Source organism: Chiroxiphia lanceolata, chromosome 6, assembly GCF_009829145.1.
Source record: "Chiroxiphia lanceolata isolate bChiLan1 chromosome 6, bChiLan1.pri, whole genome shotgun sequence".
Taxonomy (NCBI): Eukaryota; Metazoa; Chordata; class Aves; order Passeriformes; family Pipridae; genus Chiroxiphia; species Chiroxiphia lanceolata.
Genome location: NC_045642.1, coordinates 19,776,740 through 19,905,383, shown reverse-complemented (window position 1 = coordinate 19,905,383; position 128,644 = coordinate 19,776,740). Strand labels below are relative to the sequence as shown.

Below are 128,644 nucleotides of genomic sequence, written 5' to 3'. Positions count from 1 at the left end.
GCTAAAGGACCTCTTGGAATCTACTTTATATGTTCTTAACAAGGTCTGTCTCCACTGGTTTTTTGTTGAGTCTTACTGTAGCCATATACTTCATGTCCAAGACATGGGGTATTTTTGGTAAGCAGATAATTTTCCATTCATTCCCAACTCTCCACTTATGGTAACATCTCTTTGGAGGTACCTATTATCTATTCAGGTACAGAATGCCTTAAATAAGTTTCTCCTTGCATGAGATAGGAAATTCTGACAGTTCCACATTTTAATTAAGCAAGTGTCAGTGCTGTCTACATGCAAGATTCTCAGCTTTCCTGCTCAAATAACTTGACTAACGAATCCCCATCCATTATACGAGAAAATTATTTTGTTTTCTATCTCCAAACTGAAGTCCTTATTCACAGATCTTCTTTTGTTTATCTTCCCATTAATTTATAGCGAATGAAGCTGGCATAATTCAATTCACAAGTATTTTCTGTGATCAACTCTTCTATATTATCTTTGTAGCAGATTTTATTATGCACCTAAACCAAGCTAAATAACATCACCCCTTTCTAATTCAGGGAACAATACATGAAGAAATATCTCAACTACCAAATCTCAGAATTTCTTGGGCTCATTATTGTAAGTAGCATTTATTTTCTAACTCTTATCAAGAAAGCTAAAAGTATCAGTTATGCAATTTCCAAAAGCATTTCCTAACACCATCAGAAATCTGAAAACATCTATACAGGTTTCAGTATTGTCCTACAATAACTTATCTTACTATTTTAAAATAGATTTGATTTAAATCTATTCTACTTAAGCCATACTACTTCTTTTTTGTTTGCTTTTGTTTGTTTGTTTATATCTGATCATGTCCTGAGTGTGTTGCATTCTCCATCTGTCAGCTAAATGTAAGTGTTTAACAGTGATTTTGTCAATGGTATACCTCTCAGTACCAACAGTCCAGTCATGATTCTTATTCCACCACGTTCCTCTTATCCTCAGCCCGTCTAGTTTCATTTCCCCAATCATCTCAGCTTCCTCCATTGCGTTACCAGGCTGCCGTGTTAGTATATAAATATTTGGTTTCACGCTCCCCACACCCAGTCTCTGAGGTTACATGGAGTTCCTTTAGTACCTATACTGTTCCCTGTTCTCATCTGCATATTCCCTTTGCTGTCTTTCTGTCCAGTGATCATATTCCTTTGCATTCTTTTTCATACTTATTTACTCGATTTAGACTTTTGGTGAGTAAACACTAAGCCTCGAGATCATACATCTCTCCCACCTTCTCCCCTTCTTTTAAAATTTCTATGTCTCATTATCATTGCAGATTTCTCCAGGTAATTGGATTGAAGATGATTTGAAGTAGGTCACTCATTACGTATTTATCTTTTTTTACACAGTTTATCAGAGCACAATCTATAATAAGTAATATAACAGTCAGGAATGCAATATATCGGCTCTGCATGAGTGTTGAGGTTACTGGCAGAAAAACATTGTGGTGGCAGGAGTCTATAAAGCTCAGATATAACAGCAGAATATCCAGTTCCAATGTTCGAGCTGGTTCCTGATCTATAATTTTTAGACATATGTCTAGTCTTATTTTTTAAGATTACTTTACAGCATTTTGCAGTCTCATGGTTATACTTCCTCCAAATTTTTCAGCTCATTAATTCTTATAGCACTTCCTTTACATCATAGTAAATTCCTCTCCTTTTTTGGCATTCATATGTGTCAGCTTTTGCAGACTGTTCTCGTGATTCCCTCCGAGCTGTCATTTCACATTTTCCTCCAAAGTCCAGACCACAGTAATTTTTATTGTCGTGCCTTACTCAAGAATTTTTGCAATTTTTGTGAGCCTTAAACTTACAAATAATATTAATCCTGCCTCACCAAACAAGCATTACCTAAGATAATGCTAAAATTTTTTTCACTGTCATATCTATAATTTACAACCTCATTACTGAATGAAGCCATAGAATTGTAGAATTGTAATGCTCTTCATGCTGACAAGTGACTTAAGCACTACTTGATTGTGTCTCCTGGCTTTAGTCATGCATTCTTTCTTATAGTGTAGTAAACCTTTTGGGGATGAGGAAAGATCTTCTTCTACAATGTCTCTGCGTAGTGCATCACTACATTAGGGGAACCACAAACATTAACCAGAAAAGAACATACAGGGACTGCAATATCTCGTATGAATGTAGAACATAAAATATTGGGTTTTGTTCTTGAGTTTGTTTGTTTATTTCTTTTCAACTCCTTGACATGTAAAAAGGTAGCAAAGGTGGTTTGGTACCTACAGAAACCAAGAAAGCACAATGAATCTCGAACAGTTTGTTACTGTGCAATTATCCAAGGTTTCTAAATTTGCACTTCAAATCTCAAAACTTGTTCTTATCATGAAGTTCTGAATAATTATCATAATGAAGGTTGAAGCACAAATATTAGGTATCTTAAGGAAAAGTAAGTCAACACTGGTGTGAGAAAACTGCCTTCGGCTGCATTTGACAAAGGCCATTTGGCTTAAAAAAAGCAGGCTTATGGACTTGCATTAACCTCCAATTGCAGTGCTGATTTACAGATTAAGAGTTTCAAGTTTCTTAGTCTCAGAAAAAAGACTACAAATAGCAACTAATTTTTCTTTGCAGAGGCATTGTAAGAGGGAGAGTATTAGAAAGGGCCTCTTTGTCCTTTTCTCACACAGCATTTTTTTAATAAATTTCCTTGCAGTTTTATTACTGTGCACCCAGACCTGGAAAGGCAAATTCTAAGATACCGTGAAGTGTGCACTCATCAGCTGTGAAAAGACAAATGTTGCATCTTGAATTTTTTTTCTTCCAAACAAGTCCAACTTTTCCTTCATGGTCATAAAACCAGATTTGGTATATGCCTCTCTGTGAATGTGATGGAAGGAAATATAAATCCTTCAACAGCTCTACATAGACTCTTCACCTGGTAGAGAACTGGGGTTTTGTTTGTTTGTTGTGTGTTGATTGTTTGTTTTTGGTTTGGTTTTTGTTTGTTCTGCTTTCAATGAAGAGGTATTCTTTTGGCTTAAAAGTCATGGCATAGAAACTCAGTAACCTAATCTATGGTTTGATGTGAGCAATAAAAATTAGTTATGGAGAGAAAGTAAAGAGTTGTGGGAGAAAGGGAGAGAAAATAAAAAAGAAGAAATGTATGAGAAAAAGAGAAACGAAAGAAAAATCAAGGGGAGAAATAGTATGAAATCTTTCCAGTGATTTTTAATACTGGAGTACAGTTAGGTACAAATAACTGTGCAACAGATACCAGAGCACAAGCACTATAAGTGCTATTGTATATTTTACTTTTTTTGTTATGAGGGTGTACAGCTCCCTCTTGAAATTACTTGAGGCAATTCAAAGGAAACATTGGCTACTCACAGAAATCCTAAGAAATCTGGACAAGTTCCAAGACCTTTTTTTTATCTTTGCCAGCCATTTTGAAACAAAATCTACGAAAGGAGGGTGAAATCTGGAAATCTGGCTCGTTTCCTCTACCTGTATGTTACAGAGCCTTGCAAGAATATTTCCCTTTTCTTCCTCCATTCAAGGATCTAGCTAATTTTTTTTTGTGAAGTATTTTTAGGGTGTGTTTTTACAAAGAACAAAAAGCACTAAGAAAATGACAAAGCATAGCTAAAAGAGAATAAAAAATTTTATATACAAGGTTTAACTAATAGCTCTCTATTTTTGAAGGATGCCAGGCAGGGCTCAATTTCATTTCAATATTGTAGATCAAGAAAAATATTTTATTATAGTAAAGAAAAGGGAAGAAAAGAGGGAGATTCAGGACTGGCTATACAGGGAAGTGCCTTCCAGTGAGGAAAGAAAATCCTTAAATAAATAAGTTTTAAGGCTCAGAGATTGGAAATAAAATACATAGTCCTATAATTTTAGACTATTGCCTTGGTTCCACATCAGTCTTATGTAGATAGAAGCATAGTTCCATTTGCTGCTGCCTTAGTAGCTTCTATTGGTTGCTCCACCTACTAATGTAACAATATCTATTTTAAAAAATCATACTTAAAAAAAATTTAAACAAAATTTTTCTGGGAGTTTGCTATGTAAGATGAATTTAAGTTTTGGAAAATTTTTATAGAGAATAGTTGGGCTTGCTTAAAGCATAAAAAAATTAATAGTTTATTGTTTTATTCAAATATCCATACTTCTAACATGGTTTATTTCCCTCAGTTCTTCTAACACCCACAGACTTTACAGTTTTACATGGAAATGACTGTTGCAACAGGAGTATGCCATATTCTAATCCTGTGAGTGCTGTTAAAATTCTGAGTAACTACATCTTATATACATCCAGTGGCTCTTTGCGGCCTCAATTATCAAATATTCCACCTGCACAGGGTATGACCAAGCACAGGGTATGACCAACACACAACTATCCCTGAAACTGCCGAATTCCATGTAGCCACACCAACTCCAGAGAAATAAAAAAGTTTCCAGAGTTAAGGATAGGACAAAAGTTGGCCTAATATGCAAGTGGACTGCAAAAAGAAGCATGTTGAAAGACCTGGCAGGGAGAAAAGCAGACCCAGGTTGATTCAGAAAGGAAACAGGCCAGAAAGCAAGAGGGAAATTGCAGTGTAGCATAAAAGGAATAGAAAAGCTCAGCTCTGTGTTGAAATAAATAAAAATTGCAGCCATGTCCACATTCATACCATTTCTCTGAAGACTTCCCTTTCTCCTGCCAGAAGCAATGTCCCAGTGGACGTACAGTAAATGTGTTCCAGAAATATAGTCACTCTACAGTGCAGCCTCACTGTCAGCTACCACTCCCTCATTTTTCCTCTAGTGATGGTCTGATTCTAAGCATCAGCCTACCACAAATAAGCAGTACTGTTAACTAATGCAAAGACTGTGAGAACAACTCTAGTGGAGAAGAGAAGGTTCCAGGGAGACCTCATAGCAGCCTTCCAGTACTTAAAAGGGGTTTATGAAAAATAGGGACAATAACTTTTTACACAGGCAGATAGTGTCAGGACAACAGGGAATGGTTTCAAACTAAAAAATTTAGATTTAGAGATTTAGATTAGATATTACGAACAAGTTCTTTACTCATTAGGTGGTGAGGCGCTGGAACAGGTTGCTCAGAGAAGTCGCTGCTGCCCCACCCCTGGAAGTGTTCAAGGCCAGGTTGGATGGGGCCCTGAGCAGTCTGTTCTAGCAAATGGCATCCCTGCCCATGGCAGGGATTAGAACTAGATGATATTTAAGTTCCCGTCCAACCCAAGCCTTTCTCTGATTCTAGGAAAATGAGGAAATACCAGCATCCATTGGTGTATAATCATAAATCAGTCTTAATGCATCAGTTCCTCTGGGAAGGCAGGAAAGCTCTGAAGTAAAAGTGATTTGTGTTTGTTGCACACATAATCCTCATAGAGACTGGGAGGTGTATAGCAGTTAGACCAAGGGACTGCAAGAGAAAAAAGGTGTGGTCAGGGTTGAGGTTAAAGGCTAAACTGAATTCCTCTCTCTGCCACGTATTTTCTGTCAGAAACTGGAGAAGTTGCTTGAATTAATATTTATTTTTTTTTAAAACAAGTGAAATCTGCATGTTAACTTCTGGGTGTCTGAACTGCAGCTGCAGCTCCAGTAAAAAATAATTTCATTGGTTCACGACTGTAAGTGCAGTTTGAGAAAGCTAAACTTTGAAGGTATGAAATTCAATCTCCTCCCACACATTCTTAAACAAGACTTCCTGCATGTCTCAGTTTTGTCAGAACTACACTGTCTCAATTCAAGCTAATTATTTCTTTTAATCATAAAACCTCCTGAAGGTGATAAGATTTGCTTGTCTCAGGGGCCTTTGTATAGACAAACTACTGCTTTTGAAGCATCCAGGCACTATAGCAAAACACAAGTCATCTCAAAGCACATATCTTCTTGGTCATCAGACACAGTCCCTAAACACCAAACATAGAATAATGAGGTATAAACAAAACACTGAAAAGATGCTTTTTAAGTGAGCACTGTGTCATGCAGTAAGTATGTCCTGCAGTAAGGGGTCCTGGGAGGATAAGGACAGAAGGAAGCATGTGATCATGCACTGAAAAAAGGAATTGTAATCAGATGTGTGAAGAAGCTAAAACAATGGAATTGCAGATAAACCTGCTTCTGCTATTTCCTTCTTTTCAAATGTTTGACTTTGTGACTGTCATACTGTTCTCTTCAAAATTTATGTCTATATAATTATCAGTTTATTTCCTTTTTTATTATATTTCAAGTGGTTTATCTAATTGTTTCTTATGATACTTAGTGGGGCACCTAGGGATATCTATTGTCAGGTTAAAGACAGCAACAGTGGGGAAGCCAGCAAATAAGCAACAGGGAGAGAGAATGATGAGTTTTAAGCTATTGAGATGAGCATATTCATATATGACCAGTAAGGGAGAGATTATAAAAAACACCCCAAAATCCCCCATTTTCCTTATTTACCAAGCTCACATTTGAGCAAAACAATCTATACCAGTCAAACTGGCTGCATCCTCTAAGAACCTCTTCCAACAAGATAGAATTGAACGGACATCACTTTCATACTTTGGAGCATCTCTCACCAAAAAGCTTCTTATCTCCCCCATCTTAAGCAAAGTACATCCTCTTACGAAAGGGCTAGAACTACTCTGCCTGTTCTCAACCATCTACAGCTAAGCTTAGAAAATTCTGCTGTGATTTTCTCCTCCAAAGACCAATTTCACTTTGAGACACCACTGCTGGGCAGAGCAGCAGAGACCCTTTCGAATGAAAATACCATTTTAATATCTCAGCTACATTTTTTATAGACAGGATCTGGGCTCTTTAGAAAGTAAATGCAGTAAAAATATTCCTCCTGTACTGCTCAGTATGAGGAAATCCTTGACATTTTCCAGTTCCAGCCTCCCGTATCAACTGGGGAATATCCTGATACAATTAGTGGTTAAGTTTAATCTTAGAGAGTCACATGGAGTGTATCATATGAGCCAAGAGAAAGAGAGAGAGAAACTAAGGAAGGCTCTGTAGACTATTAATAACACAATTTCATCTGAGTGCAAATCAGCTGATGGTTACTACACCAGATTCTAACAGCTTTATCTTAAACTGAGAATGGGAAATTACGCCCAACTGGGAAAATCCTAACTTCTGCAGGTGTTTTAGATGTTTTCCCCCTTAATTACCATCCACTAAAGGCAGATCAATCAAGTTACACATTGGTAACAACTCTCCCAAAACATGAACTAGTAAAGACACCTATGATACAGATTTGAAGTTTTAAAGAAATTAAGGAATTAGTCTAGAGAACCATCCAGTGTAATATCTGGTCCTTAAGTGAGCAAGATGTGCCAGTCTGATAGGGAAGAGAGGGAAACCTGGCAATGTATACTCTTCCAAATACCAAGAATCAGTCAAGCTATTTATCTGTTCTAGAGCTCAAGACTACTCATCTAGTAATGCAATTTCTAAAGTACTGTTCATGTGAGCAGGATGAAGGGCCTTGAGGGGAAGCCATATGAGGAGCAGCTGAGGTCACTTGGTCTGTTCAGTCTGGAGAAGACTGAGGGGAGGTCTCCTTGCAGTCACAACTTCCTTGTGAGGGAAGAGGAGGGGCAGGCACTGATCTCTCCTCCGTGGTGACCAGTGACAGGACCCAAGGGAATGGCCAGAAGTTGTGTCAGGGAGGTTCAGGTTGCATATTAGAAAGAGGTCCTTCACCCAGAGGGCAGCTGAGCTCTGGAACAGGCTCCCCAGGGACGTGATCACAGCACCAAGGCTGACAGAAGTGTTTGGATGATACTCTCAGGCAAATGGTGTGACTCTTGGGGATGGTTTTGTGCAGGGCCAGGATTTGGACTCGATGATCCTTGTGAGTCCCTTCCAACTTGGCATATTCTGTGATTTTGTGTGTGGGTTTTTTTCTTAATTAAAAATCTCTTCATATTCTAAGCTGCCAATCCAGCATTATTCAACAGAAATGTAATTAACATAGTAGCCTCTAATAGTGAAGTTCGCTTTCCTAGTAGGTTCACTTTCCATTCTAGCAACATTTTATTTTTTTAATTTCCTGATCACTATGTTGCAAGCACCACCAGTTTTGCCTCTTTAAGAGACAGAAATTTTATTTTAGTACCCTGCATATTTGATAGCTAATGATTCACATGATTTTGCTGTTACCTTTTGACTGACATGAAACAAACTAACCTCTTTGCTATCCATATCAGATATACTGTATAATATACATTTCAACTTTAAAAGTACCAAGTAAAACACCACAAACCACATCAATTTAATTTTCTCTATCTACCAGTTTTACAGAGCAATATTTGTTATATGGGTACTTTTAATGGACAATTGCCATTTATTTGGCAATTTGTCCTTCATCATCGATTGACTCTAACTTCAGGCTACATTTAAGGATAAATTTGTCATTGCAATACAGCAACTGATTGAAAGCATATTGTTTTGACAATTTTTTATTTCAGATGAATATGTGACAATTCAAGGAAGAAGAACACAGTGACTTGGAATCTGATCAGAGTTCTGGGTCCTGCGCTTAAATGCAAAAAGATGTTCATCAAATAGTTACAGCAAGTTAGTCATCAGCATTCTGTATGCAGTTGATTTAATCCTGACTAAAGCCAAATGCACAGCCAGATGGGCAAAAAATATGGAGAGCCCTTCTCAGAGTAATGGGCAGGATGCAGAGAATGAAATAAGGTCCACCGTTAGTCATCTGCACCCCAAAACTTCACTGCCCATTATTCAACAGCTCCTTATTCATGGGTGGTGATTACTACATTTCCATGGCATAAACCTCCTCTTCCCAGTCACACCCTGAGCTGTTTTTCTCACAGGGAATAAGCCACAAGCAGGTTGCTTTGCTGCTTTTCTGGTTTCAACAGTACCTTATTTTGTAATGCATTATGTAATTATTGCTTTTTTTCTGGCTGTTCCCGTAATAATTTCCCAGTTAAAGAAAAATTTAAAATAATTTTCCAAAACAAGTTTATGATGCAATTGAGCGGGAAAAAAAGAAAAAAGTATGTAGAAAAAAAGCGATTATTTCCTCAAGTGCTAAAGATCCTGACTGGTCTTTTTCCACAGCAGAATATTTTAAAATAAAGTTTGCTTTACAGAAATACAAAACTAGCCCCCAGATACATGCATAGACATTTTTGTACCTGCAGTTCCTATACTATTTTTTCCCATGTGCTTTCTGCGCCCTCTTGTAGGTCTGTACATTGTTTTCTGGCTTTCATCAGCAGATCAAAGTATGCGGTACCCCCCTCAGAACAAAATCCAGGGTGATATAACTCTTGCTTTACTCTTCCAATTACCTATTTCCAAACGCCAGCCAAAAGTGATCAATGAGTCCTAGAAAAATAGAATCTTAGATGATGATTTGCATGCAAACTTCTGTGGAGATATTAGGCATACTATATTTTTAAACAAAAGTAAATAAATACAGAAAACAAATTGCATATGTGTCTTTCATACAGAGTTGGAGTACAGAGGAGACAGGATTAGAGAGTGCTTGATCCAGTGAATTAATATTTCAAAAGCTGATGTTTGTCAAAACAGTGTATATCTGTTAATTAGGACCTCTCTGTTGTTATTTTTAATCTTGACATACCTGCAGTTCAATGCCAGGTAGATATCATATTACTGTGTGCAGTTGCAATTTCTGTTCCAGTTTTCACAGGTGTTTGGTTCATCTGATTTTGTGCAAATATATTGTGTTAATAAAAACATGAAAGACTCCTAGAATAGAGTAAGTATTCTAAAGAATAATTTCTTTAAAAATTTTGTAAGTACTTTAAGATGAATCCAAAGCCCAAAATGCTCCTGTTTGCTGCAGCAAGAGCTGCGCTTGCAAGCAGGAAACTAAAACTAAAGGCAACCCAGCAAGCTGAGGCATGTTACTTCTTATGAGCTGGTTATGGTGATCCTGTAAGAGCAGCATTAATAAATGAGAAGTTATTAATTCAGCTGCCTCTGCCTGCCGTGACGCTGAGAAAACCTCCTACTTTGTAACTCCACACTCAGGTCACAGGAATGTTTACAGTATTAGCAATAGATCAGACTACCCATAAAGACAGCAGTGGTCTGCTGGCCTTTCAGCTTGCGTAACTAGGTTTTCCAGAGATGGAGGAGACATTTTTAAGCAATTTCTATTAAGGAAATTAGTGTTTCTAAGTTAACAAGCACCAAGCCTGGGGAATTCCCTGCTGTTCGGTTTCTGTACAGTAACTCTTACTCGCTTCAAGGCAGTCAAGAGCCATTTCACAAGTACTTAGGCTGAGATTTACCTGAAATTGAGAATTAGAACAAGCACTGCTTGTATACTTCTTGAGCACACTATGACTATAGCAAACAGATAGATTTTTTTTTGTTGTTGCAGAATAGTTACCTAAGTGAAGCAACAAAGCCAGTATTGTATTTAAAAATCAGTGTCTATGTTATCCTTAGAGCCATTTTAAGAAGAGATATATTTTTTTATAAACATAGCTCTGCCTCACTCTCATTTTTATATTTTCAAGTGACAAGGGTTTATCATTGTCCACTTACACACAAATCATGTGGACAGTATGCAGGTGAGATTTTTTTTTTATATTACCCACAGGGATTTTTTTTTTTTGGCTCTGATTTCTATCAAATGACTACTGCGGGCTTAATGTTTCATAAACAGGAGATTCTGCCTCTTCTTCTGTTAAGTAGCACACACATCAACATGCACTTACACAGACACAGCTTTCTACTATAAACTTTTCCAATAAAATTATACATAGATAGAAGTAGATATAATATTGATTTCTTCAGATCATTTTTGGTAAAAAATTCTAGTTAAGAAGTTTCCAGAAGTTCAGTGAAAATACCTAGGACCATATAGTTATAAAAAAAATAATTTCGAAGTAGACAACATGACAATAGACCACCTCATATTTTTATCATATCAACATATAAAAATCTTTAAAATTTACTACTTATGACTTATTTATTGTGATACGAAGTTGTTTTTTCATAAAATGTAGTTTGTATTACACAAAGAAGTATTCTGACTTTGTTTATGGAGCTATTCTGTACCAATTTAAGAATTATTTTTGCAAGCAAAACCAACCAGAAAGTCCTCTGAGAAAGAGGAGTTATCTCTTCCTCAGTGCACATCCTTCAACTTACTATTGGGAAAAAAAACTACTGGTTTGCTAAATTGCTCTATTTCTCAAATAGTACGTGCATGAATAACACTGGCATGGCATACAAACCCTGTATTTATTCAGGGTATTTTCTGCCAGTAGACAGACAGACCAAAGCAATAGTCATTCAGCATCACATTCTCCAAGCTTATTCAGAAGATAACCAGGCACCTTTGGAAAAGACAAGACAGTTAACTGACTCAGTGAAAATTATCAGATTTCCAAAAATTGTCTCCCTGATGTAATAGAAATGTCTTTAAAAGAACAAATGAGTCATGTTGCTATAGCAGGACAACGTTTGCGTGCATTGTAGCTATGTAGTATAATCATGGAAAACTCTGTGACAGGGATAATCATTCTCATGTAACTCATGCGTGCAGGCTTTGCTATTATCTCAGTCCAGCTCCTCACAATCCAAGACTTCTCTTGGCTTTACTGGCTGGGAGCTACCACACAGAGTATGGGACAGGTTCCTTCACTGACACACATCTCATCTCTGGCCAGGATTATTTCACTCAGAGAGACAGACAGGGAAGCCACGGTATGCTGCATTTCCTGTGGCACTTTCATATGTTAACTACTCTATCGTTATGCTTAATAAAGAACCATCTGTAGAAAGTGGCACCAATCATTTAGAAGACAACATTTTCCCCTTCTCCCATTGAGTATTATGACAGAAAGGAAGAAAATAAGATATTTACACCTTTCTTTTGCAGGAGACATTACTTCCCTCTGAAAAACATGCTGCAGGCAGAAGGGTTATGTCTACTTTCCCTGATAAATGCTTGGCCCTTCCTTTCTTTAAGAGTTGAAAGGCAGAGCACTTATTCATTGTTAAACAGCAAAACCAAGAAATGTGTAACTACATAGAACCAGACCAAAACAGACTCATACAAACCAGGAAGGATTCAGAGGGCTCTCAACTCAAGGCTGTGAATGCCAACAATCTTATCTCAGCATTCCATGGTTGTGTCAGTCAATTGATTTTGGTTTCTGCTACTGAATATGCTTGGAAGGTCCAATTGCAAAATATACTGAGATCACAGGAGCTAGAAAGTTATCAGATTTCTTATCATTGATGGGAAATATTAATTACTGTCCACCCAGTACTTACTGGTAGTAAGACAATTCTTATTCATAGGAAGTAATGATTAATAAGGCATAGGCTTATTCCTGAGAACCATGACTCCAGGATGCCCTTCCACATGATATGGGTAGAGATAACCAGGTGCCAGTTTAACCTCTGGTCTATCTATGGCTTTTTTACTGGAAGGGTGAACCCTTGTCAGAAGCAAGCACTGATCCAAGGTCTCCTGCTGTCTGAGCAAGTCTAAATGTCAGATTTCCTCTCAGAGAAATGCATACTGAAAACACCACCACTGAGCCAGAATCCTGACTGCAAGGGCAAATGGGCCTCCGAACTCTAGAAGAGGGTTTCTTACCAGGTATTTCAGGTTTCCATGTACCTCAAGTAATGACTAAAGTAGAATTCCAAGCCCAGGAAAAAAAGGCACCATTTAAGAATTACTTCTCTACTTGCTTCTATCATTCTGTCTTGAACAACTGGGCGGGCTTCCAGCCAATTCTCCATGTATTGCAAGAAGCTTAACATCTATATGCTCCTTTTTATATCTGAGACTTCTGTCATTAGCTTCCATGATGTTCAATAATTTTGACAGTCCAAAAGACTAAGAAATCTCAGGGCATGAATTAGGAATATAAAGCATGCACCAAAGTCTCTCTCTTCCTTCTGAAGGAAACAGTAAATTGAATTTCCTTGTTTGGAAGTGCATATTCTCCCAAAATCTGCAAACCGGAGTGTTGCAAGTCAAGAGGTGTCTTATTTGCCTCTTCATAATGTTAAGATGCTGGATGCCAAGAAAAAATACTTCTGCATTCAAGGTTCACCAGGCAAGGCCATTACAGTCATAACAAAAACCTGATGAAAACCTGTATTCTTCCATTATGTGCAGCTATCATTTACTCCACAAGATTTAACTGGAGTGAGAAATCTCCTTGCATGCACCTCTGATCACAGCCTGAGGAGCGTCACATCCTGTTTTCATGACGAGTGGGTTCTTCCTCTTTATATCTTTGAGAAGGACAAAAAAAGAGTTTCTGAGCCTTGTCGGCTGCTATGCAATACTCTGTTTCCTTCTTCTATATACACATTTACTGGCAATTTCAGATGAGAAATCAAATAACATCACCAAAGTGTAATCTGATTTGTATGTGATAGACCTATTACGGCAGCAGAAAACACAACATGTATGCAGACAGGCAACAACAAATGTTGCATTACTGTCCATGTCTAAAAAGTAGGAGAACTGAGGCAGCACATTTCGTCCTGAAAATGAGTTCTGTTTGCTAAAATGCAGCTAGTCCAGCATGACATTAAACCAGTAGAAGTATTAACTTATCTCTCTTTCTGGGCCCATGTTAATAGTGAGCGGTAGTCCGCATTTCAAATAGTTACTTTCAAAGGAGACGTGACATGCATAAAGAGGAACTATTAATGTTCTACTTTCTTTGCTTATAGCAAAACTTCTTGATTTCACTCAGCTTGCCTAACTTTCATACTATGCCAGTCTGAGACCTTTCCTTTCATAAAGGAAAAAAAGTATTCTTCCATTAAGTCTTTAGAAGTGTCTCCACATGATCAAAACCAACACCAAAATAGAAGGTCCTAAAAATTAATTTACACAAAAGATCTTACAGTATCTGACCTGTTGAGTTTGGTGTTGTCAAGAGATGACCTGTTCTGTGTACTGAACAATTTATAGCCTAGATCACCATGCATGAACACTACAATTTGCTGAACTGTTAAAAACCAACCCCAAATCTAGATGACAATCCAAATAATTTCTGGACAAAAAGACTGGTGTTCTAAAGAGTTTCTGCCATTCAAACTAGTGGTTGTGATAATTCTGTCTTTTTTTATACAATGCGAGAGATTCACATAGATAAATTTTGGAATGAGATGTCACAGCTGAATGGGATTACTCTGAAAAAGGTGTACTTTATAGATACTGTTATATAGGCTGAAGTGTGAGCTAGCAACTTGTACAAGGTATGAATTGAAAAGGAGAAAGAAGCTTCTGTAGCAGAGGAAACCATCAAACCATATGAGATTGAAAATTCAGTTGCTGAACATGGAGTTTGATTCTCAGAGTTTGTTTCTCAGAGCCAGCTGCATTTAGGGAAATATAATGTTTTTCACCTTCAGAAGAAACTTATACAAGAAATTCCCTGAAGCGGAAAGAAAGCCACACACCTCCTCAGAACTAATCAGGGGAGTTAGCTAAGCAAACAAATTTCATTAGTTATCAGACTATTTTGGATATTTAAGTCTCATGAGCCAGGGTGTAATCACTGGAAAATTCCCACCCTCTCTCCACCTCCATGTGTAACTTTGAATAGATTCCTCATGTGTCATGTTCCTGTTTTACTTTAGCTCACCTATCATACCATAGTACTGAAAACAGGACGCAGAGGTGAATGGTTATCTCCCAGGTTAAATTGCTAGACTGTAAAAAAGTGACTGGAGTTCCCGTCCTAGGGAGCATAAGCTCTCTGCACCTGAATATTTTTGTACTCAGAAAAGACTCTGCAAAGATAACTTAATTTACCTCTACGCTCAGAGCTTGGAGGACATAGAAGAAACTAGACAGAATACTGGTCTAGAATCATGTAAGTGAAGGTCACCCACAGGTTTTGATGAGTCTGTAGAGCTGCCTGCAGATCAGCAGGCAGATCATTGCATCAGGCTTTTAACTGGCACCACGAGTGAGCTGCAATACAGTGGAAGGCTGTAACCATTTCCTGCAGGTCAGAATTAGAAGAATAGTGATTTGAATGAGAAGAGCTTTGCAGTTCTGCAAACAGGCCCAGTTGTCAGGAACCAAAAACAGGTGTCAGAAGAGAAGGTAGAGGAGAGAGCATAAAACAATAACCACAGACTTGTATGATCAACTAGATGGGAAAACACCTGAAGCTGCTGTAGGGTCACTGTGGCTAACTTGAAGGCAGCTGCATTCACAGCAAGTTGAAAAAACTTGTTTGTTTTGCACCTGCCAGTGGCCTCAAGAGAAGGAGAGTGTAGGCCTGAACTTTGGGACTTTAACACTTTCACATTTGTATCTGAAAATCAGTAATTAAAAAGACACCTTGAAACAATTTGCTTTATAAAAATGTGCCTTAATAACAGAAAATCAATCAAGGAAAAACACTACTCTGACTGAAGTGTTGCATAATAATGCATCCAAAAAAAATTATTCTATTGTAGACTAAATTCACCCTGACAAATAAATATGGCAAAGAAAACAATAAGGACTGTAAAGTAGATGCTTTATTAGAAATATTTTTTCCAAAGCACACTTGTGATATTAGATCACTACAGCAGATTTCTGAAAAAGATGTCAACTGTGGACTCAGTCCTTACAAAGGGAGAAAAGTCCTTTTAGTAGATGGTACAGTGCTGTATTTTGGACTCAGTAGGAGAATGATGCTGACAGCAGTCTGATGTTTTAGTTGTTTCTGAAGTCAAGACAACATTAAAGACTGATACTCAGCAGTTATGGGCACAACTTGAGGAAGACCTTTTTGCATCATAATCCATCCCACACTTGTGTCCTTGTTCTTGAAGAAGTAGTACCTGTCCAGGAAGAGGATGAACTCCTACTATAATGCCCTAAAAATGACTTTGGATTTATTTTGCCTTTTTACAGGGACAGTGCACTTGGCAACTCAGTGTATTTCTTCTTTCTTAGGCCACTTCGGTGTGGCCTAATATTTCTCAAATGACCTTTTCAAATCTAAAACATAGCAAGGCAGAAAGTAACAGCATCCTGAGTTTGCTATACCTCTGGCTTTTAGAAAAGAGGTCTAATGCTAAGATAAAATTAAACTGGTTCTAGTACACCAGGTACACATAGGTAATTTGGGTAAAAATAAAACCCTTCATTTTTTAAGTGAAAAGATGGGTACATTATAAATGGATCTCTGAGACTAAACTTCCCATCTACTAAAAGAGCATATAGGAAATGAATACAACTGTAATTTTGAAAGGCTCTGTAAAAGATGATCTGCAAGGCTGACATTCTACCAGGAAAAGTATTAAGAAAATACTGGAACTACCAGAGGATGATCTGGAATTGAGAACAGTTTTCTGATTTTGGTAAAGCTGCATCAAGGGAGATTGCATGTGAAAGTTAGAGTGCATTGAGGTCTTCAAAAGCTGCATCAAAAAGTGATTCATTACTGGGAGCAGCAAAGGCCAGAGCAGTCCCACAGGAACTGAAAATGGTGGGCAGAGCCAGATTCTGCTTTTAGCAGAATGACACTCCCAGGCAAGGCAAGTGATGTACCAGGTACAGAGTCCATCCAGGGTGTCCATCCAGGTACAGCGTCCATCCAGGAGCAGAAGACAGAGCCAGAAACAAGGCTATAATATACATCCAACAGACATTCCAGGAGACAAGCCGAAGTCTGAAGCCTGTAATTCACTTTTCTTAAAAAATGGCTTTTTGCAGTCTGAGAAGCTTCATGAAGACATTGTTATATAATATGCATAATTTTGGAGCTATTACTCCAGGTGAGGACTTAGCTCAAAGTAACATGCCCAACAGGATTATTTTCTGCATCTTTTCTCTGCACTGACTTCTTAAGTCAAACTGAAGCTGCTCCAAGGAAGTGTACACCCTCAGAAATCTCACTTAAGCACTCTGAAAAGGGTGGTTTTCCATAAGAGTGCTTTTCTATTTACAACGATCATGTCTCTTGATAGAGCCCTCTAAGGTCTTCAGCAATATTGCATTTATGATTTATCATGGTTCCTTTGGAGGTACTGTGTCATCACACAACCATAAGATCCGTCCAGGAAAAGGTTTATAGATGCCAAAACAGAGAAAAAGCAGAAAACTGCCTCAAAGAAAGAAGGTAAGGAAAGATATATAGGAAAAGAAGATGAGGCAGTCTGAAAAATAAAACACTAGGTACACAAGGCTGGCTGGAACTGGAAAGGCTGGCAACAGGTATGACAGGTAGATTCAGCAAAGCAATCTGCAAACAGAGGCCTTGTGGCTAGTTCCATACAAAAAAAAAGTTAACTACAGAAGAACCATTCTCTGGTTGCTTTTGGCAGAAATGTGTCCCTTGTTCTGACTTTTCTACCCCTGGTTTCAATGACCCCTGAGTAGAAGACTGAGTTGATAGCTCTTGCCTTGTTTTAGTTGCAGTCAACAGTCACAATGCTGTGGTTGATTGCCATCTGTTTACCCAGCAGGCACAGCAAAGCAAGTTTCTGTTCTTTCTGGAGTCTATGAAAACTGCAGAGAAGATCTTGGTGTTTGTAGGTCATAGTGCATTTGTGTCGTTAGAAACTGGAAATTGCTAGCACGCCACCAAACACGTTGGCATATTATAACAATTCTGCTGCTGAGACAAGAGCAATGACAGCACTTTTCTTTCTTAAAACAAAATGTAAATAATTATTCAGTGAGATGCAGTAAGATTGTATTAAACAGTAGAGATGAGGCATATTATTTATGAAGCACAATGGAACTGTTCTCAAGAACATATAGTTGTGTTTACCCACTCTCTAATACACTGCTGTTTTTTCTTTAGCTTACTCACTGCCACAGGAATTTATCTTCTGTTTTAAGGATAACGGTTACTTTGGTGGTTTGGCAGAGGATCTAAATGTCAAGGATGGAAATCCTGACTTTCTTAAAGTTTCAGGATAGTAAATGTTTTATTCTATCGTGTGCTGGAGATAAAAAAAAGGCCTGTGGAAAATTCAAGTCACAATAAGAAGCAAGTTTTTTCCAAATCTAGGGGACAGTTGTATTACAGGCTTTGATTCCTGTTTCTTTCTCTCCACAGTGGAACTTGAAAATTTATGAGTGATGTATCTATATCTATGCCCATACTTAATTGCAAATGACTCTCATTTTCCAACCATCCTTTTCTGCATCACTCCAGCTATCATAAGGTAATACAGTAAATTAGTATGTGGATTTTTTTTAAACAGTCTTTGGTATCACCAACTCTCTTTTTCCTACGTCATTCTGTTTTCTGTCCCTAGTGTAGGTATATTTAGACAGTTTTCCACACCCCTTGATGCACTCCAGAAAACAGAGCTTACTTTACAGTAAATTACACTGAACTTGCTTGGTGAAGTAGGTGCTACAAAATATTTTAACATCAAAATACGAGGGCACATCGGCTTAAAATTCTGGCAGATTAATGATAAGCAATACATTGTTGAAATGCAACCTGAAAAGTTACAATGGTTTCCCAAGTTCCAAAAAGAATAACATGTATTTAGCTACTATAGAGAAACATTTTTTTTCTCAAGTACCCACCCTACTGTTAATAATTCTGAGAAGAATTATTGTCTTCTCTGTAAAATCCAGATTATATTTTCCTCCAGCTGAAGAGCAGTAGTAACTTCATAAAAGAATCTGCCATACAGGGTGTTGATGTCTGGATAAGAGATTTGACTCTCTCAAATGTCAGAATTGAATAAAATGGCTGGAGAAGATAAAGGCAGAAGATCTTTGAAGTACTGTGTTCTCATGGTGAATACACAAGCAGACAGCAAATGACACTACAGCAAACAACTTCTGCCTCTGTTCACCAGACCTGTTCTGCTTCCTACAGTGCCAGCCAGTTGACCTGCATTTTTTATACCCATCTCTAATCTCTGGCATATGTACCTCTTCTTGAAAATTCCATAACTCTCTTAGCATGGTCTCCTTCTGTAACCTCCTGTCTCACTGCTCGCATGTACTCCCCCCTCCAGACAATTTATCTTCCTTGGAATATAACAGGAATTGCATTCTCATCTGTTCTAAAAATCACACCAAATTAGAGACTTAATTACATTACTTTGAATTACAATAAAGTTAATTAATTGTTAATTCTTATTCCAAATAATCAGCTGGAACGGTACTGGGGAAAATCCAGTGTATGGTCTTTTATAGCTATTCATTTGCCTTGGTGCTTAAGATCAAAGGCATTGGTTTGATGATGTTCTTGGTTTAAGACAACAAAGCTGGTGTGTTGTAATCAGCATCAACATGTACATGCATCTCTTGCTTTTTTCCCCTACTGTTTTCCTGCCATAGTGTCAGCCTATTCACTAAATAAATGTTTTATTGTGTACATGCAAGGTATTTAGATGTCTACCTAATTATTCTTAGGTTTTGGAAAGTGATGTATGCTGGAAAAAGTCTGTATACTTATAGTAGGATTTTTGGTTTTGTTTATGTGTAGGTTGAGGGATTTTTCATTTAAAAAAACCAAAGAATGCCTACGGAAAAAAATAACTATATTTCATATTAATTTACCATGTAACGCACTTACACTGAGGAGCACTATTTAGTTTTTATTTCTACTCTAAATACTCAGTAAAGGAGTCCAATTGTCCTGTTGGCTGGATGTGTTCAATATGAAATCAGAGCACACTTCTTATTTACTTCCATGCATTTTACCCAGCTTTAGTAGCAGTTATGTATTTTTCAGTTCCTGATTTTCAAAAATTTCTGTATCTTCTTTAACATGCTTCAGTAAATCCCTTGGTAAGCACATGGTTAGCAGGCAGTCCTTGGAAATCTGGAGTGATACTATGTTTGAAGTTTGGAGTTTCCTGGGCACCTAAACTTAAAACTCAACAGTCATCTGTATACATCTAGTTTTGTGCCAGGACTTACTAGACAAGTTTCCTCCTCTTTGCTTCATGATCCAAATCTCCAAATTATAGATAACAGTAGTTGATGCTGAAGATGGGATCACTTTTAATCAAACGTAAAGACTAAAGTGTCTCTTTCTGTTTCTATTTCATTGAAGTTCAGTTCACTGCTATAAATGATCTGAAACCTATCAGAAAGATAATAAAATCAAGTTGTTCTTCAGTAAGTGCTTTGCTTCACAGTATGAGAGTAGCTTGCAAGATGATTTCTTGCCTTTTGCAGTGAAAGTACAAAAGTCCTGTAAAAAAAAATTCAATTTAAACAAAATAATCTTTCGTGTTCCTTCTCTAGAGAAACAAGAAACAGCATGTCAAAAACCTAACAGTTTTTGGTTTCTGTTCATGCTTACCTGTGATGTAACTCAGCAACGAGAGTTTGTTGTTTAAATGCCAGCTTCAGTGTTATTTTAGACACCTTTTGATATCCCACCTAATCTCTAGCTACTACTTCTGAAGAGTAGCTATTGTCCTCTATTCTTTTAGCTTTTCCTTTTCTTTTTTTTTTTTTTTTTTCAACCAGATGTAAAGGGCCACTACAATCCCAACATGGGACCTGAAGGGTAAAAAAAATAAAACAGTAAATTATAAACCATGCTGGCTTCAACAGTGTTGTGTTTGATATATCTCTCAGTGAAGAGTCGCTAATAAAGTGATTTGGCAACAGTCACAGATACTCTGGTCTAAAATGTAAAACATATTATGTTATTAATGAGTCCTGGTTTAGTGAATCTTGAAGAATTAAACCAGTTTACAGATGGACAAAGGAATTCTTTTGAAGAAGTGGCAAATCCTGCTGGATTGCAAGAACGGTTTACAAAGGAGGAAATAAAGTAATCTTAATACTTCCTCTTGCTTCACAGGCTTTCAGTAGTTAGCTCAAAACAAACCATTCAAAGAGTTTTTTCTGGGTAGACCAAATGACTACATTCACACACATGTATATAGAAAATAATCACCGATTTTTACTTATAGTTGCTGCTTTACTCACGTTGCAGAATCTGATAAAAAAGTGAAGATAAATATCAACCAGTTTTTGTCACAGTGCTGGTAAGCAGAGAAGATAGCTTCAAGGAAAAAAAGCACCAGCAAGGATTATTCAAAACCAGTGGGAAGATGACTTAACAATTGAGAAAGGATAGCAACCCAAGCTTGCAGAAAAGGAAGCAGCAGGGCTGTTCACCTGGGATTTTCACCTTAAGTATATGATTTACACACTGGCTCAGTTCTCAAGACTTGCATCCAACAAACACGAACCAAGCGTCTCTAGATCATCCCAATCACAGTCAGAATAAGCTCAACACGAGGAATACCCAGCCTTCACATTTACGATGGTGGAGAAATTGTTATCATTTAAGATACAGTACAGGCACACTGCCTTTATATTTTCCTTTTCACAAGGAAAATATAAATCTGATTACCTGGTAAAATTTCTCTCACCTTTAATCTCTAGAATCTTTATATAATGTCCCCAAGTAGCTGAACTAGATCATAGAATCGTTTAGGTTGGAAAAGGTCCTTAAGATCAAGTCCAACTGTACATCTACCACTGCCAAGTCCCACAGTAAACCATGTCCCTAAGTGCCACATCTACATGTCTTTTAATACCTCCAGGGATGGTGGTGATTCAACCACTTCCCTGGGCAGCTTTTTCCATTGCTTGACATCACTGATGTAACTCCATTCACCACCACTCTCTAGGCACAGCCATCCAGCCAGTTTTTTACTCAGCAAACACCCATCCAAGCCATGGACTATCAGTTTCTTCATGAGAATGCTGTGGGAAACAGTGTCAAAGGTTTTACTAAAGTCCAGGTAGACAACATCCACAGCCTTTCCCTCATCCACTAAGCTGGTTGCCTTTTCACAAAAGGAGATCAGGTCAGTCAAGCAGGACCTGCCTTTCACAAACCCATGCTGGCCGGGCCTAATCCCCTGGTTGTCTTCCATGTGCCACATGATCACACTCAGGATGAGCTGCCCCACAACCTTCCCCAGCACCGAGGTCAGACAGACAGGTCTGTAGTTCCCTGAATCCTCCTTCCAGCCCTTATTGTAGATGGGCAACACTTTTGCTCACTTTCAGTCAGACGGGACCTCCCCAGTGAGCCGAGACTGCTGGTAATTTTTTGAAAGATGCTTCAGCTTTCTGCTGTGTGATCAGTTGTTTTCTTTGTCTTCTCACAATCTGATGACTTGAAAGACATGAGACTGAGTGCCAGGAGACCTCAGACACATGAACACAAAGGACTGTTTCACTGACATTTCACAGTATCACTGGAAGCCAAAGGCAGCTTTTTAAGATGTAGTTGAAGCTGCTATCCTAATCTTTTCAGTTTCTCTCTGTGGACAGAGAGTTCAGTGTACTTCTGTGAACAGCCTGAGTACTATTTTAATTTAAGACTAGTTTCTGTATTCTGTATTTTCTATTTTCATTTCAGAACTCAGTATTCTATTTGCATATTAGCAAGAAAACAGTTACTAAGGAAAGGACAGACAGAAATTCATAAAAACTTTAACTCTTTCTGAGAAAGTTTACTCCTCACAGGCTTCAAAAAAAGTTGAAGTTTACTTCCAAGTCCAAATATGCTTTCATTGTAAAACAGTCTGTTTCTATAAGGATGTCAGAGATAACATAAGTTCCTAGTAACTCATGATGAGGTGAGTCAAGGCATTCTGGGATTGTCGGAAAAATTGATTAAGCAGTGCCAGATAAGAAATTCTTCAAATGATTTAAACAACTGACACAAAGATGACTTCTTATTTTAAAAGTGGTGGTCAGTACTAAAATAATCTTTATGCATACACTTTATTATTTATATAAATCTACATCTAAAACAAAACTTGTGCAATTGAATATCTTTGAAATGTTCATAGGAATTCTCATGAAAACATTTTTATGTATAGATATAATCCACAATTTTGTGAGAACATCAGTGTATTTATAAGTGTTGTGGTAAACTAGGCCACCAATTTTTTCAGGACACTGAAACTAATTTTAAGTGGAAAAACAAAGAAAATTGAGTAAAAGAAAATTAATTGTTGTTCTTATTTGGTTTAGAGCCTCCAAAAAGGCCATCTTTACATTTCCTATCATTGGCGACATGGGCACCTACTCCAGAAAACTTACCTAGCAGTTGCATACCTCAAGCAAATGAAATTGCAATCTATAATTGTTTAATATGCTCTTCACTTATGAAACTCCAGCCAAATATTCTAAAAGACCACAAAAATAATAGCAAACCACATGAAAACATTTATTTTTAGTACCACTAAAACTTCAGAAGAAACTTCTATAACTTCCAGAGTCAAAAAGAACACATTGTAGAGTTTTTATTTAGAACTTGTGGTTGCTATGGGAAAAAAATTGTCACTTAACAAGACAAACCCACATTTTTCTGTGTTTAATTAATCTGAAAACTGAAAAAAACCCCAAAACAAACAGTCCCCATCCCCACAGTCATTAAGTATGCAAGAATCCAGAGTTTGTTTGTCACTGAGTTCTCGACAGTTACTGTTTTCCTGTCCAAATCTCTCTTTTGTGTCACTAGTTAGACAAACTGATGTCTCAGTGGAGCGAGCATTATGGTTACTCAGTAGGGGTAGTTTGTTTTGCTGGTTGGATTTTTTGTTTGTCTTGTTATTGTTATTTTAAAGATGGCATTTCCTGTGGCATTGATGTCTGTCTAGTCAATTCCGAAATTAAAAGTAAATTGGCAATTACCATCCACGACTAGTTTGATATAAATGGTATATACACACACACACACACACACACACACACACACACAACTAAGCTGGATATAGTGCACATCCACAAGGGGACAATCACTGCATTAAACAGCTTTAAAATTAAACCAGACTCAGGTTGAGGAAAGTGCAGAGAAAAATAATGGCTTAGCCTATGCCTAAATCAGTCCTAACAGCATATGTTTTCTAGAATATCCCTTTCTGGACTGTTAGACTTATCCACAAGTTTCATGAAGTACTCTGCAACAATTGTATGTTTTACTTGTTTAGTTCATTGTCTTTTTATTATTTAACAAAAATAAATATTTAAAACCTCTCCAGGCGCACTGGACAAATTATTTTCACAGTACTCTTTCTACCACCACATCCCCCAAAATACCATGATGAGGTGCATGTAAGGGAAGGCTGTGTTCTCACACAAAGATTGCTTCATAGATCCTTCAGGGTCTCTCTCTTAGCCAAGAGTAATTGCTCCTAGCTGTCATTGCACCTGTCTCATCACTTGTGTTTGAGCAACAGATGCAGTGTTGCAATTAGTTTCTTCAAATGTAATCAGGGCAGGTTTCTCTTAGGCCTCCCTCAGTGTTGTACCTATACACACATACATTGGCACACACACATTAAAGCAGAAATGTTGGAAGTCTCAGCAGGGGAATTCAGAAGCCTGCCTCTGTTCCTCCTGCAGCCTGAATCTGAAAAGCTTTAACAAAAGTGGCTGAAATAGCAGCTGGCCCCTCTTTACCAGTCTATCCCGGCATGTACAGAGGTTACACACGGGCACACACACACACATGCAAAGCATGTACCTCTTTTAAAAGAAGGTCCAAGAAGTAAAATCCCCTTTTTTAAATGCATCACAGAATACTAAAATTTTGAAGTATTAATTCCTTCAGAGTATGCCTAACCCAATTACATGGACAGAGGTCATGCTTGTACTTTATGGCTTAAAGATATCCAGGCACTCCTGGATAATCAATAAAATAGATATAATGCCTACACAAAGAAAGTTGAGTTCAAGTACAGATGAAGAAGACTACTTTCTTTTGACTTTCTTTTTTTCTACCCTGCACAATAGGGATTGTCTTCAAAATTAAAGAAGTTTTCCTGCAACTGCCCAAATGTAGTCTTTGGCTAAAATGCCTCTCTCTCAGCTCAGATCACACTTAATATTTAAGCCATGTGAATAATATTTGAGATAGTCCTGACAGCTCACCTTGAATTATCACATTTCTTCTCCTTTATTAATTAGTAGTATCCATTTCAATAACAGGGCCTGGACCCTCTCTTTATAGCCTCCACCTGCAGCTGTCAGAGTAGCTGAAGCCTGTCAGATAGCATACAAATATATATGAATAGCAGCCAAGGATATACCTTACAGAATTATTTAGGATAACTTTGCATATCCCAAAATATTTCTTCTGCTCCAGACTGGGAGTTGCTCCGAATTGTTAGCCCTTGTTATAAGGTTAAGACACCACCTGCTTTGAACACTGTGATAGCTATATTAGGTTCAAAATAGGAATGGAGAGAGGAAAGACTACTAAATATTTGGGGAGAAATTAATGTTACTTTCATTTGAATCTGTGCATTATTTGTAATATAAAGTGAATAGTAAAGATGCTCTAGAATCCTTGCCTAGAATTCTAGAATAAGCGAGTAAGTAATGTATTGCACTCAGAATATTGAGTGAAATTTACACTGTAAGCCAGAATTCTCAAACTCTGGAAGAGTGTAAGCAGAGTTCCTTTCCTGATCAACCAAGGGATCTGTTACAGTTCCTATTCTCCATGCAAGGAAGAGGAAACAGAGTACTACCGTCTGCTGAAACCTAGAAAAAGTCAGTGCATGCTGCTTATGGAGACTGGGACATGACACAGCAAGTATGAGCATCTGCACAAGCAAACACCCTCCACGGATATTTAAGCTTACAATTTTTTTGGCAGAGAAGAAATTAAAAGTGTACTGAAGTTTCAAAATGAAACATAGTTATTTTCTTAAGATAGGCAGCTGAAACAAGGAATTAATTGATCACTAGGTCAACGGAGAGTATCCTACAAGGTTCAATTGTTTGGATCCCTTGCCAAGTGAAGTGAACAGTGTGTGGTAATGAATGTTACACAGAAAACACAAAAATCACAAAAATGTATGAGAGGAGAGCTCCTGCTCTAACAATTCAGCATATTTTTCATACAACAGTGAACAGAAATAAAATGTTCACAGCTGCCCTTTCTTCCTATCTAGGTCTAGCCCATGTGAGAGAAACTTCCAAGTTATAAAAGAGAATCTTCCCTTGATCTCTAATCTTTTAAGGAGATAAAAAGTGGTATTCATTAACACAGCATGAATCATTTTCCTTACTACAGGCACTGAACAAACAGAAAAGTCTGTCATTTTCCAGCTCGTTATTTCTCATAATGACACAAATGTTTAACTTGCCAGGTAGGACCACTATTGTGGAGCGAGGGAAGAACAATATGGTTATTGTATCGGAATAATTATCTACTATGATACTTTAAGTTCAAGCAAAATTGACGTAAAAGGGAAGGAGTGCAAACTGAATTCAAGCAAACTATGGTGGTTTTACACTGACACAGGTTAGGCAGATTTTGTGAAGTAACTGTGCAAAGTAGCCAGCCAGTCAAGCTTCCAGTAACTGATTTTCACCTCAGTTTAATCAACACACGTGATTTCACCCAAATCCTAGGTTTCTGTGTTTCTTGGAACACTTACAGATTAGCATGTTTCTACACATCTCTACCAGGCTACCATGAACATCCTCCTGCTTTACTCAAGCAGGACTACAAAGAAAAAAATCCCCAGAGGTTATAAGTTTAAAACTTACACTTAACTAAGAACATGCTGAAAGGTACTTCCAGCTGATTGGATTTTTTTTTGTTTACTCTCTTATGGATGCAATTGCCATACTGATTTAAGAGGAATCTACTCTCTATGCCTTCAACATTTTAAGGACAAATGGAACAGAACATCATTGAATGAGTCAGCAGTGTGTCCTGGTAGCCAAAAGGGTCTGCTGTATCCTGGAGTGCAGGATACAGTATCAAGCAGAAAGATAAGCTACAGAAATTTTATTTCCTAAGAATATATTGCAGGAAAAAAAAATCCCCAAAAGTCAAATATTCTGACAGTGTAATTAGGGATTAAAGTGTGACATAGAGTTCAAGATTTGTCAGCAACGACAAAATCCAAAATAGCTACCCTTTATTTTTTTCTAATCATGCGTCCTGCAAAGGAAAATGATATAAAGATATTAAGTATCCTAAAGGCACACATTTCCAGTAGATATTAGTATACTCCTTAGGTTTTTTTCTAAATTACTCAAGAAAGCAGATATCTTCATCGTATTTTTAGCTTACCTTAGCCTGACAGGAGACATTTGAAAGAATAAAACATAAAAAGCTATATTTTTCATCTCTGAAATTTTTACTTCGAGGCAAATTTGGTTCAAGAGTAAGCATAACCACCACATATGATTCACTTTCCAGGACCTTTTACCCCAAATCACCAAGAAGATACCAAACATTTAACTTTCATCTGCATGGGTACGTATTTGTTGTCTTACTTCTGTTTCAATTGAAGATGTTATCAAACAGCAATCTTACTCTGAATTAACTAGACCTGACTGCTATCACATGTCTGAATTCCATACATTTCCTTCACAGGCTGATGACTGATGAGTCATATCCATTTCAACTGACAACGCTGGCAAGCAAGCAGTTGTAAAGAAACTGGAATTCAAGCCTGTATTAGCCCTCCTGAGATCTGCCCAGTTCAAAAGTTACAAAGGTTTATTTAACCTGCAGAAGAGGCTGCATTGTCTACAGGGAAAGCACAATGGATGTCTGAGCACCCACACAAATGAGACAGGACACACACGGCATACTTACATACAACAGCGCCTTCCAGTGGCTAAAAGCAGAAATAAAATACTGACTCCACTATGAGAACACACACATGTAAAAACTACAGCTGCAAACATCAGCCACACAGCCCTTAACTGTGGGAGCAGGACATACAACGCTGGGGAGCACACAGCACCACTAGAGCACCATGTACAAAAATGAAAAGCAGTATATCAGGTTTTAAATTTGTCTCCAAAATCTACTCTTGGGCAGAGTAGATTTAGTTATGCAAATAATGAGAGCTTCTTGTACAGTAAGGAAAACATATAAATTGGGTTTTTTCCCCAAAGTAATATGGGATTGACAAAAAGCTTTGGAAAAATTAACAGTTAATCATTTCAAATTGCAAATTAATCCTCAGCACCCAATCTTTAATACAGTTTATCAGTGATTAACTCCTGGAAATACAGAATGGGTATGTCTGTTGCTGCACAGTAAACTAGATCTGGTAATCAAAATCTCTCCCGACTGTCAGATTAATAATCTATGAAATTTACAATATCAGAACAAGCTAAAGAAAGTAAGCTCATTTAGCAAAAACTCTCAATGCAGTATTAAATACAAATTTTGTCTTGCAATTAGCTTGTTACTTGTTGAGCTGCTGCCATAATTAAGTCCTACAAATCATTAAAAAAAAGTACTTGCACAAACCAGAATAAGACAAACTCCCACAATTCTACTGACAATTTATATTCTCATGAGGTCCTGTAAACACAGTTATTTCATAACAAATACATACAATACGTAGTTCCGTATTTACATATAACAAAAATACCAATTGACTTCTGTTAATTTAAACTTCAGGTCACTGCACTTGAGCCTCTGAGTTACAATTCAATATAAACTGATGATGAAACACTTTCTACTTTTATCTATATCCAAAACATGCAAAGAACAGCATTAATCAGCAAATATTCACTGTGCAAAATCTGACCTTTCATACTGGGACCTCCATGAGAACACTGCTGGCACAATTAACTTGTGTTTTTTTCAATACTTAGAGGGGGCTTCTAAGAAAGATGGGAACAAACTTTTTAGCAGGACCTGTTACAATAGGACAAAGGTAATGGTTTAAAACTGAAAAAGGGTAGATTCAAACTAGATATAAGGAAGAAGATTTTTGCAATGAGGGCGGTGAAACACGGGTTGTCCAGAGAGGTGGTAGATGCCCTATCCCTGGAAACATTCAAGGTCAGTTGGACAGGGCTCTGAAGATGTCTCTGCTCATTGCAGGGGAAGCTGGACTAGATGACCCTTAAAAGTCTCTTCCGACCCAAATTATTCTATTATTTCCTTTTAAATTCCATAAAGTTTTATTGAGTTTTTCTTTACAGGCGAGATTGACTTTCCTATGCAAACATGTGCCATTGGTACTAAAAGTTTAAAGAAATGTAGTAAGTTAACTTTAAAGTCTTTTAGCTTTACAGTATAAAACCTGGTCATTACAGAAGACTAAAAGCATGAAACTTAAGTGTTTCATATTAATTCATAATTTAAATATTTTTAACTGTCCGTTCCCAGCTATTTACTCCTCTATACAGAAAAACAACCCTAAGTATATAATTGTTATCTATGTTGTCAAAACAGGAAGCAATCTTCACCAAGTTCAACATAAGGCAAGTCGTATTGGATTCTCTATGTTGGCTTTCAAGGTCTCCAGAAACTTGGAAGCCAGTTCATCATCCACCACTCGACCATCACTTGAAAGAGTCACTGTCATCCGCTGATGCTGTTCAAGTTTCTCATTCCCTTCTTCATCTTCCACAATCCTGAGCTCTGGTCTTGCTCGGCCCACAGCCAGGATGCAGGCCTGAGGAGGGTTTATGACTGCAGTGAAACCACTGATGCCAAACATGCCCAGATTGGAGATACTGAATGAAAGAGAAAAGAGTTATCAGTAACATCAGAAATTGCATATTCCCTAGAAGAAATAATCTATATTCAGTGAGTACTATGATCTAAATCTCTTCTAAGGCAAAACCCATTAAGTTAAAAATAGATCTGAACTGTTGTCATTTGAGCATGTTTAGACTCTCAAGAGTTTGGGATTTTTGCAATTACAAATAATGCACGTTTTTAAAAGTCCTGTTTCTTTACAATGATACATTCTTGCACAGCACACGCTAAAGGCAGAAAGAAGGCCAGCAAAGCGATGACTTTAAATAAACTTTGCCTATCCCTGTTCCAAGCCAAATGTCTAGAGACTGAATCTCACAACTTCAAGTTAGAATGGCTGCTGATATCCACCGAGTGACACAATTTGGGCATCTAGGTATCACTCAGGCACAGGAAAGCATCATTGTGCCTTTCTCCCCTGAACATTTCTGTCTGTGTCACCAACTGTGAAGTATATGGTATACAAGGAAAGGCTTGGACTCTTTTGTGACAGATTGTCAGTTGAGAAAGCTGACACACCATTTCCTCCTTTGGGTTATAATTACGGCAAAGAGTGGAAAAACAATTAAACAGTAAAGAATCATAGAATAGTTTGGGGTTGAAGGGACATTTAAAGGTCATCTAGCCCAGCTTCTCCTGCAATGAGCAGGAACATCCTCAACTAGATCAAGTTGCTCAGAGCCTGCTCCAACCTGACCTTGAATGTTTCTAGGATGGGGCATCTATCACCTCTCTGGGCAACCTGTGTGTGATAAGTTGGGACCCTCATGGGACCAGTGCTGTGTAATGTCTTCATCAGTGACACAGATGGCAGGATAGAGTGCACTCTCAGCAAATTTGAAGATGACACCAACCCGAGTGGTGTGGTTGACAAACCTGAGGGATGGGATGTCATTCAGAGGGACCTGGACAAGCTCAAGAAGTGGGCTCATGGGAATCTCATAACGTTCAACAAGGCCAAGTGCTAAGTGCTGCACCTGAGTCATAGTAAACCCTGATATCAATACAGGCTGGGGGGTGAACTGATCAAGAGGAGCCCTGAAGAGATGGACTCGGGAGTGCTGGTGGATAAAAAGCTGGTCATGAGGCACCAGTGCATGCTCACAGCCAGGAGGCAAACTGTATCCTGGGTTGCATCAAAAGCAGTGTGACCAGCAGGTCAAGGGAAGTAATTCTGCCCCTCTGCTCTGGTGAGACGCCACCCGGAATACTGCATCCACTTCTGGAATCACAGAACCAGGTTGGAAAAGACTTTTAGGTTCAAGTCCAACCATCAACTGGCAGCACCACCATGCTTGCCACTAAAACATGTCCCTAAGTGCCATATGGACATGCTTTTTGAACACTTTGAGGGATGGTGACTCAACCACTTCCCTGGGTAGCCTGTTCCAGCACTTGACAATCCATTCCACGAAGAAATTTTTCCTAATATCCAATATAAATTACTCCTGGTGCAACTTCAGGCCATTTCCTCACTTGAGGCCATTTTCCTCACCCATTACCTCACTGCAACCTCCTTTCAGGTAATTGTAGAGAGTGATAAGGTTCCCCCTGAGCCTCCTTTTCTCCAAGCTGAAGAACCCCAGCTTCCCCAGCTGCTCCTTGCAAGACTTGTGTTTCAGACCTTTCATCAGCATTCTTGCCCTTCTCTGGACTTGCTCCAGCACCTCAGTGTCTTTCTTGGAGGAAGTGGCCAAAATTGAACACAATATTCAAGCTGTGGCATCAGCAGTGTCAAGTGCAAATGAAATTAATCCGAACCAAGATAATCGCTTTGCCCTGATACAAGACAGTGTATGTCTGGCCCTCAGAATCATCAAATGAAGTTTCATCCTACGTGAAGGAAGACTTTAAAAGCAATGCATTAAAACACAGTGGAATAGTGAGGATAAAACAGTTCTGAACCCATGCTGCATGTATTAAATGCTGCTAGAGAGTTTTACCTAAAAGATCCTCCCTGGTACTCTTCCGGTAACAGTTTTCCATCTCTAGCCTTCTTTGCTAGAGCCTAAGGAAAATGAAAGAAGAAAAAGAGGTAGAGAAAAAAAAATAGCGTGTTGTAATAGACAAATTCTTTTTACTTCAGTAAGACATTTTAAGTACCATACAGACATTAAAAAGTCATCTGCTTTTGGATTTAGGGAAGCACCTCAGTGACACTGTTGTATCTGTAATAATATGGCAAAGAGACTAGCACACAAAACGTATTTTCCCAACAGTACGGGCTGTTCAATAAAAGCTGTTCTCTCATCTTACAAAAAAAAAAAAATATTGCTCCAATTTTCAAAATGGAACCACCATTCTCCCTAGTGTTTTCAGATTATCCAGCAAAATACTGATGAGACAAAATCACAGTATTCCTCTTAACAGACTTGTTTAAAGAAACTGACATGTACCATTTCAGAACTTTCTACCACAGTGAAGGAATGTATTTCTTCCAGCTAAGTATTCAACTACCTTTTGAAGGCTGCCTTTAAGACCACCCTTTCTGTGATCCCTATTTAATTTGTGAGACTTCTAAATGCAACTGAAGAAATGTTCAAATACAGCCCAAGAAGTTCATACTAGGTTCTAAGATAATACCAGAGTTTTACAAAACTTTTAAATTCATAATAAAGGTGTCCAAGTTACAAGGACACACTGCATTATATTTTAGGTTTTTACTCATCTCTGAATAATTAGTGAACCAGAAGACAATAGCCATGGGAATAACATACACACAATAGGGTCAATATAAGCGTAATGCATTTGTGCAATTGCATTACTTGAATGATGAAAATATGGTACAAAGATGTACATGAACTGGAAAGAAGTTAAAATTAACATGCAGCAGAAGAGGACATATAAGCAGTTACACAAAGGAAGTGCCTGCCAAACTCTCAGGGAGACTGATAGAGAAGCAGCTGCACTTTTAGTTTGTGCCTCCCCCATGTGCATGTCAGCTACATATTTATTTCACTAATTCAGTGAAGAAGTGAAAAGCAGAACTGTGTTAGTGTGGACACCTGCAATCTATGTAACCCAGTGTCTTTTACAGTGAGTAGTGTGACTTATGTTACACATATTCCATTTGAAACAGAAGGATAATGCTCATTTCATCATGGCCATATTAAACATGATGCAAGATTGCACTTCCATCATGGGAACTACAGGACACTGTGATTTATGATAGGAGAGGTTTTCAATACTGCACAGTATTACAGGTATTGGGAATGATAAGGAAAGTATGACATACTTTACTTCTCATAACGCTTTTCTTCTCATCATTCTATCACTAATCTCAGAACAATCTCAGCTGACTGTCCTCTGCTGGCTATTATATTAGTGAAAGAAATTGTTTTTACAACACATTCAACATAAAGTAAGCAATACGGACTGGAAAAATGTTTAAAACATCCAATTACAAGTGTTTTGTGGTATGACACAGCTTTTTCTGCTACACACAGACTAATATGATTTCTGTAGTTTTGGAAAGAATTTACACAGCGCAGTGGTTTCTAGTCTGGGGACAGTTTTATGACCTTGCAGCAGTTTTATGCCCATTGCATTCCTCAGATGCTGTGGGCCTTTGATTAGCACTCATTATGTGACAGAAAAAGGCTTGTGTTGGGGCATTGCGTCGTTCATTGTACTTCTGCCTGTCACAAAATGCTCCTTCTCTGTCTGGCAACAATGGCCACAGATCACTCTCACTGGCACCTGGTCTAGGCAAAGTACTACTCATTAGTCTGAGGAGTTTACTGTTATCTATAGGATGACATCCTCAACTGAATCGCATATTGAAAAAATGCAGACAGAAATAGGTTCCATAATATAATTGTAAAGAGAGTAACACAGATACAAGCAAATTTCTGGGAAAGGGAAGGGGAAAAAACACCAAAAAACCAAAATCACAAATTCAAAGACCGGAAATACTACTGAAATTAACATTATCTAGCTTTAATGAGGATTATACAAACACAATAACATAAAATTACAAAAGTCTGTACAGGTTTATTTTTCAAGCAGTCTAGCCATCATTCAACTAAATAACATGATGACTAACGTATTGTTAATTAAAAATGGAGTTGCAAAATTAGGAATAATTTTGAAGTATAAGTAATGCTGACACTGCTTTAGACCCACTGCCTTTGCTATTACTGATGTGTATCTGGGTCACGCTACATTTTCTGCTACAAAAAACAGTGTAACAACTGTATTCCTCAGCCTACTGCACATTTAAGACCTACCTTTGCAGAGGCAGCAATTTCTTGTATTCCCTTGGCAGCAACATCTTTTATGATTGGTGTAATGAGACCTCGGTCTGTTGCCACGGCAATAGATATGTCAATGGACTGCAGCTGCCTGCAGCCTTCTCCATCCCAGGTTACATTCACATCTGGCATTTGCTAAAAGGCAGACAGGGAATAAAAAAAAGAAGAGACAGCTGTTCAAAGAACAACGGTGTAATCAGCTGTTAAGAAAAAGGGTATTAAGGCACATAGTTATGTACGGGCATTCACCAAATTAATTAGCTTGCCCTTATTTTATTTAAATTTACCTTGTCAAAAAGCATGAATGTATGCTCCAGAAACTGAAAATGGCAGAAATGGCCAGAAATTAACAAAAAAAAATTAAAACCCCCTAAAATTCCTTCATTGATACCACCCTATGGTTTCCCAGCATGTAAAGCTTCAAAGCAGTGCAATTACCCAAAATAAATTATGTTGAATCAAAAAGCATGGAAGTGGCCATCCTACTATATCCAAGTGTTGTTTTCCACTTGTGTCTCAAGCCTGACTCTCAACAAAACAAGCTACAAACAGAATATGCTGCAGGTACACGCACTGTTATTCAGATAAGGTTCTCCTGAAATGCATCCAAGCTTTTTTTGTGTGAAATCAATTAAAATTAAGATGTTTACTGATAATTTCCATGAGTTTTTTGAGTTTATCATGTAAAGCTGAAACAGCTCAGGGGAAAAAATATCACAACATATAGGTGAAGCCTCAGGTAAGCTGGTCATAGATACTGTGAAGGAATTATTTCTAAAAAATCCAAGATTAGTATTTAATGACCTTAATGAAATTACGAATTTGGAAGTTGACTTCCTAGTGAAGAATGTATTCCAGAAAAAAGCATGAGAGGGACATATTATCAAAAGGAACTCTACTATCTATCTCTATCAAAACTAACTCCACTACCTATCTCTGTTTATCTAAATTAACTGCACTCCTAGAAGAAGCAGTGTGACAGTACCTTTGATTCCTATTCTTCAACACGAGAATGTATAGTTAAAAAAAAAAAAAGTATTAGTACTACTCTTTGGAAGCTGAATAAACTTCATAAGTCTCACAGTACACACACTTGTAAGATGCCCTCAAGTAGGTGCTGTACAACTATGACTATCTATATAAGGCATTCAAAAGAGATGTTAGGGACAAAGAGTTTGTCAGTGCAGCAATGGAAGACTTACTTTTAAAAGACAGTTGCTATAGGAGCTATTGTTACTAAGCCCAACCACTTGAGGATAGCAGCCTGGAAGCTTTAGCTCCTTCCTCCATCCCTACTTATGCCTCCTTGTTCCAGAAAGACAGAATTACTCTAATGGGCTGTCATCTGGTGGGCCCACTGGCACATTCAGAAAATTCTGGCTGTCAAATGGCAAGACCAAGCCAAACCACAGAACTCATAATTGGACTTGTGATCCTACAGGTGTGAGGGAGAAGCTTGCCATGTTAAAGAACTGATACAAGCAGTATCTTGACGTGTTTGCCAACCAATCGTGAACTGTCAAGCCAGCTGCAGTTGGCTCATTAAAGCTAGGAGAGCATATTTTTCATTGTTCGGGAAGAAAATATTAATAAAATATGGACTGAGCAGTGCCCAGAAAAGAGTCGATAAAGCTGCCTTGAATTTAAACTTGCAAATGCATTTACATCACCAAATTTCAGGGTGGGGAGGTGCATATGGAAGTGAATTTTCTTTTTTTAAACAAGTAGCCCACATCTTTTTCTGAAATGATGACAGAAAATAGCTGAGACATGAGCCTGATCATGAACTTGCTTCCTGATATACTGAGTTAAATCTGTTTGGGTTTTTTAAAGTTATTATTTTAATAGTCAAACAAATGTTAGCATAGATTTGTGACAAAGCAATAGGATAGAATAATTTATTGATTACTTCCATATCGACACAATATTAATGTCCCCTAAAAAACAATCTAACAACCCACTCAGAAAAGAAAACACATAACCTAATATTTCATTCCTCTTGCTCTCTGCCTCCTGTTCCTTTCACTTCTTCTCTGGTGCAGAAATCTGTCATCCCGTGCTCACACTTAGCAGTTCACAGTAAATTCTGGATGCCACCATTTTCATGTAAGGTTTCACTGGGCCACAAAAAGAAGCTTCTTGCTATGTACACATCTAACAAAAGCACAGCACACATTTAGCCCCTCCTTCTGTTTCTGGTGCTGAGTAACTTGTGGAGTTTTTTTTTCTAGTCTAGCTAACGCCCAGAATTTCTCTCAGGCACTTACTTATGAAACTGCCTAGTATCCTGTATATTTTCTGTCCAGATTGCAATTATACATTAATCTATAGCTCTTACTATTATATGTTACTATTTAGAACAGGTCGGACTAGAAATTTGTCAAGTCCATTCAAGTCCAGCACTCTCTCCTAATTCCATACATCCATGAGAACAGGAATAGTTCCCCAACTTAAACGTAACTTCCTCCCTCAGCTTTTAAATAGTTAAAAGAGTAGCTTTCAGAAACGGCTGCTCAAATGATGCACTGACATAGGAAAAGTCTAGCTTTTCTAGGCATTTATCATATACTAGAAGGTGCCATCACTGTGCATTTAAGAAAGTACAGGAAACAAATTCATGGCAATACTAAACTGCTTCAAAATCTGCATTCCTTCCTTGTAACACATTAGTACGTTGCCCTGATGACAAGGGCAAACTCCATTGGACAGTTTTAAGGATCAAGTGTGTGTCCCCCTTAATTATCTTTCTACATTCCAGCTATTAGTGATCACTAAAAGACACTATTTCGTCCTGAATCTTCCTGGCTTTCAGGCTGGTCAAAGCTCCCCCCTATGACTTAATTTTAAAATAAGTGCAAACTGAATTAAAACCAAACCCCCTTCAAACACCTTCCACACCTAAGTGAAACCATAATGGTTCTTTCTTTTCATAAGTTTGGTAATAAGATTAATTTTACACTATGTTTTCCAAGTGATTATATCTGAGACAACCTGGACTAAGAGGAGGCAGTTCCAAAGCATGGGAGTTCTCCTAAAGAAGTATCTCTGTAAGATTTTAGTTTCAAGAAATTAAGTGGTACTGGGAATGCTTTCCAAGCAGAGCAATGGACACAAACTGGAAGGCAATGCATCCAGGTCTACACAGAGAACACACAAATAGCTTATGGTTACTGTAATGCCTCTGTAGCTTGGCATGGATTAAGGAGATACTAATGAAATTTAAATTTTAACTTCAGGATGTATAACAATCATTTAATTTTTACATTGACAAAGGGAACAACAACAATTCTTGGCAATGAGGAAAGACTGGTTGCCTGAAGAACTTTTATTTCAAAACAGGTGTCATTGAACATGCCATCAGAATACATCTGAGGTATGCACAAGATTGGTATAAGACTTAGATAAATATTTGTTTATAACTGTAAGAGAAATAAGATGCCACAAAGAACAGAAGATTTGACCATTGCTTTAGTCTGCTGACAAAGCAACTACCATTATGTGCAGCTGTTAACTATAGTATGTGGACCTCTACTAAGAAGTTCTCATTTTTTTCAGTTCACAGCAAAGACAGTGCAGAGAATTTTATCTGGATACCTAAAAAACCTGACAATAAGCAGTACAGAATTACCAACTTTGCTATGATCACATTCATATCTCCACAGAGGCTCACAAAATACTTTTGCCTCCTTGGCACTTGACTATCAAAAATACATTTTAAAAGTCAATTATTTGCTTACCTTCAGAGTAACTGCAGTTGCCTTGATAATAAAATCATTTACAGATACTTTAATGTCATCTGCAAAAAGAAAAGGAAAAAAAAAAGACAACACTTATTGCTCTTAAGATTTGTTTATCAGTACTCAAGTTTTGGCATCAGAGGGAATGAAGATACTAGAGAAGCAAAAACAAGCAGTGCATTTTTGCAACAGTTTAATCCAGCTTTTCTGTGAAGAAAAATTATCTCCAAAAAAATCTGTAGCCTCTGCAAGTAGTTTAGGAGATAAGTGAAGGTGCGTCACGGTTTAATCCCAGGTGGCAACTAAGCACCAGGCAGCTGCTCGCTCACTTCCCCACAGCGGAAGGCAGGAGAAAAACACAAGAGTAAAAGGGAGAGCTTTCCTAAAGGGTTTCCACAGGTTTTGGTTTAGTATCTTCAAGAACCATTAAATTAGAGCCACTTCCTGTAGATAATACTAAATTCAGTATATTGACCAAATATTTTTAAATATAATAAAAATCATTTAAATTCAGAAGATTATGATGTAAAGCAAAGAACTTTCATTCAGGATTTTTACCCAACTAAATATAAGTTCTAAAACAAAAAGACACTAAGGAAAACCCACTTCTGTGATATTTTGCATGAAAATGAAGTACCTGCCCGAAGAGTGTTCTCTTGAAAAATTATTGCTTATTTTTTTTAAATGCATGTCATACATACTTTGCTGAACTGAGATTCGGGAAAGAAGATTCTAGTTTGTAAAGGTAATTTTGAAACTATTAAAGCATCCTATTGCATAGTGCACTCAGCTGATTTTAGTAAAAACAAAACCAAAAACATTTTTAGCCAAAAGAAAGTAATTTTCTTATTATATCTTAAGCTCTAAGAACTTTTTCTAAGTAAGTCACTTCAGTGAACAGGAGCTGAGATAAAAAGGGAAAATTTAACTTCTTGATCTTATACATAAGCATTTCTGTATAAATAAGACACACTGGACACATGAAAATTGGAATTTACACCCACACATATATATTGACATTTATAGTTTTTAATCTAATTCTCAGTGTATATTTAAAATAATTTAGTTTTCTGTGGGACAGATTTCTATTCTAATAGTTTAACATAAGCTTTAAGCACATATATAAATTTCAGTGAAAGAGATAACCCTGCTTCCTTCACACCAATACCATTACTTTGCCTTCTAGAAGAATTTACCAAGCATTGACTGGCATGTACTAAAACTCACTTTCTTTGCTCACCATGGATAAAGTCATTCTCACTCCTAATTTGAGAAGGATGCATTAGCTTTCCTTTCCCAGTTAGTTCCACAAAGAGGTCAGCAAAACTAAATTTTGTTATTGTACCTAGAAGTACAGAGCATGAACGTGTTTTAATTTGAAGCTTCCCTTATTATCTTTCACATGAATAATTTTAACCATTAAGAAGTAAATATTGCTGCATCTGGATGGAAGGAAACAAAAACCTACTGGACAATGTGTAGTCCTGTGCCAAACTGCAGATGTCTACAGAGTGCTGTGTTAGTTGGCAAAGTAACACCTCTGTCTTCCTATATCTTATCCTAAAAGTTGTCCAGTTCAATAATCACAGGGAACTACAGCTTGAGTCCAACACACAGAACACGGAAAAAAATTATTTGAATGCACAGTCATCTGCCTATGCAAAAATCTACACCTCCTGGGGAAGTTTAAATAAACAAAACAAACTATTCATTAGTAGCACATGTTATAGTGAACCAGTTAAACTACTAACCTTTAGCCAATTGTTTTCTTAATTTCAAAACAGCATCAATGTTACAGTCAGCAGCAGCATATGCATGAGGTATCGTAGTTTTAGACTCTGTTAATCTCTTAGCAATAACTCTTCGGATGTTGCTAGCTGGGATTTCTGTGAATGTGCCCTGAAAGAAATCACATGCTGGATATTAATTATCAAGAGAGCAAACATACTTCCCCTCTGCTGAAACAGTACTCCAGCATTTATGTGTTACCATCAGTGACTACTGCTCACTTAAAACATCCCCTAAGTATTCAAAAGCGATACATTCCAACTACTGAAATTAATATGATTAAGACCATTGAGTGTTCTGTTCCTCCTAAGTGGGATCAACATAACAGATTTTACACAATAGTTTCATTTTACAGTATAGAATGAATCCTCTTTCAAAAAAACAAAAAAAACCCAACCAAAAATCCAAATGTTGAGGCATTAATTTTCAACCAGAGTATATAAGCACTATTTTATCTGCCCAGACCTGGCATATTGCTCAGATTATACTTGGTTTCACTTAAAATATAATAGAATATTTCCTCAGTAAGCTACTGCTTTTTCAGTTCCATGAGTGGTTCCTTAAGACAGGCTTTACTGTATCTTTTTTGTTATTCTTCTTTCTCTTTCCAGATACATTCAATAATGTTTCAATAGCCAGCTTCTTCACAGAAGCAAGTCAACTTGCAAGAAATCTCTTGAAATACCAGTGACTACAAAAAGCAAGAAAATAAGTGATTCTGTAAAACATTACTGTGTGTACCTAATTTTTAACACGTATCACCTGAACATACAAGGAGCCATAGAATCCTAAGTGCATACTGAATAGTCCTCAACACACAACAAACTGCAATATGTTATGTTCCAGTGCAATCATGGAAATGTTTTATTCTGTAATGGAAAAATATCTAAGTTTGAGCTTCTGTGTTCTTTGTTTGGTTCCTTGTACAGTGCAAAAAAAAGGCAACATTTTCTGAATATTATGAATCATAGGTACGTTGTAAACTTCAGCCTAAGAAGATACATCAAATCTAGTTCTAGAGCCAGAAAAATTTCACAAAAGCTTTTCCATTTCTACTGATGCCTATTTCAGCAAGTCCAGAGAAGAGCAACGAGGCTGGTGAAGGGACTCGAGCACAAGTCCTATGAGGAGAGGCTGAGGGAGCTGGGCTTGTTTAGCCTGGAGGAGGCTCAGGGGAGACCTCATCACTCTCTACAACTACCTAAAAGGAGGTTGTAGCCAGGTGGGGGTTGGTCTCTTCTCCCAGGCAACTATCAGTAAGACAAGAGGGCATGGTCTTAAGCTCTGCCAGGGGAGGTTTAGGTTAGATATCAGGAAGAAATTCTTTACAGAGAGGGTAATCAGACATTGGAATGGGCTGCCCAGGGAAGTGGTGGATTCTCCATCCCTGGAGGTTTTTAAGATGAGACTGGATGTGGCACTTAGTGCCATGGTCTAGTAACCACAGTGGTAGTAGATCAAGGGTTGGACTTCATGATCTCAGAGGTCCCTTCCAACCCAGCTGATTCTATGATTTATTCTTAAAAATAATTTCTGGTATTTCTAACACTTCAATTTAACATAAAAACTGTATTTAGGTGCTAAAGTTTGCAACATCACTCTTCAAAGCAATCACTAAGCCCTTTCCTTGCTCACTTCTTGACAACTCATCAGTGGGCATTTACATCTTGCCGGAAAGCAAATGAATGAAGTACAGTAAAAATAAATCATGATTCTAGTTTCTCCAAGTTTGAAAATACGCATTCACATACTGATCCTGTAGTGATTGAGGGAAAGAGAATATTGTTGATTTCCAAAGTAGTGGCATCTTGTTTGGGGACTGAAATAAAACTGCTGCCTCTCTGACTTTTCCATTTCCAAGGCCTGTAGTGTAAGTTTTTCCATGGCTTCAATTTGCAAGCTACACAAAGCACTATGCAGGCCATAATTTCATGAATTTCACAATTTGAATTACACTGCTTTAGGATCCCTGAAAATTACTAACAACTGCACATGACTGGGCTTTCTAAGGCCATCTGGGTGGCCTTAGTTTCCCCTCTCTCTCCAGTTCTAGAAATCTCATAGAGTTACTTAAGCAGCCATTGCACTATTCAGCTGTAGGAATGCTGAAATCTTAACAGGAGTGTTACCAGAGCAGCAGGTTGTCCTGGTGTGGAAACTGGTGGAACCGCTGGCCTTGGATAAGCAGCTGTTGCTGGCGAAGCAGAAGGCACTGCAGCAGGCTGGAGAGGAGCTGGAGAAACCATAGGTTTCAGTTCAGTGGGTTTACCCTTCTGCTTCTCTTGCAGAAGTTTGAGAGCATCCCTGGTGATTAAACACAGTGAAATATTGACAACAAAGAAACTATTTAATAAGTCCCTAAGTATTACTATTCCATCACTTATTTTAACTAATTAGCCACTTCTGTACATTTAAATTTCTGTTGCCAAAACAAACATTAAGAAGGTGATTATTATTAACTGATATTAATTTTATGTTATTTTTGTAGTATCTTCTTAGTATATTCTCATTAACTTCTATGAATAAAAGGGCTTGAATATGCAGTAACAGAAAACATTTGTGTTAGAGAAGCATAACAATCATCATTAGTAACTGTAAGTGTACAAAGTGATTTGTGAATTGCACTAACAATTCTTCTAAATAAGACAGTACACTTATTCAGGCTATAAAGTCTGAAGTAAAAGCTGTTTCATCTGTCATATTTGTAATATGAATTTAATGTAATTACTTAGTGCTAATTGAAAACTAAGTAATAAATTTAATCACTCATTTCTCTGTACCCTTCTGCCATACAGTCAAGTACAGATGGCAAACAGGTCCATACTCCGTAAGCCATGTGAAAGACAGTACCACACTAGAGAAAAAAAGCCAAAACCTGGGTAACATCTAAACAGTCCCAGGTGTGGTTGAACCTTGCCTACTCTATTCTCCCAGGATTTCATAGCTACCACCACAACATTTCCCTCTTTTGGGCACATTATGACAGATATGAGTAACTCCCATCTTAAACCATGATACTACACCTACTGCAGGTACACTGTATTTATAAAGCAGCATGCTCCATAAATTGGCAGAGAAAATTAAAAACAAATTAAAAATCAGACTCTTTACAACCCTACCATGGTTTTGAAACACAAGCCATAAATACTAAATAAAGCTGTCTAATTTCAGTGGACTACTGTTTGAGTGAGAGTCTATTCTTGAGTTACAGTCAAGAGTTTGTTATTAAATTTATTCATTAAATTAAATGTAGAAAGAACAAAATCTCTGAACATTATGTGTTCTTAGTTCTTCTTAAAAAGTAGCACTCCAGCACCAAGAACTGAAAACTGAAACGCTCTCTATGTTCTACATACTGCATTTTATCAATTGCTGACTTGCTTCAATTTATTTTTAGCTCAACAAATGATTTTTTGCTTCAGGAAACAATATTAAAAATAGAAACTGAGCTCAAGATATAATTTGACATAATTAAAAGTTGTTACTTGTTTTCCCATATTAACATGCTAGCCAAAATTTGTTTTAAAATTAAGTGTTTAGTATTTCACACCGCTACTATATCAGGGAAAAAAATTAGATTTCATAGAATAAAAATCATTCCCTACCATTATAATTTGAAACAAAAAAAGTAACTGCGTGACATAATGCAACTTTTTTAGTTAACACATTAGAAGCTACAAAAAATTACTTAAGGGTTTTAACTTCGCAGTCATAAGAGAGACCATCTGGTTTTGGTAGCTTTTAGTGTGTTAACTGAAAAATGTATTGCCAAAATTGAGCTTATTTTTAGAAGATTCACTCAAGACTTTTTGAAACTCATTTGTGAGCATTGCATACAAATATGTACAAAATATACATATATAAAAATCAAAATTCATAAACATTTGTTACACATACATATGAATAGACTTCCCTTCCCCCCCCCCCCGCAATTCCACACCATTTAACTGATTAGGAAAAACAGGTACAGCAATGTTATGACTGTCATGGTTGCAATACTGCAAGCCTGAATATAAGTAAAGTTGGAGGAGGCATCAAACCAAATAAGATTAAACAGGTTTTAGTACAAGTCAGGCAAATAGATACTTTATTAGAACTGGAAAAGCAAGGGTTGGTCACATCTTTCCAACAAGTCTATAAACTTCTAACAACACAGGATAGCAAGAGAGAATGATGAGAGAGAGGGAGGTAACAAACATGAAAGAGCAGTCTGCTCCCCAGAAAAGATACCACAGCCAAATAAACATTTATTAAACAAAAATATGCCTTACCAAATTGTTATTATTAGAAGTATGCAGATTCTGGCAACTCTGTTACACTTCAGTTTACCACTACTCCAGAAGTGTATTGTCTTTTATAGAGTCACGTTAGCAAAAATCCAAAAAACAGTGACAGTAAACCGAGTATTTTGCATTCCAAATATACTTTGCTTGAAATGGACAATTATACGGACACCTAAAAATCACTAAGAATCCAAGGTGCAACAAGAGATGTACGGATTGACACAAGCCTCCTCTGGTGGCAGTTACTGTTACTAAACTGTCCTCATCCCCTCTCATATGCACATGTCTTTTCTCAATTCCTTTAAGATATCCTGGAAGAAGGAAAACGGTGAGAAGAGAATGCTACACATCAAACTTTTAGGAATCAGACTTATTGCCCTATTACCATTATAGAAGGAGCTCATTCCTCCATAATGGCAGCTGACAAACTGCACACAGCAGAGATCCTGCTGTACCCAACACGCACACATGAACACGATCTCCAGAAAAACAGCACTGCATCTCTGCACTGTGCTTTATTTGCAAGCTGAAAATGTCTGAGCAGAGATCCCAAACCACACTAACTGAACAAGAGCTGGTAGGAAGGCACTGATGGGAGGAACACGGCCTCAGAAAAACACAGTTCTTTGTAACTAGCCTCCCCACTTTTTCATGGCTGCATTTATAAATCCCTAGATCACTAAATAGGATGGGAAAGGACAGGAGTGGCCTGTAGCGATCAATTTTAACATAGCTCCCCCAAACACAGTGTCTGAGCTGATGAGTAGAATCTTTGCACGGTACAATCTTTGACAGAATTAGTGAATTAGTCAGTACTGACCCACCAGTTTTGTAGTATGTTTTTGAAGAAAGCAAAGGATTTTGCTTAGAAATAATAAAAAAAAAGCTGCCACTCCTTTAAAAAAAAACCACAAAAAACCAACAACAAAACAAGCAAGAGGAAGACAACTGTAAATCAACCTTGCACAGACACATAAGAAAAATATAAATAAATAAAAGCATATAAATAAATAAAGTATCAGCCCACTAAGGAAGCAGATTGTGGCAGAGAAAGCTATTAAGTAAAAATTCCTATTGTTATTAAAAATTTTAGAGTGAGTTGAATTTAAAGATAGAAAGTCAGGGGAAAGACTCTTGCTTGCTTATGTAACTCACTATCTTTCTTTGTTTATTTTAATCTGGTGAGTGTAGCAAAGGAAATACCTCCCTGAATATCTGTAGCAGCTCTCTATAAAAATCTGCACACTTTATTTCAAACTAAATATAATGGCAGAGTCTGTAGGCATATGAAAGATTAACCCCATTTCAAAAGAATGGTTAAAAACCCCCAGGCATTCTGTACCTTAAAAAGACATTATGAAGTCAAATCTTTCGTATAAAAGAAAGCAGTTTTAAAAAGAAATTATTTTGCTAGATAATTCTCATAGCTACAGAAAAATCTTTGCTACATCTCCATGACAACTAGGAAATGTTAATTTACTAGCTCAAAGTCCTAGAGGGTTTCCACCTGCCATAGTCTTGTTACACACCACAAATTACTGTTACAGTTACATAATTAAGAAGAATTATCTCTGATGATTTCTGTTATACAGGATATTATATCTATTCAATTCCTTATTTTATCTCAACTCAGGCAAAGATCATAAGAAAAAAAAGTTTTGAAAAAACTGTCTGCTTTTCTGGGTTCAATTCCAAGTTATACTAACTTGGTCCTGGTTGTCTTTGACTGGAACTAAAACAACAGTAGCCTGAAAGGTCTGTGTAAGAGAATGATGGCATTTGTTGAAAGGAATAATTTTACTGAGAATGAAAATATTTATTTCTGCCAAAATCCTCACCTCCAATAACATACACGCTCATGTGAAGATAATGCATCATTTCAAGGCTAAAGGCACTGGATCTACCGTCTTTTTATATACAACTTCCCCACTTAGAGGCTTGACTGCCAATGATTACAAGAGAACACTCAAAAAGTTTAATAAACTACTAGAAGCCTGATCATAACAAACCACAGCTTCGTAAACAAACATTCTTTAAATCATAGACAGGGAAAAAAGGGAGAAAAACAGAATTCTGGAATTGCTTATCATTACACTTCACTGCTCTCCCCAGTCTACTAAAAATGGGAACAAATGAAATCCTGACAGATTTCATAACTGAACTTCAGTGAAAAAAAGCAGAAGATCTGAAATCCCCAAGAGTTAAAGAAAACACACCACTGGTATTTTATTTTGGCTCTGTATGCATCTTGGAGAAGCAAAATACTTGAGATACACAACGGTAGCTCACAGTGGTGCTTAGGAGTCAACAGTCATCATTAGGCTGAGCTGCAGGAAATGTGACAGCATTACCACACAGCTAAGGTGGGACATAAAAAATATTAATGTTTGTTTGTGGTTTTTTTTAATTAAGGCTTCTTAAAATATTTCCTAATCTATTCTCCCTATCTTTTCATTAGGTTTTTCAGATTTAACTAAGCCAATCCACAGGAAAAAAAAGAACAAAGACTAGGCTTTTTAAATACATTGATATTAATCTCATGGTGATTGCTCTAGTTTCAAAGGAAGAAATAAAGAAATATGGGGTTGTAGCTTTACCAAAATATCTACATACTCTTTAGTGAAGATTCCTCGAGGCCCAGTAGGTGTTACATTGCTTGGATCTAGTCCATGTGTTTCCAGAATGTTGCGAGCTGCAGGACTTAAACGAACCCTAAAGACATGAGGGGAAAAAATAAACTATTTAAATAATAAGATTAACTTATTTCATTTAATGTACATCAAGAGAAACTACATTTCTGTCTGAAAGCAGAAATGTGATTAACTACAAAGCAGAGTACATAGCTACAGAGTACCCAATGCACCTTAGCATGACTTGCTTTCTGAAATGAGGAAAAGAGCCAACATGTAGATATTTCAGAATTCTTAGATACAAAAGAAGCAACATATTCATAAAAGAATAAATACTTGGTTTCAAGTCTTTCCACAAAACCTCCAATTCATTATTTCCTAAAGGAGACTGTATTTGCACCTCATTGAATTTTAAGAACTGTCTATTAAGCTCTTACCAAAAAAAGGCAGGTCAAAAATGATCACTTGGTTCTGAACATGCGGATACATCTCTAATTAACAGTTGCAGTGAGACATCACTGTCTGATATTCTTTGGTAAGACATAATCCTTTCAAGGATCCTTTCAGTGGATCATCCTCCTACTACAGGTAAGGCTTGGGCAATGACCTCAATTAGTTCTCTTTCACTTGCATGAGAAAAGCCTGAATGCTGCCAGCACTTAGTAAACAGAATAAACCAGATTGAAAAGGTAATGAGGTTGGGGGGAAAAAAAGGAAAAAAAGAAAAATCCCACAAACAAGAAAATACAAAACTTCAAACTACAAAGTTTACATAACACATGCTACAAAAATTAGTTTCCTATCTTTTCTTTAACAGGCTGTAATATCACAGCTTTTGTGCTATCACAATTCACTGCAAATAAGGAGTGATAAATCCAAACAAGACATATCTTGCAAGATGAAGCAGTGATTTATAGATTATTGTTACCTGACTAACCCTTTGGAGCTGACTCCCTCTCCAGAATGTTTATAATGCTTAGAGTACCTTAACAGATTAAAACAAAACAAAACAAAGACCACATAAAGCCACTCTTTTGAGTTTTTCACATTTCACTGTTATGAAAATTAGAAGAATATCAAAAATACAAGAGCTTGGAAGGGTTTTAGAGTGTTCCATTTGTTTGGTTTTTTTAAATCTCCTAGAAATAGAAACAGGAAACCAGTTATAGATACACTGAGCATCTGATGCATAAGCATTAGTGTCCACCATATATTAATACAACTTCTTCCTAATTGTAAGTTTAAAATCCTTCATAAAGCAATTGCACGTCAGAATAAAAGTACATTTTATTCTAATAAAATTATGTTGTTTGAACTGACTTATTGGGCTTACAAGCAAAGAAATATTTTAAGCATGCAAGCCTTATAATCTCACACATACTGAAACATTCTTAAACTAACAGCCTATTACTTGAAGTAAAAAGGGATTAAAGACTATTTTTGGTTCATGTATACTAATCTAACAAAGAGTTCCATTTCATAACAAACACAGAAACCTACTGCAGTTTTCCAGGCTGAGGTTCCAATTTAGGAGGAGCTGCAACTGAAGGACTTGCAGGAGCTGAGGGACGTGCAGGTGGCGGTGGAGCCAGGGAAGATGGATCACTATCAGCAGCTGGTATTTCAACTTGCTTCCAGTCCTGTCCTTCCTCTACCAGCAGACCAATTAGCGAGCCCAAGCGTACATTTTTGCTTCCTTCGTCCACCTAAATTTAAGGCGATGAGAACATTAAGTTACATAGTGTGCTGCCTACTCTAGTATGACTAAAAATGGCAGATGTGAAAGTTTCGGGTGTGCTAATGACAGTTCATCAATAAAATATATCCCATTTTATTCCTATTATTAGTAAGATGACTCAAGACTGAAATGAACTATAATTGCTATTATAAGGTTAGGAATATTAACCTATGTCCCCAAATTCCATACACCTCAAGTCAGCATTCAGAAATCAAAGTAAGTTTTTAAACACACAGCCTTTGCAGCTCCGAACTAGAATAGACAAACTGTTACAATTTTGCTTAACTTTTCGTCTCCTGGATTTTTGAGTCACTGCTTCATTTTCACTATTCACAATACCAAAAATCCTCTGCATAAATCTCAATGAACCCAAGAATCTCTGATGTAGAAAGACCTGAAATAAGTAGAAGGACTTGTGGGCTCTGATGGATGAGAAACTGGACATGAGCCAGTGTGCGCTCGCAGCCCAGAAAGCCAAACCCATCCTGAGCTGCATCTAAAGCAGTGTGAGCAGCAGGCTGAGGGAGGTGATTCTGCCCCTCTACTGGTTAAACCCCACCTAGAGTGATGTGTCCAGGTCTGCAGTCCTCAACACAGGAAAGACGTGGACCTGTTGGAGCAGGCCCAGAGGACGAGCCACATAGATGACCAGAGGGCTGGAGCACCTCTCCTACCAACACAGGCTGAGGGCTGGGATTGTTCAGCCTGGAGAAGGGAAGGTCTTGGAGAGACATTATAGCGGCCTTCCAGGGGCTTATAAAAAGGAGGGGGAGGGATTTCTTGGATGGGCAGACAGTGACAAGGGGAAATGGTTTTAAAATTAAAGAGGGCAGGTTTAGATTAGATGTTAGGAAGAAATTCTTTAGTCAGAGCATGGTGAAGTACTGGCATAGGTTGTCTAGACAAGCTGTGGCTGTCCCATCCCTGGAAGTGTTCAAGGCTAGGTTGGATGGGGCCCTGAGCAACCTGATCTACTGAATAGCATCCCTGCCAGGGAGATTGGAATGAGACGACTTTAAGGTCCCATCCAACCCAAACCATTCTTTGATTTTATGATTCTATTACTGTCTGTACACATAACCAAGAAGAGTCAAAAAGATGCTAACTTTGCTGACAAACCAACAAAGCATAAGTGACCTTGACAGGGAGAAAAAACTGGAGGAAATTAAGTGCACAGTGAAATTAAGTTCCCTTGGAATTGTTGCCACAGCAGCATAGTGCTTTAGTCATTAACACACATAAAATAAAGTAAATGTTTATTGCCTCCACTTTGGAGAAAAATGGACAGAACTTCTGCTGGCTCATTCTGCAGTGGAGTTTTTATACAAAGCAGCTTCAGTTCATACTAATTCTCATTTTGGTCACAAATGAGAAAATGGTCATGGATATTAATGTTAAGGAAACTTCCCTGTCTGACTATCCAGGAGCCACTCTGACAGTTACATTTGCTCCACCCCAGATTTTCACTGCTGGGACTTAAGCCCCTTCGCATCGGGTGGCTCCAGTGACCCAGTGGGTGCCCCATTTGATTCCCTGCACACCCCACACAGTCAGACAAGGTTTCCTTACCAGCTCAGCCCTTGGTTTCCCACAGTAGAGTCCCAGAGACCTGGATTCTTAAAGCAATTTTAATTGTGGTCCAGTAACACAAAACCAGTTTGAGCTGGTGCCTCTGGGGAGGGACCCCAAACAAAGGAACCTCTGGGCTTTTATATTCTCACAGTCTGTACCCCTGATAGTCTGGGATCTTCCTGCTGTGTAGTTGGCTCCTGCAGTGTCTGAGCATCCAGTCACCCAGCCAGTGCCCCAGTGCCACAGGTCCCTGTGCCCTTTGTTGTGCAAAGGATTGGCACCAGGTCATGGCCCCTTTCCTGGGACTCCCTTTCCTGGGTTCCCCCCACACAGGGCACAACCTGCAGCTCACACTGCAGCTGCCACGCCGTTATGTGCTCTATATGTATTCCTCAACAATCAAATACAGTTCTTAAACAGTCATCATCTGTTTTGTTCCAAATTGAACTAAAGTATTTTAGGAAAAAAAGTAAATCAGTGTTAATTTAAGAAGCAACTCTACTGAAAGAATAATCACCATTCTGACATTACCCTTCTAATGTTTCATCCAGTTATTTAATCTTTTACTGCATTTTACATTGAATCAGATGTGATCATTAAAAGACCCATTCAGACAGAAAAGGAATATATATGCATAAGTTTCTATTTTACTGTTAGCCTGCTCTTTCTTAAATCATACATACTTAGATTATACAGTCAAGAAAAACCAAGAAAGCTTACAGAAATTCAATTAATTTAACCTAATGAACCTCCTATCTTTAAAGGTAAAACCCACAACTTTAGACAGACAGTGTGCTATTTTGAGTCAGTCTTCCATACAGAATTCCATCAAGATAGTTCAGAATTGTAGTTGGAATTAAAAGACACAATTTTTTTTCTTTCATTTCTTTTAGGAAGTGAGTAAAATTCAGCCAGATGCTAACTCAGAGGCACAAAACATTCTTAATTTCTCAACTACATCATATCTGAAACTCCTAAGTGGCCCTTGGAAGGACAGTCTTTTCAATAAGAAATCATCTCCCCATCCACAAACCTGACACAGCTAATTTTATAAACTTTACACAAACAACCACTGAATACCAAATACAGTGCAAAAATATCCATTGGATAATGCAGAAAGACTATCAAGGATCATATCTGAGCTGGAGAAGAAAAAAAATAAAAAAATTTTTGAATTTATTGGTCTCCTATTATTTGTTTTCAAAACATTAGGTTTCTTCTGTACTTTTTAGGAGACTGGAATAAAGGCCTTTCTGTTCTGTACTCTAGTACTTTGGCCCACCATCTCTAGATCCCTGGGATTAAAGAAATCCATTAAAGATTGGCTTTGCATAGTGATCTGTTCATGTTCCTCCAATAAAGCTGCCTCTCTCCCTTTAATCTGAAAGATATTATAGTTACTTTCCACTTCCTGGCAACTCCTTCTCAGACTCAGCTCTTGGCATAGGATTGTGGTTGGATGATATGGATATCTTACCTAAGGAAATTTTAGAATTTGTAATGCATTTGTAATACAAGACAGGAAATGGAAAAAAACACAGCTTCTGAAATACTAATGTTACTTGTAGTTATCATGAACTACTATTAAAGAAAATTGAAAAAAAAAATCGATATTGGAATTTGCTATTTTTTTCTTAATATTTCTCTAGGATTAATTTGTTAATACTTTTGACAGAGACAATGCCCATATCTCCTCCTCATATAATTTAATAAAGTAGTGTCTATAAATGCAGAATAGGTTGCACAAGTTTTTTGTCTAGGCTATTAAGTGCAAAATAATTTTTTGGAAACATTCAAAGCTGAAGAAGACAGAATTAAAAACAGTGAAAGCATTACTAAGCAATTATTTAAATAACTACAGGGAGATTAAAAACAGATTAAAAAATACATCTGATGTGAGACTTCATCCTGGGACTGCAGAATAGATTCTCTGAAGCTTATTATATTTGTTGCTCCACAGTTGAAAACAAAACCTCAGAAGTTTCAAGGTGCTATAAAAAAATTGAACATCTGGGAAAAAATACTCTAGCACTGGAATTAAAAGAAGGAAAACACTTACAGAAATATTACTTCTTAACATAAACTAGTGCTTACATGCAAGTTATCCTGTAGAAATTAAACACTAATGACAATTTCTTGTAAATCCTGATAGATTTCACTTGCAGCTGAGTTCCATCTTATACCACCTCTCCTCCCTACCCAGCCCTCCACTTATTTTGATGCTTTGATTTTTGCAAAGGATGCTGCCTTTGCTTATACAAAAAAGGAAGATGCTAAACAGAACATCAGTTCTTAAAAGCTGCTACATGGGATACTACCCTCCCTCTTCTGTTTTTGCAAAGGGTAACTATGCAAATACATGCTGCTGTAAGAAAATGCAACTGTAGAAGAGATAGGCAACCTAATATACCAGTCCAAAAAGCTTTTGTGATAACAGCAGAAACAGGTGTCTCACTGTGCATAGGGCAGAATTTGCTAGGAACTAGTTCATACTCACACTCATTCTGCTGTTTCCTAAGTAGTTGGACTGCAATTAATATCAGTATATCTAATATATATAATTATGCAATCCACACCTCTCGTGTAGCTATTCTCTAGATGAGATCTCCCTGATCAAATTACATAATATTTACTATAAATACACATCTCATTTTTATTTTATTTCAAGTTCTTCCAAATCACCCTATTGTTTAATTATTGCCGAGGGAGAGAGGAAACAGCTGCTATACACCACCAGCATAGAAATGAGACTGTTTAGAAAATTTCAAAGTCAAGAATTTGAGAGAGAAAAGCATAAGAAACAAAGACACAAAATGTTAGTCCTCCCAAGTAAACCCTGACGATGGAGCCTTGAAGCATAAGGAACACAGACTATAATTTACATGTCTTCTTTTCTTTCAAGTGAGGCATACATTAGCCTTTAAGCACCAGGAATATCTGGAAAACATGTTTTGGAACAAAAAGTAAATTTATTATTTAAGATCATCCACGATTATCTGCACAATTTCTAAAAGGGAAAAAGAAAATATATCCTTGTTCTTGTTGGAAGTGCTACAGGCTAGTTGACAGTTTAAGCCTTCACAGGACACATGAGGGAACTCCACAGATTTGAATATTGTTTGGAGAAAATTTTAGAAAAGTGGTGAATATTGAAAGGGAGGGTAAATACTTACTCTGCCTTTATACACAATTAACAATACACTTTAACTTCCCTCCCCAGAGATAAGAAACTTGAAAATATTTCCATTTTACATATTTAATGCACAAGACAAAGTCTCCCTTAATTTTTAAGCATCAAATATGAGCTTTTAAGAAATGTAATATTTACGTCTACATAGCAGCCGCAACAGAATGCTACAGAATTACGGCCCTACCCTTCTTAATTCTGATGAGAATTAGCATCAGGCCATTTTGAAATAAGAAATACTTTTTTAAAACGTTAGAAAAGAGAAGGAGGAGAAAACAGGAAAAGAGACAGAATTTAACTTGTCTTTTTAGATCACTGTATGCAAAGCACAGTGTAGGACCTGCAAGCAGACCTTAAGCAATCTAGGGTTAGAATCAAGTCCTCCATCCTGATCTCTCTTGTCCAGTTGTTACTGCTTCTGTCTTGGTACAGAACAGGATTTAAAGCCAAACATAAAAAAGGAATCCAAACAAACTCAGCATTATCTCTGTTATATATGCATATAAACATCAATACTCCCAAATTATTTTCAGAGAACTTCACACTCATCCTAGTTCTCGTTCTTTATATTAAACTTAATCAATCTAATTTTAATACAGAACACTATTAACTCCAAGAACTGTCCTCTGGGTCAGCCCATGTTGTATAATGTTCCACCCTGAATGACTAGCACAAGATAATCTAGCACAGAGACCACACATTCCGGATAAAGTACCACCCAAAATTCCACATTCCAACTAACTGATTGTGACTTGTTTTCTGTAACTCAGAGTAGAGATGTCATGAACCACAATATTGCATGAACATAATTCGTAAGGTGTAAAACATACAAAACAACATAATTCAATCAGGGTAACTGAAAATCCATTACATACATACCTAGAATCACGTGCTATATACCAGCTGTCTGGTACATGTGCGAAACAAATAGAGCAATTAGTTCTCCCTAGAAACGCAAGCAAGTGCATTATTTTCAAAGCTGAGCAGAAATTTAGCTATCTAAACTAATTGTTGAGGAAATATGCTAAACAGCAGTCTAAAGAGAAGTTATATCATCCTATCCAGACATGCAGAATTCCTACCAGTATTTTAGCCAATATGCCCTCCTCACTCGATTCCATGGTAACCACTGCTTTGTCCGTTTCAATTTCACACAACGCATCTCCAACATTCACTGTTTCACCTGAAAAATATAACAGAACTTAAGGATACTTATCCTAAACTTCTTTTCAGATTATAGAAATAAGAGATCTAGCCATATAATATAGTCATTTTATATTCTTTAATATATTTTAAAGGTAGTTGCTCCCCCATGGTTTTTAATCATATTGCATCTTTTCTTTCCAAATAAAACTGCCAAGATTCAAGAAACACAAACTGCTGTTATGTGTTCCAAATACTGATGTTTACAGTAGGTTTTCCAAGAGAAAGCACACACACAATGAAATTTATTTCCAGAACCACATACTCAGTAACACTGCCATGAATAAAGTACTGACCCTTCCATATTCATTGTCAGCCACCAGATAGAGCAAGCTATTTACAAATGATTAAGACAATGGTCACTGGCAACAACATCTTTAAGTATCACAGTTCTTTAACTAGTATCTACACTACTAAAGACATTTAAATAAAAACGCCAGGAATTTTATTCTCTTTGGGAAAGCACATCTGAAAGCTTGTTTAATCTCCTATACAGTTAAAAAAGGTCTTTTAGGAACATACATACTTCGTGAAATAAAAATATGCACAAGTGCTAGAAATTGCTTTTGCTACATTACACAAATCCATGATTAATTCTGAAGCATATTCTTCTGCTGCTTTTGAAGAATATCTGTATCTGCTAGCAGATGATAAAGGTATTAAGAGTCTGGATTATTTCAACAAATCAATACTGACTAGATGGCCAACATTAAAACTCAAATTACATTAAAAATTTTGAGGCAGTTGAACATTTTGACCTCCAACAAAATACAACTTTTTTCTTATAGAGACAATACGTGGAAGCTTAAAACACGCCTACAATTTTATATGAAGTAAAATTTAAATATTTCCTCATTACCAGAAATGCTGCAACTACATTACTGATCTAAGCATTTAGTTGAATCCCTGACATCGCTCCATTGTGCTTAACCATCAAAACAAACCCAGTGCAGGTTGCGACCTGTATTTAGGTAAGAGACAAACACTTTTAAAAAAAAATATTATTTTCTGTTTTGGGACTACATGAATTAGAAGGGGAAACTTAGATGTTGTATGATCCTTGTGATCTCTGCAGTAGGAAACAATGGAAGCATTCAACATTCAGTCACTTACATAGTTTTTAAGTCATAAATGTTCATATTACAGAAATTGGCAGAGAAATACATAAGGTAGCACCTGATCTCTTTAATGTAATAATCTAACAGCCACACTGTACTTTGCAATAACTAGAGCATATACAATTTATATGAGGAAGTCAGAACTCCAGGCTCTACATTAGTGTTTTAATTTCACTGGATCATTAATTCAAGAAGCCCATATATCAGCTCATTAGGCAAGTACTTCTTAGCTGTTAAGAAATCAAATTGTTGGGCAAATTCTGTAATCTACAGAGCTGAGATTGGCAAGCAGAAAGGAGCTTAACTCTCTATCTTAATCTGCGATCAGACTGTAAGTGTTCTGCACCATTAAAAAGAAATCTCCGTGCTAAGAGACCTGCTGCAATACCTCCAGCTGTGTAGACAGACAAAGGAAATACTTTCATCCATGTGTTTGTCACACATGACATCTCTTACCTTGGGTACCTGAGGTAGTTCACAGAAAACTAAGGATTCCCTTGCATAGGGAGGGCAAGAGGAAAAGTCTCCAGATAACCAAATAATCCAGTTTTCCAGTACTTTTTTTGTTTTCCTTTCATCGCTGCAGCCATAAAGTGGTCATAAATTTGGAAGGTAATTTATTAAATGCAATTTTAAGAATAAAGCATTCAAGTCTTATGTGTTTCAATACCCAAGTGCAATAGAAAGGATCATAGTTATTTTCAGTAGAGATTACAAAATTTGCTATAGCTCCTAATCAATGCCCACTTTGATGTCAATTACAAATCAGCTTTCTCAATATCTAGGATTGGAAAAAAATACTTTTACAGAGCATATCTTTGCCCTTACACTTTAAACTGAGAGAGCAGTATTTGCAACAGAAGTTGCCTGAAAAATCTGAGGGGGGGTTCATTTGCCTTTTTTTTATTTTTTTTTTTAATATGAGTTCTTACAGCTAGGCTGAATGGTCAGGATCTCTACTGAAGCAGAGTTTCCCTCTGGGAGATCACATCAAATTGGCATTCAATAGCCTACATGCTCTGTTCAGCTACTGACAGACAAGTATCCAAGTCACAGGATACAAACTGCATTCCTTAATGTACTCTTTATAAATGAAATCAGAGTCGACTGAACATAGAGACTGAACTCCCTGGAGCTGATGTCTCAAAAGGTGGCAAGAGTTACACTGCATATGGAAGCTGCTAGCACTGTTGTACATTCTATTTCCTGCCCACAATAACAAGAGGATTTTGGTCTCCTGGGCTGTCAGTCTATCATCTTTCATCAACATTGAATGCATACATAATAAATACAAGTTTTTAAAAACATATTTTTAATCTCTGTGAGAATGACTTTATTACCCACAGGAATCAATATGAAACTGCATTAACAATGAGAAGGAAAGTAAATCTGTCAATTAAATTTAGTGCTTTTTCTTCTGCAGTACTCAAATCATCTGTCCATCCTGTGAAACTGTAAAATGAAAACATCTGATATTCACAAAAAGAATGGGAAAAATTATCAAAACAGTATTATACTGACCCCTTCTGGTTATACAGTGGGAAAAACATTTCATATGGAAGTAGCTTCCTTCTTTCGATTGATTACAAAATATTTATTTTCTTGGATATTAGATTATCAAACATTTATATTCAGCAATGCCACTACTTTTAGATGGCCAGTTCTCTGGAGGATTAAGTAGTTAAGAGCATCCCTTACAGAGAGGAGGAGTACAAGCATTAAATCACTTTGCTATTTTCTTCAAAATTTATCTTGAGCTTTTTTTTAATGTTGTCATTATGTTTATTTTCCAGACTATTAGAGGAAAAAAAGATATTGATAGGAATTTATTTGGTCACAGATGTGTCCAAATAAGACAACATACTCTATTCAGTTTTGGGGGTTTTTTTCTAAATATAAAGTCCAGCAATAAAATACTAAAATAGTTTTCTCTCAAAGTCCAACCATCAATTAAGATTTTATTTTAATTAACTAAAATAGGTGTGAAGCTTTTTTGCCTTTTGCATTAGGGTAGAAGTGTAGTGGAAAGACTGAGAAAAACCATTGTATGGCTTTTGCATCCTAACACCTTTTTTTAAGAGGAAAGCTTATTCATTCATGTTGTAGAGCAAACAGGAATCTACTTCAACTTCTACCATGCTCTCTTTGCTTTCTTTTGCAATTTTGAATGCTATAATTATTGTCAAACAGGTTGCTGTTGATTTTTAATGTCTTACAATTATTGGAAAGTAATGAATAGAAAAAGGACTTTGGATCATTCCTTTCTCTCATAATCTTGGACTCAATTAACTGAAGCTTCAAGTTTCAAGAACACTGGTGCAATTTCTTTTAATAGACACAAACTGCCATATCGTTACTAGTAAATTCTGCAGAAATTCTTACTGGAAGTTTCATGAGCAAAAGGTCACATCCACTACTGGAAATCTCCACATTTGGAAACAGGGTTATGAAAGTAATTTAGATTTTTCTATCAGCTTTAACTGTAGACTATAATTAAGATATTAAACAGGAAACCCTGATAAGCAACTATAAAAATACCATATCTTTCATGGTATTTCATGTCACAGCAGAAAAATGAAACAGAGACTCTCCTCAAAGTCAATGGCTCTCAGACTTTTAAAGTAAAGGATCAGCATGACAAAACTGGGAATTAAAAACAACACACCCACCCACAGCATGGAACATCCTAATGGAAACTTTTAAAAAAATATGATCAATACAACCTTCTGGAAGGCAACTAAAGGAAAAACATTTCAGAAACAAACAATTTCAAAGCAGGTATTGTTCAAGATGACAGCATCCATATAGCAAACATTTTGCTTCAAAATACTCATCCATAACCAGAAAGAATAATCTTATTTTTACAGAATACATTTACATAGCTAAAAAATTATGAAACATGGACATAGAAAATGCTGTCTTACCTTCCTTTTTTAACCATTTCACAATGTTTCCTTCTTCCATTGTAGGAGAAAGTGCAGGCATAAGAATTTTAATACCAGGTGTACCTGCAAAACAAGTACATGGTTATCCAGACTAAATACTTTTTCAGTATAATTATTTTCTCAATTAACTGTTTAACACAAATGAAATTAAAATTGCATGAATCTTAAAGACAGAACAAAAGATTCACTATTATGCTCTTTTTTTTAAGCTTACATTCAAGCATGCCCTCCAAGGAGCACAAAGGAAAACAAGGCACACTACAGAAAGAAATGGAAATTCAAGAACTCTGAATTCCTAGACCTGAAGTTTTGCTGATCGTATCAAAATCCACCACAAGCACTACATCTTTCTTTCTCCTATCCTGCTCCTCCTCCTCCACCCAGGCTGTGGAATTTTTTCCCGATTAAAGCATATCTTTTAAATTAATAAATCCTTTGTGATCCTAGTACTTCAGGCACTTATGATCTGCCTCCTTCATTGATATTTTCCAATGTTTATTTATACTTTTTACTAGTTAACTATATCTACTTAGCAGAAATTGCCTAATTTCAAGTTTCAGTGATTTTATCTTATGCATCTGCTAAAAACCTTGAAAAATTTCTCATTAGTGTTTCTTCTCACGGGTGGGTGTCTACGGAGAGAACAGGTAAATTCTTAGACTTTTTTTCCTTTGACAAGCCAAATAAAAAGATCTGAAGAGTCCAATATATTTAAGCAACACAACAGCATAACCTCTTTGGCCCTGCAACACTCTGCACCAGACACAGCCAGTGGGCAGGTCACTGCACTTTGCCAGTTGACTGAGCTGGCTCAGTAAACCCACACACAGAAACAGCACCATGTAACAGCAACCTGCCTGCCATGTTAGTGGGATTCTTCCAAGGGCAGAGCTCAGGAATACAGCACATTCCTTGGCTTCGTAGCAAATTACATCTCTTGTCACTTGATCCGCTACAGCAAAGCAGTAGTCTGACATTAACACAAGGGATACTACCTTTCTGAACTTCCAAGAATAGTTATGATGCCAAAAGAAAATATCTTTTTAGGTACAACTTTGTAAAAACAATTTTTCAGTACCTGGCTCATTTTTGAGGCTCTTTTTTAAACTATTACGTCTGAATCTGTATTTAGTTAGACAACAGAAACAGACACATAGAAAGTACGTTGTATACAACAGCAAGGTTCAATTCTGCTTCATATTCCCTTCTCTCTAATACCTATCAAGAAGGGTTATTATCATTCAATAGGAAACAACACCACATTTCTCCCAGTTGCTATATTGCTTAGAGCAAGCAGAAACAGCTAAAAAAACTTCAAAATTAATCCTTTTTAATTTTTCTTTTACTCATTATCTGCTTTACAGTTCAAAATTCTTCTAGTTCTTCGTTGTTCTTTTTCTTCCAGAAGCTGTGCTAAGGTCCATGGAGGACAGGGAGGTGATTTGGGACAGCCAGCACGGCTTCACCAAGGGGAAGTCCTGCCTGACCAACACAATGGCCTTCTGTGATGGAGCAACTACATCAATGGACAAGGGAAAGGCTATGGGTATCATCTCTCTGGACTTCTGTAAGACCTTTGACATAGTCCACCCCCAACATTGTTCTCTCTAAACTGGTGAAATAAGGATATGATGGGTGGACTGTTCCGTGGATGAGGATTTGGTTGGATGGTCGCATCCAGAGGATAGTGGGCAATGTCTCAATGCTCCAATGGACATCAGTGAAAACTACCTCTTGGGGTCCTGGTGGATGAAAAGCTGGTCATGTGCCAGCCTTCTGGCTCACAGCCCAGAAGGTAAACCATATCCTGGGCTGTATCAAAAGCAGCATGCCCAGCAGGTCAAGGGAGGTAATTCTGCCTCTCTGTTCTACTCTGGTGAGATCCCACCTGGTGTACTGCATCCAGCTCTGGAATCCTCAGTACAGAAAGGACATGGATGTGTTGGAAGGGGTCCAGAAGAAGGCCACAAAAATGATGAGGGATGGAACACCTCTTCTATGAAGAAACATCAAGAGAGTTGGGGTTGCTCAGTCTGGAGAAGAGAAGGTTCCATGGAGACCTTATTGTAGCCTTTTAATACTTAAAGGGAGCTTCTAAGAAAGATGGAGACAAACCTTCTAATAGGGCCTATGGCAACAGGACAAGGGGTAATGGTTTTAAACTGAAAGAGGGTAGATTTAGACCAGATATAAGGAAGATTTTTGGTGAAACGCAAGAACAGGTTGCTCAGAGAGTTGGCAGATGCCCCATCACTGGAAATATTCAAGGCCAGGTTGGATGGGGCTCTGAGCAACCTAATCTAGCTGAAGATGTCCCCGCTCACTGCAGGGGGTTGGACTAGATGACCTTTAAAGGTACCTTCCAACCCAAACCCTTCAGTGATTTTTTAAAAAATGTGAAATGGAAACACTGTAGTGAACCCCTAATGACCTAAGCAGCCATCAACGATCTCCACATTTTAAAATGCACCAAGAGCAGAAAGGGAGTAATTTACCCCCTAGAGCCCTCTCAGACAGCAACACAATCAGGATCATGCTCCCCCAAACACTTGTATTTTGTGGAAATCAGCCCAGTTGCATGGATGATGTTCCCAGAAGACTGCATGAGCAAATACACATATTTTTTGTCTCAGATTTATCACGGTACTTAAATGTTTTTCAGTTTAATATTACTCAAGACTGGAACGTTTAGAAATTTATCCAGACAATGTTCCTTGTAATGCTGACAAGTCCCATATGAATTACCTTCAAGGATTTTCTTTAAAAAGTTTATTCTTGCAACCTCTCATCTTGGACCATTACACAAAGAAATGAACTAACATTAAGTATGTGAATGCCTATCTATTTTCATTTTCCAAATATAGTTTTGTACTATTTGAAAAATGACTGACAAATTACAAGCTAACAATTGACTTTACACTATACGTATTTACTCATAAAGAGTATTAACAGACAGCAGCAAGCAGAAAAAGAATACATTACAGGATGCAAAGAAGTGTTCTCAGTTTCACTGGTCTAACTCGACAAGTCTAACTTTGACAATCAAAACATTATTTTGAAGTCATATCTCACAAATATCTAGGACTGCTGAGAACTAGTGGATAGAATTCCCAGAAAAAAAAGTGAAAATAATCCACATTTTTAACGAGGAAAAAATTAATTTTTAAACACAGTGGTTTACATGTTTCACTTCTACGAAGAGCCACTTGATCCATTTCCCAGAACATGTTTCATCCTTTGGCATAAGTACAAAACTGAGCAATAAATTTGTGCAACTGCAACATTTTCCCTTCAATGTTATGAGCAACTACCACAAAACATGCAATCCATTCTGGTCCTTTGATCAAGTCAGGAGAGAAGATTCAGCAGCAAGTACCCATTAAAAAGTCAAAAAAAAAAAAAAAAAGGATACAAAGTAGAAGCGGGAATTAAAAAAAAAAGTTAAGGCACATGTCAAGTCTGAAAATGAGAAACTGCCACTTTCTCTACTGCCACTTTCTCTACTATTGTGCCCTACAGCAGGACTGATAACTGTAATGGAGAAGCAGAACTCAAACTGACCTAGGTGGTCTCTGACTACATCTTTAATAGCCAGTGCAGCTGTTAACAATCTTCCTGGGCACTTAACTACTTATTACTAACAGTCCCACTAAAACAAAATCATGCCACACAGAATAAACCCACTTGACACTACATAAAAACTGCAAAACCTCTACTAAATGGGAATTCAGACAAATAAAATGGTAACTCAAAAAAATTCTTTCCTTCATCCTTCCTCAGCTTTCCACCTTCTCCAAGAAGGGATTCAATGCATATTTAGGCTGTATATCAAACAGTGAGAAGAGCAGGGCTTTAAGAGAAGAACAGACCAGTAGACCTCTATCATTTCCCATAAATTACAATCTAAGAATCCCAATGACAGGGAATTTTGTATTTAAACTTACTCAGTGTAACACAGTTTTATTACCTCTTCTTGTCCTCTTTTTATATGGAACCAACTACAGCATTTTCATACCAAAAAAGCCTGCAGTGAACTGAAGAGAAATGCTTTAATGTGCCCCACAGAGAGGTATTTCATAACCTCCTAATTCATACTCTGTAGTCAATAACTGAAACATTTACTCCAACTTGACACCAATTCTAAGACTAAGATACATTAAAAACAAATGAAAAATTGACAGACCTCTAACATAAAGAGGTCATTCTATTTTTTCTATTTTTCTTCCTTCCCTATGACCAACAAACTAGGAATTCCATTTTGAATTAATTGTTTTAATTATGCAAGACAACTTTTCCTCTACCACCACCATAGACAAGGATAGAAACACAGACAGAAACAAAACATTAAAGTAACACAACCAAACTAGATCCATATGAGCCAATACTTCAAATGGTGGTATTTTCAGAAACAGAAAAGAGAAAAAAAATAAAACTAGTGCTAAAATAAAACTGACTTAACTTTAAATTCTCAAACTAGGAACCAAGAGTGAGTTTTATGTCCAGAAGAGCTGTAGTTTACCAGAGAAAACATGAGTTTTCTTTTTGTTTTCATTTTAGAGGCCACAATAAACATTTAAGAAAGACAATGTCACCAAGATATACACCACCTTGAAAAGCTGTAAGGAATATTAGAAGGGTTCAGAGAGGAAAGACTGAATGAGTTAAAGGAGTGATATATCTGCCTTAAAACACAAAAGCTTACTGTAAGAAAGTAAAAAAGGTTTCACTCATTTCCATATCCAATTTAGAAATTTAACTCCAACTAGATATAAAATACAGTCACCACAAAGATTGCGTGGGAGGACTGCAGACAAGACGTCTCTAAAGAGTTAACAATAATTTCAAGGTAGGTAATCCTGCATTGGGCAAAAAGACAAACATATTATATGAAGAAAGAAGCAAATTTTTTCTAATAAAATTTGAAAATAAGTAACACTCATTTCAAGAAAGGGATAGACTTCCCTATATCACACACAGCAGGTTTTGCAAAAGGAAAAGGTTTTCATACTGCAAAGCTGCAAAAGCAACAAGTGCTGGAAAGAAGGGAATACTGAGATCTAAACCACAGTCATTAAAAAGTCTCTGAACTACTACTGAGTTTTATTACACAAGCTTATTTCTTTAGAAGTGCACTTAAAACCCAAAGAGTTCATGCTCAGCATCACACCAGGACCTCATAACAATGCACCTGGTTATTGTTTAAATGTTTTACAACTTGTAACTTACAGATGAAGTAGCAAAAGATTACATTTCATTTCAGCATCCAAAACTCTTCCCACATCTCTCAGAGACAAAGGAAAATATGGAAGGTCAATAGATGATCTGCCTGATAATTCTGCAACAAAACTCCTGAAAAACACATCTTGAAAAGTTGTTGCCATAACCTCACACCTTGATTCCTATGTGGGAATGTATGCTAGACATGCAATTAATAAATACAAACTCCACTTCTCTGTTACATAAAAAATAAAAAAAGGAAAAAATAATTACATAAAATACACATTCCATGCCCTTCTCTAATTAGTTGAAACATTACCTGAAAAGTAAGAGGACAGAAGTGTGGTGGAATCTCCAAACATGGACCCAAAAAAACACCAAAAAGTTTCTTTTTTTCAGTGCTTAGCTATACTTAAAACCTAGAAAACACTCCCCTGTTTTCCATGGTAAGAACTTTTCTCCTTGTCCACAAGAGAACATTTTCATATTTGAAGGCCTAATCTCCCATCACTCCATTTTCCTCTCTAGATTCCAACTCCTTCAGGTGTTTTTACCTTTACTAATTCTCACTTCTCTCTGCAGTTTCTCCTTTCAGCCCATAGGCATCCTAATGCACTTGCAGTGCCACCGGAGACCAAACCAAAGAGCACCCTGCCAAACAAACCCCTCTCATCCACCTCCCCATCACTGCTGCTCAGTTTCTGCCCAGTATCAGCGGCCTCTTACTCCAACACACACCGGGCAACACCGGGCATTCATAGCTCCCTGTCCTCGCACAGCCTTCACTTCTTGCCCAGTTCAGGACGAACTGCCTCCCGTGGGAGGGACCCCAGGTTGGAGCAGGGGAAGGACTCCGACTGCTCTACCGGAGCAGCGCCAGGAACAACCCGGGATGGACTGACCGTAACCCCCATTCCCGTCTTCCTGCACCGCTGGGGGTGGGAGGGAGTGCTAGAAGAAAAGTGTTTTTAAGATTTGCTTCACTTTCCATTATCCTGCTCTGATTTCGACTGGTAATAAATCCAATTACTATCCCCGAGTCGTGTCTGCTCTGCACACGACAGCAGTGGCTGAGTGACCTCCCACTGCCCTTATCAAGGCATGAACCTTCTCTTATACCCTCTCTCCCCCGTCCAGATGCGGAGGCAGTAACAGCGCGGCTGCGGTGGGTGCCAAACATCCAGCCAAGGTCAATCCACCGCAACAACCCGCCCTCACTCCTCACTCCCCGCCGCAGGTCGCCGCAGGCACATCTGCAGCAGGGCAGCCATCACGGCGGCCTGTCACTCACCCAGCAGCTCCGGGGTGCCGTGCAGGTGCCTCCATCCCACTCGTCCGGCGACGGGGAGCCCCGCGCCCAGCGCCGCCCGCCCGGCCCGGAGCAGCCTCAGCGCCCGCTCCCCGCTCAGCCGCAGGGACGCCGCCATCTTTCCGCTCCCGGCCCGGGGCTGCCCCTCTCCCTGCCTGAGCAGAAAGAACCCGTCCCGCCCGCAGCCCGCGATGCCGCCGCCTCAGCCCTGCGAAGCAACGGCTTCACCGCCCCCGCCCGCCCCGCCCGCGGCACCAAACGCCCCTATTGCCCCGGGCACGAGCAAACGCCAACCGCAGGGACACCCGGGCCCCGCCCGCCCCCGCACCTCCCCCGGCCACTGCCGCCGCCTGGCCCCTCCGTCCCCCCCAGTCCAGGTCGGTGCCTGCGGTCAGGGGATGTCCGGCGATCCGCAGGCGCCCCGCGGCGCCCGCAAGAGGCCCCCGAGCGAGGACCCCGGGCCATGGCCGCCGCGGCGGGAGACTCGGAGCAGGTACCGGGGCAGGGGGTCCCCCTGTGGTCTCGGGAGCGAAGCGACCGCGGGGGCCGGGGCTGCCCGTGGAACCACCGTAATTAGCCTGTGCGCCTTCGTAGTTGCTAATTGTTAGAGAGGACCTGGGAGTGTTGGTGGGTGACAAGCTGACTGTGAGCCGGCAGCGAGCCGGCAGCGCCCCGGCGGCAAGCGGGCAATGCAGCCGGCATGAGCTGAGCGTGCTCGGCCTCCAGTATTCGAGGACTAATGGGCATGAAGTAAAATGCAAGAACTTCCACCTCAACATGAGGAAGAGCTTCCTGACGTTGAGGATGGCAGAGCACTGTAAAGGGAAGTCGTGGAGTCTCCCTCTCTGGACACATTCCAAAGCCACGTGGACACGTTCCTGTGTCACCTGCTCCAGGTGACTCTGCCTTGGCAGGGGGATTGGACTGGATGATCTCTAGAGACTTGCAGAATACAGTAATTTTTTTAGATTTGACTGCTGAAAATTTTCAGTGAATACTTCCACTCAGTTTCTATTCAGAAGTTTACCGGCAAATTTGTTTTCTACATAATATTTAATGGTTTTAAAAATTAGTCACTTGTTTTAGTTCATGGAAGTTCTTGGAGTTTTTCTTCATAGCTAACAGCATGTATAAATTTAGGCTAAGATGACAACTGCATAGCAACAGAGAGCTAAACTGTTCATGTTAGCTGTATCAGAAAACTACTGGGCCAGATTCTGACTGAGAGATAGGAAGGAAGACATAACCAGTGGCACCTGTACTTCAACTTATAAATCAAATTTTAAAGTACTTCCAACTGAGATTTGACAAAGAATAATCCTGTTGAGTTGCCAACTGCTTTCCCATGTGTTCACTCCCAGGCTCATTAGAGCAAGAACCATTTTTGTAGTTATGGGAAGTACTGTCATTTTTATTATCGGTAATTTTAGATATGAAATACAGTAATATTTTTATTTAGATAGTTTATGGTTATCATCAACATCTACCTATCCTGGAAAAATGCTGTTAAACTCTGTGAATTGATTTGTAATCCTGGAAATCTACAGAAAAATAGTAAAAATTTCTTGATTATGTTTATTCTTGATAAGAGGAATTTCTGAACTTCTAGAAATTCTTTTTAATAAGTGAAAAGCAATTATGTTCTTCCATGGATATGAATTTTGCAGTAAATTTCTAGATTCATCAAACAGGGAAAATATGTAACAACTATAGGAGTGTTATAATCTAGGTTTTGTTATGGCTGTGTACATTTAATTAAGAATAGCAATATAAACCTGTCAAAAATAGAAGAGACATAATTTTTTTTCGAAGTGAAAAAATACCAGTGTATTACGTAGGTTAGAAATAAAAATGAAATACAGAGGATGTAATTTTGAGTAAGAGTCAACACGATACTGTGGGACTCAGTTTTGAGACAGGTGAATAGATAAAAATTATGTACAGCCATTAATTGTGTATAAATAAATCAGAACAACAAAACAGGGACTCATAGGTTACACATACTATGTGCTTTTATTTGTAAACATATGACACATGCATTAATGTTTTCAGTTCACAGTACATTTCAGAGTCATTAGTATTTGAAAAATGTTTCACTAGTCAGAGTAAACTTCATTTATCTTATTATTTTCAATGACAAAGAGCTGGAAAGTAGTGGCTTCATTTTCAGTTGTGTGAATGGGGAAGATCTCAGGTGGGGTTTTTTCACTGTTTAGGTGTTTGCTTATTTGGCCTGGGGTCTTTTTTCCTTCATGTATGCTTTTATCTGCTGTCCTAATTGTTTCAGGTAATGTGAACTGATGAGAGTTCAGTTCCTGGTTCTTGACTTCTTCATGAGTTTCCAGGAGTGCTGGTTAGAGTCTCGTTTCTATTGCTTCAAATGAGTAAAATGATGATTTTTTTAATATATTAAAAGATACTTTCAATAACAGAAAGGAAGTCAGAGGAGGCAGGAATAGCATCTGAACTGAATGCCAGTTTACATGAAACCCATACAAGAAAAAAAGTGTTACTGAGGTAGTGTAGGTGGAAATATTACCCCATCCCTGGGAGATAAATTGACATAAATACACCTTTCTGTTTCTCTACTTTTAATTTCCTGGTTGATGGGTTCAGTCATATCAAGATCTTTGTGAAAGCACATGTGATTTTTATTTTTACACTGGTAAATGGGGAAAGATTTTCCTTCTTATTCTCTCACAGAGAATAAATAAATTTCTTTTATTTCTAAAAGAAATACTCAAGACAATATGTAAATGCATAAATTCAAGCACGCAGAATGGATTAAAGTAGCATCTCACAGCTTTCTCTGCGATTACTGGTTACATTTATCATATAAATGATTCCAATATTAAATTTTTTTTGTTTTCCAGTGTAGTACTCACTTATTAAAGACCACTACCTGTGAGGAACAGCTTTCTTAGCTGTATGTGTTCAGTGCAGAATCATGTTTAGGATTTCCAATAAATAGTTTTGGCTTGCTTCTGGTTTAAATTAACTATAAATGAATCTCTGACATTACAGATACCTTTGGTTAATATATAGATACAGATTTACTCATTGATGTAATAAACAATGGAATATGGAAAAATTAAGAACTTTTTTTTCCTTCTGAAAGAAATGTTAAAATAATGCAATTTACCTTCTGGCTAAACTGCATGTGAAATAACCTCATATTGTAAAAATGTAGGAATATGAAGTTCACAAAATAATTTGCCTATATTTTCTATGCTATTTTTGACTGCTGTTTAAAAATGTACAACAACTAATAAAATCTGTTCTGCTGAAATTTGTAAATCAAGCAAAATAAATTCACAGAAAACATAAATTACTGTTGTACGGCAGTACGAAAGTACTACTCCTTTAAACTCAGTTTCAGAATTTAAATTCTTAGGTTTGTGGCGTATCTGATGTTTTTTTATTTATTTCTTTAATTTATTTTTAGGATAAGTTACATCCAAGGAATCTTATCCCAGAGCTTTGTAGACTGTTTTATGATTTAGGCTGGGTAACAGGAACTGGTGGAGGAATCAGCTTGAAACATGGGTAAGTAATGATGAAAGAGAAACAATGTGATGGTTAGAGAGGGGCTGGCTGCGTTTAGTAGTTGGTGAGGGCATTTCAGTTCCATGAAAAATGAAAGTCAGGAGTGAGCAAGAAAGCGGAGGGGGAAATGAACAGTCTGTCAAATTTAACCATATAGAAGGGAGCTGACTGGTCTGGATTAATCACTGCAATCCCTTCAATGGAGAGAGACAACTTCAGAGAGGGACTTTCTTCTGTCCTTTTCCTATCTTTGTTTAAGGTAGATGAATTGTCTTCAAAGCACAATGCATTCCCTCTTTTTCATTTCACTGACTATGGAATTTAGAGTGGGTTACACCAGGCACAAGGCTTTCAAATGCCTGTGGTTAATTGAGATCAGTCTCACCCTAGACATTTTGCAGGCAAGTAGTTTCCTTTAAGCAGGAGATTACTATTCTACTGAGGTAATAGCAACAATTTTTGGTGTGAATCTGCTGCTAAGAAGCACTGCTTTGTGTTTTAATTTGCTTGTCTCCCCGAATTCATAATTTCCAAGCTTTTGTGGAGACAGGGCTCCTCTCAGTGGCCACTAAAAAAAGTTCTCATTCTGCAAAATGCCTTACACAGAGCCTGCAATTCTGTCCCCAGTCACGGGGTTGTGATACTAACTTGAGAGTGTCTGACTTCTCATTTTCTGATATACACTCTCATACATGCATGCACAGCCATTGCTATTCAAATATATATTATATATATATATATTTATATATGGGAAGAAAAGTTTCGAAATGCAAATATTTGTGCCGTTTGGACTTTGTGGAGGTCGTTTCACCTCCCTGCTTGATTTTTGCCAGCAAAGCAAGAGCAGTAATAATAATGTGAGCAATGATAAGAGGGTTATTTTTTGTTTTCAAAGCTATCTATGGAAAGATCTTTCTAGCACTAATTTGTCATCAGTAGCTAAATGTAGCCTATTTTCTTTGTCATTTCAGTGCATCTCATGTTGGTTGTGGCAAGACAAATGGCATTATCAGAGAATTCACTAACATAGTAGTATAGTTTTCCTCAGCAGTTTTGTTACTTGGTTGCTCAGACTACACCTATATAAATACATGTTTTAGTTGATATCAATATTGTACATGGTCTAGGAATAGTTATGTGTGTGTACTATACTGCTTTATATCTACAGTAGCAGTAGCTTTGTTTCAAAATGAGTAGCTATAAGGCAGAGATCAGACTATCTTAGAATTGTTACATAGGAAATAGTGAACAATTACAGTTTGATTCAAATACAACAACTGGTTTTACCACCTAATCCTAATCAGCATCACTCATGTTCATATCAACTATTCAGAAAAAAAAATGCCACTTTGGACGTGGGTTAACATATAAAAAGTGGATCTAAAATTCGTTGTCAGATATCTTGTATTTTGAAGGCTGTATTTCATCATTAGAGTTTCCCTTTCTGGTTAAAAAGAAAAAAGTCTGTTTTTAAAAAAAAATTGCATGTCTTTCATTGGTAACTGAATCACCACTTGATTTCCCCATATGTTGCTCTCTCAGTCATCTTGCTCATGCAAAGGACTAAATTAATGCAATGTTGGCAGTGTTAATTCATGAATGTTAAAAATTACAAATATGATAAAGCTACATTTTTATGTACTTCACAGACATTTTACCCCTATGGATATACATCATCTTAAGAGTTTTTATTTTTGGAAGAGTTAAAATCACAGAATTGTTTAGGTTGATACAGACCATTAAGATCCTCGAGTCCACATAAACCTGCCACTGCCAAGTTCACCACTAAAACACATCCCTAATCACCATGCCTAAAGTGTTTCGAACACTTCCAGAGATGGTGAGCCAACTGCTCCCCTGGGCAACCTGTTCCAATGCTTGATAACCCTTTCAGTGAAGAAACTTTTCCTAATATGAAATCTAAACCTGCCCTGGTGCAACTTGAGGCCATTTCCAATTCTTCTGTTGTTACCTGGGAGAAGTCTGACCCCCACCTGGCTACAGCCTCCTGTCAGGTAGTTGTAGAGAGTGATGAGGTCTCCCCTGAGCCTCCTCTCCTCCAGTCTAAACAACTCCAGCTCCCTCAGTCTCTCCTCATAAGACTTGTGATCCAGACCCTTCACCAGCTCCATTGTTCTTGTCCAGGAATACAAACTTCTCATGGTCTGTAGGAAATGTATCTGTAACTTGACTAATTATTCACTAGATGTCTCTATGCTCCTGAATTTACTATGTGACTGTTGAAGCCAAATAGTGATTACAATTGAGAGAGATAATCTAGTTGAGGTTTTTTTGCTAATAAGGAGAATAATTCAGGCACCATCTTAAAATAATTTTAATTTAAATCAATTTTTGTAGTTTTTGTTCATGTAGACCTTGCAAGAAGTGATGCACTTCTACTTGAATTTCATTTAATTTCATTGTATCAGTGTTATCTCTTTATCAATATAAATAGATATATAACTGCACAAAAAACCTAAACTGCACAGTTAAAAAGTAAAGTATTTATATTGAAGAATGCTACAGATAATTATTACTGTTTATAGGTAGTCTGTGGATTTTTTAGTAATAGTTTTGTGACTTACTTTGTCACAGATCAGTATCTGCTTGCAATTTTTCATTTAATTTTTATTCTGAATTCTGGGAATTAGAATTTGAATTATTGAAGGGAGAGGCTTTGGGTAGGAAAAATAAGGCTGCACTTCCTACTTCCTCTTACAAAGGTGAAAGTAGGATTTTGTAACCCCTGCAAGTTAAAGATTTTATAGGCCCTTCTACAATTTGATTCTATTTTGATGACCATCTATATGTCAATGTATAGAAGGTGCAAGAAAGTTCTTAGGGGCTAGATTTGCTATTTCCTTTTCAGTGGATCAAGGGCTCTAATGCCTGTGCAGTTGGAAAGTCATTGCTCAGCTGTGTTTACTGATTTTCCCCGTCTGCAACTTTTCACAGGAATGAAATCTACATCGCTCCTTCAGGAGTCCAGAAAGAAAGAATACAGGTACGTTAAGCTGTGCTTTTACCTCAGAGCTCATCCTGAAATACAGGAAAGTGCCTTTGGTTAGAGTTTCACTTTTTCTTATGTAAAGTTGGAAACTTGTTGCGCTGTTGACTACCCTACTGAAACAACTGATGGTTTCTCCCAGTACTCCACTACCATAGCAAGCCAGTATGTGTTTCAGTGGCCAGTGTATATTAGTCTTGAAGATCTCTTTGCTTTAAATAAGCACAAAACTGTGTGAGATTTGAACTCAAGTGCAGCTTTATTCTTTGTCAAGCTTGAGTATCTTTATAGCTGTCTGGCCACAGTTTCAAGTTACTCTGGCACATATATAAAGAAGCATTAACACCTCGTCACTGTTTATTTTCATTTGAGTGATTACAAATATTTTTCTTGATAGTCTCAGTAAATATTTGGGCTCTCCACATGAAAAGGTGACCTTGTCTATCTGTCTGTTTTACAAAAAAAAACCCAAAATGTAAGTGAAGGGGAGAATGGTAAATGGTAACTATTTGATGACAGCAGGAACTCCCCCAGAATAGCATAATATGTGGAAAGGATTTATCATTTCATAGATCTGAGGATAAATACTGAGGAGTAAAAGGAATCCCTTCACTGATAGAAACGCAGGCTTTAGCAGCAGTGTTCGGGGATATGAACAAGTAAGGCAGGCAGAGGTACATAAGATAACCATGATGGTCTCTTCTGTGCTATCAGTAGCAGTGGCTTGACTGCAGTGAGTGAGGAAATCTCTTGCAACTGTATTTTCTGCTGACTGTTAAAATAACATTAAAAAAGAAAGTTTTATTACTGCCCTGGACAATTCTTGTAGTATTATGAGTATCTAATTGATGCAAAGGTACCATTCATGTAAAGCTACTAAAAGCAAGGTTTAAAAAGAAGTAGTTCTACAAGTTGAATAGATTATTTGTAAGTTTAATTTGTGTCCTTTGTTGACTCTTTAAGTGGGGAAGGAAAAGTACATCTACATTTCTTTTTTTTTTTAAATCAGTTACTACAAAAATTAATTTCCATTACACAATGTCATTAAGTACTATTAGGAGCTAGAATAAATGTACATTCCAACACTTTTATAAAGTTAAAATCACATTCTTTATTAAATATACGGTGCATATGTATTTGTTTCCCTAGAAGGAAAACAAAGCTATTCAAGTCATCACAGGTCAAAATAGTTTCTTCATTCTTACAGCCAGAAGATATGTTTGTTTGTGACATGAATGAGCAGGACATCAGTGGTCCTCCACTGCACAAGAAGCTAAAGAAAAGCCAGTGCACACCTCTCTTTATGAACGCCTATACAATGAGAGGTATGTAGCAAATGTTTTTAGTTCATCCATGTCTGAAACACTGTAAATGTACATCCACAAAATTGATATTCAATACCATATTTTTTATACATAGAAGTTACGATGAAATAAACATGAAATTGTAAAATAAATTGATTTGCACAGATATATATACAATGGAAGAGAATCCGTAGTAACATCCTGTCAGTGTCATTTACAATTTACAGTTTCATCTTCTTGTGTAGCTATTCCTGTGATCATCATCACTGATTTTTAGTGCAGTATATTGGTAGGTTGTGGGGGGATTTACAGCATCTTTAAACCAGTAGTTGCCTGTTCAGCAACTATGGTTTAGATCCCGTTGCATCCATTGGGTGAGATTAACAATTATGAATTATGAATAGGTGAAAAAGGTATGAAACTTTTCTCTTGCAGGTGGACAGTAATAGTGAGCTTTTGATGTTGTGTAAGATTTACATCTGTTGTTTTAGAAAGGATTTAGGAAGTCTCTTCAAGACTTCCTGCACAAGAAGCTTACATGTGTACCTGAGGAATGGCAACATTGCAACTTTATAAGTAGATTATAATTAATGTCTGCCCATTTTTCCATCATGACACAGTAAGGTAACGACAAATGTTTTTTCAGAGAGTCAGTAGATAATTGAAGAAGGCATAAAAACTAAGTAAAAGTCTCTGAACTTTCGTTTCGCAAATAAGTTTGGGAATTCTTTAAAATCTCAGACCTCTGATAAAATAAATAGTGTGTTTCAGTCATTGCAGTATGTAAAGAAATGTACAAGTAGTGTTTCTCCTTGAATTTGTACAAGTAGTTTGTCTCCTGGAATTTGTCACTAACTAAAAGTTAACACTAGTGTCCTAAGACAATCCATAATTATCCTTTATAGGTGAGTAATGATCTCATATCTTCATTTAGGTTGCTGTATATTTTTTCCTCTAATGCAGTAGATCACCATTTGCTAAGAGACCCAATCAAAGGAAATTAATCAAGTATGTGAATAAAATTTTTCTAATAGATACATTTTTAAATTAATTCTAAATTTTTTTTTCTTGTTTTTGTGTTCTTAGGGGCAGGTGCAGTGATCCATACTCATTCCAAGGCTGCTGTTATGGCTACCCTTCTTTACCCAGGGACTGAGTTCCGTATTACCCATCAGGAGATGATAAAAGGAATCCAGAAGTGTACTTCAGGAGGCTATTACAGGTATTTCTCTATATTTTAAGAAAAGAGGCATGATATTTGATCATTTGTTTTCAACAATACAAGTAGATGATGAGTTATTCAAGTTATGTGCATTAAAGTGTGTAACATAAAATGTTAGGAATAAGAAGTAAAAAGACCTCTGGAATAAATGAGTCATTGGCTTTCTGTAAGGTCGCAAGCCTGTGGAAGAGATCTGAGATAAAATCTTGTAATGTCAAGGCTACTGTGGTCTGTTGAGCTACAGCAACAAACCAAATAAAGAGCTACATCCTGAGATGTTGACACATCTATACAGTGTTAAGCTGAAACTGGAGCCAACCAACATTAGGTTGCATTGATAGCATGTGAAATCTACATTTGGGTGGACTTCACATATCACTGCCTGTGCTAGTTTAGGGCATGTTAAGAGAGTAGAGGATTTCAGATTTTACTTGACAGAGTTTGAAAGAGAATTCAGAATAAACAACTCATTAAAGATAATGTTATTACTTTTCAAGGATGAGCTCTGAGGTAAGTGCTGAGTTATTCCAAATTATGTGTGATGGCTTGTTTTGAGGTCTCCACCCACAGAGTGTTGAATTGGGATCTGCAAACAACATTTATATAACATGTGACAAGTAGATGAGAAATTGAAATGTTAAATTCCTTCCACTTTTTGATGTTAATTTTTGTATCTAACTATTGCCCTTTGGCAAGGGAGAAAGCCGTATGTGATTTTATGCCCAAGCACATTTTGTTCCATTTTGGTTAACTTGCCAACCTTTACCTTCTTGTCAGCATTAGCATGTGCATTTTTAATGTGGCAAAATACAATCCCTTGTGTTGAATTTTCTAACAACACTAGTTTTAAAAACATCCACATCAATTTTCTATTTTGGATATGCATTTTGAACTCTCAAATATTGCTAAATATTAGTCAGGAGACATCATATTTTAGTCAGGAGACATAATATTTATCAGGTTCCATATCTCCAAGTTGTCTGGTATCACCCTGTTAATTTACCAGAAAAACTGAAGAAATCAAAGCTTCAGATTATGTGGTTCATAACCACATATTTATCCATACTAGAGCGATTCCACTGTCTTGCCTCACACAAGGGTCCCCATTGAATTCCAAAGAAATTTGATAGTAGAAAATGGAACCTTTCAAGAAAGGGATTGAAAGTATGTTGTTTCTAATTGGAAGCTATCCACGAAAACACTACAGATATGATAATCAGAAGTATTTTTTTGCCTAAATACGACTCCAGTGATGCCAGAGTAATTTTCCCTTCAACTTCTGTAGAAGGAGAATTAGATCAGTAGTAAACAGCTTTGAAAATCCAGACTATGACAAGGTATTTTAAATTAAGTTTTGACTAAATGTAGGCTGCTTATATTTCCATAAAACTAAAGACATATCAAGTATTTAGCTCATTCAGAGTCTTCTTGACATTTTATAGATACTAGTTTTTGATAAAAAGCTTATGGTTATCATTAGGGATCAGTTATTTATACCCGCATCCAAGCTCATGTAGAAAGCAGAACCTAGGAAGCCAATCCATTAGCTCATTTGGCCTCAAATCTAGTTTTGGTGATCAGTATATATGAGTCAAACTGCAAATGGCACTTAATTTTTTTCATTCACTATTTTTATAGCTTCCTTGAAAAAGTATCAGCATTGAAAACTGTAAGGGATGAGACTTTAATTTTCTGAATATTTGATTTGAAGTACAAGCTGTTGCTTTGGGGTTTTTTACCATTGCTTTCTTTCTGTGTTTTATAGAAGTAAGTACTACTAGCATCCACTCATGAAATATCTAAGTGATCTCAATGATAAACCTGAACCTGAAGTGGGGACTTATTAAAACTATTTAAACAAGTTTCTGCCAGTGTTAATTAAGGTTCAAACAATGCCAAATATCCCAGTCCTCCTTCAGAAGAAACTCTTAGGCAAGTTCCACTGAGTAACATGCATAATCTTGTCTTTGGAACTGGGGTTCTGAGGCTCTCTTAAGATCACATGTAGCCCACCAATGACTCCATCACAGAGAATTTATTTTTCATGTGTTGACTCTACTTTCTATTTATATGCCTTAGAAGGACAATCTTCCAGGGGCTTTTTGGACTACCTGAATTAATTTTTTTCTGCTCTCCAGCAAACAGCTTCATTTCCTTCTTCATGATATGATTCTTTTAAATAATTTAATCTGAGGTAAAGCTTGTAGATGATGCCAATACAGGATGGAGAGTTTGAAAAAATTGTAAAGAGACCCAACTACAAAGTGATATGTGAATAAACAGCTACACCTAATAGATTAAAGTGTTATTTTCTTTTTGTGCCTCAAGTGTAGCTCAGGTATTGCCAGCATAGTATGTGTTTGGGAGTGAGAGATGTTCCTGAGAATTCTTATGTTACAGCATGACTCACAAGAGAAGATATCATTAGTGCTGAAAATTTATTAACATCTTTACACAGTCAAGGGAGAATCTCTTTCATAGGGAAAACTTCATAGATCCAAGCGCAGGGTTTTTTTAAATACATGAACATTCATTTTTCTTTCAGATATGATGATACACTAGTGGTTCCCATTATTGAAAATACACCAGAAGAGAAGGATCTCAAGGAAAGAATGGCACGTGCAATGGAAAAATACCCAGACTCCTGTGCTGTATTGGTCAGACGTCATGGTGTTTACGTGTGGGGAGGAACATGGGAAAAAGCCAAAACGATGTGAGTACAACTTAGCAACATGCTGTCTTTTGCTACTATACCTCAAAACCTTAGTGAACTTAATGTCATGTGTATTTTCAACCCATTGACAATGATTTAGAACATTAAGGCCTCACTGCATGTATGGGGAGCTTTTGGGAGTGGGTTCATCCATAATTCCAATGCTTGCTTTTTCTTTCATATCAGTATTGGCTAATAAGGTTGCCAGCATTTTCCTTTCATATGGACAAGTCCTTCCTCATATGAAACCTGCAGACAATCCCTGCTTTTATATGACACCTGCCAATACTGTTTGTGTAGCCTTCCCTAGTACCAGTTTTGGAATTTACTTCATCTGCTGATAGAAATGCAACAAAAATGCTGGGCACTTTCCATACCACAGTGTTGGAAGTAACAGTAATAGAGCTGTCCATTCAAACTATTGCATTGGTGGTATAAAGCTTAAGGAAGGAAAATACTAGTTTTCATAAAACATGGTAAGACTTGAGCCTTACTAACATTTCACTTTTTTTCCTTATTGATATTAGGTGTGAGTGTTATGATTACTTGTTTGATATCGCAGTGCAGATGAAGCAGCATGGGCTGGATCCTTCAAAACATCCAGCTGGAGAAAATGGGATCTTGTAAATGTCAACAACATTTATATTCAGGTGTGAATTTATCTGTAAAGATGATCTGTTTGGAGGGAGGGACTACAGATGACACCATCACTTCAGTCTTCTTTCCCACTCAGGAAACTTCAGTATTGCTCATCTTCCCCCAGTCTGCTTTGTTACCACTGCAATTATATCTATGCCTGAAATAATGCTCCTTTTCCATACAATGCAACAACAAAAAAAATGTATTAATAGTCGAGTATGTTCTGTCCATATTTAGCACATATTTACAGCATGGAGTGCAATTGCTTTTTAAAACAAAACAGTATCAAGCATTACCAGTAAAAGCAGTGGACTAAGAATACCCCAGCCTAGTAAAATAATCTATACAGAGATGCCTGAACACCCACAGTTGTTCTTCAGCTTGCAGGATCAGGTTTGATATCAGTCCATCCCTGGTGTTACTTGTATGGTGGATTGGTTGGAGGTTTTTGTGGATTTGATTTTTTCCTTCAGCGGACTTGGCTGGTTGCAGTTAGAGTTTCACTGGTTACTGTCACCTGTTTACCTCATGCAGCGAATTACCTTGACTTTCTGTTTTCTAGTGTAGCAATGATCGGTTTTGAAAGTTTTCATAAGAAATTGTTCAAAGTAAAAGCACATAGATAGCACAGATAACATGAAGGATCCCTGAAACAGTTCTCACAAAAGCAATGTACAGCTTGGTATGGCAAAACACAGTGGTAGCATAACACTTCAGTTTGAGACACCTCTTCCTGAAAACGTAAGCAAGTTAAAAGATTCCAGTACAGAGATTATAAAAGGACTTCTTGGCCAAAGTGGTGGTGTAATTAAACAGGATAGGCTAACTTGTTGCAGAGTTGTCCTATCAGATAATCCACTGCACCCACCACGTTTTCATCAGAAGAAATGACGCATGGTTGCTCAGGCTGCATGAGCCCAGAGCAGACGGGGACTTGGATCATTAGCCTTTATGCCCACACTGGAGGACGAAGCAGCTGGACAGGAGGCTTCCTGTCAGTGAGTCTCTGTGTTAGCAGACATTTGGAGTGCTGCCACTGCATACAGTGATAAAGACATGCTGGCTGCCACACCTGCACAGAGCTACCTCATGGCCCGTGAGAACCATTCTAAAATTACACCTCAGCCCCTACAATTGAATAGGTTGGGCTAACGTAGTGGCATTAATATTCCTTTGCCTATTTATTCTGACTGAATGCCTAATTTTAGAATATTTTCACTCTTACCTTGTTTCTCCTGTGCAGGTTTCTTACATGGTGATGGGAGTTCCAGATTTCAGCTCATGCTGTTGAAGCCAGAAGGGGGTGCTGTTATACTCAGGGGATTGACAGATGCCAGCAGGCGGTTTCGACTGTTCAACGAATCCAAGAAGAAAAGGAGACTTCAAAACAACTGAATTGCTATTTATGAATCCTGTCAAGTGCTACAGTAGGAGGAATGAAAATTGAGATGCAAAAAAAAGATTTTGAACAACTATGGAGAACTAACATGACATTTTGTCTGTGTGCCTTAAAAATGGATATTTCAACAATCTGCATTGGCTGATCCTGCTGTAAATCTACATCATTTAAGTTGTTATAACTCTCTATTTCCAAAAGTTATAGTAGCTTTTATTCTTCAGGAAAAAAGTGAGGGCAACCCCTTAATTAGAAGTTAATAAAGTTTAAAGCATTGTTTGAACTGTGATTCCTTCATGCCATGTTCATAGGTGTTTTTTTTTTTAATTAAGCCTGTAGCATATGTATTTTTAAATTCTCCTAATTGTCATTATAATGAGTAGGAAACACATAATTTTATAGTGTGTATTTTGTAGTTATTACTGAAAGACTGCTCTGGGTCTTGTCTGGTTTTTACATCTTTACATTCCTTCACTTTGAGTAAGATTTTGTTTATTGCAACTTTAAGACAGCTTTTTATGACCTCTGCTTAGCCTCCCTAAGGTAGATTTAATCAAAGTGCTCATTAAAACATTGTATTGCATATTTATGACACAGTGTCTTTCAAGATCTTCTGCAGTGGCTCCCCAGTGGCCTTGAGTGTAAGCCTTGAGTGACCAGTTCTCTGATTGAGCGTTGAGACTTTATTCCCAAGGGTGAATTGAGACAGGGTAAGCACTGACTGACCGTGTTCTCTGCTAGGGGCCTTGCATTCCTGCCACTTTCCCCTACATCATCTCTGGCACTTCTTTGAGCTTCCATGAGGTTAATTAAATCTTCAACCTAAAAGGAAACTACTGTGGGAGTGGGGGATAGAAAATTACTAAATTGTTTCCTAATAAGGCACTGGTAAAATGTTGAATCAAGTCAAAGGTGGGTTCAAAGAGATCCAGAGCCAGGGCAAAAGATGAGATGGCTGATACTGGAGATGGCAGACAACACTTTCCCCTTTTCATGGAGATGACAGTTAAGTTCAATGTCTTGGAAATGTTGGACATGTTTGTCTTTCCCTACTATACATAGTGCTGTACCTGCAGTGTGCAATCTTTGAGCCTTATTGGGGGGGGGGTGACCTTGGTTATTGTGAAATAGTGGTTATCACTACCTTATTGCAGGTTGTATGTTTATCAATACATTTTTTCAGTATTAGACACTTGTTTGTCAGTGGTAAATATTTGAACTGCCTGATTTCTGCAAGTAAATTCCTGTGGTATTCTGATGATGCTTTCAGAATAGTATAATATATAATTGTATAATTCCATAATACTAATGTTCTGTAAGTATAAAGAACGTATAAAGCAGTATATTTACACTTAGTATTGGTTTGTTTTGCATGTATAATGACAAACTATAAAAGAACATTCATGAGGAAAGGTTTTTTTGCCAAATATATTCCTCTAGGGTCATGTTAATTACAAATATTCACTTTCTCATCCAGCTCCAGTTTGCCACTCTGTAGCCTTTCTAAAATTTGTGTAAAACATCCAATTTCTATAGTAGTCAAGAAGTTTTGTCATATAGGATTCCAAGATGTTTGGAGTCCCATTCAGTGATATAGAACTGAGCTAAATGCACTCTTCTCATGTGAACTCTCATCAAAGAAATTAGTGCCTTTACAGCTTTGGTGGCTCATAAACTTGTGAAATGATTACTGTTTCCTGGAGTGTTCAGAAAGCTCCTCCGGTTCAGATCCAATTATGTAGAACAAAAATAGGAAAATTGATCATGTGATTTAAAACTTCTAAGCTCACATAATGTTTAAGTGTATATCATTTTCTGATGTGAATTGTGGGCTAATAAGCCAGATATTTTTATACGTTTGCAGGAAAAGCTTGATCTCCATTGAGCCGATTATCTAGGTTTAGTATCACCAGATAGGCTTATGTCAAAATGACATAATTCCCATTTCAAGTGGCTCATCCAAAAAGCTAAGTTCCAACATTTCTCAATAAAAGTAACTTCCTACCAAACATCCTGTTTGCTTTCCAAGAAGGAAATAAAACTGCAGAATACAGCATCTTGAAACATTAAGAGATAGAACTCGTAACTTAGAGTAAGCAGTTATGATGCCCATATATGTTCTGTAGTGAAAGCTGTAGTGCCTGAACAACTGGCATCCTATTTGCTTTATCTCTGAAATTGCAATTTAAAAATTAACATTAAAAAAGCTCACTGTCTAATGGAACAATACAAATACGTTTGTAACCTTCTTCTAGGTTGGTTTTTGCCATGCTTTTGGGGCAAATAGGTTTGCAACAATTTCTTGCTGTTTTACAGGAGATGGCAAATTGGCAAAAAAATCCCTGGAGCACGTTAAATGGATTACTATTTTATCAAGCAGCAGAAGAAAATACCCAGTTTGATATTAATCCTTCCTAATTTCAAAATTGTTAAAAAAACTCTGAGCAGATACAAGTTTAGGCATTCCTATGGAAGAGAGTTATCTCTAGAGATTTGTAAGCAATAAGGAAATTAGGAGAATGCTTCATTTTTCAAGTCGCTTTGGACTTTCATTTAGGTTTGGTTCTAAGGAGAGGTGAACCCTTGCAGGTTTTGTTTTTGTTTTCTTTGCCTACTTGTTAAGTGAAATTTAAGTTGTGCATTACAGACCCAGAGCCCTCTGAGCTGAGAGACTTTTGTAGCAGAGTGTGTGGAGGTGCCTGTGACTGCGCTTTGCTACCAGCTCTTTAAAGCTTTCATAGAAGTCGGTGGATCTGTATATTTGGCCTAATTTCAAGCCAGCTTCATGTTAAAAGCTGTTACTCCAGAAGAATACTACCCAACATGATTTTTAAAAGAGCAAATTTCTAAGTCCCTGAATCTGGAAAAGAGCTGTCAGGCAATTATTCTGGTACCGCCCAAGGTTTTACTATGTAAATAAGATGATAAATCAAATCTCAATATTTTTTGGTTGACATCATTAGCACAGGGTCATGTTTCTGCTAAATTTGAGTGCTAGGGGTTCAGCATACTGAGTGCACCATTGCAAAATTATTTTGGAGGTGAAAGCTCGAGTGTAACCACAACCATTGTCTGTTTCTTAGGATTTTAATCTATTGAAATCAAAAGCATTTCCAAATATTAATTTTTTAATCTTTTCTATAGTCTCAAGACTTAATCTAGCATCTACTAGATTTTGCTAGAACAGTCAGAAGAAAACTAGTGACTGGCTAGTGCTCAGTACAGAAAATGGACTGAGCAGGTTTGTCTAGGTGGGATTTAATGGGGAATCGTGGAAATTCACGTAGTCTGAATAGCATTTACAAACATTCTCCCTCTATATACTTGCATATGTGTGTTGGGTTTTTTTACTTTTAAGATACTGTGCTATTGTACTAGCAAGTTTCTCTCATCTATGACAGATAAAATTACAGGTTTAATCTCCAGAAACCAGATCAACAAGAATTTTTTTAAATAGTTAAACATAAATTCTTGCTCTTTAATGAACCTCACATTAACTCCGATTTCTCTGATGGTAATTTCTGGTAATTACAAACAGAATACACTGGATATAGAAGAAAGAATAGGTCTTACGTTTAAAACAAAGAGCTGGAAGTCTAGATTTTGTGGCTGATCCAAGTGTTACCTTAAGGTCATGCCTTGAACAGTTCACTTTGATGGGAATTTCAAAAGAGCTTGAATGAATCAGATACTACCCTAAATCCCACTGGAAAGTTAGGTGCTTAATTTCATTAGGCTCCCCAAGGATTTAGCTGTCTTTGTTTCAATCAAGGAAAAAAAAAAAAGGTCGGTGGGGATCACCCTGAGTACATATCACTAGCGTATACCAGTTTGTCCTTAAATGCTTAACTGCTATTTCTTTCCGTACTAGAACCCTGTAGTTTTAAGAAAAAAGGTTACATAAACTAATTTCACCTAGAAGAAATTTTAAAAAGCAAGAAATCAGGAACTAAGCTCTCCTGCTTACTCAGATACATATTAATATTACCACAAGTAACACAGCACAATTTTTATGACTTCAGTTCCTCACTTCTCAAAGGATACCAGCTAGCTGTCTTTCCAGATGAAACATCTCTTTTAAGATGTCATTTTTAAATTCCTGCTCTCCAGACAAAGCAGGTTACCCTCACAGTCCCCATTTCAGAGCAGTTCCTGAAAACATCACTGCAATATGTCAGTAGATTACCTGGGCTCTGCAGGTTGCTGTGCATGTAACACTAATGATTACATTTCTTTTGTCTTTATGCTTCATCTCATTGCCATGTTTTATTCAGTTTCAGTCCTGCTTTTCTATAAGATTGTCCCCCCTCCCCTGATTTCCTTACAGTCTTTGAAACCAAATGTGAACTTAGTACCGTTTGCATTCTGATTGAACTTTCAAACCCAAGAATATTTTTGTGTTAGGAAACATCTCTTTCCTGATTCATCTGCTATATCCCTGACATATCCAGGCATGTCCTGTTATTCTATGTTTGCAAAATTTTGGTACTTAAAACAGTTAATGTGCCTTTTGTATCTCAGACACACTAGGATTTTGCAAGCGTCTGTTGACTGCAAGAGCATATGAGCAAGTATGAGACTGATTTCCTGTTAAGGAGTCACTACATTAAAAGGATATTTGCATAATCATAGACTAAGATAATGTAGGGAAAACCCCTGAGATCATTCTGATGCCAGGATTAAGCCAAGCCCAACATGTAATTTATTTGAATATATGAAAGCTGCTTCTTATCGTTCACTTCTATCTCAAGTCTCTAAGCACTTTAGTTGGCAGCAGCAGGCTCTAACTCCTCCTGGGTAATTCATTATCCTCAACAACTGTTAAAAGGGTTATTTTAAGTTTAACTTAACAGTCCCTGCAACTTAATTAATACAATAAAAAAATTATTCCTTTTATGATTTTTGTCATGTGTTCAAAATCAAGCTACCACATCTTCTTGGGTCATCATTTTATTTGATGCCCTCGCCTTCAGGTTATGATAACTTCGGAAATACTGCATGCACCACAAAAACAAGGGTTCAGGACTACACCTACAGAAAACATAGCAAGTGGGGTTTTTAACTCGTATATAAATGAAGAACTGTCCACATAGGAGTTTGGCAGAAGGACCTCAAGAGAAAGTATATTAGCAATTAAAAATCAAGGCACACAACAGTGCTGTTTCTGAACATCTTAATACTTAGGGCTGGAGGTCTCTGACTTCCGTTTTAAATTCAGTTGCATGCTTTAAGTTTTTATTTGGAGAATCTGTCACGCTTGTCACCTGGTACTTCCTTCAGTTAACATGCTTAGTGGCTTATGTCTAGGGGGCTGTAGTGGTGTCTGAAAGGTTTGGATTTTTTTCACTCATCTTGGATGAGTAAGTTATTTGAACCCAAAAGTCTAGTTGCCAGGAAAAAAGAAAGCAAAAAATCCCAGGGCTGCTGTCATGCTCGCTTGCCACCGTTTAAACAAATGGGGATACAAAGAGATGTGGAGGTGTAGCAAGAGGGCAATTGTTTCAGAAACAATTGCTGTTTCTGAAAAGTAATTGAAGGAGGAGAACCCATTGAATAGCATTTCAGTGACAGCTCAGTCTATCAAGCCTCAAGCCATAGCACAAGAGGGGAGTAACATTTTAAGTGAGTGAAGAGCAAACATTATGATTCTTTAATTGTAGGAAAGGCAAGAAGAGAGAATGCAATCGGGGTCTCAGACACCTAAATAAGAAAGCATCTAGTAGCAGTGGTGGCAACATTAATAGAGAAGCACAGTTAAGCAAATAGGATGATGATCTGCATCTATTGCAGTTTAAGCACTAACACAACACTTCCACTGTCTTAGAAAATTGTACCGTATTTCACCATACTTTAACTATGATTAAAACAGCACAGTTCTAGTAGCCTGAATAGTTAGTTCAATATTATTAATAAAGTATACGTGGACAAACATTGTCCTGTTTGAAACTTCTAGTCATCAGTAAAGTCCAGATATTTTAAGTAGATTCCTACTAGATTTTGGGAATGCTAAAAGCCAAACTATCCCATACTGAAAACTAGGAACTAATTCTGTTCAGACCAGAAGAGAACAATGTCTGATCAAGAAGACAATAGTGTAACCTGAGTATAACCCTTAGTGCAACCCAAAACTCATATTGCACAAAATTAATTACCAAATAAAATGAAATGACAATACATTGCAACCTCTTCACATAGGGAGACAACGGACTGAAGACAGTCATCTCATCTATATTTAATTTCTCTCCCTACTATATAGTCTATGTTTAACTCTAACTTGATAAAGATTCCCAAGCTGCAACACTGAGACCAAAATTGTGGCATTATGCCATACAACAGCATTATGCAAGTCATGAGCTCTCCCTAATCATGTTTCTGTGTATGTGGAAATCTATGCAGAAATCTATATGAAGAAATTTATCAGAAGGCTTAATCTCTGGGGGAAAAAAAAAATCCCGAAACTACTTTGTTTAATTCCTTTATTATTAATGATAGGCCATTCACAGCTTAACTTCCAGAAGTCCTCCGAGGCTCTGTAATGTTCCAATCTGCCTTAGCTGGTTTTTTTCCCTCATACCATATTCAGGATTGATCCTTACAATGCAGGGGATAGTTTTACAAAGAGTTATTCATGGAAGAAGTGTCCACACATGAGAACTGCTTCAGGATGAAAGAAGGAATACAGAATATTCATATGCGATAAAAAACTTCCATTGTGAGCACAAGGAATGAGCACGGGATTCCTAAACAGGCTAATACAGTGCAAATGAATAGGAAGGGGCATGCTAAAAAGCCATGAATAATAAGTGTTAAAAACCCAAAATCAAAGTAATACAGCTGGGATCACTAAAATGCTGCTAGCCAGGAGAGGTTAAAATCAGCATAGTGTCATGGGTTACATTTTTACACCTTGTCAGCTATGCACTGAAATTGTGCTTTTCAATGCTACTAATTAATTAGATGAACTAATTCCGTCTATAGACAAAATTCTCATTATTTTCTGTGCTTTTTAGTCTTAGTTTTACAAGATTAAAATGTCAAAAAGGCTAAGATGGGGCCAGAGATAATTTCACCAGGACAAATAATGTAAGTAACTGAATCCTTCCTTGCAGAATTCTTGTGGGTTACGTCTTTGGTCAGTTGGGGTCAGCTGTCCTGACTGTGTCCCCTCCTAACTTCTTGTGTACCCCCAAACTCATCACTGATGGGGTACGAGGAGGTGGCCTCCATTTTATCTAAGCACTGCTGAGCAATAACAAAAAACATTCCTGTGTTATCAACACTGTTTCCAGCACAAATCTAAAATACAGACCCATACTAAGTACTATGAAGAAAATTAACTCTATCCCAGCTGAAACCAGCCCAAAGATTAAGGTGTGATTTCCCAGTAGGGTATAAATCAATTCCCGTTCGGAGAAGTAATATCAGGTCTTTGACTCATCTGATCTGCCTAAGCTCTGTAAAGGTTTTGTACTTCCTTATTCGTCTTTCAAGCACTTATAGCTTGAAAGTGCTATCCAAAAAAAGAGGAGGTAGGTTTCTGATGCCTGTAATGAACTGCCTTGTAAAAATTTTGTATTCAAAGGTACAAAAAGATTTATATTTTTAAAATGCAAGCTGTATGTGAAGTAGAATAAGGAACCAGTAGTATGCAACATGAACAGTAGGTCTTTAATCTTGAGCCATATTTGAGTGTTAGAACAGAGCAGATAGCAGCCTCCTCCTATTTGAGAAATCTCAACCTAAATCCATTCCTAAGCACTGTCTTTGAAAAAAAATGTAACCAGGGAATATTTTTTTTTTTTCCTGAGGAGAAGGAAGTACCAGCTCCATCAAATTGTATCCAAGGCAGTTATTCAGAATGATGAAAACCCGGTACCTATTTGTAATGAGGAGGTGCAACCAAGTTTCTCCCATCTCAAGAAAGGAGTTAAAAATTTAGTTATTCTAACTTTGGAGGGAGTACTTTCATTCCTTTTTGCTGAAAATGCTGTGAAACTATTCACTGACTTGGAAAGAAGTAGCAGTGGGACCTATGAATCCTCAAGCAACCAATAGATCATTTACATGGGAAAGGGGAGTCTTGAATTTGGTGTTTAATTTATAGATAAAATCTCGAATATATGTCACAATTTTTTTTAGCTTGAGCTAGAGTAAGATGAGTCAGCAGAAGGAAGTTAAAGTACTCTCACTCAGCAAAGCTTTTGTCATGGGAGATGCAGATATGAAGACCCTACAGCAGAAGAAGGAATTAAAATGTACTGGAGATTTTTGACTGAGTGTGATTTATATAACATGGAACAAAAAAAACTACTGTTCTATGTCACTTTGTTGAGAGAAATGTTTTATTCAGGGTCTACCCCAGATGTCCTCACACCCTCCAAAGACATGTCAAGATTTTGGTTCATGGAAGGGTTTAGGTTTGATGTCCATGCTTGGCTATTCAAGGCTTTTGGTGACTCTAGGAAAAAATTAGATGACAAGGGAAAAACCTATGGATTGGAGATCTCTAATAGAATTACTTGAGATGCTTGAGAAAAGTCCTTGATGCTTGAAATGGAGGTTTGAATAGGCACTTTAGAATAAATCTAAAGAAATTAGCAATTACAGCTTCCAAACTTCCCTTTCAACAAAAACCTCTTCTGCTTTCCATGATTCTTATAATCTTCTTTCCATCCAATCATTCATCTCAGCAAATTTTTCATTTTTCAAATTAGTAATCTTTAATAAACACACCCCTGTAATTTGCATTGATAATCCTTTTCCCTAGAAGAGTGGGTGTTGCTGCAGGAACATGTCCAGAAGTTGCTCTCCAACCAGTTACTACTCAAAAAAACACCATGCCAGTAGCTATTATGACTCAATAATAGATTGCAATCTCTTGTTATGTGTTAATATGGGATAACAACTCCCTTAGAATTTCCATTAATAATGAAGCACCTTAACAAAATACAGACAGAAAAACAGCTACCATGAACTTCCAGTAGATACTATTTCTGCAAGAGATCTCTTTATTACATTAGCACTCAAGACACTGAATCCCAATCTTCCAGACACCCAGAAAAAAGGATAACAGACCCAATTCAATTGCTGACATATGTAAAAATGAGTAAATGCATTTTTATTTTTATACAGTAACACAGATAAATCATGCCTTTGTGAATATGCTTTAAATGCTACATTGTTCTTACTAGAAAGGGGTTAAGCTCAACTAAAATAAAAGCAGAAAAAGCCTTTGAATGTGTTGTATCAAAGGAAGGGAGTTTGTTGTACCCATGTAACAATGTCATTGGTGGAGCCCTCTAGTCTAAAAGAAGTGGTTTAATACTGATAAGTTTTTATCTTGGAATAGGAGTATCCACTTTAGGATTTGAATAAACAACCTCTTATTCATATGCTGCTTTATTTTGATAGTGTTCCTTATGTAGACCAAACATGGTTCTTTTTGTTGACATGCAAGCATAAATGCTAGAATCCACTGGGAAAACCTATTGATTCAAAACTGCTTTCAAGAGAATTGACCAAAAAATAGCTTTCTCTTTAATTTTTAGAAAGTCTAAAAGATCAAATTTTCTCTTTTATCAACCAAATATTCATTTCCACATTAGAAACTTAGAATCTAACTATTAGATGTGTTGGTAATTTAATTTCCATTCCCATTAACTGAAGCTGATTCTGTCTTGATCTCAGAACTAGAAGTTTAGGTTTGGAGAGTTAGTCACTCAAAGTGACATGACAGCAGTCCTTTTGCTTTGTAAATGAGATAGAGCATATGTTTCACCATGTAACTCAAATAACCTGCCCTTATCCAAATCATTTGCCACACAGGAGGACCACAAAACCAAAAAGACTATTTGATCTTCATTTATACATGTCAATCAAGTAAGTCTTTTCTTCCTCCTTCTCTCCCAGTTGCGCATCTTTCCCCATTGGCCTGCAGCAGAACATGGGTAAAAATAAATAAGGGCACTTACTTGATTTTTTCCATTTATTTTTTAATAAGTTATTATAACAGTTGTCAGTAATGTTTAGAGAGGTAGCAGGAGCGACATTTTCTTGCTGTGTTAGCTTGGGATTTTATGTGCAAACTTTCTTCCAAAATATCATTTTGTTTAAATACCAGTCAGTTACATGATTACTGGAAAATAACAAGTGCTGAACATGTTATCTTGAGTTAAACAAGCAAGTTACTGCCATTGCTGATAGAGTCACCAAATAATTAATTTTAGTGGGGATTTGTTTTCCACAGTAACTATGCAATTAACTTGTGTGTTTAGTGTTATTTCAAGATGGGTGTACTGTTCAACTTGCATGAGTTATGCAATACAGGAGTTCTGTAGTTGATGAAATGTCCTGTAACCTGAGATCATTGTTACTGAATGGCTGGAAAGGTATCCACTCAGCAAAGTGGCCAGGGGTTAGTAACCACAGAGAATGAACTGTTCACTCTGGAAAAATATGAAAGAAAACAGAAAAGAAAGAGTACGTGGAGGGAAAGGGTGTGTTAAAACCAAAACCGAACCAAACCAACAAAAAACCCAAACAAAACAGAAAACTAAACAACACCCCCACAAACAAACACCACCACCCCCAGCACAACTGATAGTCTTGTATCAGTGTGACTCAGGAAAATTCTGTTTTTTCTGGATTTTACTAAGGCTTTTATGCTGTCCCTCACACTATCCTTCTGGACAAGTTGTCCAGCCATGAAGTGAGTAAGTTCATGGTGCACTGGGTCAAGAACTGGCTGAAGGGCAGGGCTGAAAGGGTTGTAGTCAATGGGGCCCATCTGGCTGGCAACCGTTCAGCGGCAGCATTCCTCAGGGTCCCATTTTAGGGCCAGTCCTGTCCAATATAGTTATCAGTGGTCTGGATGCAGGATTTGAATGCACCATTAGCAGGTTTGCTGACTGTACTAAACTAAAGTAAATAACAGTGCTCTTGACTGTCTTAAAGGAGAAGAGGCCTTACAGAGGGATCTAGGTAGGTAGGAGCTTCAGGCTATGATTAATGGGATGAAATTTATCAAGTCCAAATGCTCGATTCTGCACCTGGGATGAAGTAACCCCAAGTGCAAGTGTGAACTGGTAGAGAAGTGGCTGGAGAGCAGCCCTGCAGAAGGGGACTGGGGGTGCTGGCTGACAGCTGGCTCAATAGGAGTCTGCAGTGTGCCCCAGCAACCCAGAGGGCAAACTCCACCCTAGGGTGTATCAAACAGCATCACCAGCCAGTCAAAAGCTGAATACAGCATCACCCTGCTGTATTCATCACTGGTGCAGACTCATTTTGCATATTATGTACAGTTCTCAGCCCCACAATTCAAGAAGGATGTGAAGGTACTCATATGTATCCAGAGAAGGGAAACAAAGCTAGTGAAAGAGCTTGAAGTAATGTCGTACAAGAAGGGGGCTGAGGACTTTGGCTTTGTCTAATTTGGAGAAAATGAGGCTGAATGGTGGCCTCATTAGTCTCGACAGCTTCTTAAAAAGGGGAAGTGGAGAGGCAGGAGCTGATCTATTCTCCTCAGTGTCAAGTAATAGGATACATGAGACTGGTTCAAATCTGTGTCAGGGGAGATAAATCCTGACTTGATATTATGAAGCATTTCTTTACAGAGAGGGTGGTCAAACACTGGAACAGGCATTCTAGGGAGATGGTCAATGCCCCAAAATTGTCAGTATTTCAGAGGCATTTGGACACTGCCCTTAATAACAGGCTTTAAATTCTGGACAGCTCTGAAGTGGTCAGGCAGTTGGACTAGGACTAGATGGTCGTTGTAGGTCCCTTTCAATTGAAACATTCTATTCCTATTCCTATCCTATCCTATCCTATCCTATCCTATCCTATCCTATCCTATCCAATCCTATCCTATCCTAAATGATCTCAAGCCTGAAAATATCTGGCTTCCTTACATGGATTAGGTCAAGACACTGACTGGCCAGAGCCACATTTTCCTTATCTGTGAAAAAGGGATAAAATTCCTTTCTGCTATGCTTTGTAGATTGTGACCAACATAGTATGACCTCATGGTCAACTGTGACTGCTTAACTACTGTTAATAAATAAATATAATACTGGGAGAAAAGGAGAGGAATATGAAGGAGAGAATAAAGGAAAGAAAAGAAATGAAAAAGGTAAAAGCAAAGTCAAACATGACAAAGACTTTAAGATGTCAAGGGGACATTAAGAAACACACACGAGAAGAAAACATTAAGAAAAACATGGGGTGAAGGACTTAGAACAGAAGTATCTAAAGGGCAGAAAAATAGCAGAGCTTAGAAAAACATTTACTTTATAAATATAGTTGATAACAGAAAAAACAGTGGTTGTGTCATGAAACAATGAATACTCTGTGGCAGACCATCAGTTTTCCCCACAATGAAAAAACAAGTTTCCTTCCTCTGTAGTTGCTTGCATTTGTCTCTGATGTAGCCAAGCATCCTGGACACTTCTGAGGTGAGAGCTCCACAGTGCAGAGATTCCCAAAGAGCAGAGTAGGAGAACCAAAGTACTTGCAGAGAAGGGCTACTAAAGAAAGTTGCCTTGAGGGCTACTAAATTTAGTACTAATTAAAGTGGCTGTTTAGCAGCTCTGTGGTTCCAGTCTTCCAAAGGATGGTCAGAGATGACTTTTACAGTTTATTTCTGTGTATGTAGTGCAGCTAGCACATCACTCCTGATCCCCTGGAGCAAAGGTGATTACTTTTCTTCCTTTTCTCTCCCTGTGGAAACTTCCAAAGTTACCAGTTCAACGGAGTTTAGGCTTTTGTTGGTTTCTCTTATTCACCTGTACTGGCCCAGATACTGAAAACAAACATCAGCCAGCCATGATTGAAGTGATTAGGTTTAACTTTCATTCTTAACCTTTGTGTTGATGTTGACTCAGCTCATTCATCCTCCCTCGAGCATGATAAAATTAATGCCATGCTAAAAATAAGCACAGGGAGATGGTCCCAGAAGTTCTTGAGGTAGGGAATGGCCAGGGACTTCAAGCTCAAAATATTGGTGTGAGCTGTAGAAAGAGAGATCAAAGATGGGAGAAAAGGCAGCAGCTTTGAGGAGCAATGTGCTGGAAGAAGTCTTTCATGCCTGGCTGGGAATTAATTACAATTTTGGCATTGAATTATCTTGATCTCAACAGGATCCTGTTGTTTTTGCTAGAAACCTGATGGGTATCCCAGAAGTTTTTAGAGGATTGTATTTTTGGTTTTTAATTTGGGGAGGGGGAGAAGCTTGAGGTTTTGTTTGGTTTTTTTGGATGTGGGGAGGGGAGACGATTAAATAAAAAGAAGAATCCTACTTTGCAAAAGGATTAGCAAAACAGTAGAGTATTTGCTAGCATTCCCCCCTCCCCAGAATACTGTATTATTATGAAAACATTACATTAATGTTTTCTAAAGTGACTTCTGCTTTTATTTGTCGGTGTCTCATTCCACATGTCCAGTACCTCTGTTAATTCACACAAACTCCTTGGTGCATGAGCTACGCATGTGAGACACCTACAAAAGCTACACATATGTTTTGGTTCAAAAAAGTGATCCAGTGAGGTAGTGTCTGTAACAGATTTCTTGAAGGCAGAATGTCAGCTTCAGTCAGCTGAGTAAAAAGGTTCAGCAAAAATAACTTTGTTTTATTCCCAGGGATGGCTAATCAACAGCCTGGGAGCAAAGTCTGGTCCCCAACTTTTAACAACTCCTACAGGTCTGTGAAATGGAGTAATCAGGCCAGCTAATTTAAAAATACTGATATGTGGAGTGGGGAAGGGTGAAGACCGGGTCTTGAAATTTTTACATAGTTACTGCTGCACTGTGCAGATGCATCTGTGTCTTGCTCCCTTAGGTCAGTCTAAGAAGAAAAATGACACCCAAGCATCAAGAAAGTCACTGTCCTCAATTTGTGCAAACAACTAATAGAAACAGTCCTATAAACTGGGATACTCATATACAGCATGCATGTATTTTTCATACAGGGCAAATATATAAAGGAATTATTCCTTACTTGACCTAGGGAAACACCACACCCATTCTGCACACAATTACATCTTTTATGTTCTGCATGAAAGAATATACTGCAAATGAATCTTAGTGCAAAGTTTAAATAAAGAATTACCAAGTAATAATTAACTCAGTCTGTCATTTATTATGATGAGGCACTAAGGTAAGGTCAGTTTCCTTTAATGCATTTCAAAGAATGTACTCATTTTAGAACAGGTATGACAAGTTACACAAAGTTCTCAAAAGACATAGTGTTCTCTTGGCTTAGTGATGTCCTGTGCATTCATTCTTATTGCCAGTTTTGACCTAATTATTAATATCACAGCCATGGTGACATGCTAAAAGCTCAGTCACACTGAAGTTATGACCCAGAACTTTCACCTGTAACCTCTTCTGTAAAGTTAAACTACTGATCTCATCACTTCTGCAATGAAATGCTTTTCATTGCAGGACAAAATATATTAAACTGGTTCAAACATGAGGACTCTCAGGTTACATTTTATTCTTAAGCTCCATTAATGTGGGAGACTTTCTGGGCACAGGTGGTCAACCAGAAAACTAATGAAACAGACCTAAGTATGGACAAAATATTTTTCTGTATACTAAGGAACATCCTACAATGGAAATACTTTTTGTTCGAACTTCCAAGTCTGGATGGTGTTTTGAGACCAAGCTGTATAGACTTACACATGCACAGTTCCACAAATCTAATAGCATTCTTCCATATTACTGGGCAGGATTTACCTGGTGCTGAGATTCTGTTGTGGCACCCTTGTGCACTGCAAATCACCTACTAATGAAGTCTTATTTTGAGATTTTTGGGTTAGAGATAATGATAATCTTATGAAGTTACTATTTACTATTTATATTATAGTTGCACCTAGAAACCCCAAATGAAAGGATTTAGTTTAATTAGGTGTTTTGCAAACAATAATAAGAAAGAGTTCCTGCATCAGAGATCTAACAGGGTTCTTATCGGACAGGATAAAAGTGATGGTTGAGAGAGATAAACAAGGTGGGAGTGGATTGGAAAGACTGCTTTACAGTTGTAAAGCAAACAGACTTCACTACAGCTCACTACTTGCCTAACTGATGGGAGTGGTTCACGAGCATCACAGCAGAAAAAGGTTTTGAGAAGGGATTTAGAGGAGGATAAGGCATCAGCTTTATGGATTTTGGCAAGGACTGGTTTCTGCTGCTAGGTGCTCCAGCAGAGAAAATATTTAAGACTTCTGTCTGTCACTGAAAGAAGCACAGCCGCTTGAGAAGTTACACTAGGTGACCATCCCTCACTTTAAAATTAATTGACTGCTATAACCTATGGTGAAAGATGACTTTTCTGATTGACTCAAGCCCATTTAACATCTATAAACCAGAAAACAGTTTTAATTTTCATCTCCTGTGAGTACATATAATTATATCCTCTCTTTGTTGTTTATCCTGAAGTTAATCATGTTTCAGTAGGGCTCAAGTCCAGAAAGCATAACTGTATGTTGAAATGCAAATTGCACAATAACCATCATCATAGAATTACAGGGAAAATTGTGAGATTTGTTATAATATCATATGGCTTTACAGAACATTTTAAACAAATAAAAACAAAAAATTATTTTATGAAATAGAAAACATGACCTAATTTCACAGAAATCTCAAGCCTTTTCCATTGTGAGTTGAACAAGATTGTTTCTTTCCCACTTACTTTTATGCTTTCATTGGAGACAATTGCAGTCAGTGTTAAAAACAGTTATTTGGGAGTAAATAATAACGTATTATTATTAATGTTATCTGATTTATGTTGCATTAAAATAAGTATCTAAATTTAAATCAAATTAAACTCAAGAATATAATAAGCCACCTGTCCTAAAACTGATAGGTGTGCTACTGCCAGCTTCTTGCCCTCTGTGCCCCACTCCCACTGACTCTCCAGGGTCCCTTGATGCTACTCTAGGTTTGACTGTTCATCCATTAGTTCCTCATCCCTGGCAGGAGCCTCCCTCTGCTGCCAGTCAGGAACTTTTACTCACCTAATTGCCTTTAACCACAAACTTAAATCAAGACCAGATTTGTTGCTTAGGTTCTATTTACTGATGTAGCACAGTAAGTAATGAATGAAGTGTGATGCTGGTCAAGCTTTCAAGCAGGTGAGTCAAAAAATTTGTATGCAAATCTGTTCTCCCCTGTTCTTTAATTACACCTAATCTGTTCCTTTTACATTTCTTCATGTATTCCCTACTGCTTGGCTTCTGTCATCAATCTGCCATGCATTTGTTCATTGATTAGTGATTTATCCATACAATATGCACCCATGCTAACTCCAACCACTGTCTGCACCATGGGCTCATGCTTTTAAATTTGGTTATTTCCCAGCTTTCATGTTCTTATTAAAAGACAAATACAGACCCTTTGATGGACTATAAATAACCTGCTAAATCATTTCTAAATCATCCCTAGCTACCAAGTCAACCTCTCAAGCACCCCAGTACTTCAGTTGCACAGTTCCAATAATAAAGTCTCCTATTTGTTTCTAGGCCTCAATTACATTGTTTTCACTGACACCTATGAAGTCTTATTTCAGGAAACAGGAAAATTAACCACAATCTCTATTTACTTACATCTACATAGAATAAATCCTAGCTAGAATTGTTAAAGTACCTGGCACAGATTTAGAAACATAATTACAATATCACAGAATCAGTCAAAACACCAGCTGCTCTTTCTCTCCTGTATCTCTTCCATCAGCTACATATCATTCATTATTTAGTGAGAAGATTCAGTACAGATTAAAACTCATCCTAAACCATATCTATTATTCAATCATATCTTTACCTTGCTGCTATAGTTAAGCGTGTCTTGGATAATCTTTGAAAAGAGGCTATGGGGAATAAGCAAACAAATAACTTCTAAAAAAACCCCATTAATGTCGTTTTCCATCATGTAGCTCAGATTTCTGCACCCATGGCACAGTTCTGCCACTTGTACTGCTCAGGAACTACTTTAATGTAATTTTGAGAAATGTACTCAAGAAATCTTCCTTTCTCAGCACGTTGAAAAACAAAGAATTAATCATCCAAGTAAGATCTACTGCAGTAAACTCCTACTGTATACAATTATCTGATAGGTAGCAAAAATATTTTCAAAGGTCAATAGAGATGTGGAATGCAGAATTAAATACTGATTAATCAGGATAGGACTGGTAGTTGATACAAGAGCAGGTTAACCACCAAGTGCTGTAAATAATTACTACTCTTATAAATTTAACATCCATGAGCACAATAAGAGAGACATATGTTTAAAAAAATGGTACATTTTAATATACATGGATTAAAAAGAATTCAACAGTGTTCTTCCAGGCAGTCTGTCAGGCGTTGACTACTGCTCACATAACAATTGGGACTCCAGCAGGTAGCCTCACAGTTTCACCTAGGACACCTAAGACACTTTCAGGCCAGCCAAGATATTCTTGCTGATCTGATCTGAACTTGCATCTGATTGCATTTTGACTGTTATAAGTCCAGAAATGCAAGAAGGAAACAACAAGATTTTAACTGTCAGTTAAATATGGAAGGAGGTTTCCAGGAATGTGTATTCTGTACATTCACTTTAGATGCTTTTCAGAGGGTGGGAGTCTGGAAAAGAATGCCCAGGTTAACATTGCACTAGCAGGATGAAAAATAGGAATAATGTATTGCGTCAAAATGCATATCTGAAAAACATGAATGCAATCCAGAAACCTTAGTAAATGTCTGCTACACTAAACTAGATTAATACAGCCATTGTATGTGATTTTTAAAAAATAACTTTTTGTGAACTATTGGATACATCCAAGGATACATGTTCTTACTGTTTCTTTTATTAGGAAAAACTTTTTCTGCAGTGGGATTAATTATAGCACTTACTTGTAATGTAATTTCCAAACTGTCTAATCATTCTCTGCATCAGCATAAAAGGATGTACTTTCTTACCATTTGATGGTGTAAAAGTATATGCAAACCTTTCTTAGTAACATTAATAAAACCCTGAAATCTTGGTGTAACTAAGTATTGGAGTGCGAGAAACACTCTCCAGGCCTGCAGCTGGACTATGTGCTACAGATCATCTCAAGGGACTGAGAAATTTGCTTGATTGCTTGCCTGGCTGTTTGACTTTCTCTCTAAAGTTGAGCGACATCTCCACAAAATCCAGGATTCCCTTCCACTCTTATTTTTTTAAAGTCAGCTAAAAGCTGATAAATATCTGTCAACAAGCAAATAGCAATGTGAAGCTTTGGTATATCAAAGGGTGAGAGATCATAGAACAGGCATTTGTCTAAAATGCAGCCAGATTTTCCGAAGTGCTCAAGGATAATTTTTTCAAGTGCTCGGCATCCACCTCTATAGGCAAATTTTCAGAAGTGCTCAAAGCCATGCATGCTAAAAGTCTCTAAGAATGCTGCTGGTTGCTTTGGTTCTTAAGATGAAGCCAAGTTTTTGAAAAGCCTGTCCTCTTTGAAATATTTCTGCTAAAGGCTATTCCAGTATCCCTAAATTATTATTTTGGATTCTATGCATATCTGTAGATCTCTAAAAAAGAATCCTATTGTAAACCTGATATTTTGTTAAATTTAAAATAAACGCAGTTGCTTTGGAACATAACTCTTTCATTTTGTCGTGTTTGCAATGGCTTCCTAGACAGCCTTTGTATGAAATATGTCCTCCTTGTTTTTTGGAAACTTTATATCAACAGGGCATATCATTTTTTCATCACATCTGTTTATAAAGCAGGCATGCTATTTTGTTCCCTGTACAAGTACATCTATTGCTGAATTAATGCCTATTTTCCCCACTACAAATACTGTGACTTTTACCTGTTAATCAAATCCCTGAGATCAGCTCAATTGGTTGGAGCATGGTGCTAACACCACCAAAGTCATGGGTTCGATCCCTGTATGGGCCATTCACTTAAGAGCTAGACTTGATGATCCTTGTTGGTCCCTTCCAACTCAGAATATCCTGTGATTCTGTAAAATCGTTCCATTGCTTTATGGAGCACTGCAACTGTATTTCACTAAACCCTTAACTCTGAATAAAATATGGAGAAGAGTCTCAGAAAACAATGCTAACTGCTGCAGATATCAGTAAGAAAATTCAAGAAACTGGAAGAAAACCAGATTAGGACTTGAAAAAGGGTCAAGTGGAAGATGTTACACTTACACAGATATGTACAACTCTACAAAAATAGAATGGAGAATGACTGTTAAGAAAACAATTTTGAGTACATGGAGGCAGGGCATCTGTCTAAGCACAGGCTGCACTTGAGTAAAGATTATGCTGCCACAACAAAAAAACGAGGGACTGACATCACTCTTGGATGTGTAAAGCAGAGCACAGCCTGACACATGGAATATCTGTTCTCAGTGTTAGTAAGACTTCAGTTGGAATACTGAGCCTACAGAACTGGGAACCCCACTTCAACAAATACAGCGTTTGAAAGTGACATAGAGGAGAGCAAGAAGAGGCAGGGGTCTTCAAAAGACTGCAAGAACTAGAGCTTGTTAGCTAAAAAAGAAAAAAATGAATCGTATGAACGTTCACTCCACTTGCTGTTGCAAAAAGGATAGTATTATCTCTTTATCAGTGACACATCCGTCTGGGAGTAGCACAGTTCCAAGGCGATAATTAAGTCTGCCAGAACTGTGAGATATAGTGATATATTTCAGGGAAGGGCACCAGTAGGTGACTTAATTACCCAGTGCCAATGGAGATGAAAAAGAGGAGATGGAGCTGGGGAAGGCTCAATTCCTGTTCAGCAGTAAGAATGCAAAGCAAAGAGAAGAGAACTGAGCAGGAAATGGGGTTTTGGTGAAGAGTTTCACCACTGGGATCTGAAAGTGAATCCCTTCAGAAGATGTCACCAAGGGGATCTGATGTAGGTCTCATGACCAGAAAAAGAGTATTTTTTGTAGAAGATTTCATTTTTCATACAAATCATGCAGAAAGACTGCACAGTGTGACAACCAAGGTCATGTAAAGTGAAATATTTCATCAGACAGCAGAAACTTTTCAACATTTTATAAAATAGCTCTCATAATATGACCAAATTCTAGAGTGTTTTAACACAAGCACTTTAAGCATGCTTTCTCAAGATGTTACTGCAAAGACTTTTTTTTTTTCCCCCAGGTTCAACATGTAAACAAGTTAACAGTGGACTGGAAAGAAAGAGAGAAGGTAACTTGACAATACTTAGTTGACCCAAAACTGGAGAAGACTGTGCTACCTTTCAGAGCTCATGAGATACTTTTCAGCTGCTGTTTCTGCTAAAAAGTGTTTATCAAACATAAAATGAATCCCAAAAGACTACCAAGTACAATATTAGTTTCTGACTGGGTGCAACAGAACAAATATTTAAATGAGAAAAAGACCACAAAGACAGGTTGGGGAACCCTTGTTTTTGAGGGCTTTTGAGACCCAGCCCAGCAAAGACTTGTCCAACATGGTCTGCATTCATAGTTCTCCCTTCTCTGAGATGGGGGTCAGCCCAGAGACCTCCCAGAGTCCCTTCCCACCATTACAACTGTGTACTGATCCTATGGATTCACCTTTCCTCGAGGCTACCAGTCTTGGGAGTGAATTTTCTTCCAACTGGAAAAGAAATCCATTTGCAAGAGAATGCTGAATCCATCAGTGAGTACCAGGAGGGTATTGTCTGGGGTAAGCATTTCATGAATACTTGACTCTGAAAGTGTGTCCATGCACAGACATACGTGTGGACATAGGACAGTGATCAGAGGCTGCATTCAAAGTTGGAGGCTCTCCAAGGCTCAAGTGTCCATCATTTAAATAGACTTCGATGAAAGATTAAAAGAAATACTCGTGTATTGCTTGGCTCAGAACACCCAGGAAGGAGAGGAGCTATCCTGAATCGCCTGTGGGAATTTACGACTAGGAGCAATGGGGTAAAGTCAGGTAAAGAAAAACAGTTTGAACATCAGTAAAATTTCCTAACTGTGAGTGTTATTAGACTGGAATAATCTCCCCCAAGGGAAGCAATAAAACCAACATCATTTGCATCTTTGCAAACTAGACCAGACAAAGCACTGGGAAATATACTGTGGGGAATAATCCCGTAAAATTATTGCACTAATTTTTCTCATCTATTCTTTCTTCATAGGATTGCTTCATACATGGTATGTGCCATACTCTTTTTCCTGTTACTTTATTCCCTTTCCTGTGGGCTCAGTGAAAAAACCCTGAAGGAAATTATACCATTCTAACCAAAAAGTAATATATTAAGTCAATTTGCATTTTTATTAAAAAAAGACATATTTTCTCTTTAAAATATAACCACTGATAGACACAAGAGCATAATATCTAGGATAATGACACACTTCAGTACACTAGGCAATTAGGTTTGCCTTTAATTATTTATTGTTCGACATGCTGCTCATACAAATACTCTGTGTAACAGGAGGAAGTCAGTTTGACCTTAATTATTGCCTGTAAATAATTCCTGAATTGTAACTAAGTAGTGCTTTTTAAAATGTAATTATTATAATACCAGAGTTACAGAGTTCATTGATTTATAATTACTTAATTGTTTATATCCATTTAATCACAGCTGTGATAGGTTCATCTTGCCTACATGCACTAGCCTGGAAACTGAGGAATTAGAGCCAAGAACTTGGACTAGCATTATCTCCCACAGCTAAATGGCTAAACAATCATTCTAATCTGGTGAAGGTTAGTAGCAGTCATCAGATGGCTGATAGATTGTGGGAATTGAGCTGGTCATTTCAGTACATATCCTTCAGAATAACAATGAGGGGAGAAGGGGATACAGAACGTAAGTACCTCCAGGTTCTTGAGCTCTCACCAGGTGAAAAAGCTAGACAGACAAAAAGCTACTTTTTTGTGAGTCTGATTTTACACTCATGGGGTCATAATGTACAATGAACTATGGACATTATACAGTAACCTTGCTGCTGGGAAACAGAAAACCCCTAAATTATGAAATTTTCCTCTCCACCTGTCAACACAGGTATCTAGTTGTTTGCACACTTGTACGCAAGGGAGAGACTTATTTCGCTTCTCATTACTTGCACCTTAACATGGTAAGAGCGTTTCACAGAGAGAGTTCAAGCCACACTGTTATGATTTAACCCCAGTTGGCAACTAAACCCCAGGGAGCTGCTCTCTCACTCCACCCCAGTGGGATGGGGGAGAAAATCAGAAGTGGAAAAGTAAGAAAACTGGTGGGTTGCCATAAAGACACTTTAACGGGTAACAAAAGCTGCACATGCAAGCAAAGCAAACAAGGAATTCATTCACCACTTCCCATCTGCAGGCAGGTATTCAGCAATCCCTGGGAAAGCAGGGCTCTGTCACATGTCATGGTTACTTGGGAAGACAAATGCTATCACTCTGAACATTCCTCCTTTCCTTCTTCTTCCCCCAGCTTTATATGTTGAGCATGTTGTCATAAGGTATGGAATACCACCATGATCATTTAGTGTCAGCTCTCCTGGCTGTGTTCCCTCCCAATTCCTTGTGCATCCCCAAAACCACTTGAAAGGGGTGGGGCAAGCAGAAAAGGCCTTGGCTCTATGTAAACACTGCTCAGTAGTAAGGAAAACATCCCCGAGTTATCAACACTGTTTCCAGCACAAATCCAAATGTAACTCATGCTAGCTACCATGAAGAAAATTAACTCTATCCCAGCCAAAAGCAGTACACACACACGGTCCTCTTGCCTTTAATATATTCAGTTCTTTTTCTACCAGTATCTGGTAATCACCATCCAAACCACAATTACATGTATTTCTCTGTTTTAGAGGGAAAAAAAGATACATAAATAATAAAGCATTTTAAAATAGTCAGCACAAAACACTGTCACTTAAATTGTAAGTCCCATCTATCAGAGGATTGGAAAAGCCAACACCTTTCTCAACCTCAGTTTCAAGAAAATAAAGATCTACATTTTGCTGTAAAGATCCTACTGTATTTTGCTCAAAAGGAAGTGGTATTTAGAAATAATCATGTAGATTTTAATAGCATTAAAAGTTTGAGTTGGTTCAAGTAAGGCTTGGTTCAAATCTTTTGCTTACAGTGTAGTCAAAACCAGCACCTAAGAAGCATGTTAATTATGTATGTTATAGAAATAGATCCTAGAAGAAACGTTATATCTGTGATCTGACCACTCAAATAACCATGCTAGTTGTAAGAGTATTCACAAAGCAGGTCTCAGCAATAAGAGATTATGTATGTTCTCAGTATTAATACAATTCTTTTACTTATAAATGCAATATATTTTGAAAGCCTGAGAGAACTTGTTCTGTGTTACACCATTAAAGAAGTTTCTACTATGAATTTCTTTGGAGAATGCCCAAGACACTGAAGCTGAGAATGAAGATATTTGTGCAAGCTATACTTGTACTTCAGGGGTTAAAGCAATTAACCCTTTATGAATGTGATGACTGTGTTCCAATCTCAAGCTTTCCTAGTTCTTTTCCTAGTGTGGTGGGAAAATAAATACCACCACAGTTCATCTCAATTTCTGCACTCCTAAAAAAAGGAACATTAATCATGTAGGTTCACCAGTCAGGTTACATCTAAATTCCCCATGGTAAATGAGACTAAAGAAATGCAAACTATTCTAGCCCTGTACAATCCAGATGTAGTGATAAGGCCCTGCTTGTTATTATAAACATTCCACAGCAATTAGGGAATTGTGGCAGAATCCTAAATCTATAGGAAGAAAATCAGATTGCCTCAAAGTGTGGTCCTGTCCCATCATGTGACTGAAAATGTAGGATTATGTCAGTGTTTCTTGTGCACTTTTTAATTTATAATTGAAAGTGGTTTTTTCCAGCTGTCAGTTATACAGTTGCAACACAGGTCCTTGCCCTTCTGTGTACTCATAGTCATACAGGTTTTGCAGCCAAACCCTGCTCTCAGTTCTACCTGCAGAGACCTATTCCTCTCAGTCTGTCTGTGATATAACAACAGTAGCAAAGAATGACTTGCTTAAATGTAAGAGCCATCCATTCCCAAGTGTTGATTCCCTTCAAAATGTGATAAGTTTCTCTAATCTATTCTGCTTTTTCAGATACGTGAAGAAGAACAAGATAAATTTGGAAGCTCTATAGTTTGAGTACATGCACCGAGGTACTTTAAAGACCTCAATTTCAGAGATGACTACTTGATAATAAAAAAACCAAAACCCCCATCACATCAAAACATAGGGACTGTGAGCACTGAGAAATAAAATTTTCCAGGTCTGTGGTAAATCCTCATACTGGGATAAGTTAACTAATAACACCTCCCCCAACAATTCCTAGTAGAAGTCAATTACTAATTCATCTATGATTTTTTTTTGCCCTGCTAGACCAAAAGGACATAGCAGTGAGGCAGTCTCCAGCTCTGTTATCAATCCCTGCTCCAATATTTAATCTATATCTAGGAAAGTCTTTCTGATTCTCCATCACCTTGTCTAACAAGGAGAAAACCTATTTTCCTCACCCCATGTGGGCAAACAGGTGTAGGTAGGGTTCTGCACCTGTACCCTCTGTAGTAATTGTGTGTGTGTAAAAACAATGAATATATTGAAACACTCCTCTATTGATGGTCAGGCACATCCTTAAAGATTGCTCTTCCATAGGAGGGAATCAGGTAGAGTGAAAGCTGAAGGGGTGTCTGCAAATGCACACAGAAAGGCCAGCAAGAGCATGTAATACAGTCCTAAGCTTGTGTATCGTGTCCTAAAGAGACCTGCTCTTTCAAACTCATCAGCACAGGCTTGTTTTTTTTTTTAGAAACATTACCTATACTTAAAAACAACCTGTGAACAAAAAGTTACTAATTAAAAAATTTAAATTATAGTAGTACAAACAAGGTAGGGCCTTAGCTTTTTCAAGCATTTGTGTACATAAAAAAAAAGACAGCCACTACACCAAAAAAAGTGTGATCAAAGCGTAAGACTAATTTTCATAATTGGCAGTCTTACTTGAGGACACCTAATACCAAATAAATAGAAACACCTCCCTTTGCTTCACCGCTCACTTCATCCTCTCAGAGGGGAGGTTCTGCAGACATGACACCCAATTCATACAGGACCTACATACAGAGTCTAACACATTTTTTACCCTCTTCTAATTGAGATCTGTAAGTAGTGAAATACAGACTGGTGTTACTCCAATTAAGTACATCTGTTTCCACCCAGAATTGTAAGTAGTGACATACAGGTTGGTGTTACTCTTAATTAAGTACACCTGTTTCCACCCAGAGCACTTTTCTGTCAGCTTGAAGGAACACCTAGGACTGGCAGAACAGACGCCTTGAGTTAGCACAGAAGTCATACATGCTGACATGCATAATATAAGCAGATTGTCCCACTTTTCCACCCACTGAATTCTTGTTGCTAATCTAATTAATACCCTCTGATTATTTCAGATGGTCACTTGGCAAGCGACAGCAAAGATAAAAGGCTTGGGTATCTTGTGACGCTTACCTAGGTTTTAGCTGCCCCATTTCCAATATCTTTTTTTTTTTTTTTTCCTTTTTCTCTTCTCCTCTATCTCCCTTGTTACTGTTCACCTCTCGCAAACATGGTACTTTTGTTTTCCAGCATTTGGGAATATTGAGATGCAAAGAACCTGGTTGAATTGGAACCCAAATATATCCTTTCTTTTTTTCCCCTACATTTTTCAATATATCACCTCTGTTCTCCTATGTGTCCCTTCCTTTTTTGCACCCCTTCTCACTTCTCCAATACTACCTGGTCCTCATTTTGCCTGTAGGCTTTTCATACAGCTCTCACAAACTCATCCACCACCCACTGGTACAATGTTGATCTAGAGATGACTGCTAGGGCTGAGGGCCATGCTGGGCTTGGTATAATCCACAGAGCAGGAGGATGCCTAGAGATGTTGCAGGCTGAATATTTAAAGACATGAGGAGTGAAGCAAACAAGGAGCATGCAGGTTTGGTACAAGGTAAAATACTTGTTTGCTTTATGTTTGTCCATTTTTATGCATTCTGGGAACAAATAAGAGGAGCTGAATAGGCAGGGTGATGGCTCCTTTGCCAAGCATAAAACGGATATGTTTTCCCCTCCTCATTCTCCTAGTTCTTCACCTCGAACTGAGGCTAAAAAAGCCATGAACAACCATGGTGAAACAAGCAGGAAAATTACTAGGTTTTTTGTACTTGAGATAATCTAGAAGTTTTCATTTAGCATTGACATATTTTCAGTAATGAGAGAACAGAAACACAGAGACACACACACAAAAACCAGCTCTCTTTCCAAGAGGAGTGATATACCAAAACTCTGATTGTTAATGATAGTTAAGTAGTATGGGTCTCACAGAAGAGGATTATTTTCTTTAGAGGTAGAAAGTGAATCAAGCAGTGATTTAAAAATCACAATGTTCTGTCATGTGAAAACAAGAAAAACTGCACAGACAGAAGAACTTGGGAGCAACGACCATCTCTGCAGAATGGATTGGTTCATGAAAAACTGAGGGCATACCAAAGAAGGTGAGTGGATCAGAACTACTTTGAATGCAATCCTGGTGTACGTCAGCCTTTTATATCCACTGTTCCTATGCTCTTTACAAGTGACTCATCTGCATTCAGAAAACACTGTCTGCATACCTAACATTATTCTTATAATACATCTGATTCAATTCCACCTAACTCAGCTGGAAAAAAATAAAGAATTTATGAAGACATCCCAAAAAGTTAAGTAAGGTCCACTAAGTGAACACAGGGAATAAATCCAGTTATTAGATTTTTTTAACCTGAATTTCCCACAGCAAGAAAACAGTCATAGTATGACTACTCAGGTTTGTATGAAAACATAGCCCTTGTGTTATAAAAAGTTCTCTCCTTATTTAAAGAAGAATAGTATAGCTGTGTATTTCTTTATGCAAACTCTACTGTAGTAGAGCAGAATTCTTCAGCAAAAAGTCCGTAGATTTAAAACTCAAAACTGTACCAAGCCCAATATTAACAAAACTCTTGTTATGTTGGAACAACATGCTGCTGGTAATAAATAGAATAATTGCATTCAATCAGGCAGAAAAATAAAGACAGGGCCCTGAATTCTTTATCAGCATAGGACTTAAACTAGCTCAAAAACACTCCCTTGCTATTTGCACCATCCCATTTTCTCTTTGGGAAGTCACTAGAGGGCACCATCACCTACTCAATCTTGCCTGCAGAGCAGGTCAGAGCTTTCATACCCTACCCTCCAGGACCTACGATGTTGTCTGTCGGATTGTGCTCTGCAGAGCTCTAAAAACAGCTTTCCAGTTGTTCCCATAGCCCTAGCAGAGGCAGACCTGCAGGGCATCATGAAAATGGCCTACTTTGGATTACAGTAGAGAGGAAAATCCAGGAGTACTTTGCTCTCAGCACCCTTTAACATTCAGCACACTCACCAGAGGAACATGAAGCACTTTGCTCCTGGTTAGCTCTGCTTTGCAACCACACCTGCACAGCAGCTCCCTCTCAAATATCTCTTAAAAATGGCACTACTAAACAGAATTGTCCATCAACTGTCTAATACCTTCTTTATAGGACTGTTTGTAAAAGCGCTCACGTATCAACTTTTCCAAATTGTCCTGACAATTGTCCTGATAATTTGGAAAGACAAAGTGCTGAATATAACATGACAATATGATTATCTTTGTTAGACCCAGAGTTAAACTGGAGTGATGTGGGTGTGACAGGGCCATGAGACTCATGTTCCCCTGCTTGTACCCAGGGATGGGCACACATGCTGCTCATTAAATGCAGAGTAGAAGAGTTTTTGTCAATGAGAGGCCTCACAGGATGCATTTTCCAAATTAATTTCCTCTGTAGGTGGAGAGCTGTAATATCTTGAGAAAGGCCTTCCTCCATCAAGGGACTTGGACAGAAGCACCCCTTTTTTCAGGAAATGATGGAGTTGAGAGAAACCACGGACAAGCAACGCATTGGCTTATTGCATGTAAAATACACCTGTCTCATCAGGGTCTTCCAAGTGCAGCTTTGGACCATTTCCAAAGCCTGGAGCAGTGCAAAAAGCACCTGAATTTCCAGTGTTGGAAACACCTGTTATACAAGAAACAGATCTACAGGTCACGAATTGTTCATTGCATTTTGATTTTTACCTGGGATTTTCCCTTCAAAGGGTGAGTATTTGGAGCTGTTCTATCCAGGCTGACTCCCAAGTGCATACTACAGTTTGGAGGGAATAAATAAGTAATAGGTGTAGAGCACCCCTACCTTGTGCTATGAGCATTGGTGTACCTGCTATAATGTGCAAGACAGAAGCTTTATCAGCTCTTTTAGCAAAATAGATTGTATGTTGCAAGCCCGAGAGGAACTGAAAGGGACATTAATATTTATCACTAACGTTGTGGAGGGGCAGTACTATAAAAGGCAAGTAAGGTAAGTGGGTAGGTAGGGAAGAGAAAGAAGGGGGAAATTAAAGAGACAGTGTATTCAGATTGAAGCAAAAACAATCTTGTCAGCTGCATTCTCCAAGGCCTGGAAAAGATGACACATTTGTATTAGAAAAATCAATGAGGTGGACTCAAGTGGGGTCACAGTTTTGGTAATCAGAAACTCCAAATCTGGTTAAAAATCTCTGTGAACATTTCATGTAACTTTCCATGATGAAAATTATCAATGTTTTCATGGAACATCAAGAAAAAAATCATGTTAGAGTAAAACTTACTTTTTTCTATATGTACTGAAAAACACATGTTTCTGTGGACTGGAAAGCTTGGCTCCTACCTGTCTGTAGGTGTCTGTGTACAGACAATGGGAGGACACCTGGTGATTACTATTCACTAAAGCTCCTGTACTAGGCAAAGGTACAGTTCCAGTCAATCTAACAGAAAACCACCCATTCCCAGGCCTACAGCTCTTACTCACAAGCCAGCATTTAGATATGCAAATAACAACATATTGTTATCAGCAGTTTGTCCAATAATATTTCCTTTGTTTCATCAAAAAGGCGTATCAGTTCTGTACAGTTGGCAGTGAATATGCAAAGAGGAATTTGAAAAAGCAAGACCAGCCTGAACAGCAGCCTCTGCCAGTCTGATTGCAGGCATCGCTGATGTCAGACAATGCATCAGAAGGTTAGGGTGCTAACGACTTGTTGATGTGTTTGACATTCTGCAGCTATCTCTTACCAGGTATTTTCACAGTAGGTATTGTTTTTATAGATGTTTCCCTATTACTCATGAGCTGGAAGTGTCAAGGGAAAATTTTGAAAACAAGACAAAAGCTTGAAGGGACAGGGAAGAAGTGAGAGAGAAAGCTTGTCTGAGCCCTCATATATACTTAGCTCAAAACATGGAAACGTGAAATACCATGTCCTTGGTCACAAGCATGTTACAGGATCAGAATATAGGACACATAAACGCACCTTCTCAGCTACAGTAATGTAATCATTGAATAGTTTGGGACCTTTAAATGTCATCTAGTCCAAGCCGCTGCAACGAGCAAGGGAGAGTCATTTGTTTATATTCATGTATACATAATCAGCTGTAGTCCTTGAACAGAAGTTAAAACATATTCAAAAAAAAAAAAGAGAGAATTTGAAGTAATAGATCCAACAAAATTGTCATCCTGAAATAATCTGGCTAGTTTATCTTCTTTGGGCTTTTTTTGTCTGTGTTTCCTTTGGAGATTAGCAAGACAGTTTTTAAAGCCTAATTAACTTTCTGCATGAAAACGCACTCCTTTCATTTTGGAGAATTAATCACATTTAATCTGCAGACACTAGCCATTATAAAAAATCTGTCTGTCCACTGTAACAACAAGATTATGAAAAAATAAATGGAAAGTGACATTCACATTAGCCTGAGAGTGTTTTCGGCAGTCATCAACTGGCTTTTCGAGTTACTATGGCTTTAACCCATCATCACTTTTTCATTACAACTACCAAGCAGTTGAGTAGGTTAGGTTGCCAAGTGGCTTTTTCAGGCATTTATTAGGACAGTAGTGTTTACGTTTGAAGTTATCAAGCCCCTTCTGAGTGAATTGCTTTCTTAAATATAGAGTGCCATGCTGCCAGCTAGGGACCAGCTCTGTTGGGCAGTTTTGGAGTCAAGGTTCTTTAGGGACAGAGGATATTCAATTGCAGATTCAATTGCAAATGGAAGAATCCATTAATGCGTTTTGGGCTGCATATCCGAAGAAGTTTGTTCCAGTAGTGAAGGTGCTGGAAAAAAATGGCGTATTCTTGCAAGGGACTTTGTATAAAACAAAAATGTGTGTATCTGTATGAGAAGGCAACTGAGTAAGAATACCAATGTAGTGAAATACGCCTAAGAAAGAGCAGGGTTGGGGCAGGGAGGGCAGAGCGGAGGGGGGTGGAGAAGAAAGATGAAGGGGGGAAGAAATAATTTTTCATAGACAAAAGGATTAAGAAGTATGGGAAATATTTCCATAACCCTGCCAAAGAGAAAGAGATACATTGTTGTATTTTGCACTTCAGCCAGAAGTGCAATCAGTACTTTGAAGAATACATGCAGAAATATGGCTGCTTAGGAGAATATGTGTTCTAGGGTGATTCATATCAGCTAAATAAAGGTAATTAAAGATATAAAGGACTGAAGCAGTAAAACCAGGACTGAGCTATTTAACCAAGTGTGACAGCTTTGCATGACTGATTATTCATGACCTACTCCTAGGTAGTTAAGAAACATAAAATGTGATTCACAATCTCTAGAAAGAAAACAAGTTATTTATTAAGAAAGTTAACTCCATGATGCTCCTAAAACTAGTATAAATATTTGAATTCCTGTCAATAAATTTTCTCCAAAATATGAATAAATACACCCAACCACATAATGCACATATATATACATCTATCTGTTTCTTATCTGGCAGTCAGAAGGTAGGCACCAATATATGCAATGCAAATGCTACTCCAAAAGCCTTATGCAATTAGTTATTATTTCTATCTAATTCTTACCATGTATTTTTGTGGAGATCAACTCTATCAACTAAAGAATGCTAAATAAGCAGCCCTTTAAAAAAGAGAAATGATCCACCAAATTATCCTCTGATCAGACTGAAAGGTCTCCACAGGTATGTAAGTGTGTAGTACACTAAATTATGACTGTAAGGTGCATTAAAAACTCTTCATTAACTCTTCACATGCAGTAATGTCAACTCATTTGATCCATCAGTTAGCTGCTAACACTGGGTGCACTGAAAGCACACGAACGTGGAGGGGTAAATGTGAGAGGCACTACTACACTATGAATTACCAGCTCATTGCACAGCACTTAGAAAATCCCTAATTATAGCTCACAAGTTCATAATGAATCAAACATATATAATTCTACAAAATGATCTGTTAATAAAAAAAACCTTAAACTAATTCCTGTTTATTCATCTGGGCATCACAGCACAAGAAGAGATAAGTGCTAATTTACATGTCATTTGGTTTTGTTTGTTTGTTTTTTTCAAATTTCCCCTCCCCCTTCTGCTGCTAAGAATGACTGTTTCTCTTGGTTTGTTGTGATTTTATTTTTGTATTGATGAAGTACAGTATATAAATATATATTATACAAAGTCATGCCATTATGAGCATGCATTATTATGAGTTTTTTAATTAAACACAAAACAAACACCAGGAAATTGCTATCAAAAGTATTTACCATAAAATAACATTGCTTGACTATTGAATGCTGTAATTGGATATTGCTACAGCTGCCAGTGCATTTGTAATGGAACTATTCAGGTATTACATGGAAGGAATTTTCCTGGAATATCCAGCTGAATCAAATAATAAATTTCACAGGCTAGCTTACACATCCAGTTTTTCTTTCAGGGTAAAATCATGGCACAGCTTCTTTGGTATCAGTTTTGGAATTGCACCATTATAGTTAGTTTTCCTTCATCCTATGTCACTTGTATTTTATCAAAGAAGAAAAAGATACTTTAATACATGTAAGCCCAAAAAAATCCCCAAACCACCTAAAAAAACCTCTACCCACCTCTAAACCCCCTTCATATTCATTTCTACAATTATTTTCCATCTTGTTTTTTGCTTCAGTGTCTGATGAATAAATTATAGTCATATTTTTTACATTCCTAGGTTTGTTCCATTTTGATTGCAACTACAGTTTCCAGGAACAAAACAAAGCTTACATTTAAAAATCCTCTCTGTCATATGATTATGAAAGTTATTTTTAAAAATGGAGTAGCACTTTATATGGTTGCCATTATATCTGACTCCACTGCAGCCTTGCCTGCTTTTCTTTGCCACCAATTAACAGTTGCAGCAAAAGGAAAAGAACATATTTTGCAAGGGACCTGCAATGGGATGTTCAGCTTTCTCTTCTTTCACTGGCTAAGGTTTTTGTTTCTCTTGGGGATAAAGAGTCATAATAAAGGCACATATTCCCATTTTCCTCCTGGAAATTCCATGGAATTTAATGTCTAACCTCTCCGAAGAACTTGAAACACTCTGTGCAGCTCTGCTACAGCAATATCATTCTTTTAAATTCAGTAGGATGAATTACAACATCCTACAAAAAAAAATACTTATGTATGACTTGAAAAGATTTGTATTGGACTTTGCAGGACTCGCTCCTTTCACCCATTCAAGACAACTTATCCACAGAGCTTAAATGCAGTTTTGAGTCTATGTCCTTAAAGATACTAACAGTTGTAACACAGTGTAAGTAAAATAAAGGCAGACCTACTTCCAGAAAAACATGCATAGTTATGCAAAACATAAATTAATGTTATGCTTATAGGATTAGATATGGAAGATACTCATGGAGTTTGTCTAAGCTGCCTCTCTATTTATGAAGGTTTGAAACATCTAGGGACTAAAGTAACCAATACCAAAGACAATATCTATGGTTTCGTGTGGTACCTGTTACTCGGACAACAGAGCTTCCTGTGTACTGAGCACCTGCTCTATATTATCCTCTAAATCTGCTTTGTCTCAAGAGATCTTTGTAATAGTAGAACAATTAGCCTCAGTGTTTTTATACTGCAACAATGTCAGCCCAAGAGAGGAAGATACACAATGCAAATGATGACCTGAGGTCTCGGGAATTTAATAAACAAAAACACCACATGCAAACTCTAGTGGGTAGAGATTCCTGTAATATGTATGAGTGCTGGTTTTAGAGCAAGCTGGAGTGATCTTGCTGGAATAAATTACTGCAAAAATGTGGAACATCCTTCTTTGACCTTCTGGATTCAGGCAGCATTTTCATTGCATGATAAAAACTGTTTGTGGCATTTAATAAACTCATTATCTGGTTCATATAGGTTCTCACTGCTGTTATTATTCTTTTGGTTAGTCGTAGTGCTAATAACAGTCTGCCAGTCTCAGAAAAGACTGGGTTTGTGGAAAAACAAACAAAACCCCCAAAATCAAAACCAGAACAAGTCACAAAGAATCTATGCTGGAAATGAAATTTTAAATTTTATTTAGGCGCAGGTGAGGGGTCATGTATTACTGCCACACACTCTTTCAAGGCAGAGTGAAATAAAACAAAAGCGAAAAAGCAACAGGCTTGTCTTTATCAGTGTATGACCTAGAGAGCGTAAGAAGCTGATACTCATTGCCCCTGTTTCAGGGCAGTTACAGCCAGACAGGTGTGGCAGCCCATCATGCTGCTAATCTCTTCTATCAGCCCAGCATGAATGGGTACAGCTCACAAACCAGAGTCCAAAGGGTGAAACTCCATTTCTCTGCTACCCAGAGAAATGGAGGCGACATTTCACCTGTAAGCAGGACCATTTAATCCACAGTGATTCTTGCCCTCCAGAACACAGAGGCCTCCTTGGATAGGAAATACAGGGAGCAGAATAAATTCAGCACTACTAGGGCAAGGAGCTATTCACCTGGCAGGAGAAAAGAATCTCATGTTCTCACCATAAAGGCCAAAACCACAGTGCTGCAAGCTCAGCAAGGGCTCGGCTGAAAAGGCAGCCTTCATCTTGGGGTGCTGAAGTGCCAGATGGTTTTGTTACCCCTGCTTCCCTAGGACTACAAAGCCCCCTCAGTTTGCGGATCCTGCTGCTACATCCCTGAAGGCAAACTAAACCCAGCAGTCCCCAGGACCATTGTACTCTCTCTCCCCATGCAGACTGCTAGGGAGGAGTAGCTAGTCCTAAAACATGCTGGGAACTGCTTGAGAAAGTGACAAAAAACGTTCCAGGGATGTTGTGAAAGTGCAATGGCATAAACAATCAAGCAAGGATGTTTCTTCATTGTTTAATTTAGCAGTCCAGATATAAGCACAGAGGCCACACGCATTTAGTTCCCATCAGAGATTTCCATACATCCAAGTGCCAGCTCTATGCAGAATGGACCATATCCACCTCTGCTGCCACCTCAATTATTTCAGCAGAATTATAAGAATTTGGTCAGGTACAAGAAACACTGAAACAATGCTGGTTTGAACTGTCTCAGTTCTTGAGACTTTACTAAAAACACCCACTGAAAGAGAGAACAGATATTGTAAAAGTTTTCATTATTCTCTCCCCTATCCCTGGTTAGATGTACTTTCTGAAGGGCTTCCAGACAAAATTTTTTGCTTTTTTATCATTACTGCTTTGTTTCAACTTGAAATTAAAACCAAAATATTAAAAAAAAAAGTTTGCTTTTAGCAACAGATGAATGCATAATGATCGAAAAGGTAAAGAAAGGGGATTTTCCATATAATCAACTTGCCAAAAGTAATTTTTCAGTGCAATTATTCTTCCCTCAATTCTGTCTTTTCTTCTTTCATTGAACTCACACTGAAATAATACTCTTAATCCTCAAGAAGCTTCAATATTTTTGCTGTAAAGCATTGCACAATTTGTGGTATGGACTAATGCCATGCATTAGCCATGAAGCAAGGTTTGACGTAGCTAAAGAACATCAAGTACAATACCACATTTTATCAAAACCAAACAGCAGAACAATGCACACAAGGCTCTCACAAATATACCAGACCCATCAGATTTCAATCTGATAAAGTCAATACAGAGAAGAAATATAGGGTACAGTTTGTCTTCATTAACACAGAAATAGGCACAGCAGTTCCACTCTTTCTGCAGTGTGCTCTTAACCCAAAAGACCTGGGGACCAGCCTCTTAGGCTGAAATACTGGGAGTTCAGAATTTAAAGTTCTGTGGTTTTTCACCAGAGCTCATGTCCCTCAGAAATGCCATGGAAGGGATTTGCCCTCCCACAGGCAGAAAGACCATGCAGCATCTTGGTTTCTTGGGAATGCCTCTCTGGAGACCATCAGCGAGGGATTGACCTTTATCCCCATCTGTGCCTGCAGCTAAAAGGGAGGCACCCACACAGATAATCAGTTAGCTGGTAGAGGCTTAACATCCATCCGTTGTACTGTGGTTTAATGTGTCCCTTGTAAAGAGGAAGAAATATGTTAAAAAGGAATGTGGGGTGCACCACAGTGAAAAAGTGGAGAGCAGGAGAGGATTGGGCTGAGCACTGGCCACAGGTGTTGAAGTGAAGTGTCTTGCCAGAACTGCAACACAGCCATCCCTCACCTTCCTGCTCTGGGTGTCAGCACCAGGAGCACCAAGGACACCAGGGAAGTGTCTCAAGGGCGTCCAGCAGACAGTACAGTGGAGACAGACCCCAGCTGCTTTCACCCAGAGCTTGCAGGTCTAGCTGTGTTTGCACTGAGCACTACATGGGCTAACAGCCAGGGATTTATCCCAGTTCCCAGGTAAGACTGGCTATTGGCCATGCACACAGTTCAAATACTACCAGCACTTGAGCAGGCTAAATGAAAGCTACCTTGTGTCCATCTGCATGTCCACCTGACATATTGTCTTATAACATGCATTTTCTACATTGACAACTTAGGTGAGTAATGGACCGACGTGTCTTTCACTGGGCATTACAGAGTAAAACAGGTCTGTTGTTTCAGTTTGTTCGGCAGGGTGCCAAGCAGCACCATGCAAAATTGTGCAAGCCAGTCCAACACACATCAACAACATCACTCTTAAAGCAGAGATCCACCTAGCAAAGTAAGAGATGAACACTGCTAATTAAGGAGCTACATCAGTCCTGGGCAACAGGTGAAAAATCACCAGGGACGCATTTCTGCTGCGCTGGGCACTGTGCACAGGCAGTTCAGCAGAGGAGCTGTGCTAATTTTGTGGCTAGCCTGCTTCCACAAAAGCCTGCACCCAGCCTGGCTGCTCATGATGACACAGGACACCCCAACGCTGCACCCTGCCCTGAGCCACACCTGAACTGAACCTGCTGGTTCTGACACAGAGGAAGCCTTAGCACACCACAATGATTTTCTTAAGAACACAGCTCTTACCACCATCAACACGTTCCTCACTCACTTTCTCTGCTCGTTTTTGGGGCAGATGCATGTTGTAGAGGGGCCTGACGGCACTGCATACCCCAACACAGTCTATGTTGGGCTATGCTTCTCTTTAGTGGATACCATGGGGTTACATTCCCTAAAGCCCTGTCCTTGTGGTTGCATTCTGGTTCATGCCTCTGGTGCAGGGCCTAGAGAGAGGAGGTATGGAAAAAAAAGCATTGACCCCCAAGGCTGAAGCCCAAATAACATAATTCACCATTGACATGTTTAACAAAAAAAAGATACATCCTCCACTGGTATGTTACACACATGGTGGTTAAAAAAGTTTAGCAGAGAGCGAAGCACTGGAGTGAAGGTAATTAAGGAAGCAAACACTGCTGGAACTCATGTTATGACTGGTTTACAGCAGAGCCAAGGGTTTTCCTTAGTTAAGTAAATAAGACACCAGTTCAAACTTCAATACTGCAAAAAGTCTGTCAGTGCACCTGACTTCGAAAATAATACTACAGGAGTGATTTGCCCCACCATGTTTTCTCTTTCAATTATGATTGAAGGCAGATAACATAAAAGGTAGGTTCAATTTTTTTAAAAGGAAGAACTTCTAAACTTTTATTGCATTTGCTATGGGCAAGGACCTAGTCTCCCTGAACTGGTTTTTTCCATGCAGTAACCAAAATGAATTTTTTTCTGAAGTCTCATTTTAAGGGACAGGGAATGGACATTTGATTATGTCATTAAAGAAGAAATGAACAAACACCATAGGCTGGTCCTATTTATGGCTGAGCTGTCTGATATATGTTATGGCTTGGATTGACATGAAACCGTTGCAACTCATAGTAAACTAAATAGGGACCATAAATGGAAAATGTTTAAAAGGCCATTACATAACTGAATAAATGAGCTGAAAATCTTGTCTGCATGCCTCTCCCACACACATTAGCTGAGGATGATAGTTTCACCTGAGATTGAATCTCATCTGTTGCCGCTATATGTATTGCCAAGCTACAGCAAATATTACTAATCACATATAATTATTTTTTAAAGAACACTGAAGGAAAACAAATTCAATCAGATAAACTGACTCCTTTTGCAAATTCACTAAGTTTGCTCTAGCATCACCACATGTAACATAGACAAGAAAATATCAGATATAAAGAAAACTACCTTTTTATATACAGAAACTAAAGGGGACACTTACTATGACACAAAGGTTTTCATTCCAAGTATTTGTCTTATCATCCACTTTTCAAGGTAACCATTGGATTATGCCACCAGCCACCAATAGAGCAGCCAAATATTTTGCAGCCCATATGGAAGAAAATGCAGGGTCAGAACACAAGGGACTCAGAAGGTAAAACCACCAGCTATGCTTTCCGCCCAAAGTCGAGTCCTATCACCTTTGGGAGTGTGCACGGCTACAGCCTGTGAGCCAAGAGAAACAAAATCACCTAAGGAGAAAACTGCAGCTGTTTTTGGGTACCTGATTAAAAGCAACCAGTGCTATCACTGCTGAACAAGCACTAGGGGAGGGGGAACAAACTTGCATGACCTAGAGAGACTCTGCAGCAAATGCTTTGGTACCAGCAAGTGCCCAGCCTCCACCAGGCCCTCACTCACTGCTGGGATTTTGTTCAGAGGCATCCGAAAGGCAACAGAGATACACATGTTATTGCTGGGCTGCTCTGCAGTGACTTGCACATGCTTTCCCAGATATTTCCTTGTGGCATTTAAAAAGTAGTGTCTTGCTGATATTTTCTTGCGAAAACGTCTCAAATGCTTGATCACCTATGCTTACTTATAAAATTCTTCCACAGCTTCAATTACCTCAAAAATTTCACCTATCTGCCAGGTTTTTGTTGAGACTATGTTCTTCTATATAATGAACAGAAACGTATCGGAAACAAGCCACAGGAATGTCCTTGTCCTGACGCTGCCTGTGTGGCCTGGAACAGCCCCTGTCTTCCCCTGTGCAAATGTGCAGATCTGCCCCCAGTAAAATACATTATTCTTCACCCGGCAAGGCTCAGTGGGTGATGGGTGCTGTGAAAATGGTCGTCAGGTGCTCATTTATCAACTATAAGTCTTGATTCAGGATGTTTGCTTGAAGTTCAAGCATCAAAGTGCATTGCTTGGCATTTCTGTGTGCCCCTTCTTGTCAGTTTCTGGGAAGGGTTTAATGTTTCTCCATCAGTTGTGATGACTGATTCTCCATGTGCCTCTACAACTTCATTTTACAACAACAAAGTAAATCTGTTATCAGTTCATAATTAAATAAATATTAATCTGGGGCACCTCATATGAGTGCAAATAGCCGTTTGTGAAGTGTTCTTCCATAAGCAACTTGGAATGCCTCTTAATTTTTATTTTTCCTGACATCTTCATTTCAGTGACAAATTCACCTGAAATCTGTATTGAAAAGTTACATCATGTCTTAGATTCTGTAAATGCAAGGGGAAACTCTAAATGGAAGATTTCCAGCTTCTGTGCCACAGTGGATTTACAAGGCTCTCAAAACACAGATGAACTATTTGGTATGGCAAGAGGCAAACCTATCAAATCATGGTTAACAAATTACCCACTTTCCAGAGAATCAAAATCAAAGTGTGTTTTTATTAGAAATTGAAAACCTTTGGGGTGTGGGATAACTGAGCAGTGAGTAATTGGGATATGAAATCTTTCATCTGCAGCAGCCAACTTCAAATCCAACCAAATCTTAACCAGTGTTAAGAAGGATTAAAACTTCTTACTGGATGGTGCCAGTGCAGTACCATCATCCCTGATGCACAAAGGTGGGGCATAAGAGGACTGTCATTTCCAGAACCATCTCTCCAGGCCTTCTCCTATATCCTGCGGTTGAGGAGGGGTAAGGCAGGAGCTGATTTTAAAATGATAATGAAATATACAGGCAAACCCTAAGCAAAATTTTATCTTAGCAGTTTCTAGAAATAAAACGTTTCATGCCAAAATATCATGACTGCTTCTGGTCTAGAGCAGGGGAGGACAGAGTTATTCACAAACTATAGATTTTTTTTCCCAGAATGTTGGAAAACAAGTGACAGAGTCTTAAATCTGTGTCATAATTACAAGCAGATAATTCTGCCACTTTTCCTAATTGCTGAAATCAATAGTCTACCCATGAAGTGAAACAGCAGTGCTCTGAGAAATTATATTTGTGGTAGCTCTGCTTTCTTTTATCTTTTAAATATTTTTCATTGACCTTTTAGGATTTCTGTAACTTTTTTTTTCAAGAGTAAGCATGTTCAAATGGGTTTTCTGCTCTATTTCCTTCATTAGTAATACCTAATTCTGCAGGCTTGTGTATTTAAATCTGCATCTATAACACAGGTTGTGGTCAAGATGCCAACTGTTCTTTCACATACATTTAATTTTCCTGGATGAACTGCTGATTCAAATGGACTTAATAAAGAAGTAAATAATTTAAGCATGGAAATGAAGCTGTTGAATGTGAGAGATCTTCTCCAGTCATCTCACTACTGCATACCAATGGTGCAGTTTAATCTCTACATCTTTTATTTGGTCTGATTAGGCATATCCCAATTCCTACTAGGCATCAGGAAGAGAGCAAGTTATCTTTAGAAGATAGCAGCATGAGGCTCAGTCCTTTCTTCCTGATATATCTGAGTCCCACATAATTTCATGTAACAGAGGATGATAGCACCAGGTGCCAAGTTATTTTAGATATCCCAAATCTTTTTGCTGTGGCCTGGCAAGTTCAGTAAGATGTTTCCATCTTCTTAACTCTTGGGTCATCATCTCTCTTTTGATTTTGCAAAAAAATTCTCCAAACACCAAGCTGAAGAGAGGCTTGTTCTAAGTAATAGAATTAACGTAGCAGTACTAAGTAAATTAGTGGTTAGCACTTACCTATAGTTGCTACAAACTGATCGGATATGACAGCACAGCCAGCATAGGTTTCCTTTCATTTTTTGCATAGGTTTTCTACTCTTCCTGGAGTGCCATACAGAGCATGCTACGTACCTGTGATGTTTTCTGCTGACTCTCCCAACACAGGCATTGCATATCCTGCACGGCCCAAACCCAAATGCAAACACAAAAAGCTTTCATTCACTACAGGTGGTCCTCAGATTCTCAGTCTTACTAGGCTGCAGACAGCCTTTTGTTACTATCTTCCTAAATACCAAGTATTACTCAGCTTAGAAGAACTATGTTAATGTATTTTGTTTGTATCAGCTGTATTTTGGATGACTAGATCTCCTTTTCTTGTTGCTGTGTTGATAAGGATATGGAAGTTCAGTGGTGAGCAAGAGTTCTCAGCTTCCTTTCTCTTTATCTGCTTACTGAGAACTCAACTGAAGACTAAAAGTGGAGAATGAAACCAGAGCATTAAAGTTTTGCAAAAGATATGATCTATACATGGTACATGAAAGAAGAAAAAAAAATAGCCTAAACTCCTTTAACTTATTCTGTTTCTTTTGAAACTACTTATTCCACATATTCACCTTTCACCAGTACTCTCCCACTGGTCAACAAGAAGAATGGCATTGGCTAAAAGTTCTAATTTTCATTAAAAAAAGCCAACTTGGCAGGTTGATAATTGAGCTTTTCTGACAAACCAGAAACGTTTATCTATTATTGTTGTTGTTGTGGTTATTTTGCTAAAATCTTGCACTATTCATTTACCACAGCCCATTTTCCACAGATGGGCAACTTTTCATAAGTATTTTTTTTTAGTGAACAAACAAAACACATCAAACCTTATTTTCTAACACTCCCAGCAAAAGCAAAAGCATTTCACTATGAGTGGGAGTGCTTCATGAGGTAGTTTAGTGCTTCATGACAGCTAAATGAAAGGAAAGAAGAACCTCAGCACAGGACAGCTACCTTTATCTGGTAGATACACTTGCATTCAGCATCTATTTGTATGTCTTTGACGAAGTTGCTTCAGCTCAAATCCACACATGTATACACACATAAGCCTCTGAAAAACACCAAATAGAGATTGACTTTATTTTCTCTGTATAAACAGTGTAAGGAAAATTATACTTCTGTTTCTGACAGAAAGATTTTGAAGACAGGATTGAAAGGTATGTTACTATACTACACCAGGATGAGCTACAAAAGTGTTATGTGCATACAGGAAATTTTTGTTGCATCTTTTTGTAGATAGAAGGGCAGTTATCTGCAGCACATGATGCTGCCACTGTAGGAGTATAGGCCAATCTAGGTTAATGCTCCCTACAATCTAATGAGAACAACCTCTCTTAATTCCTTTTAAAATTTGAACTTGCTTTATCACTCACCTGCAGGGAAACAGCACACAGTAAACAATTACCTAACAGGTTAGAGGTGAGGCTCAAACATGACTCAGAGCAGGTCATTGTGAACTGTTCTCCCACTTGTCCTCTGCAGCCAGTTTGAATTTTTCACATATTCAAATTTAAAAGGTTTGTCTATGCGCTGCTCTTCTGTCCCAGAAATGCCTATAATATCTTGAAAAATATAGAAAAAAGTAACCGAATACAACAGTGAAATCCTAGCAAAAAGGAGCTTTATGAATTGTCAATGCATGCAGCTTAGTCAAAATATTTTGAAAAATATTTCTTCCATAGAGACATTCTTGTTTCATCAATGCCTACATGATTCATGAAGACATATTGCAGAATCAGAAAAAGCCAAGCTGGAAGAGATGTAAGATCATGCTGGTTCATCCCTCACCCAAAGGAAAGAGCACCTGCACTTATGTAATTCCCTAAGATGTTTGTCTGACTTGTTCTTATAGATGTCTGCTGCTGGGATTCTGATCCACACATCACAACTCTCTTGTGTACATGTAACCTCAATTTTCACTCGCTATGGTTAAGCTTGCTGTTTCTCCTTTTGTCTCACTGGAAAGGGGAAAGGTTTGTCTTTTTTTCTGGCAATGTTTACATGTTTGAAGACTGTTACCTACTGTCTTTCTGCAAAATAACCCTGATTTTCTAGCCTTTCTTCATGAAACATCTTTACTAGACCTCTAGCCCTTCTTGCTGTACTACCAGGTTTTGTTTGCCTTTTTTTTCTCTTTTGTTGTTCATAGTGGTCGTGGTTGGGTTTGGTTTGTGGTTTTTTCCTTTGGTTTTTTTTGTTGTTTTTTTGTTTTTAATTAGCACAGTGTCCAAAGTTGAACATGTTACTGTATCTAAAGCTAGTCTTACTTCTGCTGAGTAGGCTGGAAGGGCACTGCTGTTATCTCACAGGTGTCACACCTATTTATATGTTCTCATCTATTTTTTCACAACAGCATTGCACTGCCAACTCGTTTTTAGCCTGTGATCCACTGCAATGTTACATTCTTTTTTTCTGCAAAACAGCCATCCAATAAATCATTTACCATCTCATATTTGTGCAACTTGAATATTTGTGCAACATATTGAGCCATTGATCTTGCTTTTGTCTGTCTGGAATGGCCTTTTACTTATTTACTTATCACTTCTGTACTGTGTCATCATTGTTTGGAATTTTCATCCCTTCTTTCAAAGGACTGGCTGCGTCTCCTGGCTGGCATGACCCACAAATTCAGCAAACTGTCTCTCTTTTTTCATAAGCAAAGTCCTTAATGAAAATATCGAATAGTACTCGGCCCATGAAAGATCACAGTGGAGCCACATTTAATTCAACTTAGTTTGAGTGTGAATCACTAATAGCCACTCTTGGAGTGCAATTTTGGAACTAATTTGGGTAGAGTTTAGAGTCATTTCATTAAGTTCACGTTTCCATACTTTGTTTATGAAGGCATCGTATGAAAGGTTAACACATTGAACCTAACACGTTCTTTCTCCTATTTATAAAGAAACGTTAGCCTGTCACACTAACACAGAATAAAATTGGTTGGATTTGTGCTTGGAAGTCCATTGTGGCTTTCATAGGTGTGTTGCAGATAAATTATTTGTAGCAATAGTTTTGGAGAAGCTGAAGTTACATCTCCTGACCTACATTTGCAAGAATGCCTCAGTCACCTTCCTAAATCATTTGAATGGATTTTGAAAAGACCAACTGATGTGAAACATTCAACTCATATTCCTTTACCTTTCCAGTTTGAAGTCTCATTACTTTTTCTTCTGATGTTTATTTTTGTGGGCATGCTGATCAGAAGTCCAACCAAGTTTCCAGTGGGAAAGTTTCAAAAGTTCAAAATGCCCTCACTAGTCAGATGGAGACTGTGAAAAAAGGAAAATAAAAGAGATCTATTCCAAACTGAAAAGTAACATTTTTTTACATTTTGTTATATTACAAAAAAAAAAAAACCAAACATTTTCATGATTTTAAAAAAAAATAATATGTTAACAATTTAGAAATTAGAAGTCATGGCTGCTTTTACTCATTTGCAGTATACCTTCAAAAAAAACCCAGCAACAAACAACCCAACATTAAAAACATTGTGATTAATTTAAGAAGCTTTTATTTCTTTGCCATTTTTCCCTGAGACACACATCAAGGAAAACCTAGTAGCAGGAATTTTCCACTTCCATACCATACTACATGTATCAAGATTTAAAAGCTGTGTTATATACCTTTGGTACCTAGTGTCTAGACTATTGTTTCCAGATGGTGAAATAAAACCAACAGGTCCAAAGTAGAGTTAAAGGTTTATGAACAAACAACTCCAGAGACCATTACCTGAGCTGTCTCACCTGTGGATTATACCGGTTCCTTTGGCAAACTGTTGCTTTCTCCAAATTAGTTCAGAAAATAAGGATGTATAATAAACCAGAAGGCATCGGAGAAACAGTGTTTTCAAATGTATCACACTCCAGAAATAATTCAATGAGAATAGGTGTTGCAGCCACATCTCTCACATCTTACCCATACATAATAAGCCAGCTTTGTGCTGCAATTATTTAAGGCATTGGGAAAGGATTTGTGTCTTGAACACAGCATGTCACACTGATAAACTGGAGAGTGTCTGAAATGGTTGATATGATCCACTACAAGATCCCTCCAAGTGACCAGACATAATACAGCACATTTTATATTGCTCTACACATAACAAATTCCACTAATAAGTAAGCACATAGCACTCCACAGAGGTATGAGCACACCAACTTGTTTACCCAAGCAGAATTTAGGAGAATACATTTACAATTACACTCAAGGAAAAAGAATTAAGCCTGAAGCTCTATTATCTTAAAACAATAGCTGGAGAAAAAAATCAGGACATTGCCAGTGAAAAAATGAGAGGACACATGCTGGAGTGATTAACAAGTTTGGACTTCACAGTTAGGATAATGGACTTTCTCTGGGAAACCACTCATGTATAATCACATGGGTACATTTTCACATACAGGTCATAGTTATGATTTACACTTTATTACATTTGGTAGATCAAAAACAACACACTTGAGAACATCTTAAGACAGTAAAACCTCAACTCTTTTACTCCTATCCCCTTCCATTGCAAGGCACTCTCAGTGCACTCACCTGCCTTTTCACCAGAACATGGCAGGCACGGGAGGATGGGCACTGTTACTGCAGTATGTTGACCTCCCTAGCTATAAAGAGATCTGCCTTCTGCTACCCATAGGCTTCTTGGACCATAGACCTCTTACTATCTCCTTACTACCTCGAGCTCTTTACATAGGATATGAAAGGATATTTGTAGCTACCTTGCTTCAAAGAAACCCATGCATTTACTCAGAGTCATATTTCTTTCCTAATCTTTCCTGGAAGGAAGTAGCAGCATCTACTCCTCACAGAGCAGTTTCTACCTCCCCTTTCTCTACCACCTGAGCCAGAGAAGCAAAGCTAAACTCCACATCACCTCTGTCTGACCTGGACACCACATCCGAATCCAAATGTGTAGTCGCTTCTCAGCAACAAAAGGGAGACGTAATTTTCTGCTTTGCTCCTTTGGAGAGATGGGTAAGCCCTGGGAATAATCTATTCAAAAGAAATTAATTGTCTATAACCAAGCCTTTCAGGGTTGTGATGATCCACTTCACTTGTGGTTTCTTTGTTTGCTTTTTTTTTTTTCAACCAAGCCCTTTTTATGGGCTGAGGAAGGAAGGTGAGGAGATCGACTGAGGAAGGAGTTGTGTGTGTCGATCAGAGGGTTTTTCTAAATTTGTTTATTTTTACTAGCTTATCTGATGAACACAAAGAGCCAAATTCCAAAAGTCTGAGATGGAAAAAAACATACCTATGTTTTGACCCTAACTATAGGGTCACAGCTATCCTGTCCCTCTGCTAGTACCAGATTGTTTTCTGCAGTTTATTTTCCATGTTGGTTTTCAGGGGATAGGTGATTGCTCACTGCCTCTGTAAATCAGCCTACTACTTGAGTGGGGCCTCAACCCACTTCCCTAAGGAGAGATGAGGTAATTGTCTCAGATATAATATAAGCAATGCAGGAATCCAGAGTTCAAAGGACTAAATGCATCACACTGCAATTTCAGTTGTAAACAGTTATAATAGTTTCTAATTCTAATTGTGCACAGCAGCATGTTGAGCACAGAGCAGCTTTGCTGCCCCAACACCTCCAGTTACACAACCAGCCCTTCAGAAGGACAAGTTGCACAGTCAAGAAGTTAATTCCAAATTAATCTTGCAGTTTCCCCTTTTTTTAATTATTTTCCCCCACTTATAACACATCTCTTTATCATTGTGATACACACACACACATGCACAAAAAAAATCCCAACCAACCTGAACTCCCAAACCCAATTATCAGTTGTTTTGATCCCCTTTCTTCCCATACTCCTTGAGCAGCCTGGATGTCAGAGTTTCAGAGATACCTGTGACTCATATGACCTCCTCATGATCCTGTGAGGACATTCACTGATGGGAGGCATCTTTCTCAAATTAGCACCCTGTGTTACTAGCTCCCCAGCAAACTCGACCTTGCTACTCGGCAGAGGAGGTTTACAATTCCCCCAGATTGCCACATTTTGTGTTAAGAGGGGTCCCCAGTTTCATGCCCCATTCTCACTTGTCTCTGGAGATCTCTGCTTTGCTAAACCACACAAAAACACTCTTAAGGCCAGAGAATCATCATAGCAAAAGTAAAACACAAAACTACTCATTAACATACAAAATTTAAGGAAAGGTGTTACTAATTTATATATTTATACACATGCTAGGTTCCCCACACACACTCCCTCTCCCTGTTCCTCTCTATGAAGCAGGTGATCACTTGAGATTTCACAAATTGGTTTACACTAATCTAACTGCAAATGGTGCTAAGGGGGTAGGAAAGTCATGTCCTCTCCTGTTCCTCTGACTGCAGGTTTCTAACTCCTTCCTTGTGTTGTGAGTGATGATCCTGAGGCCTTAGGATATGGAGATCTAGCAAAAAGATTTACCCTTTTTCATTTTGGAATAATTTTTGGATCTGTCAGTGAGCGGAGGCAGCCCATGTAGCAATGCCGGTGCCAACATCAGGCAACAAACAGGCACAGAGAAACAAGACAAGGAAGCCAGAGCTGTCCTTTCAGCAGGGATTCCAAGTCAGCTTGAACAGGTTATGACTAAATTTATCTACAATCAAGCTCAAGGTGTTTCACATGGTGGCTAAGCTGGGACATATGCTTCTGATTGGGCTCGGTTTCCAGCCTTGCCCTTGTCCAAGCTGAGGAAAGGCTTGCTGGTGTACACCCTTTCTGGGATGGGGGATCTGCTTAAAGTCTCTGTGGCTACAGGTCCCCAGCAACTCATAACCTTAATATCCAATCGAAATATCTGTTTTTGATAGCTCTCCCACAGTGTTGCTGGCTGTTCCAGTGTGACTTTTTTCTGAAACGTAAAGAGTCTCTAAAAATGCTGATGACCCTTGGGCGTAGCTGCATGGAGTTATTATCTTGTGAAACCATTTATTAAAGGTGACAGCAAAGCTTATTAGCTGACTTTGATCTTTACCTGAGTATAAACAAATGGGTTACCCATGCATAGTGAATTAAATTCTTTCTACACACCAGAAAAAATGTTTAAACACCAGCACATAACTTTTCATTGTATGCTTATTGAAAAATTACATTTGATGGAAATCAAGACAAAAGGCAGGTCTCATTAGAACTTTTCAGAGACCAAATTTTATGGCAACAGAACATACCTGAGATGAGACAGTCCTTGCTCTGACCATGGGACACTGAAAATGGGTTTTCCTATTCTGCTCCCTGAATCTGTTAGCGCTGGATTGCTCCTCACCAGTAGAAACACACAGCCCGGCATGTGAATGACTTTTCTTCACCGAAGTAGTAAGCTCAGGCTTTGGAGAGCTAAAGGGTGATTGTCTGCCTCAAAATTTGTTGCAGTCCTCCACATTTTCAGCACTGTCAACCCTAATCCCAGTTTTTATAGCAAAATTAAAGAACTGCTCCATGTGACATGCTACCACTCGTCTGCAGCTGCTGACAATGGCGTGTGTGAAAGGGGCTGATACACTAGGGTGATTTCCTTGCTCACTTGTACCAGCTTGGTCAGAGATCTACACAAGTGCATCAGCTTGTAAGGCCATTGCACAGCCTCTGAACTGTGGGGACCAGCAGGGCTGGGCAGGGTCACAGCGGGAGTCTAGTTGAGAGAAAAGTCTGGGGTGGTAGGAGGGCAAAGTGTGTCCATCTTACAGTGGTAGCAAAGTAATAATTGGATTAGCTTTATCGTCTAACTCAAAAGTTTCTTGAAAGTAAATATAACTTCTACTATCCCCTCACCTCCATACCTACGAGAAAAGTAAAAAGGGTCCACAAAACATGTGATTGCACGACAGCTGCTGAAAGCTCAATGAGTCCCCATGCAGAGTGCCCTTCTCCATTAGATGCCTTCTGGCATGCCAGTGATTTCAGTCTGAACATGCTGAAATGTTTCACTCATGAACTATAAAATACTGAAAAATATTGGTTTGGCATGAATAACTGGTGAATCATCGGCATTTGTAATTGTTTGGGGGTATGGAGCTTGGCTTATTTGTATTCTGGTTTCACATGAGAACATTGATATGAACAGCAGTAATTGAATCTGATAAGCTCTGGTGAGCCTTTCTGCAGGAGAGGAGGTATGATTTAGAGAGAGATATAAGAGTACAGAAGGAATTCTAGAAGGATGCACAGAGAGTTGCAGGTTGCCTCACATCACAACTCATAGATTTTATATACTCCAAAAATGAGTGATCATCATCTTAGGCAAAGCTAATTACCTGAGACATCATGATTCTATCTGCCATGAGAAGGATGAAATTCAAGGTGTTCCCCTCTCCCTTTTTTTTTTTTTAATTACTTGTCTGTCTATTTAAACTTTCTTTGAAAATACAGGAATCTTAGATAGCATAAGATTCCAGTCTGTGAGTCTTTGGTGGTGAATGTTGTTTCTCCTTCTGTCCGTGTTCAGGCACAGGCTTCATGGGATGGCTGTGTTGAGAAGTATCATAGTTCACAGGAAACTGGGCAAGATCAGACCTGTGGTGTGATCCTCCATTCTCTCCAAACTTCAGTGACTCACTGAGAGAGCCCCTAGTTACAGATTTGAGTTGCACTTTTAAATTTCCCCTGCTTGGCAAATTCACAGCCTATAGAGGGCTGGTTTAGTCTTAGCCCATGAAAGGTGATTCAAAAGATAGACAGACAAAGTCTGTTCTATCCCACATGTTCTGTGGGTAGAGCCATCAATGTTATAACCACAAAACTTGGGAAAAGTGGATGTGAGAAAAAATTGGAGGCAGAATCTGACAAATAGCATGAAAAACTGACAAGACTTAAAGAAGGTGCAGTCCTTTCTCCCAGATTCCTTCATGATATCCAGTGGACAGCTGTGTCTCAGCATCCTCATGGCAGCATCACCTCCAGGAGATTCAACCATCCCAATAATCTTCTGACCTTTCTGCAGCATTCATAGAAGCATTTGGGATGCATTCTTAAAAATCTTCACCCTACATCTGCTTGGCACATCTGAGAAATGCAGGAGATGAAGATGTACACTGGAATTAGACCTTTGTACACAGTGAATCCTACAGTCTCCAGGAACTGCAACCTGAATAAACACAGCACTTCTCCTCACCCATGGGTTGCTATGGAGCCATCCTGCAGCCTTTCCTAGTGGGCTGTGAAGAGCAATAATCTCCTTGCCACACAATGCTGAAGGTTGCATTATTGTCCAAAGCTTTCAAGATTCAGAAAGGAGCTTTAGAAAGCAGGGTGCAAGGCATTGTGTTCATCCTCTTAACATCCTCAGTTATAAGAAGGAGGCTTTCAGTCTTCATCCTCTGAAGGTCTCTTCACCACTCTTAGAGCGAGACGGGGAGGCTCCTCTGCAAAATTCACAAGATGTGTCACTGACACTGAAATTTATCCCCAGTTTCACACCTTGTTCCCAGAGACAGTAAAAATGCTAAAACAAGGAACGAAAAAGCTTAGGAAGAAGAAGCTACAGTTTGCCTACTTCAACATTACAGGTCATCATTTCCCTCTTCATTCCCTATGTTGAGACTGAATCTTATTTTTGAATTTCAAACCAAGATGAAAGCAAAGAGAATATCACACCATATTGAATACAGAAGGAGGAAATTCTTCAGCAGAAATAGTGTTTCAGTCATTTCATAATTAATTTTTTGAGGCACACAAGATGATACAGTGTACATAGACATATTGCTATAGTTTCTTCTTCTTAAAGTCATAATTAGACTTGTAAACACTAATTTAAGTTTAATTTTTGAAACCAGCCTCTGATGGAAAGACTAGAAATAGAGTGACTTGGATGTCATTAGCTTTTTTTGCACATACAGCCTTTGTATTTCCACACAGAACTGTTGGGTGCATTAAGACCTGGCCATCTATTCAGTCTCTTCCTCCTACTTTATTTTTTATTTTCCCTATTGTTTTCTCTAACATGTAGGTGAACCAAAGGATCTAAATATCTGAGGAAAGGGTGATGGTTGAGGGAAATTCTTGGCTTGCACAAATTTTAGGACTTAGACTACATTGTGCAAAGCTCCATCAGCAAGGGAGCATATGCTGAAAATCTAGATAGATAATCTGTCTTTCAGGTTATTATAATTAACCCACTTATACTTCTTGGAAGCTATTAGTATT

General features: G+C 38.0%; 2 protein-coding genes across 5 annotated transcripts; one reads left to right on the top strand and one right to left on the bottom strand.

The window, feature by feature from the left end:
- Positions 1-27,943: 27,943 nt before the first annotated feature.
- Positions 27,944-64,616, bottom strand: PDHX (pyruvate dehydrogenase complex component X). Of its 4 annotated transcripts, XM_032689913.1 has the most exons (12): positions 63,911-63,944; positions 60,453-60,455; positions 57,937-58,020; positions 53,774-53,874; positions 47,695-47,900; positions 46,178-46,276; positions 41,411-41,585; positions 39,245-39,392; positions 37,494-37,552; positions 33,733-33,891; positions 31,447-31,511; positions 27,944-29,478 (listed from the first exon to the last, which is right to left on the bottom strand). In XM_032689913.1, exons 1-12 carry the CDS (start codon positions 63,927-63,929, stop codon positions 29,214-29,216), a joined length of 1,383 nt encoding a protein of 460 aa, XP_032545804.1. In that variant the 5' UTR covers positions 63,930-63,944; the 3' UTR covers positions 27,944-29,213. The 4 variants fall into 4 exon arrangements, with proteins under 4 accessions (XP_032545804.1, XP_032545801.1, XP_032545803.1 ...); XM_032689910.1 differs by lacking the exons at positions 60,453-60,455; positions 63,911-63,944 and adding an exon at positions 64,466-64,616; XM_032689912.1 differs by lacking the exons at positions 60,453-60,455; positions 63,911-63,944 and adding an exon at positions 63,494-63,551.
- A 60-nt stretch (positions 64,617-64,676) lies between these two features.
- On the top strand, positions 64,677-80,559 carry APIP (APAF1 interacting protein; the record flags this gene model as incomplete). The annotated part of the gene is made up of 8 exons (XM_032690385.1): positions 64,677-64,976; positions 67,929-68,029; positions 70,985-71,033; positions 72,244-72,361; positions 73,427-73,562; positions 76,108-76,275; positions 76,803-76,925; positions 78,158-80,559. Coding segments are annotated over 7 exons (972 nt in total), but the record flags the coding sequence as incomplete, so codon positions are not given.
- Positions 80,560-128,644: the final 48,085 nt, after the last annotated feature.

What these genes read in the sequence shown, in the direction of transcription:
- PDHX (XM_032689910.1), bottom strand. Translation starts at nt 64,601, where the DNA reads ATGGCGGCGTCCCTGCGGCTGAGCGGGGAGCGGGCGCTGAGGCTGCTC. An exon ending in GAAATGGTTAAAAAAGGAAG is followed by an intron (nt 53,875 to 57,936) that starts GTAAGACAGCAT and finishes TATATTTTTCAG; the next exon opens with GTGAAACAGTGAATGTTGGA. An exon ending in GCATATTGGCTAAAATACTG is followed by an intron (nt 47,901 to 53,773) that starts GTAGGAATTCTG and finishes CCTTAAATTTAG; the next exon opens with GTGGACGAAGGAAGCAAAAA.